Here is a 134234-nt window from a genome sequence, read left to right as displayed (position 1 = left end):
TAAACAGTTACAAATGACATGGTTTCACTGCACTGGCTAAGATGTCAATGCGCCTCCGCTTTCGCTGAGACAGTTTCTCATTTGCAGTGATCATTTTACAGAGCAGGATTATGTTGGGAAAAGAAAGACTCAGTATGAAGATGAGTCACTCAGTGCTCTTCCATCTGTCCAGATGAGCCTCCAGTAAAGCCAACAACCCTTTTTAAAGCCTTTATAACCTTTTTTATGGTGTTGTTTTACAGTTAAATTAGTGAGCATGACAAGTAGCTCCTACTCTACCCCTACTTTCAAGCTCTGACAGCTTGGATTTGGAGCGTCGGTTCACGGCCATTTTCACATTTCTCTGGTGATTTTCAATCAGGTTCAGGTGTCGGCTCTTGTCAGGCCACTAAAGAAGGCTTATCCTGAAGTCACTCTGTTATTGTTCTGTGTGCAGAGAGTCATTGCACTGTTAGGAGATGAACCTTGGCAAATTGTGAAGTCCAAAGTGTGCTGAAGCAGGTTCTAATCAAGGATTAGTCATCTATACTTTGAACCAGACTAGTTTCTGAAGTCAAGGTTCCAAAATTCATCCCTACAGCATAAAGTTCCCACAACTGGGCTCTGGTTGGGGCCTTTCTGCATGAAGAGGCTCCCTAGTCCATCATCTAAGGACCCATCAACCTAACAGTTATGTTTTTGGACTGTGAGAGGAAGCTGGAGTACCTGGAGGGAACCCATGCATGCAAACTCAATGCAGAAACATTTAAAATTGAACCCAGAAACGTCTTGCAGTAAAGCTAACTGCACCACAAAATTCATAAAAGTGTAATGCGTTATTTCTATATATGAAGATGAACAACTTCGAGAAAGTTGTGACAATCTTTCCATCTAAATCAATAAAAATGGAAACAAAATCAATATTACTCAGAGTGCAAGTGAAAAGAACTTAATGGCATCTCATCCTTATCTTCATGCTGTCTGCGAGTGACATTTGAAAAAGCCCCTTTTCACTCTGTGTCTATATTTATTGTATCCCATAGCACACGGCACCGTTGCCAATTATTGGTCCGTATAGGCACAATCAACACGACTGAGAATCGGAATAAAAAGTGCCAGACAGGAATGATGTGCTGCACAAATATGCGTGGGACGTACAAGATGTCTTGTGCATCTGTTCAGAGTGCATGTCCGCCAACCATCCGTTTTTGCAGATGCATCAAGAAGAACTTTTTTTTTTTTTTTAAAAAAGAAAGAAACAAAAGAAAGACCTCCAGGCCAACAGGCCTTTTGGCAGCCATATCTGCAGACTGATTTGTTACTTTTCTCACATCCACCTGTTGTTTGTCATGGGGCCTAATTAGAGGGCTGCCGTTTATGTCGTGATGCGACGTCACTCGCTCAAAGAAGACAGGAAAGATTTGCTACTGTTGGCACCAGAGGCTGTCATACAAAACTTTGGTGCATTTAGCATAGTCTTATCTCACTTTATAATTTAACAAGCGAGCTATTTGTGCTCTTTCCCCTCACCCCCACTCCCACTGACTCCTCTTTATCGCTTCCACACATCCACTTTCCCTCTCCAAATCTCCCCCTCTTTTCTGTTTCTAGGCCCGCGCAGATTGTCACTGTTATTTACCAAATATAGCCTGACAAAGAAGAAGTAGGATTTTTCACTGATTGAAGATCAAAGTGGTAAAGTCTCCTCCTCAAAACCCGCCCCTTCTATTAGCCGCCCTTAAGAACAGAGGAAAACATCAATTTCTCACACATCAATGGCGGCTTCCTAATCAATTGAAAAAGACACTTGTATGGGGATGCAAATCTTATCTTTGTCTTATTAGAGCTTTCAGAAGATGCATGTCGGGATTTAATGTTACAAAATAAAAGGGGGTCGCTTTTTTTAATCTAAAGATGCAGAGGCGTTAGTAATGGTCCAAATCAAAGCCCAGAGACTGTGGTAATTACTGGAGGAGTTTGCCTATCCTTATTAATATTGATCAAATATTACTGTGATCTGATCCCCGGGCTTATGATGAATTTGGAAGGTGGTTAACGAGCACAAAGAGGAGTACTGCATTCGTTTTCCACCCATCCACCAACGGCGAGTAAATGCCCACTTTCCTCTGCTCACGACAGTAAATTTTACGGGGGGAAAAAAGCAGTTATCTTGCGTCTGCCACGGCCTTAAGTTCTCCATTTCGCCTCCTGCCTCAAGTCCTAACAAGGTGATGCGTCCTCGACTGGAAAAAGACGTCTGTGTCAAAGGGAATTGAATGTTGCGTCTTTTTTATTGACACGATGATGATGTGTCGAGCTCTCAAATAGCCCTAAAAAAGCATGGCATCCTCAGGGCAAGAGGGATGCACAGAACAGGCTGATTCATCCACCTACAATGCCGCAGATGATCACAGACTGCTAAAAGATCCTCATTTTGAAGTGTAAATAAGGCAAAGCTCAAAAGTGTTGCTGGTAGAGGCCGCGTCCCCAGTTCTAGAGAGCTCAAGTAATACCTAAGCGGTAGTTAAATACAAGATTTCATGCCCTGAAATATGTATCTGATAGCACATGGGACGGTGAAAAGGTGGAAAACTCATTAATGTTTATTTCATTTGCAATTCATATATCGGAAAACCTCCAGCTATGAGCACATAAACAAAAGAGAGCGGGAGCTGTGCAGTCACCCATGTGGAAAGCATTGATTCTTCCTCACTTGAAGCCTTCAGGAGCATATCGGACAGAAAACTTTAGGCCAATTGATTTTCCTGCATTAATTTCTCAATTAGGAGCTTCGAAGGAGACCATGAGGGCTCCAGCCAAAACACTGAAGCTTTGGGGTGTTCATTACACGACCGCAACACATCTGATCTGCCTATAACACAGATCTGTCTGTGTGATTAGGATGATGTTTTTGGAATCAATTTTAGGGAAAAAAGCAAATACCTAAGAGGTGATCAATATTTGAAGCAAGTATGCCCTTAAACTTTTTACACTCCCACCCCTCCACCGGTTGAGTGTTAGAACAAAAGGCTGATGGACCTTTGAGAGCAGCTGTGAGCAAAGAATGTGTGTTGTATTGACAACAAAGAGCATTACGGGCAAAAAGAAAAATTACACGGAAAATTTGTACTTTGTAGCATCTTTCTACTTTTTATTATTTGATTTCTTTGTCGTTTTTGTACAAAAATAAAATAAAACAGTTGTCTCTAAGTTGTCTTAGAGCATCAAGTTGACAAGAAATTGGATACTTTCCTTTGGAAATTAATTCAGTTCCAAAAACAAGTCACAGAACATTTGGTTTAGAAAAAGAAATACAGTTTTTAGAAAACGTTAAGAAGATTTTAAACTTTAAATCACTGTTTTGCATATTTGTAGTGCTTTTTCAACTCATGCAGTAGAGGTTGATTCTTATTTCATATGATATTAGTACCAAAATTAAAACTTTTGCGCATCCAGCGGTGACTAGTTTCTTGTTGCAGGAGGCTGAGTAACCAATGCTGATAAAACAGGCTGGTCAGCCTCTGAACTGCCTACTTAGATGTAGCTTTTGTGTAGTGTTAAGATGGTTTCCACTGTATTTATTAATGGATATCAAGTATTTACAGATGTATTTGCAGGCGACTGTGGTCACTAACTCTGGCACACACTCTGGATCTACTGGAATGAGCTAAACATAGATTTAAAGGATGGCTTTAGCGAAGGGGCGAGGGTGACTGTGAAATGGTTGGCGGTTCAGTCTCCAATTTTTCAAGTTAATGTGCCAAAGTGATCTTAACCAAGTCAGTGAACTGCATTTTTCTCTGATTGCATTTAGTGAGGTGTTTGTAGGACGGAGAAGCATTGTGATTGCTCTACAAGAATGTAACCCGACAGGCTGGGAGGGGACAGAAAACCAAGAGGAATGTGGTAACTAGTAAGCAACTAGATTGGCAACAGACTTCATTTGTTGATTGGCCCAATTTATGAACAACAAAATCACAACCGCCATTTTCAGTCTGCATCAAGATCATAATAATTGGTGAGATGGCAAGATGGAAATTGATAACTCCATGGTCCTTAATGTCCAAACCTTTTTATTTATTGTGACAGAAGAGCAGATACAGCGTCTGCGATGAACAGAGATTTTGGAGAAACTGGCTTCTCAAGGGTAGACACACAAATTGACACCATTGGAGCATCAACCACTGCTCCCACATTCCCACATTCCCATCTACATTGCTGCCCAATCTCACTCCTATATAGTGGCCAATGGGAGTTGGCCCCCCAGTTGGTTAGAACCGAAATAGACATTAACTGTCTAGAGTGAGACTTGACAATGGAGAAGCGGCTTATCACTGCTGATCGCCTTAAACATCCAATCCCCACTCTGAAACATGGTAGAGGCAGCATTACACTGTGGGGATGCTCTTCTTCAACTGGGGTAGGGAAGCTGGTTAGAGTTGATAGGAAGGTGCATGGAGTTTAATGCAGGGCAGTCCTGGAAAGGAAACCCTGATAGAAGCTGCAATAGACTTGAAAGGTTTCAGATCAAAGCATTTTCATGTGTAAAGACCCAAACAAGAGCAGAGACATTTGTTCTCTTACCCAGGGCTGCATGAACAAAAGGACATCATTCTCTTCTTGCAGCTCATTCCTGACACATAATCTGGGCAGAACTTTTTTCTCGTGTGGTATCTGACAACCATTATATGCATATGTTGCAGTGTGTGGGACCTATCAGGACTTAAAAGGAGTTTTTTCATTTGATTGCTTGTGATGTATGAAATGTCATGCATTCTTGATCTTGATATCAACATACATTTCTCTGTTCTTCTTGCAGAGTGGTGTATTGGGCTTTGGAGATCATCTTAAGTCCGGTCCTAAATCGAGCTGAGAATCTGCGGAAGGTACGAAGAGTGTTTTTCATGGAAGAGTGATCTCTGGTCACATGAGGAGAACATTGAGCTTTTTGGCTCTCCAGATGAAGATAGCCTTAAACAAAGAGAAGAGTAAGGTGTTTTGGGGCATGGCTTTAAAGACAGTTTTGGACAAACCAGAGAATTTTTAATAAAAAGCCAAAAAAAAAAATTATCTAAGATATTTGGCTAAATTAACCCAGAAACAGTTCACATAACATAACACCAGCATTCAAGTCCCAATCTAAATCCCACAGAAAACCTGTGCCGTAAACTTAAGAGAAGAGAGATTTTGAAAAGAGGAATAGTCAAAGATTTCTTTCCCCATATGCTCTGACCTTGTGAAACATCATAGGGGAGCCAATAAGTGTGGAACTGTGATGTAAAAACATGTTTTAAAGGTTTTCCATACACAATCTGCAAACGAACGGATCCATACACACGTTAATGTATTCTCTGGCTTTTTCAATATTTTACATATAGATGCATGCATAGCAAAATATTACAGTTATTTGACTGTGTTGTGCAAAGTGAAAACATATTGTTGTCTCTCACACTGAGGTCATTTTCTACATTTCTTCTATATTTTCTTACAACAAATAACAAAATAAAAGCCTCGGTTTTAGCGCATTGGTTCAACAAAATGGAGAAAGCCTCAATATTTTTGATATAATAGGAGAGTTTGTGTACAAGTGGATATATTTCACACACTGATCAAGTGACTGGATATCGTTTTCCTGCTTATGTTGTGAAAACATCATGATTGTAATGTGAGACGGCGCGGAAATGATCCTTTGCATCCACTCTAACCTGCTCTCAGCTTAACCTTGGATGATGTTTTGCTTCCTTTTGTCTCGATTTGCACAAAAAGTCTCATTAATGGGCTCATCTCCCATTATGTTACTAAAACCATGACCAAATGAACACGACGTTGCTTCGATTTACGCAGAGATGCGACTCGTTTGACTCAAGGTCACGGCTCGGTCGCGTCGCTCGGTAACAAGTGCAGATGTTAAAGATCCGATTGGTCCTTTCCAACAACTCATACCGTTAAATAGAGACAAACTGTACGTAAAATGTAAGTAAATGAGCAGTAATGTCAAGTTCAAATGAGCTTAGTGTATGAGTAATTGCATTTTATTTGTTTCCTTAGAACGATGGGGAGAAAATGTGAGTTTTCTAAATCATGTTGTTTACCTTGGAAAACAAGGTAAGCAAATAGTCTCAAAACTTCTCAAAGCGCAACTTAAACAGAAACTTTCAAGAAGAAACAATGGACATAATGACTCTTCATTCAGAACAGCCCAAAAGGTCAACTTGCGCTCGCTGTGATTTTAATTAAATCCCCATTGTCAGAAAAATGAAGCAGACACATTTTCCCTCTTTCTCTTCTCTCACAATAGCAACTCCTGCTTCCTGTTTGAGGAAGTGCCTTCTATAAGATGCTCTCAGCCTCTATACCAAAAATCAGAAAGGAGTTCCTCCCCATTAACAGAACATAGACGTGTAGGGTCCACCTCACACGATTGCAAGAAAAGGAAGGCTAACCATTTTAGGGACACAAAGCAAGGGTCAGCAGGAAGCTTTCTCCTCCATGTTTGTTCGCTAGTCTGCTTTTCAGTTTGGTTTGGCTCTGCGGAAAAGGTCAGCGATTGAGTTTGTTGTGTGACTTTCCTTTTAGCAGGGCATGATTTGACACCTACAGCATCTCAAATTCATGAGGAACTTCAAATTGTGACTAATAGACTGAGATCAGAGCTTATGTCCATCAGTTAGGTGGGAGGTCAAGCTCACAAAAAGAACAGCAGAGGGATTAATCTACCTATAACGCATCATTTGGTTTAATTATATACTGTGAATATAGACGAAGCTCTTGAAAAAACTATTAGCACTTTTTCAGGTTTAGGCATGTTGCTCGTAATTCTGAAATGGAAAGAAAAAAATACAAATCTGAAAAGTGTAGCATGTAATATGTCTCTTCCTGCTTTTTGGAACAGATTTTTATCATTTCTGTTCATTTCAGGATCAACTTTCATATTATGCCAGATATTCTCAGTTGGATTTAACTGTGGACTAAAATATGAATATACTTTGATCTAAACCATCTCATTGCAGCTTTCATAAAACAGTTGGATTAGGACAGAGATTAAATCACACATAGCAGGACTCTGTTTACTGAAAAAGGCGGGGGGGCAGACATGACATGTATTGCACTTTGGATTTTTGCTTGAATCATAAGCTATTTTTCTTTCAGTTTACAAGTATCAGCAACTTTGTGTTGGTAAATCATAAAATCACAGTAAAATAATGAAATACCTAAGTTTTATTGACAAGCCAGCGCCACAGTTTCCTTCCTGCTTTAAGACGTGAATCAGAGAATAAAAATCCCCTTTGGCAACCTGACGCCTGATGCCTTCATTGCAAAGCCGGTGTGAAAACATTTCTCAAACCAACAACCCATTGGCTTCCACAGCACTGACCTTTCAGTAACATTTAGCAGCTAGCCGACAGCGGCTTGGCTCGCCTCTCCCTACGAGATGCTGCCATGACGGACAGGTGAACAGGAGTGTGTGTGTTGGCCTGCAGACCTGCAGCAACAGAGCGTACATAAGTCGCCTCGTCTCTCAGGTGGATTCCATGTTTAGAGAGTCCGGGGCCGTGCCTGTGACCTTGATTAATGACTATCGCGTCCGTTTCTGAAAAACGCTTGCCTGTTTGTTTTGGAGGCAGTGGGAGACAGCACACGTAGCCGTCCGATACGGTTCCCACGATGCAGAGGAGGGAGGACCTGGAGACACTCAGCTTCGCCATGTTGGGTTATCAAAAAACATGTATGGCCTGCATTGATCAGAAGGTTTAAATATTGATTAATAAACTTTTAACCCAAAGAAAACCTATGATTTTTGATGGGTGCAGACACGCTGCCTTCTTTATTGTGGCGTTGTGCTTCATCCTGATTGATAATCTGTTAATCTGTTTATTTCTGTGCAATATGTCAGTAATAACTGACCACCGGCAGGAGAACACCGGCTACAACAATATGTGCATTATTTTTGTTTGTCCAAGCAGTTTAAAGAAGAATCTATAAGCGCAGATCCGGAGTGCAACCTTTTATTTTTAAAGCACTATATTCTGTTGTGGGAATTGATTTTCTATTACAGTAATGAGAAGAAACATATATGATTATACAGCGCCTTAGCTTCAACGTGCAAAATGAGCAGGAACAACGATAAGTGGACAATTTGAGGAATACTGACATTTACATATATTCATCTTCTGATTTGTTTTTACTCTACCAATTATCTACAGCATGAAACATGCTGTCCATAATCAGATAATTCTGCTTTCCAATCCCTGTTTTAAAAGTAATGACAAGCACCATTAGTTTTGCAGTAATTGCAGCTAACTGCTGTATTATCCCACTGGTTAAACTTACATTAGCTGTTCTGTCAGCAAATGGCAAATATGTTATACAGCATGAGTCCCAACAATGGGGAACATTTACACTCGACTAAAAGCAGCTGAGGTTAAACAGAGAGTTCCACTTAGGGAGGGGGAAAAAATTGCAGTAATAAACATGTTACATAAAACAAGCTAAGTTTGTGTGTGTGTGTGTCTGTGTGGAAAAAAAAGACAGAAAATGTCCGGCAGTAAAATGTTAATCAACTAATGAGGGACCTTTTTACTGGCCATGGCTGGCACCATGGATGCTTGATGGATAATTAACAGTTTGGGAGAGAAATGTGCTGCTGATGCTCGAGGTAAAAGTTAGTTAGACACAAATGTTGTTTCTTTTTTGTTTGTTTCGTGCTGCAAATTTGAAAGAACTCAGTTTCCGTTGCCTGCGTGGTAGTTGTGAATGAATTAGCGTTGTTGGAAAGTGAAAATATTTACAATTATGTAAGCAAAAATTATATTTTATACTGGGAGAACTATTTGGATACTATGGATTTAAACAACTTTGTGCAGCTTCAAAATCTGTAGTTATAAAATAATCAGAGAATGAATTAAAGTGCAAACCCATCCTCTAAAAATCAGGAGACTGCCTCAGAAGTTCTTTGATTATGATTTCAGTATTTCACCGCAACGTAGGTTTGGTAAGCATGTATAAAAACCTTTGAAATGAATCCATGTTTTGTTGCAGTAGCCTAATCTCCCAAAGAAGAAAATGCTACAGTTCTTTAATAGTGAGCATTGGATATTGTATTTTACCTCTTTTACCATACTGCTCAATGTGACGAGATACTTTGCGGTTGTTTAAAATGTTTTAATTAATGCTCTGACAAGTTTAGGCAAGAAGTTATTCTCTTGTAGTCATTTCTGGAATAATGAGCATCATTACACCCCTGCTTTACTTATACAACATGTGCTCTTATCTTTTCAATTTTAAAAAATGGGCAAAACAAAGAATATTGTGATCTACGTCTTATTGCAGAGAAACAGGAAGTCCAGGATTACTACTTACTAAGTTGATATTTTTAAATGTCTGTACAATTAGAAATCAACAGAAATTTAACTTCCATTGAAAATGATTGCTATTATTTTACTTTGTTGAGATTTATTGTTTTATTCCACTCTTTATTCAGCTGTTTAGACTATTTTATGTTGAGCAGCACTTTGCTTGATTATTGCTGCTTTATATGAGCAATCTGATTTAGAAAAAAAAACTTTTACTTGACTTGACTTGACTTGAAATGTGCAAGAAGAAAACATATGATCTGTAAGAAAAAAAAACTAATTCCAATCTGAAGTTTGCCTGGAAGAACATAGACAAAGACGAGGACAAACAAGTCCAAAATTAAATTATTTATGCATCAGAACAGAGGACTTGTTTGACATAAACCAAATGCAACATTCAAGAAAAGAAACTCATTCCAACTGTGAAGCTTGGAGACCTAAGTATCGTGCTTTGGGCCCTTTTTCTGCAGCAACACCTGACCGGCTAGACTGCACAGACTATCTGAGCGTTGCTGAGAAAAATATGAGAACATCTGCAGACATAAATAAACAAGACACAGCTGAAGCACTGGACCCTGCAACATGCTTATGGCTCAAAACGTGTCAGTAAATCCGTCAATGACTGGCTGAGAATTAAGAACAGGAAACTAGTGGTTGTTTCCCAGCCCAATAAATATGATTAACTTAAAGCTTAGAGGTTGGGTTTTCAATGCGAGATTATATAACTGCAAAAAAAGATGAATTTATTTCAAGAATTTTCACAAATTTGTGCCACAGCTGCAAAACAAGGCTGATTTAAATTAAACGGAGCTGATTAAATGTGGAGAGTGCTGATGGAATGAAAGTCATCAAATTTTAGGAATGAGGAAAAATAAAAAACAGCAAAAAACACTTTTATCATGTACTAAACAACACATAAAATAGAAAGAACAAAGTTATATTTACATAATGATTGAAATTTGACATGCAGGCCTTGGAGCATTTTGTAATATTTTTATTTCTCTCAACAATGTTGAAAAGTTATTTACCTAAAGAAAAACACATGCATTGAGGAAAAACCAATTACGGCTCAAATATATTCTCTTTGACATTTCAGAAGGACAAAGAGAACAAAAATCCCTTCAAAGTTTTCAGTGAGGTCACACAGTTAGATGAGGTGCATGTGTTTTACATTTTATAACCTAAAAATTAGATTATTTTTTTTTCTTTTGACAGAAGAAGTGATAGCTTCACTGGGAATCAGTAAATTCATGATCAGGGCTGTCAGGGGACCAGACGCCGGCGTTGCCTCATGAGCTGAGAGTGGCGGATCCTTGGTTTTTACCAAGCAGCCGCCACCAGGGGCAGAGGTGAACATGCAAAAGCCACAGCAAACATAAATAACACGAACGGACGCCGAGCATGCGTCTGCTCCCTCATCCCAAGCCGTGGGGGCAGCAGCAGCAAAGCCTGTCATCTTGTTATTAAAGGGTTCTGTAGATTAGAATCACTGGGGCGGCATCAGAGGCAGGTGTCTCCACGGCACGCGTGATAACATGCTGCCAGCCCCCCAGTAAACTCTCCGGTACCTGCTGAGGCAATCCGGGTGGAGGCCAGCTTGGAGCCCCCTGTGCTTTGGTCTGGGATGCGCGGGGTCCAGATTTCGAGGGCCCCTGAACAGCAGGGTGCCTCTTCTTCCTCCATCAGCTGCCTGAACACAAACAAGACTGGATGAGAACCGGTGCCTGCAACCCCTCTCTCTTTTCCCCTCATGCCCTCCCCATACGTTGCTGTCTGGGCTGCAGCCAGCCAACACAAGCGCTGCTTTCACCTCATCCAGATAAAGCACATCAGCGATCACTGAGCGCAGTCGTCTGCTTTTATAGAGCTGCCTGGCCTGGGCGCGTCTGGGAGCAGACACCCAGCATTTTGCTGCTGCATGCGTGCACAATGATTCCCCATCGGTGCTCCCTGACAACCCCGCTGACAGCAGATACAGAGGAATTAGTGTCATAATATTTAGTTTTCACGCGTCTTACAGCATGAAGGCATCAGACAATATTTCTTCATCAACAATTCTGTGTTCTTGTTTTGATCTTGCTCTGCTTGATTTTGCAAGACTGCAAGTGTCACCTGCTTGGATGTTTTAGCTCAATTTCTTGTAGCTAGAACTGAATTAATTGATTTTTTTGTTGTTGTTGTTGCTGTTGTGTGTGATTGCAGCATCAAATTTCTGGCAGATACCAGAAGCTGCATTTTCCCCACTGATCAGATAAGGTAACTGAGTCACAGCTGCTGAGCTCATCACTGATATATACCTCCAGCTAACAGGGTTAGCAGGCATGGACTCTGCTATTAATTTTAACATATAGTTCAGATAGAGATAAGGTGTTTTTAAAATGGCTACTTTGTCATTTTTCTGCTTTTTATATAATTGTGCCATACCTGTTTATTATTTGATACATAAAATATTAATTGCCCTGGCTTCAATTAATGAGATGTCAATTTTTTTTAAAATAACCAATAGAAAACATCATTCTATTAGTTGTAAACCTTCAGTTAAAAATCCCTCCTTTTTACCTTTTTAAAGGTTCATCTAGACTAAAATAAGACGTGGAAATGGAGCATCCAATTCAGAATCTGTTATTTGTGTCCAGTCTGGCTGCTGCTGAGAGAGGAAAAAATAGGAAAAATAAAATAAATAAATAAATAACTAAAAAAAACAGCTCAGTCTTCTGCTGCCAGTGAGGAATTCAGGTGCGTCCCAGAGGACATCACACCTGTCAAGAAAGTAGGATGCAATAACACCCTCCATCCCAAAAAATAGATCTAAGGAAACATTAGCCAATATAATGAAAAATAGATCTAAGGAGCTGACAAAGCAGATAAAATGATATTGCTAAAAACAGCTCAGAGTAATTCTGCTTCTGATACAAGCCTTGAGTATTTAGTGGGCGTAAGAAAAAGGAAAGGATTTGGGGGAGGAAAATAATAAAAATTCAGATGTAATATTTAGTTCATTTGGCGCGTGTATGACAGACTAGATGGGAATAAATTGCAAAAGACCTGACAAAGGTATTGAGTGCCAAAGGTGTCACAATGTCATCACTAAAAGCATTAACAAATAATTATTAAGATGTAATGAAATATGTAATAACTAAAGCAAAATTACAAATAATAAAATACTAATAGCTGAAAGCTATTAATCAAACATTTTGAGTTGTATGTTAAAGCCACATATAATTATTTCAGGTCTTGACGCAGTGGACTACGCAATAATTTAAATTCATTTTAAGATCAGTTGTAATATTTGGAGCATTGATAGCCTTGACTGCTAAATCTGATAGGTTAGACTCTACCAGGGCCGGATTGAGGAGAATTTGGGGGCCTGGGCTAGAGTCAGTTTTGGTGCCTTACCCATGCAAAAAAAAAAAAAGCAAAATAAAACAAAAAAGACATATTGATAATTAAAAACACATCAACAACCATTGATTACACGAAAAACAGTTCTTATTCCCTGATATAATCTTTGTATTTTTCTTTTCTAGGAAGTTCCTTACAAACATTTCTAGAAATTACTTCACCTAAAAAAGTATTACAAAATGCTGCAGTATCTATGTCATACCGGTTTGTTGTGGTGTGACAGTTACTGAAATACATTAGAAATTAAGAGATAATTAGAAGAATATATTTTAAGCTTGATCTTATATCTGGCATGGAAATGTAATAAAAAAAGGACCTGAGGTTTCTGTAGGTACTTAACATAAAAAACACAAAACATCATATAGAAGATGATAAAATAACAAAAATAACTTACATGATATATATGGGGTTCTAGTTATGTTTTTAATATATAAATTGAACACTTATTGAACATCTATTAATAAAAAACAAACAAAAAAAACATTCTGCCCCTGTAAGCGTTATTACACAGAACTGTGAATGAATTAAAAGAATAATGACCCGTAATTAAAGTGGATATATTTATCATGTTAAATATATGTCTTTGTTATTTGCACATTTTTCTTTGACAAAATAATTAATTATATTCATATAATCAGTGAATTATTTATTTTGATTGAACTGTTCCACTTTTGGAGCTCCATCTTTTATTTGATAACCATCAAATCAATAAACATGCAATAACCACACATTATTCTCAAAATAAAATACGTTTTATAATCAAAATATGTACTGTATTATGTACTTTTAATAAATTATCTATTTTGTTAAATGAGTAATGGCATAATAAGGTAGTCATTGATTTGTTTATTTCTTTAAATTTGTGGTACTTTTGGACGTCTATATTGTTATTGTCCAGTTTCTTCTGGATTTAAATTACATACCAATTATAGTGTCGTAAGTAGAAAAATCTTTTCTTACAGTGTAAACAAAGGGGGATCCACAACTTTCTTGTGATCGAGAAATTGGGGAATTTCCTTCATATCGATTTTATGTAGAGCTATGAAAATTTACACGTAGATCTTGGCAGGTTGAACTAAAAAACAATCTCTTGAATTCTTACCCTAAACCCAACAGGAAGTCAGCCATTTGTGATCAGAGCTACAAATTAAAAAAAAAAAAAGTCTTGCTTATTTTAACAACCTCTTCCTGTGTATCTTGATGAATTGAATTAATGCTTCTTTCATAACATTCCTTCAATGTCATTAAAAGCCTGAGTTATTGTCAACAGGGTTTACTGTTGTTGCTTTAAGTTTTGGGGGGAGGGAAGGCAGGCTTGTGCCGCCCCTCCTGGCATACCGCCCTGCGTGGTGAGCCATTTCAAAAACTGACATTTCAGGAATAAATCTTTCATTTATTCTTTCTCTTTATATAATTATGGCACTTTTGGAGCTCCATAAAAGTACCTTCTTTTCATTGCTTCCTTTTTTTTCGCGCTGAGAGACCGCCCATATGTGCGTTTAATCCACATTTGCAAGCAACTCCTATATCTTCCTGCTATTTTACCATCGCTGTCCTACTCCCAAACTGGCATTTTCACTCCTCACATGCTTTTTCGCTGCAGCCGGCTTCCTCCAACCAGCACTCCCTCTACTCTCCCTCACTCTCTCTCTCTCTCTCTCTTTTTTTTCCTCCTATTTATGAAAACGTCACTTCAAGTCCCTCCCTGTTTGAATCTCATTAGTTTCTTGTGTGTTTCTCCCTGTCAATAATCCCGAATCCAGACTCTCTCTATTTCCATCCCTCTCTATCTGTCAATCAGCGCCGCCTTTGAACTGAAAACCACTCCGACCAACTTCAACTCACTCAATCCGAGCGGCTCGGCTCCTTCTCCGGCTTCCCCATTTTTCTGCCAACATTTTTCCCCCTTCTTTTTCCCCCCCTTGTGTTTTTGAGTTTTATATACCAGAGCTTTTGGAAAACGCCAATACGAAGACCATCTCTTTTAAAAAGAAAACCCCCCCGAAAACTTAAAACTCGCGGACTTTCGAGCTCGCAGAGATCAAGGGTTTGAAACTTTTTGGTGGTTTTTTTTTTCGACCCGAGAACGATTCTTCTGCTCGGGGGAAAAATGCCGCAGCTCAACGGCGGTGGAGGGGACGATCTGGGCGCAAACGATGAGATGATTTCGTTCAAAGACGAAGGGGAGCAGGAGGAGAAAATCTCGGAGAATTCCTCGGCAGAAAGGGATTTAGCAGACGTCAAATCTTCGCTCGTAAACGAGTCGGAAACGAATCAGAACAGCTCTTCGGACTCGGAGGTAAGTTCGGATCGATCGGCTCCGCTAAGTTCGCATTACATGTTTGAGGGGGTGGCCTACATTTCTTAGCACACTTTGATAGAGTTCACCATGAAAGCCCCCTATAACTTTAACGCAATCCTTGTGTTTCGTTGCATTTCAAGGCGGAAAGACGGCCTCCGCCTAGATCTGAAACTTTCAGAGACAAAACAAGGGAAAGTTTAGAAGAGGGTGAGTTTCTTGCTTTAATATCCTATCTTTGTTTTTTTTTTCTCAACCATGACATTATGTGATTTTAACAGAGGAAGGAGTCTGCTGCAGCCTTCTTCCTCAAATACAATTTCCAACGATTAAAAAAAAACACATTCCAAGGCCAGTTTATTAAAAGTTTTCCTCTTCTCCCCCCACCCCCCGCCATGTTAGCTGCGAAAAGGCAAGATGGAGGGCTGTTCAAGAGCCCACCGTACCCGGGCTATCCGTTTATAATGATCCCCGATCTCACCAGCCCCTACCTCCCCAACGGATCACTTTCTCCAACAGCACGCACAGTAAGTTCACTTATTTTACCAGCTGGATATCTGTACACACACTCCTCACACACTCTTCCTCTCACTCTCTCTCTCCCTCTCTCTCTCACACACACACACACACACACCGAGGCTCCAAAACAGCGTTGTCACCCAAATAAAGCTGAAAAAAATGGGGGGGATAAATTGTGGAAGCCAAGTTTTCCAACTCCTCCTGAAGTGTACAGCACCGCGCTCCTGAACATGGATGCTAACATGCTAACTGTGCTAAAGAATTAAAGAAATAAATTGAAGTCATAAATGTTAGGGGAAATTGAGTGAAATGTTTTGTTCAATTAAATGTATTGTATTTTTCTATTTATTTTTAATAACAATATTTGGCCGTGTTGTATTAAAATTAGGTTAAAAGTGCGTGATCCCCCTCACCCCCTTCCTCCTAAATAATGCAACTGATTTGTGTTTGCATGGCCTCATCAAAAATGCCCTTTTTTTATTTCCCCACTAACACTACAGGGAGCTGCACTTTTACACAGGCTCTCTAACACACGGAACAGTGTTTTTAAAAAGCAACAAATATGCAAATAAGCCTTTGAGAGGGATTTGCATGGATAAATTTTTTAAGTTGCATGCTGACTTTTTGCAACAAAAAAAAAACAAAAAAAAATCAATGTGTAAGGTATTGGTATTAAATGCAAGCTTACTGTTTAGGTTGTGATTTATTTAACACTAGTGATTGCTTCATTTTGCATGCTACCGCTTTTGCTTCCCGAAAGGAATCTGCTGCCTTTTTTCTTTTTTAAACCCAGAATCATTTAAAGCTCTGTTACCAAACAAATTCATGTTATTTATTTTGACACAATCAGTCCTGTTGTAATTATGCACCCTCACTCATTTAGCTCAGCTGGTCCCATGGGGCCAAAGACAAACCATGAGCAGCATAATTTCTTTTTTTTTTTTTTTTTTTTTTTTTTTTTTGAAGCGTTGCTGTGCTTTAGGAACCTGTCATCTCTTTCTACAAGGTTAAGGCAAAGACCAGGCTCTAGGAAATTACTCAACTACTTAACTGATATTCGTTACCTCCATGGTTTTGGTTTTTGTTGTGCACGCCTTGAAAAATGAACTCGCACCTTGGCACATAATGCTTTCTTTTGTGCTTGACACAATTTCTGCCCGTGGTCTCACGTGAGGCTGCCCACCATGTCTTCATATCTCTTTATGTGATGGTGTGTGCGTGTGTGTGTGTGTGTGAGGGTGTGTGTGTGAGTGTCTTCCGCACAGGAGAGCACATTTTGTCAGCCTCGATAATGCTGCCGGCTGGTATGTGGAATTAGTCACTCGTTACTCTCATCATCAGGCTCTGACACAAACTCGCATTCACAGCGTCGAGGCTGATTTTGAAGTGAAGGACTTCCTTGTTTCAATAGAGCAGCTTTTTTATTCTTTATGAATATTACAGCAATGTGTCCTGCAGCTTGGCGAGCGCTTGCTGCCATCATGCAACAGTTAGATAAAACAGCACATTTTGCAATGCATCTAAAGAGATGCTCCTTTGAGACGCGATCCACCTTTGCTCTGCTCATCCTGCCCATGAATCTCCCATTTTCACACAGAACTGACAAAAGGAAGGGTGTGTTTGTTTTTGTTTTTGTTTTAAATTGTGCGCTGTGATTTATTACCTATGTCATCATAGCAAAACTAAGACGAGGTGCTTATTTGCACGCAGTGACACGACATTAAAACCGATAATCACAACGAACGCACCTGAATAGGTTTTTTTTTTCTTTTTTTCGGGCTCTTACTGTACCTCCTCGCCTCGGCTCCCCCTCCGACTGCGGCGCCCTGTGTGTCCGAGCTGCTGGAGCTTTTGAAGTCGGCGGTGGCTGTAATATAAATCTATTAAATTTAAAGCCGGGATAAATAATTCACCTGAACATTGATTAGCTGTCTTCCTCCCTAACATGTCACGTTAGGCTCCGAATATGACTGCTGCCGGTGTTATTAGAATGAGACTGTCTTGTCATAAGAAGCCTTTGATTCTCGGATTTTTCCTCCATATCTGTTCCCTTTCGCTTTCCTCGGCGATGTGTGTTTGCTGAATATAATTGAAATGATTTAAACAGATGTTTAAATTGGAATTTGAAAATATTTCCTCCTCCACATCCACCAGACTGCATTTCCCCTAATCTGTTCGGACATCTTAAATTGTTTGTGTTATTTCTGTGTTTGCGTGACCCAAGAGGCGGGAAAAAAGAATTCCTGCATGAGGCCGCCTGACCTCTGGGAGCCATAACCGGCGAGAATTTGTTTTTCCTACCACCTAAATCCGAGGAGGCTCACAATTTAGGATCATTTAAGCAATTTGACATGAAGCTGTGCCCGGGCTTTAAAAGCTCTCCTCCTCTCGTCTCCTCCTCCCAGCGGTCTGCCCCCTCCTCCCTAAAGCCCCCCACACAAAGGCCTGCTGAATCACTGGGTGCAGGTTGAATTGGGGAAGTGGCCTGCCAAGTTCAACCCCCGGTTTTCCATCTCCTTTCGCGTTCACCTTTTGTTTCCTGCCGTTGCTAACGCAGGGGCTTCTAGGGGAGAACATAAAAAAAAAACGAAAGAAGAAGAAGAAGCAGCTGGCGGGTTAACTCCGGTGATGTGGGCTAACATCACACCTCAACAGGTCTGGAGACGCTGAGGCCGAGGGAGGGAAGAATTGGGGGGGATCTGGGCGGCCAGCTCTCCTGCTTCGAGCCGTAAATCCGCCCTGCTTTCTTTTCTTTTTTTTTTTTTTTAAGTGCCTCTTGGACTTATGAATGTTAAGATATTTAACGCCACTCCTGGCCCTCCGTATTTCTCCGTGCCCGCTGAGACATTTGGCGGGGGTTTTGAGTTTCGACATGTAATTACGATTAGTTTATAAAAGAACAAGTAGAGGTTGGGCAGACTTGTGGAAGTGGGGGGGATGAAAACGCTACCTGAAATGAAAAAATAAAGACTCTTGCTGAAAGTGGTAAAAAGGCTTCCTTTGCTTTGTTTTTTTTTTCCTTTTTTTTTTTTTTTTTACTAAATCCACTCCAACTCACCCTCACTAATTTTCATCCAATAGGAAATAACATAATTCTAAGTGAATGTAACACCTCCTTTTGTGCCGTACCGTATTGGTGTGGCCTTATCTGTAATAAAGTGACAGCAGACCGTATCTTTCCAACAACACGTGAGCAACATAAGCATAACAATGGCATATCATATGGATTATGTGTGTTTGGCTGGTATGAATGGAATTTTTGGCTGCAACGAGAAGGAAAAGATGGGTTTTAATGCGGATTTGAGAGGATAGGGCCCACACCTTATCAAATTGGCTTTACATGTTAATCGGGCCTAATTGGTGTCCGCGGGGCTTTTTTTTTTTATGGCACAACGTTGCTGCTGGGTTTTTTTTTTCCCTCCCCTCCGAGCTGCAGAATTTACTCGGAAGGTTGCGCTCCTTTTGTCTTGCAAATCACTTTTGTTTACAAAGTATGGCGGAAGCAGCTCCCGCTCTCCGATCCACCCCCACCTCCTCTCCCTCTCTCCTCCTGTCTCTGTCTCTTTCTCTCTTCATTCTGTGCGGGCATAAGAGGGGGAAAAAAAAAAAGGTCCTTATTTTTTATTTATTTTCTTCGACTTAATAAACACCCATAAAAAAGTACAATCTGCTTTGGATTTAAGGAGTTAAGTTGGAGAGCTGGAAGTGGGAGGGAGCTGGGAAGCAAAGTTTGGCACCATTAAATTGAAATTGGGGTCTGCTTGACATTAGCGGTGCGCAGCAACATTCTCGGAGCTTAATTAGTCCAAACTGTAATTGTTCATGGTCTGCCAATAGGAGTAAGGCTCTGGAATAATAAAAAAAAGAAGTGGTGTTGCTCTAAATCGGCCAGGGTTTTTATTTTATTTTTTTATTTTTTTGAAAAACAATAAATCATTCGCATATTTGCGCCGTGATTCAGTTCGAGGCTCGACCTCTCCCATCTCGACATGTGGTAAATTGTAAAGTCAATGAATCGCAGATGTAGGGACGGCGAGGAGGGGTGGAGCGGGGCGGGAGGGGGGTCAGTACAGTGAGGTTTTGTTAGCGAATGAATGGGAATAAAAATATTTATGCTGTAAATATTTACAGAGGACGTGTGTGTGCATGTGTGTGTGGAAAATATAAAATATAAGTGGGGCTTTAATTGTCTAATGCCGATGATGTCAGCACGTCGTTGATCTGTCTGGCTGCTCAAAACAACACGGAGGCAGGAAAAAAAAAAACCTAGCGGGGTGTGTTTCTCATCAGATTTTAAACTAGTGCGAAGGGAGCAGTGGCTCCCTGGTGGCACTGCGAGCCGCGTTTGGGTGTAGCAGCTGCACTCAAGTCTGGTTTGGACCTCCTGTTTTTTTTTTTTTGTTTTGTTTCGTTTTCTTTCTTTTAAATTAAATCACTGACTTCAGGGTTTTTAATGCAATAGCTGCTAATCTGAGGCCTAATTTTGACTGCGGTGTGACAGATTACGCCTGTTACTCATTAACACAGAGCGCAGGCCGGTCAAACGAATTATTCTTTAAATGAACAAATCCATTTTCACCTTTTTGTATCTCTCCTTGTTTCTGTCAGTGAGCCTGCTCTGCTTTTCTGTATCTGAGTGAGAGAGGAAGGGGGGGGGGAGTGGAAAGCATTAGTTAGTTAAGCAGCTGTGCATTGGGGTCTCTTTCCCTTTCTCCCCCCCGTTAAGAGTGAGCGTAACCCTCTTCCTCTTCTGCTTTCTCCTTTGCCTCTTCGGTGAATTTCTATAGAGCGAAACACAAAGATAGCACTGTACATCTGGAATGCAACTTGTGTCATCTGTTAAATATAGGGTAGCATTGCCGTGGCCCTCGGGGCTCGGGGTGGGGGTCGAGTGGGGGGTGGGTGCTCCATCGAACATGGAAATAAAACGATTCTGTGTGCACATGTGAGCATGTCGCGACCAGCTAGATCTGTGTATAGGTGTTGTGTTTATTTACCGCTTCTCGTTAGTCAGCAGTTCCAACTCATTTTATTTGTGTTACACCAAATTACAACAGATGTTGAATCAAATTAGTTTCACATCATGTCCAATTTATATCCAGCTGTATAGGGTCTAAAACAATCCCAACACGTTTACATCCAAGAGCAGAAGCTTTGACAGCACATCTATCTTTAATTACATTTTTTGCCTCAAGAAAATGTGTGTTTTGAATAAATGGTGAACGTGCTAAAAATCGTACATACTTGGAGGACTGTGGATTGTTATTAGGAGGCCCTGATACCTGTGCAGGTGTTGCCAGTCCTTTCAAACCATCTTCTTAAGCAATGCCTTAAAAAAACACATCAAACATGTTCTCTTTGCCTCACTCAGAGTAGGTCATTTTACGTCTTTTTATAGATTATCACTAAATAAAAAATAACCAGAAACTGGTGCTATATAGGAATAAATAGAGTGAAGAGAATATAGAAATGTTTAGGATCAAAGAGCAGAGAGAAGGAGGAAGTTCAAACGGGCAAGCGTCATATCCCCTACTCCAACATCTCACTGATCGGCTTTCTAACCAAACGGCCAGACAGAGATTGAAAGAGGAGTGGCTAAAGCAGATGAGGTGGACTAGCAGAGCTAGCCAACAGCTGATGGTTTCATCCAGGACATGTTACTGTGGAATATGAACTGTGCTGCCCAGATATTGAGCTGTTAGCATGTCAGGACAGTCATGGGACTGTCATATAGCAGCTGTCTTCAATCAGAAGCCTCTTTAAGTTTGTTGTAAGACTGACTGCTACATTTTATAAGGCATTACTGAACTGAACTGAATCCAAAGTAAGTTTTCACTGGAACAAGATTGTTCTCTAATGGTCACCTGTGTCATTTATGTTGAAAGGTGAATTAAGTTGTTTAAAAACCTGTTTTTACTAGAATAACATGTAAAAAACTACCAATATTCTTCAAATGTTGTTGTGTTAGCTACATTTTTTTAAAAGATTTTTTAAGAAATTAAGCTAAAAGCAATAATGCCAATGCCGCTGTTGGTCCCAGTGGTTTTGAGACTTTTCACATTAAGCTCACGTCACTTCAGAAAAAAAAATTCCAGCGGCTCATCCCACCTCAAGATTCAGAAAAACTGTAGGTCATTTTAAATTTTAGTTACGAATTTCCAATATTTTAGAAAAAAGTTTTGTACCAAAACTATCACCTCTATATCCTTCCGATTTTATTTTTCAGCATAAAAAAAACGTTTAGTCGGAACTGCACTTTGCTAAAACGTAAAAAATGAAATAGACTGATCCATCAGTGTTTGCTTTTTCCCGAAAAGAAAACTCCAAAACAAATTGTGTTGCAAGTTTTACTGGTGCAAGACATTTAAATTGATTATGTTCTTCAGCTTAATCTGGTTTGTTTTTATTACTCCCTGAGCGCTGTAGCACCTGCAACCAGGTATCCACCCACACGTCTCTGCTTATGTTTTCATGTCTCCCTCTCCTCATCAAACATAGCGTTACATGGAGTCGTTCATACATCTTTATTACTCAGTCCTGCTCCTCCTCCTGTCAGAAAACAACAGTTTTTAAACACCAATATTTAATTCCATAGCACTTCTATGTAATTTAAAAAAAAACTTTGGCATCTGTGTAACAAGATTTTTTGCTGACTTATAAGAATAATTGTCGATGGCTGATATAACATTTTAAACATATTTGGCTTTATTATGCACCAATCAGCCTAACCTTTTGCAAACTTGCAGAAAACAGCGATAAGATGAACTGAAGTGATTGTTGAAGATTTTATATTATTTATTGGCACTGCAGCAGCACTACATCTACAGAAAAGATAAAGGTAATGACTATTGATTTACTTCTTTTAGATGGAAAGGTTATGGGTGGGGTTTTGGTTAGACCTGGTTTTGGGAGATTATCACCCTGACTTTTCTCTGTTTTTTTTTTCTTTTTCTTTTTTTTCCCCACAGAAAAGAAAAATGTTGTTTTTCAGAAAGTGTGCATCTGACTTTGTGTTTACAGCTTTCAAATGAAGCATTCTTTCAGCTCAGACACGAGTCCAGAAATACTTTCTCTATGTGCGTTCTTTTGCCTGCCTGAATAGTTCTGTAAGTTCATTCATGATGGGTCCAGTAGCCAAATGAGTTCACCAGCAGAGGAGTGGGAGGGAGCGGAGAAAAGCGGGAAATGTGTGTTAGGCCTCTGCGTGTGTGAGTGAAGGGCCCACGGTTGGGTATGGGGGGGGGGGGTCGGGTTCGGGGGTCGGACGCACAAAAGCCGCCTGAATAGACCGCATAATTGCTGTTAATGCCAGGGCAATGAGAGCAGCGACAGTTCCTGGTTAGATGTCCAAACAATAGTGCCCCTGGGCTTCACATTTATCTTCCTGTGTGCGAAGGAGAAGAAAACGGGAAAGAGGAGGGATTGGAACAGGAGAGTTCAGTTTTCAATCATCGCTTGACGACCGAGCATGTGTTCATGTGTGTGGCTTCTGCCTTTGAATGCGCCCCCCCCCACCCCTCCTCCTTACCGACCCTCCTTCACTTCCCGCTTTGCTTCCACGTTTCTCTTTCCCACCGCCGTCATCGTCAGAATGAACGCTACCCTAAAAGCTCCGGGTGCGGGGGGCCGCCGTGATGCTGGAGGAATTCCGGTAGCGTAGGCCTTCTGTTTGGACTGCAGAGTGTGTTTGGAAGGGGTCAAAGAGCACCAGCACTGACATGAATTTCACTGAAAAAGGAAGCCCCCCACCTTCTCCCTTCCTCCTCCTCGCAACTATTTTTATTACAACAACTGATAAAGAATCCTCGAGTCTCCTTTGGAGATTTTTTTTTTTCCCCTCAGATTATGCATGTGTCTGCGCACACGGGGAGGAGGTGCCACGCTGCCATCTCAGCTCTTAATGATCACATTGGGCCAGATAATGACTAGCTGTGCCAGTGTGCAGGGAACACCTGTGGTACACCAGCCTGTTACGGTTGCGGTAAAAATGCCCTGGAACATAATATCGAGGAGGAAGAATCTCATTCATGCTTATTTCATCTTTTAATACCCTTTTCACTTGTTTTTATCTGCCGTTTTTTTTTTTTTTTTTGGCTCTGTGAAGCATAATTACCCTCTTACCTTACAAACTAATTAGAATTTGTACATAAAATTGGAAGCATTTTTAACTCATAACTTTGAAATTGTTTGTTGCAAACAAAATCTTACATTAATTGTATGTGGTGGACCAACACAAAGCAGTAAATCAAGCAGATAGAAAATTGTTCAAAATCTGGAAAGTGTGGCATGTATTTATATTCATTCTCCCTTCATCCTGCTACCGATAAAGGTGCAACACATTTTCTTCAGATGTTACCTTGCAGTTTGCCAAAAGCCATGTAGAGGACATTGAGAAATAGTGATCAAGTCAAATTGGACAAAATATATATATTTTTTGTCATTTAGTGAAAGATGGTTGTGGAAGCATCATTCTGTGGGGGGAATAGGAAAACTGACCTGCGGCCTAAGGCTGTAGTTGATGATGGTTGTAGTTTAATAATGGGCAATACTGGAAGACAACTCGTTAGGCAACAAAATATTGAAGACAACTATTATACAATTATAATGTTATGGTTTTAAAGCGTTAGCGTCAAAATGTGAGATCCTACTAAGTAGTGGGACTGCACAGCACTTTCCTACAGTGACTGAATGCAAATCATGCCACACTTTTCAGGTTTGTATGGTAAAAACGTGAAAGCCATGCTTTCTTTTTTTTCCTTTTTTTCACAATTGTGCACCACATTGTTCTGATCTATCACATAAAGTCTAGTAAAATGCCTGGAGGTTTGTGGTCGTAACATGACAAATGTGAAAAAAATTCAAGGGTTGTGAATAGTTTAGCAAGCCATTGTGTTTATTCACCGTCTCTTCGGTCGCACAGGGTCTGCAACATATTATGAAAACTGTTTTCTTTTGTATCCAGTTTATATCTCCGCTCTTAAAGCAGCCAGGGGATTTTCAGCATGCAGATAATCTGCTCACAAATGGCTCAGATGGGGAAAGAGGCAAAAGCGTGAGCTAAACACATAATGGCCAGAGTTTAAGGTGATAAAATTCCAGTCGATGTATTTTTAATCTCACTAATTAAACTTTTAATTGTGGCCAGATAAGCTCCGAGGAGCGAGAGCGCGGTTGCATATGTGGGGTTTTTGGAAGGAAAAGGGGAGTCCGCTAATGAGATGAACGTCCGCTTGTTTAGCTGTGGCATTATTTTTATTTTAAAAAAAAGAATTGTGGATCTGGTGCTGGCTGCAAAAGGTGAGGGTAAAGCTCTAAGGGTGCAAGCAGAAATAATTTCATCTACTAATCTGAGGATTATGTCAGGATTTGGAACAGAAAAAATGTTGGCAAGATTACTTGAAAATGCACAAGGCTAATAAAATGAACCCCCCTTTACCCTTGCAATGTGGAACTGTGCTGGATTTTTCTTCTCACCCCCCCTCTGGTTGATGAACCAATTCCAATGGAAAACAGATTAAGAGTAAATTCCCATGTGAGCTCTTTAACCAGCTGTTAGAAACCTATTTACACACAATAATAAAGCGCCTCTTATAAAAAGACAGCTGTCAACTTGTGTACAGCACTAAATAACATGTCATGTGAAGAGGCTGTCACGTCCGCACATGCTTAGTTTGGTTTGTTGTGTTTTAGAACCCAGCATTGAGCAAAACGACTGCTAATAAAAATTTTAAACCATTTCATTCAATTTATTTCCTCTCCTTTCATTCCACTTTTGAAGTCTTACTTTGGAATATAATTATATAATTTAGATTTTCCCCTGGCTTTTGTCACCCGCACCCACTCATTGTGTATTCAGTGCTCCGCGGTTAGAGGCCAGCGTGACAGCAGCGCTCAGGGTCAACTCTGAAAGTGAACAAATTGACTCGTGGAAGTGAATTGTCAATTGTCATTCTCCCCCGAGGGGTCAGGAGTGAAAGGAGCATCTTGTTTGGACAACTGTCCCGAGGTGAGATGAGTGGCCCTTGCTGTCCGGCCTGAAGGGATGCACAGAGATGGACTTGCAGGTGGAAAACCAACCAAGTGGAGTGGGAGACAAACACATAGACAACAGGAAATGTGGCATTGCTGAGGCGGAAAACAATGGAATCTGGCTACCCTGAAATTGCTGTTTGATTGGAATAATGACCCGCAGTTGGCAGCTGAGACTGTGTCCAGAATGAGGAAAACTGTGATTGGAGCCATCGCGTAATAAAAACCAAGCCTGAATGAATGACAGCTGATTCACTAGATCTCTGTGTTAAACATTAAACACAGATTGGTGCAGCACATGTTTCCAGAACTTAAATTTACATGCTTTGGCTCAGGCGAACATCAGAGTGAATATTTTACATTCTGGTTTCTGAAAGATGAGTCCTGAGCCTGAGTGGAATAAAAGTCTTATTCCAGCAGATTCCCCACTAACTGTCCCTTTATTAAGACCTCAGATTTGACATGAAAACCACCAAAGTAACTAATGGGGATCTCTGAATATTGGGATCTACAAGAAATCTGACACCCTCCAGATTTATTAGAGTCCCTGACAATAATGTTTATAAAAATTTTAAAATACATTTTAACAGTGGTGGTAGGCACACTAACGCTAATAGTGGAGCTAATTTTTTGTTCAGCTCTTTACCATTTTTGCTAACTTTGAAAACTGAGTTTTGGTGTAATGCTTTAGCATTACCGGAACTGATAGTTGTGCTTAGTGTTTTGGGCAACACGCTTTTCATATTTTACTTATTTATTTATTATCAAGTTGTCCGGCCTTGTTTATCACAGTTCTGGTTATTATAAGCTTTTGCTGTAGATATAGCCACATCTAAGATCAGCACCTTCCTGATTTACGTGAATGACACGTTCTGTCATCTTTCACATTTCGAAGAATAGCTAAGCAAAACTTGCCTCTGGCTTCAAATATACACACCAGTGACACTGAGATCCATACATCACTTATTAAAGTCAAGACTTTATTATAAATTACAAAGCCATATTTATTTAATTGGAAATGGTATGGGTGCAAATAATTGTGGAGCCTTTGATTTACTGAAAAAATAATATCCTTAGTTCAGGTGAAATTTTCAGTGAAACTATCCTGATGCAGTTTTTACACATTTTTGCTTGGGCTGCCAAGAAGTGTGCAGGTGGTGTAAATGAGAAACAAAAATAAAACATATTGATTGTTTGATCAGTTTAGGTTTTTAGATTTTAGGGTTTTTTTAAGATTGTTTTTCAGTTTGGTTAAAAATACTAAAGTAGTCCGTTGTATTGTTTTTGTTTTAGACCCTTTTTGAATCTGCTTTCTCACATAAAGGTGTTTACTGTCCCTTGGTAAGTAAGCCAAAGGTCAAGTTCCGTGGAGCAGTTATAATGAAAGTTAAGGGTGGAGACGAGCATCGCTAAACAGACATGGCCTTTGTGTCATGTGATGCACGTCACCATGCACTTTAGAACCAGGAGGCTTTTTTATCTCCTCTTTACTGCTTCCTCTATCTTTATTGTCTGCCTTGCTTTGCATATTTCAAATAATAAAGATAAATTTCCAGCTTTGTCATTATACATGGAATCAAGCAGTTTCAGGAAGGATCCTTCAGGGTTGGGATGATTTTCACTAATCTCTCTTCCTTGGGAGGTCCACCGGACCGTATCGGTCAGCAATTACCAGCAGTTAGCATCCCAGGCCCTCGGGAGCGTTTTCCAGGAGATGAATCTAGGCTTGGATGTGTATAAAAGGTCTTTGTTTGTTGTGGATGACCCTTGCCGGTGTAAGGCCTGTGTCTGTCTCTGCTCAGGCGGGCAGGCCAGCCTGCAGTTAGGATGCAGCAGCTGGCCGGGGCCCAGGCACAGGAATGCTGTGTGTGCTATTTGAACAGTGACTTGTCTCAGTGCAAGGCCTCAAGGACTGGAGGGAAGGAAGTTGCTGCATGTTTACATAGCTGAATTGTCCATTGCCCGCTTACCCCCTCCTCCAGTGTTTAATGCACTTCTGTTCAAACACTCACAAGTGTGGAGATGACCCCCACTGATGCTCATAGCTCTGCTTCTTTTGGTCTGAATCAGTCTGTGAATAACTGGACCTTGTAGCTGCTACTTTCTTCCCTGCTGTGGGTGTTTGCTGTTTTAACCTGGAGGCTTGAATTGTAGATAAAAGAAGTATTATAGGGCTCTGTTCGTCACTCCGAGACAGATGAGGAGGGTAACACATAGACAGATGAAGAGGTGGAAAGCATCTTATTGCTCTTAGCGAGGGCCTGTCCAGCAAGGGTCCAGACATTGACGTACGATGGCGGTGTCAGGCTAATTGTTGTTTGAATTACCTGTTATGATCCAATGACAAATCTCTCACACTCTTGCCACCAGAGCGGAAAATGTATCCGGGGGATTGGCATGATCTTTGTGCGGGTGTGTAAACCTGGCTTCAACAAGATGGATAAATGCAATTATTGGACAGACCTGGAAAGGAGAAAATCAATTTAAAGCCCGTAAAGCTAAGCAGGGGCCGTGGTTAATTCATTTGGCCAATTTACGGGTGATGTACGAGTGTCAGGGCACATTAGTCAGGCAGGGGAATGGATGAGTGTGTGTTGGACCAGTAAGATAGAGGGGAGGAGGGGGCTTCAAGTGAAGATGCTCTCAGGATGCGGAGCAGTCTCCTTGAGACCCGGTTGCACTCTCTTCCCAACTCCATGATGCTTGGCATCTCAGTGGACAAGGCCAATGGAGCCTGCTTGTAGAAATGACAAAAAGATTCACTGAGCGCACCGAGTGGGAGGGAAACAGAATTGCTTTGCAAATGAGGTGCGGAAACGTGGCTGTGGTCTGCTGGGCAGCAGAGTGAGTGCCAGAGTGTTTTGCCATACCAAGAGCTCAATCAGGTCCTGTCAGCAACCTCCCAGCTCACCACCATCACAACCACCCCAAGTTAAATGACTGTTTTTTTTATGCAGCAGGTGTACCCATGCTAGACCCAAGCAATTTCAGCTTCCAGCTTTGATTCACTAAGTAGTAAATAACACTGACATTGAATGCCCTAAATTTTATTCTTAATGCTTTGAGTGGTTTTTACTAGGGTTCCTTGTATCTGTTAAAGATCACGGCACACTGACATTAGATCACTTTAGCCTGCCTGGTCTGTTAAACAGCCATTGTTTTGGTGGTTCAAAACCCACTGAATGGTTACACAAGCTGAGTGGTATGCAAAAACAGTGGTTAGAGTGTAGCCGGGCGGGTGCGAGGCGTTGAGGGAAGCTTTGGTTTACAGCTTCAAGCCACAGCCTGAATCATGGGCAGGGTTTCTCTATCAGACAGAAAGTGGGAGAGAGAGAGAGAAGTGAGAGAATATGACCTCCCTCGCTGCAAAGCCAAAGCTGTTTAAGTGGCTGCCATCGTGCTCGAGTGCCTCTCTGTTTAGTTGGTCGGATTGTGATCCGTGTCAGGGAAAGTGCACGTTAGCATGTGTCACCTGACTACGAGGCAGTCGTCCTCAAGAAACCGGAGTCGGAGTGAATGCCAAGGCTTTTTAAAGACAGGTGCCACCCATGCCTGCCGCACAGCAGCTGGGGGAGAAGACTGTACGGTCCACGGTTATGTGTGGGCCACTGGCAGACGGCATCAACAAGAATCCTTGGACAGAAGGAATTCAATAAAACACATTCATTCATCTGTCTCTGCAATGACAAACTGCAGTAGATGACCCTACTTTTTGTCATTGCAATAATATAAATCTCTCAGTATTTATGTGTAAACATCTAAAATCTGTTTCATTGCATTAGATTGTTTTTTTCCATACTGATCAAAAGCACAACTGATCAATGAAGCAGGAAACCAGTGTCCTTCTCTCTGTTTAAAGGTTATATAGTTTGGAAGTTCTTCTCAGACAAGATTCACAACTTTTCCCCCCACCGTTTGAGATAAACATGAATTCTTCAATATCCAAGATCTTGAGCTGCAAATTTGCAGATCTTGGCATCGCATTCTCCAGATTTGCCTAGGAGTTTCTTCCCAAGTGCTTACTGCCGCCCCTCTCTCACCCCATGGGAGAACAACTGCTGTCTACCATCTATTAGCCAGTGGAATTCCTCACCCTGACTCAGACAGGGGGAAAAAATCTTGGAAGTGCTCTCAGTGATCCTGGATATCATTTTACAATTGGGAAAACGGGCCTCTAAACTGTTCCCAGTCAGAAGAGGACTTTCAGATTTGTTATAATCAGTAGTTGTACAAGATAAACGCAACAGGTTTTTACACTTTTGTTTCAGTGAGCTTTGAAAAATTTCCCACCTGTATCTAAGTAGCAGAGATATTGTGATGCAATTTCAGGTATTCAGTAGGGACTTTCCGACTGGGATCAAGGTATATACATGATCTGCATCTGTGTTCCTGATAGGAATGAACTCCCAACCCTTTCTCCCATGCAGTTTTTCAAAGCTAATTTTAAGCAACCATGGACTATTTTTATATGCACGTCTTTGAAAACTGTGTTTTGGAACATTCATTTGTTGAGCTAGTATTTCTCTGACAATTGACGATTGGCAGAGAAATACTAGCTAGTCCTCCCCCATTCAGAGATCTTTCACGTTTGACATTTACGAGTCGAGTCAGCACACTCATTTTGCCATCATTTAGGTCTGTGGCTGTGGTAAATCATAAACAGGCCGGCAGACGCCCCGCTGAACGTCAGACCTGAACTTGAGGGGGAATCTTGTCTCTCGCTGTGAGCCAGCTGAGCTTCCTGGCCAGAGATAGCGATGCTGCGGTCATAAACGCTGGGAAACTCAACCTCTAATTGTTCACAGAAGCCGTTGGCAGGATGAGCGAAGAAACGATGAGCGAAGAGGAAGGCATCTACAGGGAACTGGGGTGAATGTAGAGATGAGACTGCTCGCACTTGCCGTTCATGGCTTTTCAGGAAAAGAGGCGAGCCTGCAGGGTTTCTTTCCCAATGTTGAACCAGTCGCCCTTAAGAGGAAAAGAAAACTCTGGAAAACCAGAGCCCTGCCTTTTTGTCTCTTTCTCGCCCTCTCTTCTTTTCCTGACCCTCTTTTAAGAAACAGACACTTTCCTAACATTTTAAATTGCCCTTGTCATGCGGTTTCCTCAGCGGAGCTGCCGGGAGCCGTCTGTTTCCACATGGGCCGATGTTCTGTACCAGTTCTGGTTTTCAGAAAAGAAAAGATCTGTTTTTTCTGGCACTCAGCACCGCTGCATTAAACTTCCAATTTTTCCCAAAAGCTAACAGAGTCATGCTTGTAGTCTTCACGCTTTTTGATCCGAGTCACAGTTGCTTGGGAAGTACATCTGCCTCTCTGTCCCAACCCTCCCACCTCCTGCCTGACGCATCTCAAATCCTGTTTTTGCGGTGTTTTTCACTGTGCCGCATTTTGGTAAATAACATAAGTAATGATTCAATTGGGCATAAAGTAATTGAGCTCCGGCCTGCTTGCCATCTGTCTGGTGAGATTACCACTTTCTGTGTAATTAATCGTGTGACCTTGTGGCCAGTGGGCAGCCGCTGCCAAAGAGCCAGGCTGTCTTGCTTGAAGTGAGGGGAACTCTGGCTCGGTAGGAGGTGGGGTGAGAGTTGTTGTGCCGTTTTAAAAGTTTAACCCAGCTGCTAAAGATAGCACAGGCTGATGTGAGCTGAGCTTAAGTGGCAGCATGGTTGTCTCCTGCATGCATACACACACCAACGAGCCCACGTCAAAGCCCAAGTCGCCAAGCCTCGCTCAATTTGGTAACTCCAGAGTCTCCCCGCTTAGGTCGGCATGATCCCTGTGTGCAGGCACTGTAACCGGGAGAGTATAGACTTGGGTCAAAGAGTGTGTGTTTTTGTGTTTTTGTGTGTGCTGCTGGGGTCATGGTAGGCTGGATAGAGACTGCTGATTTTATGTGTGGTTTGCTGAGCTCCTGAGGTTTGGTTTCCCTTGGACAGAGTCCAGAGACTCCAGGGCCTGTTTCTCCTCAGCTCTCACGTGAGCCTGACATGATTGGATTTCGGTCCCGATCTGGTTGTTTTGCGCTGTGCACAGGACATTAAAGACAAGGGGAAGATAGAGGAGCTAATGAGTCTTTGAGTAAGCGTGTGTTGAACTTGTTGGATGTTGATGTGCGGTTTTTGTGCTTTATCCTCTATGCAACCTAATGCGGTTTCACACACACCATGCTGAGAAGAGGAAGTAAAACCTCTGTAGTACCGCGATGACACACACACGCACGCACACGCCCACACACACACACCAACACACACCCCGACTATGCAACTGAACTGTAGTGATTCTTGCATGAATGGCACTCTCAGTGAGCCCTTTAAATGCGCCACATCTTTTCCTAACGCAAGTCTGTTAATGATCCAGTGGAGTTGTGGTTGTTTTTTCTCCTGCAGAACATAAACCATTTCAACACTTGAAATATTACTTCAATTGATGGATTTACTCCCTCTTTTCAGACATCAGTGATTTATTCTCTATTACAGCTAAAAGTAACAGAAAAATTTAACCAGTTCACATTATTTAACACTTTCCTTTCATGCAACTTCATTCAAAAGTTCCTGATATGTGCTGCCTTCGTTACATGATATCTACTGGAGGATACAGATTTAGCTTGGCAATTTATTTTCATTCCTGTAAATGCAGTAGAAATAAGTAAGAGCTCCAGAAAACTGCCCAGGTTCCTGGAAATGTTTCTTGTTGCTCAAACACACATAGAGTCTGTAATCAATAATTTGGCTCAGGTTTGACCACTCTATATAGTGCAGTTACCACAAGCTAAGTCTAATTCAAAGTGCCCCCCCCCCGCCCCCCCTTTTTCTTTTTTTTGATATTTTATCAAATAAAAACAGTTTTAAGCAATCTCTGTTCTTTGTATTTTAGAGTTTTGCTAGAGATTAAATGTTGTCCAAATTTCTTAAAGAAATTTAAATAGTGGTTTAATTCAGAGATGACTTTAAAGTTGTGAATTAGATACCACCATACTGTCATTGGCCACCAAAAGTGTTCAGCTACTGACACTCGTTCTTCCCTTTTGTGCATAGCTAAACATGTGAAAAGCAATAGAAATTTTGTTTGATGGCAGTTGACAGACATATGTTTTTTTATTTTGCTTTCTTTGGGTCAACTGCCCCTAAGCTGTGCCGCTCTGGGCAATGAACCATATCGACCATACAAAAAAATCCCAATGCACCTGAAAGAGAGACATCAACATGATTTACTCTGTGAAGCCTGGATGGTTTTTTGCAATACTCTCTAGCTTACAGCTCAGAAGGGGGAAAAAAAATCCTCCTTTTTTTTCTTTCCCCACCAGACAAAAATAAGCAATTTAATTACTATGGTTTACATTGGTGCCGCCACAGTACGACTGGTAGGACCCAGCTAGGGTGGCACTGGCCACTGGGGATGGGGACGAGGTCTGGGCTGGCCTCCAGGGAAATTATAGGGTGATGTTGAGGGCGGGATGGGGGACTGAATCCGTCTTCCACTCCCAGCTAGGAAAGCTTCTGTTTGCAAGTTTCTGTTTCACTTTCAAACCAGGTCGATGAACTGAGTTCAACTGGGTAAACACTTTGTTTGCAGTTATTTAAAAGCTCTGCTTATCTGCTCAGTATCCAGAAAAATAGATCATTTTCTGCCATATATCAATGCTCATCTGTTTTTTGAGCCTCTTCAGCCAGCTCTTGTCTTCCTTTCTTTTTCCACTTCCCTCTGGCCAGCCATCCCTCCCCTTTCCCTTTTTCTCCCGCTCAGTATGTGCTCTGATTACCTCTCCAAACTGGCAATAAGTTGATTGCTTTACAGAGATGATGTAAGCCTCTGCCCTAGGGTACATCAGGTTGGATTTCTCTCGCTTTATCTTGTAAAGCCTAAATTAACAGCTGGTTTGGTTGGAGTTCTCCTGGATCTGACTAAAGGATTAGGCTTGGTTCTCATGCGAGTCAATCTGGTTTGATTTATTGCGGGTCTATCAAAAAAGATCAATGGGAGTCCTTTTGAAAGTAAATCCTTAATCGCTCTTTGCACTTACGTGTCATCATTGTGAATTTTCTTCCCCCCGTCTTCTGTCTCTTGCGCTCCGCTTTCTACATTTCTCACTCCCTAATTCTTATTCTGTCCTTATGCTGCTGCCCTGTCTGTTTTTATTTCTTTTTCTTACCTCCTATACCATTCCTAACCCTATCTGTGGTAGCAATACGCCCTTGTCAGTGGAATTTCTTGCGGTTTTTCTATACTTACTAGCCAAATATCCAATTTCTGGATCTTCTGGGTGTAATCAGTCTAAGTAAAATCCTGCTGGTTCCCAACTTACCTTTTATTTTAAACGAATAAAGCCTGCAGTTTACTCTGGCTCTTAAAGTGTTATGGAAGGTGAGGAGTTTTTCATTTGTAAATCTATTAATCTTGGATTTCCCTGTCAGTATAAGTGGACACAACCGTTGGGGCTGAGATGCCTCGACTGGTGAGAGTGAATATGAGATGTTCTGATATTTTTAGTTTGGAAATTCTATACACTAAATACGAGGGTCCCTGCGAGTCACTAAATCAACTGAGCAGCTTTGGCTTTCACCTGCCAGCAGCATTTGGTTTTTCAGATTTTCAGTCTCCCACCTCCCGCTGCAAACGTTGGCTTATAAAGCGAGTTTATGGAAATAAGTCACTCATGTAGTAAAGTTGTTTGGTGTTCGCTTCCCTATTGGTCTTCTGTTTGCGCCCTGTGTTAACTGATGCAAACACTGGTTTTGTCTTGCAAAAGTATACATATGCCTCGAGCTTTTATGCTATAACCTCAAACTTGAATGTTTTTTATTATAGTTATATGGATTGGTTTAAGATGATGCAGGACGTAATTGGAAAGTGGCAGATATTTCACAGATTTTGTAGAGGATATCTAAGATATTTGACAGAAAATGCAACTTGCAAGTAACTTGCATACTTGATACAATCTTTGTGTATCAGGTAGCCATTCAATTTCCTTGGTGATTGGCTATCCCCTCAAGAGCAGAAATAAGGAAGACTGTGGATGTTAGTCCGTGTGATAGTGTAAAGATGGCTCTCATTGTGCGTAATAATGCATAATAAGGCATATTTGCTGTTTAAACTATTAAAATAGGCAGTTATAAATGCTTCTAAATGGAGTCAAGTATTTGCGGATTTAGCTATTTGCGGCAGCTGTGGTTCCAAACCCCTGCAAATTCTGGATGTCCTTCATATTGCTTTTAATGATTCTCTTCTATGTAAACATCTGAAGCGCAGATGTATCCAGCCCCCTTTACTGTGATATCCTTTATTGAATTTTAGTGCAACCGATAGCTTTTAGTAAATCCTTAGTATTCTGTATAAGCTAAGCTCAGTGCAAGTGTGTGAAGAGCTCAGGGATTCATTAGAGAATCATGAAGACAAAGGGTTAAAGGTTGAAGCAGAGTTACCAAAGAGTTGGAGCAAAAAATTGTTTACTAGCTGGATGTCAGCACTTTCTATATGGTAAGGGTTACAGTAGAATGTGTTGATCTTGGCATTTTCATTTGTTAGAAGTAAGGGTGCACCGATAAATCGACCCCATTTCTTTAATTTTGTGAGATCAGTAATCACTTGATACTTATATGTGAAGCCAGTCTTATCCACCTATCTTTTCTATCTTTGCAAGAGTCAAAAAATTTGCAACTGTCTCCCTTTGCTTTGCCATGAGAGAGGGCTGACTGACAGACCGACTACCACGTCACGTCTATACATGTGTGGCTAACAATAGTTACTCCACTGTTGCCAACTCAGTGACTTTGTCACTATATTTAGCTACTTTTCAGAAAAAAAAGGTATTTGCCAAAATCAGAATTGGCAGGTCAGGGTTTTAAAAAGATTAGTGGGGGACCAGAAACCTTTACCTCTAGTTAGAAGGGCCTAATCAAGGTCTAGAGCTAAGTCCAATTGAGAAATAGTTGCCAGAAATTAAAACGATGCTTTTCATTCAATTTGTTTGCACTGTAGGTCTTTGATTACAATGGTTGAACATGTACTGAAACACCAACTGATAGACATTTTCACCTATGTGCTCGAGGAAAACTTCGGTTAAAAAGTGGCATGTTCTGGTGTGTCCTGCTGCCATGTTGTTAGGTGTGCAGGTTGACCGGGGTTACGGGGTATGGGAGGGAGGCTAAGGGTGTGTGTGTAAGAGAGAGAGAGGAGGGGTAGCGAGATCGACGTGATACGTGGGAAGGAAGGGCTTGCTGTCAGCCAGCTGGACCTCTTAATCCCACAGCCTTGGGGAAAGGGTGTGTTTGCGTGTGTGTGTGTTTGTCTCGTGGAGGTTTGTCAGTTTCAGCACACCTCTGCTCTGCTCTTTGGCCCAGCTGAGCCCACAGTGTGTGTCTCCGCTCCAGTGAGACACAACGGGGTTTCATGTGGTCTCTGTCTTTACTGTAGTCGTCGCTTTAACGGCGCACCTTACAGTACATTCATGTCAAGACGACATAGTCTCTCAACCTCTTGATGTTGGAGAGTAGCCGGGGGTTTGGTGAAAAGTGGAACATTGGGGTGGTGGAGGGATGTGGGGGCATTTGTGTGTGTTGTAAGGTGCAACAAACACTCTCGACACCCACTGCTCCACCCAGTTTCTCTAAAACGTGTGTGTGTGCACTTTATTCCTGTCTACGTCATGACTGTAACGAGCTGCCGGATTGCGTCACCGTCATGTCATTCATTAGACACAAAACGCAGCATTAGCCACATTCCATGCAAGCTTCCTGCACCTCGTGTTCTCCGTCTCTTCCTCTTTGCCAGACTCCCTCTCTTTTGGCGTAGACTTTTGCATATATAACAGGCTGGCAGGCTAAGAGCTTGGGACTTCCCCACGCCACACTCCAAGCCTTTGATCCTTTGCTTTGGAGGTAACATCAAAAGGAGAGGCATAGAAAGGCAGCTACTACTGTGAAGTTCAATGTTCAACTTGATGGCTTGGCTGAGGGCTTTTTTTTCCCTCCTCTCTTCTCCTCCCCCCATACCTCACCTCCCTCCTCCCGTTGCTCCCTCGATCCCTTCGCTGCATCCCTCAGCTGACAAAAACACACAGTTTGTAGCCGAGGGTTTTTTTTTTTTGTTCCTCTGACCTCGCTTCCATAGCTGTCCGACATAAAACAAGATCCCAACCCCATAAAAATTCAGGTGGACCAATGGTTTACACAAAATACTCAGATGTGTCTTCTTTTAGGGAAAATGCGCTCCTTCTGTGTGGCTATCATACAGTATTAGCAGCTTGTTGCATTCATGCAAAGCCAGTTATCTTGCTGGAGCAAAGGTGTAAAGGTCAGCAAAGGGTAAGGGCTTTAGGGCACAGATTTCTATTTGGCTTCGTTGTTGGATGTTGTTTTTACCCTGGATTTTTGGGCTGTTTGATTTTCATATCTGACAGTTGGATATCTTAGAAAATCCCTAACCTTTATTCTGTTGGAAGTCTATTAGCATCCTGTAACTTATGTCCACTCTGTATTGAACAAAGACACGACTCAGAAAGCAAACCTGCTTCACAAGGTAGTTTAGAGTATGAGAGGTCTTAAGAGACCTGCACAACGTCACACATTAGGAGTCAATCCTCGGACAAATCGCTGTCAAATGTGGACTTGTCCAGAGCCCAGTTATCCTGAGAATAATGAGAGTCAGTCGTTCTTTTTCAGCTTTTCTCTCAGGTTAATTCGGTTGAATAAAGGGTCCTATTCAGCTATTCTTACTCAAGATTTCCTAAACGGTGAGCTTAGGCTTTTTAGAGAGGCCAGTATGTGTGTGTACGTCTATCACACGTACTGGCATCCCGATAAAGGTGCATACATTTTAGAAATGCACCAAGCAAAGATTTATGGTCGACCTCTGACCTTCCGATACTGAATTTTGCAGATTCCAACATTTCCTTAAGAACAATCATTAAAATTGGTCATTATTTGTTTGTTTTAGGAGCAGAGGGAACATCATGCATCGCCATAAAACAGGGTTTTACTAATTATTCACTGAGTCTCGGTGTGTGTTGTCGCTGTCAGCATGTCTCTCCAGAAAAAAATACCATGTGTACCTTGTGTACACTTTGTGAACACAAGTTGTATCTCAAAGAATGGTGTTGTTAGCGCAACCTGTTAGTACTTAAGCCTGTTGCTTTTTGTGAGTTTCTGAGCTTCTGATCAACGAAACTGGGCCATTCAAACTGGAAATCATCTGATTTTGATTGTGTGCAAAAGCCCTAAAATATTTTGTCCTAATGGAGATTTGCTGACCCCAAAATGCTGCCCTTTGCTGCAGTTCACACACGCATCCCTTACCGTCCTCCTTACTCAGCGCTGTGACAGGAGAGGCTTCTGGTTCGGCCTACTGTGGTTAAATGTGAGAGAGTTTAAGGAAACAACCCTTTTTTCTGCAGCCATATCCTGACTTATAAAGGTCAACATGCCTTGAACTGTCCTGAATGGCATGTTCTCTTGTGTTCTCCATTTTGAAAAGTGACAAATAGAAATTGAACTACGTGTTTCCGTATTGATTCTCCCAGGAACAACAAGAAATGGATTGCTAATAGAAAGTTTCTAGTTTTTGATCATCCTAAAACAGGAGAGTATAAAAAAAATAGTTGTGCTACATTTGTCATAAGAATTGTTAAGAGGAGCAAAAATGGTTGCATCTTGAATTTATTTATTTTTTTAACAGTTATGTGTTAATATGGGTCTTTTTCCTGCTGCTAAATGAATGTACTTAAATTAAAGGTGGCATTTTTTAGATATCAATGTTGTGTAGTTGGAATAAATAATATGTGCTAAAAGTACATGCACTAAACAGAAACTGACATTTGAAAGTGAATATCCCTTGTCAAAAATCAATGGATTTTTGACAAGGGATTTTTGACAATCCATTGAAATTGTCAAAAATCTCAATGGATTTTTGACAAAGAGCATAGATAATTGGACCTTTAAACTCTGTTTTATATATAAATCTTCCAAGGTGGAACATTCGTAGAAGAGCTGGGGTTAGTTCTGTGGCTTTATCCAGCTGCTGTGATGCTGTTTTGACATATAACGCTTGCAATGAGGAAAAACAAACGATTTTCATAATGAACAACTCAGCCGAGTTCCTCTTAGCGACTCTCTAAATGAAGAAAGTGAGACGAAGCTGAGGAATTCAGGTCAAAGCCATGTTTTTCTGAGAATGTTATCAACTGTATTTAAATGACACTGACTTGATGAGGTGATCTAGAAAGCCGAGGTACGCCTCTAAATGCTTTTTTTTTCTTGTATCCTTCATGATCGTCGCCGTCTGACTGTGCCAATTAGCAAAGGCGTGTGGCCTGTCTTTCTTCTCGTCTTTTCTCCTCTCTTTCCCCCCCCCTTCTCTCTCTCTCTAGATAGGCAGACACCGCTGCACGCACCCCGAGCACACATTCGGCGTATCATTAGCTTAGTGTGTGGGGAGGCGTGCGAGCCCAGGCTCTCTCCTGCCTTATCTCCATGTCAATCACAGCGTGTGTGTGAACATCAGTTGTAATGATCTCCATCCAGCCTGTCGGTGCGTGTTAGCGCCCGGCTTCCCTCGCCCCCGGAGCAAGCCGTTCCCCAGCTAATAGATGCAAAATTAAGCTGATCAATAGATGGCCTCGGCTCATTATTGACACGTTATCGCGGCGTGGGATTTTTGTCTGGGTTTTTTTTTTTTTATATAGACCTAGCCGGGCGATGCAAGAGAGCAAGGAGCGCTTTTTTGAAATAAAAAAAGGGGGGGAAATGAAGTTATCTGTCTTCTACAAATGATGCAGGCCACTTTATTCCAGACTCGCAATGATGCTGTGGATAATCTGTTCTCACTCAATATTTTTAGCGTAATGCGCGAGACGCCAAAGCCTCTCCTCGATGTGTAATCGTCTGGTTAGTGGAAGGAAATGAGATGTAGACTTTGCAAAACGGCATATTAAAGATTCATCAATAATTGGCATGTGTGCTGCTGTTTGTGTTGAGGCAGGAGGGAGGAGGGGGGCTCTTATGGCCGGATCACCACGTGATTGAGCTAAGTGGTAATTAGCTATGAGAGGTGCGCGTGTGTTTCTGAGCCTGTGGTTGCAGCTGTGTGTGTGCAGATTCATGAAGATGTGCAAAACAGCCACTGAGTTGATTTGGAGGTGAGAGCGGGGAGCTTCGTGGTCAGGTCATCTATGGGTTGGGTGGGTTTTGGTGGTGGCGGGGGTGACCTAGCCGTAGTTGCACCACCACCCTCACCTGACCCTCTTCAGGTCTTTTTTTCGTCTTGGAAGCATCAGCCATTTTAATGAGCTCCAATAACCAAGTCCTTATTACTTATTTATTCATTAAGCTGCCGTGGCAAAGCAGCGCTACCCCACTGTGTGAGTGAGCATGTAATTGCTTCTGTGGGATCTTTTTGCAGCATCACTGTAAATACCCTAACAAGCTAATCCAACAGAAAACAGATAGCTTGAAGACAAATTAACCCAGTTGTTTGGTTTAGGTTGGTTTTGTAGGGTTGAAACCATTAAAATCTTGGGTTGTACGTATGCTGAGGGAGTGGGCCTCATGAATATGGAGGCTGAACTGCTTCAAGGCGTACATGCACACATGAACGAGGCTAAAAAAACCCAGCTGTTTCATATGATTCTCCTCTTGATATTAATTGTCTGCTGGTATATGCGTGTGATTTCTTCGACGTGCTGCTTTCTGATTGATGAATTCGCGTAGGTGGAATTGTGTGATAGAGCGCAGTGCTCTCAGAATATCGGAAGTCTTTGTTAAGCCTACCACTGTGTGTGTACACATTCTCTCCCTCTGAGGCATGTTTCGTAGCTTCCTTATATCCAGTCTGCCGTTTAACTAATTCATTGTGAACTCTCACGGAACAAAACCAGACACCCAACATCAAGGGCAGCGTTCAGCTCTCCTCTAGCACAATAGCAAACGCAGCGCTCTCCGGCAGAATGTGGGCGCTGCAGTCGGCTTTACTCCTTCTCCTTCAGCACAGCTCAGCTGCTGTTCACAATTTTTTAGTTCTCCTCTGTACACCCCTGAGCCTTTTTCTTGCAAACAAAGGTAAGTGTGTAGTAAGTGTATGAGTTTCCCAACCTTTTTTCTTCCCAATCACAATTCCTCGGGGTGTCTCTGACACACCTTGGGCTGGAAACACTCCTGTTCACCTCAATATTAGTCTTCACTATGTAGAGGGCTCGATCTCAGAAGGGTTTCACTGGTATTATTGGCATGCAAGTATTAGTTGATTATGTTTGGGATGTAGTAGTCATAGTAGTACTGTAGAGTAGTTTTGGGCAATAATAGCAGAAATGCATTGAGAAGTTGACTGGTGACCCAAATCAGACCATTTTCAGCTTGATCACACCGGACCGATTTGAAATGCCAAAATTAAAAAAAAAATTCTTTGTAGTAATCCAAACAAAACAGTATTTTGAGGTTTAGGTGGAATCACTCTTTGGTGGGGATGCTTTTACTGATTGAAGAATTCTCAATGTTAGCTAAGAACAAGATTTAAGAATAGAATAGAATTCAACTTTATTGTCATTGCACCGTCACAAGTACAAGCAACGAGATGTAGTAGAACCTATTTAAATGGATGCCATATTTAGTTTATGATGCATTTTGTGAGAGAGTGAACATTTCTGTGTTCTATTTCTTTCTGACCTATCTGGAGTTAAACGTAAAAAGTGATAATTGCCCAGTAACTGTAATTGGTTAGGTTTCCTCTTGACTGGCTCCGACTTGTGCTCATCAGATCAATAGTGGCTGATGATCATAGAAAGACTGGTTGGAAATTTATTACGTCAATTATGATCCCTGAAACAAATTTTTTCTATGCTCAAATAAGATTCTATCAGATTTGGCAAATCCAGAACAATACAGGAAATTGTCTTCAACAGTAAAAACCATCTCTATTCCATAATTTTTGTCAAGTGAAGTTAATCCCTTCCACAGAGGATGTGGCTCTTGTACTCATTAAATCATACCGTTTGTCTTTATGTTATTATTAAACAAAAATGTGGGCACTGTTTTAACTCCTTTTGTTTTTATTATCTATGTTTTAATCAGAGAATATTAAAGGTGGCCTTTAATAGTAAGGCCCTTAAATATATGAAAATAAGCTCTTCAGATAGATGGATGTTAATGTGGAGAAGTACTCTGAAACTTGATTGCTGGCTTAGCAAGGCAACTTCCAAAATAGAATAAAAACGTCACAGAAATATTTGATATGGACCCGTCAACTCTGTTACTTCACTTCGATTACCACCTTAAGCATTTAAAGACAACTCAGTTAAGGAGTATGTTTGGCCATTTGTTGTCCCAACCATCGTGGAAGCTATTGAAAGCACCACAGAACTCAGCCATTATTAGTATCTGTAGCACTCAGAACAGATCTGTGACTGTAACTCTGGGTAACAAGAGAAACACCTGAAGGAAATGTCATTCTGCTGCAGCTCATGATGCTTCAGACTGACTGTTCATTAGCAAGACTGGTGGAAGACCAACCAACTCCTGCTGGCCTTTACCAACCCCCCACAGACCCCCAACCCCCACCGCCCATGCCATTATTTATAGAGCAACCAAGAGGAACTCTTAATGACTCTGGACAGTGGTAAAGACAGAGCAGTGCAAAAGTCAGACATAGAATCTGTTTTCTTTCTGAACCTGTTGGGATGTTGGTGCATTCTGGGGTTTGGGCCTTTTATGTTCTTTATGCTTAAATCCATCTAATGTCAAAAAAGAGCAAGAGCCCATTTTTGGTAAACATTTGTCGTAAAGAAATGTGTCGCCTTGTCTTGTGCAATCCTTTGAAACGTCTCGGTCAATCAGCTGGTGTTTGAACAGCACATTTGCCCACACCTGCTAAGTAAACAGTGTCAGAGTGGAGCCTTGCTTATCACATGGACCGGTGTTCAAGAGAGCAAAACTAACTACCAGAACAGGCTTGATAAAAGTCAAGTGTCCATGGAAACATGTCTAAAGGACAACACAGAAACACATCAGCTAAAAACTAAGTACTTCTTCTGTTTTTCCTCAAAGGCTGCGCAACGCTCTGATTTATTTTTAACATAGCAGTTGCACAAACCTGTGTCTACAGCTTCATTTTAGAGGGCATGCAAACTCTGGGCCTGGTGGAAGGGAAAAGAAAAGTCACATGTGCCCCCACCACCCATCCACCCACCCACCCTCGCAGAAAGACAGGCTTCTATGAAAGCATCAGGTTCGTTTTTTTCTGTTTGGAAAAAAAAAAGAAAAGAAAGGGAGTTTGGGGTTGAGATGGAGATTGCCGGCAAAGGAGGTTGGAGGTGAGGTTTCGGTTCAGGTCGACGGCCCCAGCACTGCCAGAGCCGGTGGAACCCCCAAGCGGTTCTGGCTTTGGAGTAAATACGGACCCAGCGGACCCCCTTCCCGCCCCAGGGCAAGCAAACCCCAGGCCTTCCCACATTTCACTTTTATTTTCCTGGTTGCAAAATGCCTCTGGCTATCAGAGCAGGTGGGGCGTTTTTTCCCCCCCTTTAATATTTACTCATAAAATGTGCATTAGTAGAACCAAAGGATCCGTGATGGGCCCTCTAGTGTTGGCTAACTTTCTCTCAGTTTTATCAAGGAATTCTTTCACTGCTTTTATTTGCTTCACTCCGGTAAAGACAAAGCCTCTACGAGACCCAACTGTGTATTCATACCCCTTGAACTTTTGTGGTCATGTTACAACCACAAACTTTGATATATTTTATAGGTTCTTTTGTAACAGAGCAACATGATGTAGTTCAGAATTATGAAGTAGAAGGGAAATGTTCTGATGTTTTTCACATTGTTTACAAACAAAAATCTGAAAAGTGTGGGATGTATGCATATTTAGCCCATGTAAGTTAATACTTTGCAGAACCACATTTGCCTCCAATTATAGCTGCAAGTGTTTATTGTTCGTTTAACTTTTTAACAATTCCTCTTTGCCAAACAGCTTTAGGCCAGGTAGATTAGATGGAGAGTTTGTAAACATAGGTTTTCATGGCTTGGCACAGATTTTTTATTGAATTTATGTCTGGTCTTGGGCTGGGCCATTGTCATTTATTAATTTGGTACAATCTGAGATACTCCATTGTACCACTGGTTGCATATTTAGGATCACTGTTTTGCTGCTGTGTTTCTATTTAGGGGTATCAGAAGAAACGGCGCTGAGTACAAATGCATGTCTTACTTTTTAGGTTTTTTTATTTGTACAACATTGTGAAAGTAACGCATCATTTTCCTTCCACTTCACAATTATTCGTTAATTTGTGTTTGTCTGTTACATAAATTTCCATATCGAGTTTGTGATTGGCGTGTGACAAACTGCGTAAAAGTTGATGGGATGGTCATACTTTTGCAACACATTAAAACTTTTAACAAAAAGGATTCTCTACCTCATTTGAAAATAATTACTTTCACCTTCTTCTGTTTACTTTACTTGCTTAAGAATGTTTCTGCTTATTCAGTTGCACCTGTGCGTGACAACAAAGACCGTGAGCATTATCTGCTACAGATCGAGACAATATGCTCAGCTCTCATTTTTCAAGGGATAAAATTGTAGTCAAACTGGATAGACTAATCTTTTAAGCTTTTAGCTGTTTACTTACTGAGCTTTTGAATGGGCTCATCTTACAAGGCTTGATCATTTTCAGACTTAAATAAAGCTCTTTATAGTAGCAGTTTGATTGGTGTAATCTGCAAGCTGTCAATCCAATCTCTATGGGGCTCTCCAGCTGGGCCATTTGGCCAGGAGTTTGTCAAATATGGGTGTGTTCTGTTGTTCAGGTGTGAGTAAGTAAATGTGCATGTCGAGTGTGTTAGGGTGGAGATGAAGGGGGGTTATTCTGAATGTATAAAGCTATGTTGTGTAAATGACATGGAGGGGTTGCCACAGATGGCCAGAAGATCCTCTGGCCTCTCTGGAGGAACACCCAGCATCCATATGCTGACTCTAAACCAAAGCTGCTATCTGCTTTTTCTATAACTCTCTCCGCTCCATTCTCACATGACTGGGAGTCCCCACCGGTGCTCATCATTTGTCCACTGGTCGCCCGCTGGAGAGGAGACCAGTGTTTGCGAGCCACATTGGCACATAAGGACCTCAGTTTGTTTGATTGGTCTGAAGCCCTCTTTGCTCCTAATCCAAAACAAAAGCGAGCAAGCCATGCAGCGGCTGCCGCTCCTGCCAGTCAGGCAGCATGTGATAAGCACATCAGATGGGGGCTTGATTGGAAAGAAGCTGGTTGGGGACAACAAACAGGCTGAGATGATCTTGTGGCCGCTGCATTAGCCAGAAATCAGAAAACAGGGTGTGAACGTTTTTACTCCCTCAGCTTTAATCTGTGATCGGCAGGTTCAATACTGGAAAAGTAGATGTGATTGTATTAGATTGCCTACTATTAAAACGCCTAGCAATTTAAGTCTGTCAATGCTTTCACCAACAGGAAGTACTTAAAATTGAATAGTTGACATCTGCAAATACCTGAGACCACCTTTAAAAAGGCTTAGAGGTTCCTGTTTAAATAGTTAGATCACTACAGTTCCTTTACAAATTCATTCACTACAACCATACTTTCTGAAACATGTGACATGAGCACTACAATATTTAAAATACAGTTCTTATGTTAATGGATGAGCATGATTACATGCTCATTCACGTTATGAATGATTGAGTACTGAATTTTGCGCAAAGGAGAGCACAAAGAGATCGGTTGTAATGAACTTTATTTTTCATACAAAAAATAATTATAACGTATTTTTCATACGTTATAAAAATATAACGCTTATATTGTATTTTTTTCCAGAAATTGTAGCAGTGAGTTATTCAGACACAGACAGGCAAATACTTTAGGAGGTAATTGAATTGTTCAGTACCAGCTTAAGCTACAAAGTTTAGTGATACAAACTGATATGTGCATAGGTGAAGTGATGGCCTTGCTTTGCTCCCTATCCAGCCACCCCCTCTGCTAGTGACCAGGACAAGAGGCCTGGCTTGTTTTCACTGTGATGCCAGTCAGTGTGAGTCTGAGTTAACACACTGTGGCTCATAACACGCCAGTGGCAGTGAGCTGTAGATGGGTGACTGGTCCGGCATGAAAAAGGAAATCTGGTGAAACATAAATTCCAAGTTCAACAAAGCTGCACTGACTGTAGAGAGAATTGATTCTCCAGAAAAGTCTTTCAGCTTGACCTTTTGTTTGAGACCGTTTTAGGAAGCGCATTCATTTGGGTTTGGGTCAAAGATGAGACGAGTTTGAGTTTTATTAAATATGCCTTTAACTGAACATGATGGGAGAACTGGGACGGTGGGGGTGAGTTCATCCCTGTGTAAGGATTTAAAGGACTTCGTTGTCTTTCACTTCATAAGAGACAATTGAGTCATTCAGCTCCCATTGTGAGGCTGGCCAGGCAAGGAGGGGCTCCAGGGCACGGGTGAAAGAGAACAACCTCGGGAGGCAAGTCTGAAAAGGAGAGGGGAGAAGGAAGAAGCGGCGCTGTGAAAGCATAGCTACTGGTTGGCTCTTGTTGGGTGGGGAGGTCTGTTAGGGGGGCAAATTGGGATTTGGGCTGGTTAGCGTCTGTGTATGGGTGGAGTTGGGGGCGGGGAGAGAGAGAGTTATCCTGGAACTCCGGAGCAATTTGTCACTTTGGAATGGCTCTTGAGTTACATGGGGGGCCCCCCTCTCATAGCAGGAGAATTTTCAGGTCGCTGAGTGGGGAAGCAGAGAGAGGAGGTCAGAGGTCGCGGCCTTACTCAAGCCCAGCCAGTACGTCCGTTAGCAGGCCAGACGGGTGGGTGGAAGACAGGAGGGGGTTGATCTGGACGCACACCATGCTTGCCAAGGCTCCGTCTTCCTCGACATGCCTATAAAACCATAGCGTGTGAGAACATTTGCGTTATTAAGGCTAAGGTGGAGCCACTGATCTGGGCTCCGACATCCTTCATCTCACTTATCAATTGGTCCAACACTGAGGAGGAGTGGGGGTCACCTTCACACTCCTTCCTCACCTCTTCTCCCGGGTGGAGCAGTGTTTCAGGGTCTGCGTTTGTCAGCACATGTTAACATGACATTGCAAAACGTTTGCTTCATGTGAATTATGGAGTTGCACTGATCAGAGATGTGGTTTGTTTCCTGTCAGGGATTTCTTGACGCTCTGACTTCCTAAAATGATTTTAGTCAAAATATTCATGTAAAATAAGGAGGCACCAGACACGAGAGAGAGCAGTTTGTGTTACGTACTGTATTGTATTCTTAGGCCTGTCACGATAGCAAATTTTGCTAAACAATTAATTGACTTAAAAATTATTGCAATAAACGATAATATTGTTTGAAGACTTTTGTACACTGATTTAATGGAAATGACGTAATAATCCATGCAATTTCTTGCCAAAGATAGATACACTTTATTTTCAAAAGAACACTTAACACTGGATCTGATAAACAAAATAAACAAAACAACCAAAAACAAAAATAAAATGGATTCTCAGTCTCCATTAACAAAAAATGTACTGGGAAAAAAAACTAAACAGCATAAAATAAAAGTGGAAATAAATACTGCATTCAACCAAAAGAGGGCAGATTATGAAGTCTGTATATCATGTTGCCCTTCAGTAATCATTAGATTTAAATAGAGAAGATGGGCACATCCGACTACCTGATGCAATAGTTCACACTACAGGTTTTTTGCTCCTATTTTTCCCCTTACAACAATCTTAGAACGTTGGTCTTTCTAAAATTGTGTGGTGTGTTACGGTAGATCTTCGTTGCCACTCCGATCTAAATCAGGGGTTTTCCCCTTTAACGCAGCCTGTTGAATGTGTCAGGTAGCCAATCAGAAAGCGCGGATTCTCCTCTATGCTTTCTGAGGCGAAATTACGGAGGGGAATCCCAAACAGCTGACACGGCGCAACTCCAGCGGACATTGGAGATGATATGTGGAAACAACATTAATGTTAATTCAACATGCAAAGAAAATAGAAATGACAAGGGGAGGAACTGGAGCGAAATTGCTACCGCAGATGATAAACCCCGTAACTTTTCAGCTGTTCTTCGTTAACGTGACATAAATAGGTTCTAATGATTTTCATTCAGTCAGGACTTTACGCTGACACTAGTAACATGCATTGCAGGTAGATTGTAGTAAAGCACTGATTAATGCCTGGTTTTAAAATTAGTTCACTGGACTTGTAGCCATTATTTTGTGCCCATTGTTGGACACCACAGGGCAGGATCGAACCCGATCGAACCGTTATACCTAGGATTTCTGTCGGCTAATGTGTGGTTTCTCAGGTTTTGAAAATGGGCCGACAGTCGGCCCACAGCTCTAAGATCGTGTTGTGTGCACTGGGCTTTACACTAAGGAAATGAGGAAGGGAAGGGAGAGCACCGGAGTTGAGCCTTTTTTTCATTCAGTGTCATTAACAGAAAGAGAAAAAGGCCGGAAGAGACGATAATGCAGATAATTAAAATGACGTTGATAGTTATAATTTATCATACGATTAATTGATTTATCGCGACAGGCCTATGTATTCTTCAGTTGAGCTGGACTTTAAAACAAGGACACAATTTTTATAGAGTAGAGGCTTTTGTCTGTTTTTAGCATCTTGTATTGGTGTCTGGCATGGTTAGCGTGGCTAGCTGGGTTAGCTTAATAAATCTATTCTTTTAAGACGTCCAAAAGATTTCCAGCATTTCTTATTGAGGATGTTCCACAGCATATAGTTAGACTCAAGTCTTCCTGAAAATAAACCAGAGAAACTTTGCTTTAGTGCTTCCCGGATGAGCCCCCAATTTGTTGAAACTGGCTTAGGGTCATAACAAAAACAGGGGACCATGCCATGGTTAAAGGTGCAGAAAGTGAATATTTAATAAGGATAATAATATTAAGAAAAACTACAATGGAAGATGGGTGACAGTATCAGTGGTGTAATGCAAATGCTTGGATGTTTTGTATGCATGCAAACGGGAGTTGTGAGTTGCAAGAAGAAAGGTAAATGTGCATGATGAGAGGAGATGAGGTCTGGGAGCACACCCGTTGGGAGTCCTTAAATACTGTGCTCTGGATCAGCAGATCAGTAACACCTGCACAGAGGAAGAGCATAAGGACAGACACACATGGACACCAATAGCCCAGCTTGTAAGGCCTAGGACCATAACAACTCTAGAAAATAACTTTCCTGTCTTGAAATGTATGTGTGCTACATATGTAATTACCTCAGTGAACGTAAAATAGCTAACTCTCGGTCTCCTTCTCAGTAACACTAGCTTGATTACTGAATATAAAAATTTTTAAAAATTAAGACTTTGAAATTCCTAATCAACCAATCACTGATCAGTTCTGGATAAGTTCAAAAATCGTCTGATTCCAGTGAGTGGGTGTCAGTGCATCTCTGCCGTCCTGAATTTCCTCATATATAACAACCTTGTCGTTCTTCTCCTCCTGTTCTTTTTTTGCTGTAAAAAGTCACCCTCCTCTTTTACTCTTAGCAACTATTACCTAGTGTGGGTAAAGGGGGGAGTGGTTCATGAAAAACCCACAGGAGCTTTTACAAGTTTTCCTTTTTCCACTCATACAGACATACAAACAAGCATAAACAGTTCTGGTGCAGTAAAAGTCGTCTTTGGGTCATAAACGATGCCGGAGAGCGACTCGGCAGCAGGCAGTTTTCTCTGCGCCAGAGCTGAAACTGAGGACACGCAGTCAATAACTCCCTCCAGCGTCTTCCACTGGCAGGCACCCCACAGTGAACTCTTGGCTAATTACCACTGATTTAAACACAGTCTCAGAAAGGGTCGTGACACACTCGCTCTCCAGCCAGCTCTGACACACACACCCCCACACGCAAAGTGGAACACACTCGTATAAACTAGTGACCACCTTTGCAAAGATGGCAACACAAAAAAACCAAATGTCCCCGGATAATTAAGCCCTGCTTCCCCCTTGCACCTCATTGATCGCATGAGGAATGGATGACAATTTATTAAACTTTTTCTTCGCTGAATGCCAACATGTGATCCCGGGTTACAATAATTATGGCGAAATGTAACAGAAGCCACTCAAGTCATTACCGCAACACCTTGGCAAATCACAAAATGGCTTTTGAAATGATAGGAAGAGAAGAAAGAACCCTTCAGATTTTTTTGATCATATCCAAAAGTTTGTGTCTGACCAGCGTTACAGACGCAGCTCAGAGTTCAGGCCTGTCAAAGCTCTTTAGTTGCATTGTCTTGAAATTTTTTAATGAGTATCTGTGGCACAGAGGTTACAACACAGGCCTGCTGCCCTACTGCATTAATTACCTGACACCAGTGATTGGTCCTGTTTCTTCATTTGGTTGCTAAAGACCTTAATCTTATTTTTTCATACCAGCATACTCTGGATTTTAAAACTGAGTCAGCTTTTTACTTTAATTTAAAAAGCTACAGTTCTGGCTTGAATATTCATTTTGGGCTATCATTGATTTATTTAATTTTTGTGTTTTTGCAAGATGGGAATGATTAGACTACATGAATAATAACATTAGAGAATTGTGGATTTTCTCCAATCAAAATCATAATAATAAATATGTTTACTCAAATAAACATGCATTCAGTTAAATGTTTTAGTAAGAAGTGCTGGAGGTATTTCTTATAACCTGCAAAGGTTGATTAACTTCTTAGTAATCATGATTTACTGCAACTGGTAGTTTCTCTGTCCCAGCATAAAATTAATTTGTTTGCCAACACTCATTGGTTTAACTAGTACAGCGGGCCAACTCCTATTTGCTATTCAGTATTCACAGATTTATCTGTGGAACATAACTCAAAATTATTCTTGGATAATTTTGTAGGGCCTATGTAATGTTTTCGAAATAAAATGCAGCTTGGGAAGCTGAAATACCTTGGCACAATGATACTTCACACGCAATTAACTGGCGTTTGCAAGATAGCCAGTCCACGTTTCCATTCATTTTTCTTAGTGCTGATTGGCTGTACCCCCAAGAGTGAAGATAAGGAAAACTGTTAATGTTAGCTTCTGTAGTAGTGTGATAGTTTAATGCATATTAATATGGGTTAGATGAGACAATTTTGATCAGTTTAGCCTCGGTGACAAGAACGATGTCAAAGGTGATTGGTTCAAACTTGTTCTGGTTGATACTTCCTGATTTGGGGCAGTTTTGCAGCTGGTGCATTGCTGTTGATAGAAAACGGATGGCAATTTTTTCCCATTCAGAATAACAGCAAAAACTTTCTTTTTGTCTAAAAATGCATGTTGTTGAGGTGCATCTTCCCCACTAATTTCAAACTTCATGCGTGGAACTGAGAACGTCAACAGGGAAATCAACATTTTGTACCTTTTTTAAGTTCATTAAATTTTTTTCACATGTTCTTTGTGCTGGGTCAAATAAATAATTAAAAGATCTAAATAGTTGTTATTTTTGCCCATGTAACTTGTTTCTCTGTAGCTTTTTTACACGGTCACTTTGACCTTTTTACCTCAGGCTAGGTGGCTGTAACATTGAAAAGCAAAGTTTGACTTGTCATGTTGTAGCAAAGTCAACACCAGGCCTTCAGTGGCTAAAAATCAATTCAGATTACTTCAGTGTGAGAAATAACATTTCATTTCAATAAACATTTATATTCAATTAAAAGGTACAATCAGCTGTAGATTGTTCTACCATTTATTACTACAGACAGATGTTTCTCATGACCCTTGTTCCTGCTTATCTGTGTTTCGTTTCATTTTATTTCCTCCCTTGGTGTAGGTGTCTTTAGAGAAACAGGGTGGGGAGGGGCGATGGCAGACATTCTGACTTCAGATAGAAGCCAGGTCAATCATTTATGGAGGCAGTCAGGTGGTTCAGCCTCACAGGAGCGTGGTGAAGGACCACGCTTTGCCTCGTCTTATGATTTTCAGTAAAACCCGTCACACTGATGACATGAGGTCACCATATAGGCGTGGAAAAGAAACCATAAGACGTTGCTTTAATTTAGCTCAGAGTGACTCAGACATGCTTAAAATCATCAGTCTGCTACTTAGGAGTAAATGTATTTTTTGTTATTTTTCTACACTTTTTCTCTGTAAAAGTATGTGCTTTGTATTTCTGAAAGAAAATGATATACATTATTTAGTTTACACAGCTTCTGTGTGCACTCCTGCTCGACTCTTAGATGCATGCTTCAGGCCATTCTCATCGCCTCCATCTGCCTTAAAGTTTTTATTTGCGTCTCCATATTTTTGAGTTTTCACACCCCTATGCACTTGTCGAGAAATGTCTCCCCCTTTTGTTTTGTCCTACTACTTTTTGGTTTTGCCTCCCACTTTCCCTTTCCCCCTTCCGCTCCCCTTCTTTTGCATTGTTAACATGTTTTGTTTTCTTTCTTTCCATTCTGTTTCCTTTCTGCCATTCAGTACCTACAGATGAAATGGCCCCTTCTAGATGTTCAACCAGGAGGTCTTCAGAGTAGACAAGCACTTAAAGATGCCAGGTCCCCGTCACCTGCACACATTGTCGTAAGTAAATCCTCTGCTCGGTCCTTTTTCACCATCTAAGAAAAAGCTTCCCCCCCTCCTTCTTCGTCTGTTTTTGACTGGACACTTGTGTTTGTTTCGCCTAAATCACAGCCACTAACACACCCAAGCCACACTAATTCTCCTAAAAATGCACATGTGGACACTGAAAGGCTTTGTGGTTGTGGACTGGTTGATCACGAGGTGAGTGGCAGCGGTGGAGACTCCGTGGCAGACGCACCTGTTGTTCTTTGAACCAACCATGTCGTCTGTAATCTCTTGGATTGATAACTCTCGGGTCAGGATTGCAATTAGCTGGATTTTTATGGACAATTGATTGCAGTTTAATAGGAATAAACAAATGCTGGGCTGCAAAACATGTTCGTGAGGAAACCGGGGGCGTTGCTTTTCTCCGTCATTGATCACACTGTCCATGGCATTGGAGGGTTGCCCTGACGATACATACAAATAACAGCATGTACCTCAGGCATGTCGATATCTACCAGCTCTAAAATCAGCAGCTTAGTTCAAGGCTGAAAGTTTACAAGAGGTCGGTAGAAAAGTTTTAATGTAAGGAGGGCATACGTTTGTGGTCAAGTGATTGGCGAGAGCTAGGAAAATCAATACGTGTGGGGATAGAGAAGGTGATCTGATGTGACCATTAATGCCTCAGAGCAATTCCAGCTGCTGTTTTTTTGTGTTATTTTGTTTTTGTTTAAGAAAATGAACATTTCCACGGCACAGAACTTGTAGTAACCCATGACCCATTATTCGTCCAGCGTGCCATTAATTTGTCGTTACGGATCTGGATCCGCACACTGGAGGATGTTTTTATCGCACAGATTACACTATTGAGACACGCTGTCCCCTGTGAGTCACATTTGAAATTCGATCATTACAGCCTCTTTTATGGTCTGTTATAAATTCCTTCTTGAAAAACCGGCAAAGCGAGGCCTCTGTTGGTATTTCGCCTGCTATTTAAGGAAGCACATCTTAAAATAGGGAAACGATGCTTACTTGAAACAGAAATGTTGTCAAAAGTTGTGTTTAAAGATGAGAAGGAGATAGCGATGACAGTGTTATTCAAGGAGAAGGAAAAGGAACTCAGAAAAAGTGTCTTATTATTCTTCTCTGTGTTGTTGCTGGTGGTTTTATACCTTTTACCCTTGTTATTTCTGGAGATGTTAGGGGGGAAAGAAACAAAAGTCCCAGCTCACATGATGATGTCATTATATCTGCCATATATTATTGCTCTGACGTTTAGGATATATGATGTGTTCATTTCATCCTCATTGTGCTTTCAAAAAATTAGTGCAGACCTGAGCCATATTTATAATGAGCTCATATGTGCAGAAAGTTTCAGGAAGGTAATTTCTGGTTATCTTTCTGCGGATTCAGATCTTTCCCTTTAATGCTAAGAAAACTTCCTCGGTGGTAATTTTGAAACCAACAGATAACACACAAATCACAAGGTCACTGCTAAAGAAGCTAGCTTTTCTGGATGTTACGAGTGTATTAATGAAAAGTTGAGTGGAAGGAAAAACTGCTCAATGTTAAATTGGCATCTTTTCTTCTTCTCTTCAGTAGAAACTCTCCTGTTTGGCCTTACTACAAAACAGACATAAACAAATCAAAAGCAGTGAAACAGATAACCCTGAATAAATAATGACACTGATCAATACCAGAAAAAAAACTATTGTAATGTCTGCGCTCCTATTACCCACTTCTGTTCGATGCGTTTGATACACAGGCTGGTTAAGATCAGAAGCGTTGCCGCGGCGCTGTACAGGCGATGCGCAACTGCCTGTTAGTAGAAGTGATGAAACTGAATGTGAAATGCTGCCCGTATTGTTGGCTGCTCCCCCCGATCTGCTCCAGCATCCACCTCTGGCTGAGACGGGAAGTGGGGTTCAATGTTTCCCTCGTTTGCATCATGCATGCTGTCATACATATAGAAAAGGAAAGATTAGCTGCAGGACAGCTGCCGTGAATCGTAATGACAACCTCATGTTGAATCCTGCAGGTGTCACTCAAATAAAAAGGCCTCACTGTTCGGGTGCATGATGCTCTTATCTGTGAATTTGGCCGCCAACAGTAGCTCCGTTTTGTTTGCTAATGCAACGAATCATTCAGGTACCTTGACCTCCGTCTGCCTGAAGCATGAGCAGGCTGCACGGGTGGCAATAAGACAGTTGGAACAATAATAAACAGAACCAAAGATGGACATGGATGTAGACGAGGAATAAATATGAAGTCAAATGTTTTCATTTCTGTGTAGAAAGCTCAGATTTGGGAACGATGGAGGATCAGCTGAGAGAGGAGGAAGTGACCTCATCATGGTTGTTCTCCCTGAGGGCACGCTGAATGCCCGGCTTGCCGTGCCCCTCGGAGGAGGCCAAGCTGGATCCTTTTTGAAGTGCGCGACCGCCCTGCAGGCAGCCTTAAGACCTGCCGCTGTTGAACTTTTGTGCCATTGGCTGAAAATTATTCAATATTTCATCCACCTACTGATGTGCAGGTTTGGAGGGTGAGCCTGCAAAACAATTTTTGTGCGTCATAAAGCTCCTACGGGGAAAGATCAACAATGCTAAGTATTTATTCATGTGTTGACACGACGCTGTACACCAATAAACCCTTTTTAGATGCGTTTGAAACATAAATTAGGCTGATAAATGTTGATAACTGCATCAGCTTTAAATATTTAGTCCAAAGGAAAGCTTAATGATTCACAAAAGTATTCATACCACTTAATAGTTTTTACATTTTTTCTCATTACCAAACACTTGATTTAATGTGATAGACCAACACAGAGTGGAGCATAGCTGTGAAAACAAGTGGAAACAATATTTTCACTTTACTCCGATACCCCTAAAGAGAGGGGGACTGATTGCACCAAGTACTAAACAAACCTCCCCTGTATCTAATTTAATTAGTATAAATGCAGCTGTTCTTTTATGGCCTCTGAGGTTTAATTCTTTTTAGAAAATATTACACTGGACTCAATCCACATTGTGAAATCTGAAAAACGTGGCATACATTTGTAGTACGTACTTTGCAGAACCACCTTCTGGTGCAGTTATAGTCTTTTGGGGTGTGTCTGTTTTGGGTTGCAAAGTAGCTGGTTGCTTAAGGTTTTTCTATCTCTGCAAAAGATAATGCTGCCACCACCATCTGCTACTGTTTCCAACAACGGTTCGTCTTGCCAGATTTGTGAAGTGCAAAAATGACAAATGTCCTTGTGGTGTTTTTTGGCGAAAATACTGATAATGATCCAGTGCGGGATTGTGGGTATGTTTAGCTGAAGTAAAGAATAATACCAGAGTTGTGGTCAGTTGAAAGAGTAGGGAAATATACTTTGTATGATACATATAATATCTGCAATATTTCTACAGGCGTTGGCCTAAATTTTAATATTGGAGCATCCATAGCTCAATGAGAGGATCCAAGATTAGGATATTCTTCTAGAATCTAATTCTGCTTCTCAACAACTTCATCCCTGAACCTGCCTGATGTGTTCATGGTCTTCATGATGCCATTTCTATACAGGGTGTCTGTGCATCCTTAAAAAGTCTTAATTTTGTCTGTCTAAAATTAAGAACTTAAAATGTCTTAAATTCATTTAAAAAATGTATGCTGACCTTAAATATGTTAATCACAGATATTACATTTTGTCAGACATTTTCTGTGACTTGATGTGGTTGAAGCTACTGATAAATAGCTGCTACCCTTACTAGCTAGCTAGCTACCTCTTTTTTGCGCCTTTCATGGGTAAATGCAAATTTATTTCCATTTGGCTGGACGATGTTCACTTTCACCACTGTTGTCGTCCCATACGGGACTTGGTGCAAAAAAAAAATGTTTTGGTAAGTTTAGCACTGTCAGGGTTAAGGCTGTAGAAAAGAGCCGCTGCCAAGAGTCACAAACACATCTCAGAAATTTTTGTTTTTGCTTTGCTTGATTGTGTTACAGCAGGATCTCCCAAACATCCCCTACATTTATAGTTTTTTTTATCTTAAATTTCATTTAAGGGGGCATTTTAAAAAGGTCTTTAAAAAGTCTTAAATTTGGTTTGCTGAAACATGCAGACACCCTGCTGTAATAAACATGTGAGGCCAGAAACAAAACAACTAGATTTATGCAGACATGAAATTCCTTATCGGCATTTGAGTAAAAAAGGCCTAAAGACAAAGGCATGTAATGCTGTTCTATCACATGAAATCATAATAAAGGACATTATTCTGCAGTTCAGAATGCGGAAAAGTCCAAGAGGGTGTGAATACTTTTGCAGGGAGGTGGGTTTGTGTAGCATGAAGTCAACGAGACAATGAGCCAAATCAGAGTGTTTAGTAAATCTACGAACTTGGGCTGCGTGTGTTGATATCATCAACAATAACACAGCGGCAGCCTCAGCAGGAGTCCAGGCTTGTGTTGGTGATGTCATGATGTCACGTGACTGGGTGGGGGGGTAAAGGGGGGTGAAGGAGGATCTCATCTCAGTCATGTGATCAAAGTTGGTTTGAATTTTTAGATCCTGCTGTAGCTTAAAGAAAAGGTATGAAAGCAAGTTAATTCTTATCTTAAGCTTAAGCTTTGAGAGGGAAAAACATCCTCTGCTTTAAGAGGATACACACTGATTTCTCTCTCACACACATACATGCACGCGCGCACGCACACGCCCATGCACAGCCTTGGAGTCTAGAGTCTAGCCCTGGCCAAACAATGTCTCCATTGTTTTGTGGGCTTTCACTGGCAGCAGGGGACGGCTGGAGTGTTAACCATTTCCCAACTGCACCTTACTGTGTGTGTCAGCATGTGCGGGCGTGTGTGTGTGTGTGTCAGAGGTAGTGAAGCATTGGCTTTTGGAGGGGTGAAGAGAGAGAGAGAGAGGGCATTTGTTCGAAGTGTATCGTAATTAGTATGGAGGAAGTGATGGAATCCGTTCATTTTTACGGTGTGCCGGACCTCCCACCTGAGCCTCTACAACCTCCACTTTATTTCCATTCAGACAAACCTGTTTTCCTGAGGAATGTGTTCACACTGCAAAAGCACAAAATCTTAAAGTGTTTTTGGTCTAGTGTGTATCTCAATCCAAGTATACTAACTTACAGTTACTTTTCAGGAAGATATAGGAGCTTCTTTTATGTAAATAATTCCTTAATATTAAAAATGTTCTCTAGTACTAGTTCCTCTAGTAGATTATTTCACTTATAAGATGGGAAAAATGTCTTGTTAAATATAAAATAATGTGACAGTGGAAATACTACTTTTCTAAATTAATATTAAGGAGTTATTTACTTAAAAGCTCCTGTATTTTGCCAAAATGTTACTTATAAGCTAGTTCTGTCTTAAGTGAAATAAGATACTTGCATAGGAAACAAGACAAGAAATCCTTGGTGAGATTTTGTGTTCTTGCAGTGCAGGAGAGAAAGCTGAAAAACAGAGCAGCGTCCTGGTTAAACATTCAGAATAGACTCATCACAATGACTGTGGATTCCTGTAGCGGGTCAAAGAACTCCGACTCTAGGAGGGAAAAAAAATAAAAAAGAGGCAGGATCACATTCACCTTCTGGGACCACTTCTCTATCTTCCTTGAGTAGCAAGGGATGAAAAGGGGGGGCTTCCTGTGGTCTGAATACCCCATACACCTGGGCTGGCCAGACAATTGTCAGGGACTCTGGGAGGCCCAGCCTTCACTGTTGTTAATGAGCGACCCCCATGGTCAACAGGCGCCACCCACGCACCGTCCCGACTCCGCCGTCTTTACCTTAGCGACTCTTTCTGTCCCTAACTTCTGCTGACCTTTAACTGTTCTTTCCTGCTGCATTTTAAGCCTTCATCCAAATAACCACCTCCCTCCTTTTTTGTCTTCTGTTTGTGCATGCATCCCTCCATCCATCCCCTGCTGCACAAGAAGGCTCACATCCCACGCATCTATTTACGGTTGTCTCCAATTTTGAAACCAGAAATACTCTTAGCATGCAGGGTTATGTGATGATAGGTTTTTTTTGTGTGTGCGTATTTTATATAACACTTTTATTCTTATCGACCAGTTTTTTTTCGCCGTTGTTGCCTCCTCCGGCTTCAGGCGCTTGTTGGAGAGGGCCACGCTTGCGTCATTGGCCCGGACGAGACGTGGCGTCAGCCCCGGGAACTGTGACAATGAGAATGAGAGCACCTCGGTCTTTGTATCTGTCCAGTAGTCTGGATGGCGGCTCGTTCCCACAGACAATCCGCTCAGTGTTGGCTCACTTTGCAGCAATCCCACAACAACCGACTGCAGATTCTTTTTTTTCTACTCCTTTGCTTTTAAAGAGAATCTTAGAATATTCTAAAATGCTCGACAGATAGCATCTGTACTGTTTATATTTTTTACATTTTGTCGCCAACCCATTTATGTGATAGAACAGTCCAAAGTATTGCATTATGGTAAATGGAAGGAAAATAATGTGTTTTGACTTTGTTTACAAATAAGAATTGGAAAAATGTGGCATGCATGTGTTTTAAGCTAGGTCTCGGTTCAGTTGGAGTAAACTCTGGTGCTGTTCAAATGTATATATGACTGTCAAGCAGACTGGTAACTACTCAAAAAGCAGAAGGTTAACAATAACGCAGGGCATACTGGGTAAATACAACCAAAACAAATGGCAAGTCTAGCATTAGCGGGAATAATGGCTCATCTGCCAAAGAGAAAAGAGAAATTGCTAAAATCTGATGGTGCTCCTTAGTTGTCTACCAGATTATCAGGTGTGAAAACACCCCTATTTAGGCTTCAGAGGTAAAGATTTACTCCGACTGCCCAACCAAGAAAGACTTGGGGTCTGCTTTGGTCGAAAGTGCATGGCAAGTTGACCGCAGGTCATGAGTGACTCAGGAAGTGAGACAAACTAAAACCTATTGCTAGCCTAAAGAGCAGTGAACTTGCCCCTGATAGGAGCTCAGAAATACAAAAAAAAAAGGAAAAAGTGATCTTGTTTGAGAAGCTTTTAATTCTGGTGGGATTTCCGGAACATATGAATGCTCAATCTCACGAGTCCGGTGGTCCTTTGATGGACACTCGAGTCTGAGTCTGTATGTCTGGGAAAAATCGGATCGTAGCACGAAGAGCCGGACGCAAGCGGTGTGTTTTAGCCTGTAGTTTCTTCATGCCATGTCCCAAAGTTAATTTGTGTGAGGAATTGTAGTTCTTTTTGTTGTTGTTTCTTCTTGTTGACTGCTAAATAACCCCCTATGAACTTAAGCTAACCCTTGCTGAGGGGTGGGCATGTGAGAGTCTGTGTTGGACACATTTTAACGGCATAATGGATATTTGCTCGCGTGTGCGCGCTGCGCCAGTAAACCGCAGTGTTTACTGACTAGCTTTTATGAGGAGCTATCTTGCTGGCCTGAGGGTCAACACGAGTAGAAGGAAAACCCAGTGATCTGAATGCACAGTAGCTCTTGGGTACCAGAGCCCTTCAGTAAACTAAAAAGCCCTGTTGCTTCCCTTTGCATGTTGTTTGACTTTCACTAGTTTATCCCTTCTTTTGTTTTCAATCTCAACCTTCTTTTCCTCCTCTTCTGTCCTCTGCCATTTGTTTGTAATTTCATCTTTAGCTTTTAGCTACAGGAGAGTTAAAGCTTGGATTTCCCTCTGCTAAATTTAAATATCTATTTTTTTATGCATGTTCTCAATTGGTATGTGAAAAGTCATCATGTAATTGGGATTAAAGAAGCTTTGACATTATAACTTGTGTCATTGAGGCAGAATCTGACCAGCTAGTCCAGCTGAGGCATGCTTGTTCACACCGAGGAGGTGAAATGTTTTAGCAAAGCGCAACGTTGTTTTAACAACCAAGCAACTGTAAAACCAGTTGAGAGCCAGCACACTCCCGTTTTCTCTGTGTAAAACCAGTTCTAACGGAGCCCATTGAGAGCTGAGCCAGCATGGGCGAGGTGGTAGCTTAAATTAGTAAAACAGCCAGGGGATGCAGCTTTTTTTTTCAAATGCGAACATGTTTCTTTTTGCATAAAACCTTCTGCTGAGATTGTATGCAGAGCCGTGTGTGCGCCTGTGTGTATGTGTGTGTGAGAGAGAAAGAGATTGAGAGAGAGAAAAAAAAGGAGAGATGGGGAGCTGATATAATTGTGTGACTTGGGAACGTCCATCTTTGCCTTTCAGGGGCCCTTCTGCTGGGAATTCCCCGGACAGTCAGATCTGAGCCTTCACCAATTTCATTTGGTGAGAGACCTTTGAATTCCAAAAATAATATGCTTTTTTTTCATTTGACTGATTATGCACTCAAATTACAAATTGATTATTTATTGATTATTTAAAATTTCAAAAGTAGTGAATGAAAAACCTTAAATCGTGATAATGACAATCATAATCATTAATTGCTGCTGATTTGCTGTTTATATGCTACTGAATGTCTGCAATGCCTTATTATGTGAAATCAAAACTCAAATGTTTATGTATGATGAATGGTGCTGATAATGCATTTATTAATGTATATAATTGTATTGATGTTTTATTGGATGTTTAGGCATTTTCTTGCTTGATTTGGCTTTGACTTCTGTATAGAGCCTTTCAAAGGTATTTTTACCATTTGAACTTTTCCACTTTTTGTCACATAACTTCACTGAATTCAATTGGGATTTTTTTAGACCAACACACAAAAAAGTGCATCGTGGTTGTATTTTCACTTTTATACCATAAAATAAGAACCGATGGAAACAATTGGACCAAATAAGACACTAAACGTGTTCAGCTGTGTGTAATTGAATCTGTTCTGAGAAGGTCTCAGTTGTTTTTCAGAGAACATTAGTGAACAAACATCATTACGAAGGAACACAGACTGCAGAAGTCTGGAGACTTGTGCAGACGATCAGTCAAAGCTGCTATGAGATGGTTTAGATCAAAGCATATTCTTATGTTAGTATGGCCCAGTCAAAGCCCGGATCTAAATCAGGTTGAAAATCTATTTCCAGATGCTCTTTGTCCAATCTGATTGAACTTGACCTCATTGGACCCAAAGGCTGTTCTCACAGTGAACGGTGAATCTATAAAGCCCATTGACTTTACTTCACAACTAGGCCTGTCATGATCACAAATTTCGCTGGGCAATAAATTGCCCCAGAAGTTATTGCAATAAACGATATTGTTGTGTTGAGAACATAATTGGTATGATGATGGGACAATAAACCCTGTCAGATATTATTAAAAGTTCATTTCTAATGAATGCTTAACACTATAAGTGGAAGACATTTTAAATATACAAAATAAATAAACAAAACAACTGAAGCAATAAATAAAATAGATATTGAAGTCTGTAAATAAAATTGTCCTTCAAAAAAGGGGCTAGCTAGACCTTTGTCATCCGGTCTGTGGTAGAAAGAGAGACATGAGAAAAACAATCATGGAAATAGTAATTATAAAGCTTATTTCTAATTATCAAGCTTATTTAATTTATCATGTGATTAATTGATTCATACACCAGCTTTTGTTAGTCTGTCTTGTAAAATCCCAGTGGAATGCGTTGAAGTATGTAGCTGTAATGTGACAGCAGGTGGAAAACAAACTGTTTTTGTCTTTGTTTGGTTTCTATCATGTCTTAACCGTTTCTTGTTGACATCCTTTTATAGGACAAAGCTTTTTACAAAAATGTGTGATTTTTATGCAGCTGTTTTCAAAAACGACCCTGTATTCTCACACAAACTGGCTAACAGAGTTTTCCTCACACAAAGATGCAATACACTGGAGTGTTTACATCCACTGGTTGAAGATTTAGAGTCCAGATAACCATGTTGGACTCTGAATGTCCCTCTCTGATTCCTGTTTTTCCTGCATCTATTTAAAACCCCTCAAAGTAATCAAAAAGCGGAGCCCGAAGGTAAGGTTAGCTGTTGTTTTTAGTGCCGCCACGCTGACATGCTGAGGGACTTCAGTAAGCCTTGTTTGGATTTGCCTCAGTCAGGCACTGTGAAGCCAGAAATAGGCCGGGCATTACCAAAACCCAGAAGAGAGGAGGCTTAATCTCCTCTGAGGCCACTGCGGCCTTCTGGAGGGCTCACTCCAATTGTTTGACTAATCAATTGCTTGTTGATTATGCACACTCTGCCTTTGTTGCCTGTAAATAACACTAAATAAATGAAAGAAAAACCAGTCAAGAAAGATGGTAAATCGCATTTGATAGACAGAAAAAAACAATCTTTTCCTCATGTCGACTTGATGCCTTGGTTCCCTCCCTCCGTCTCTGCTAAAACTTGTTTGACAAGGTCTGGCAGGATCAACTTTGGGTGTGCCGGTCTGTCTTTCGGCATGTGTGTGTGTGTGTCTTACAAACACACCTTTGTCTGCGCCGATGTGGACGCAGCGTCCTTGAGCCTAAGGTGTGACTCGAGTCTTGGATGACGGCTTGTCAGGGTGAAGCGAGACGATGATGTTTCCCTTTTAACAAAGAGATCTGGCCTGTGGAGGCTTTGAAAACAAACAAACAAACAAAAAAAAACCATCAGTCTTAGTAAGATTTTTCTAATTGCTGTCTTGCACAAAGAACGAGGATCAAGAGTCAGATACACTGCTGATGATTAATCTTTATTCTTAACGAACCACTCCCACTGTCGACTGTCAGAGCATGCTCATCTCTGACAAATTCCCCTGGACGGCTTGATCTGCATTCTGCAGGGCGACAGCAGACTGTGCAGCTCGGCACGCCGCTGCATTAACACTGGACGCCGTTTGCGCTGGGGAACTTGTTTTGACAGTGCTCCAGGTGCCTCATTGTTGGAGATGGCATGGTTCAACAGATTTACCAATTAGCACCGGGCCGAGGGCACGGGAAAGGGTGGGGCGGGGGCTAAAACGGGGGAGCTGCAGTGGTGGAATGAAGTTTTGAGTGAGGGAGAGAGGGCGGGAGGGGAAGAGAGGAGGGATGTTAGAGTATAAGGAGTAAGATGATCCTTGACCTCATTTTATCCCCCCCCCTTCTTCCCAGCTGTAGCATGTAAAGGGATGAGGGGGTGGGGGGTTGAGGTTGAGCCACAAAGAGGAGGGGAATTACGTAGCAGGAGGAGGAGATTCCAGCTGGAAGTTGCGGAGCGAATTTAAAATCCTGATGTTTGTCGAAGGAATTTTTTCTGTCCCGTTCGAGTGACTAACCCTCCCTGTTACTCATCAGAAAAAATCGGCCTTTTTTTTCCAGGAAGTTCGGGAGGGAACAGGTTGAACTGATTCTCCAGCTGTGCTCCAAGGGTTTTAGGGAGTTTCTGGCTGCAGATTCGTACATCGGTGTCTCGTGTGTTTCGGGCCGTAGCTGCATTGAATCCAGTCTGCTTTATTGAGTCAAACAAAGGATTTTAAATTAGTTCACAGGTCCGTGTTTGTTGTTGAACAGCTTTCACCACAAACAAGAAAAGTTTGCAGCCACTGTTTTAAATAGACAATAGGAAATATCACAAGAAATATGAGATTCTTTCTGTATGATAACCTTCAGTAACATCTGAGCAAAATTCAAAACAAAAATGTAGAACATGATAGAACTTCATTTTTATTCATAACAGAAATACTGCTATTTATACTGTTACAAACACTATAGTTTACAAAATGTAATCCATTTATTTTGATTTTAATATAAACTTAATCAAAAATGTGTTGCATGCACCTGATATTTGCTGATTAATTAGTAGGGCTATCTGCTCTGGCTGCCATTCAGTAATCAGCTGCTTAAAGACAACATCCGTAGCTCTCCATCTGCAGACTTAAGATGGCATTAATTAAATACTGACTGGAAATCAGTATTTTTTGTTCAGGTGAGTGAAAAGTTTAACAGCCTTCTTCAGCCAGCTGACCTGGTGGGTGCAGCACAATGTGGCAGACAGAATCGGACATCTCAGTAAAAGGATCGGTCAGAGGGAAAATCTTTGCGGTTTCAAACTGCAAAGATTTGAAAACGTCTTTACACCTTAAGTCTGTTCCTTCCTACTTTCCTTCTTCCCTCCCTGTCTTCCTTCCTTGCTTACTAAACGTTTTTATATGAATGCTTTTAACAAGCACATGGGACCCTGGAGATTTGACTTTGGAAAAGTATGGAATTTGGCAACTATAAATTTTCCAGACCCCTAAAATTATTCCCGACTAACCTTTCCCATGCACTACGTTATTAGTAAGTCAAACGACCCACATGAAGCCCAGGCCAAACAAGTAGCAGATATCTTCCTTTCAAGTTTCAGATCTGTCCGCTTCTCCGTGGCTACCTCGGACTGAAGCCTTCGGAAAAGCGTCTGTTTTTTGCATACGGACAAGCTGCTTGTGATTGAGAGTGACGGAGACAGCTTTTTGGAACTGGAAGAGCACGCTGGGACTACAGCGGGGTAAAAAGATGGGAGGGAAAACACGGAGCCCCGCCAAAATTCCCCAAAGGGCAATTTACTGTTATGGATGGATACGCCGTCGCAGTCAAATTTCTGCTCTGTGGACCGGACCGGGAAGGGAGGGGAATGCTGAGTGATTCCAGAGAGCACTTAAGCCGCCTCGAATTCAGGTTTTCTGTCCCCACTCGCCTGATGACAGGACAGGGTCTCTTCTTTGGAGTTTGTGGGGGTAAACACGGGGCATCTGCTTTCTGAGTCGTTAAGCACCGTCTTTGTGTATTCCAAAGAGTTTGTCGGTTTGGAGAAGTTGGAACGGCTGCAGCCTCCCGGTTTATTTGATTTCCCTCTTCAGTATCTTCAGCAAAGACTTTCCTGAACTTAACCTGGATTTGGTTGTCTGTTTTTTGACGTTTGTGTTGTCGTCTTACTAGTCTGTGCAGTCCAGAGTGCTTGGACCTGTTTCTTATTTCAAGTGTTGGTCCAGGAAAGGAATTGGATATGATCCTTATTTTCTAACCCAGACAGTTTCTTGGAGCGACTTCCCCTCCTCCTGTTTTGTTTTTTGGGACACTTCCTTGACTTTTCTTGCGTACCACTGCAGGTGCACACATGCCTTAGTGTTATTGTTAAGCCGTCTTTTTTTTTATAAATACAAAGCATTGCAAAAGAATCTGTTAGCATCAATTTTCAAGTCTTGCTACAGGTTCTCAATTGGATTTAGGTCAAGACTTTGACTGGACCACCCGTGTGGTCAGCAACCGTGTTGAAGTTTTTCCTGTTTTCCTGACATCATACAGTTGTAATTTGTTTGAAAGTTCTAGCTGACCGCCATGTTCTTTGGTCTTAGTGATGATCTCTAGGAAAACCTTCACAGACCTACTGTTTTTAAATAATATACTTTTCAAGATGGATGGCTGGACTGGATTTTACTAAAGGGTGTAAGTGTAAAGGGGCTGAATAGATTCAGTTTTAGATTTGAGATGGGAGTATGTACATGTATTGAAAAGGAACAGAAAAGTGGAATCAGTCATGAAACAAAACAAGGAAAAGCACGACTGTTGAGATGAAGGTTCATGCTGGAGAATGGCTCAGCAGTGACAGCATATGAGCCTAGAAAAGTCTAAATTTGTCAGAGCACTGTGGGTTTTTTTTACTTCCCTCATCAGCAAAATGTGCTGTAGACGCCCGCATCTGCGGCCACGCATCGCCTTGGAAATCTGCCGCCAAGAAAGGGAATAAACAAGCCTGTCATCAAACTTCGGGGGATAAGGAATCCTGAATGTAGCACGACTGTCACAAAGCAGTTTCCATTTCATGCATTATTAACATTACCTAAACACATTATTTGTGTATTTTATTCATTCATTTGTCTTGTTAACATCCTCCTGGAGTGAGATAAACAGCACGGCCAAACCGGCTGCGTGACAGCTGCATGTGAGATTTGAAGAAAAGAAGAGAGACAGCGGCGGGATTCTGTGGACGCCGCACTTCCTCCTTCTCTCCGGCTCATTAAACGACGGCCCGGCAATGATTCGGCGCGCACTTTATCGACCCAACCGATAAAGTTTTTTTTGAAGGGGAATGGCGTCGCCCTTCCATCTGCAACATGCCCCGTTTCTCTATAACAAGGCGCTCCGTCTTACATCCACACACACTCCTCTTACTTATTTAGTTAGTGCAGACAGAAGCAGCTCCTAAGTATGAGGCTTGTCCGCAGGATTTTGGCAGCTTTTGTTGTGTTTTCTCCTACGCCATTCCTTTTTTTTTTCCTGCGCTGACTTCACAAACGGATATTTTAATTGGAACTTTTTGGCGCTGTCTCCATCTTGCGATAGAGTGGCAGACGAGTGAGTGAGTGAGTGAGCGAGTGAGTGGCTGGCTGGCGAGGCCGGGGCTGGGGCTGATTGGTGTGTAGCGAGGCATGCCTAAATCAACTGGCAGCATGAATAGCTCGCTTGAGTCTCACTGGCATTCACTGGAATCCATGGCATTTTTTTTATCCTTTCTCTGGAAAAAGTGTAGAATAACCAGCAAGATAGAAGAGAGAGAGAGGGAGAGACCACCACCCACTCTGTTGAAGCATGACTTCCCTCTTTTTTTTTCCTTTTTTTTTTTTTGTTGGTGCAATTTACTTGCTTTGGTGCCATCTCGCGCCTCTGTGTCTTTGTGCTTTTGTCAGAAGAAAGAGGCTCACCCTTGTTGCCGTGCTCCAGCCTTACATTCACTCATTCAAAAACATCAATGCCCTTATGAAGTAGTCTTGGTTTTGTTCTCCTGCAGCTAACTGACTTAAAAGAAGTTGTAAATGAAGTTATAATGAGAGCCGATAAAATCAGCTCTGTAGATAATGTGAGATCTGTGCTTTTTAAAGTGATAGTCAGCCTTCAGTCTGGGCTGCAGAGTTGGTCACGATTCTTTTATGTACTTTTGTGTTTGGACGTCTTAAGCGCTTTACAAGATTACTGAAAGAGAAGCGAAGATCATTGCGTGCCTTCACGTTTACCTTGGACAAATTAAAGGAATTATGTTCAACGTTGGGGATACAAGTGCTTAAATGCTGCTGAGTCAGCGCGTGTTTAAACCTGCAATTGTCAATAAAAGAAAAAAACACTTGACTCACCGTTTCCTTTCACTGCAGATTATAGAAGCAGCAACAGCAGCCTGATACTGCTCTGATGGTTCTTTCTGTCTGTCCGTTCGTCCGTCCATCCATCCATCCATCCATCCATCCATCCATCCATCCACCCTGCCAATGATTGGTTTATCTATCATTTCATCCATCCATCCATCCATCTGTCTGTCTATCCATTTATCCATCCAAAGATTAGTTTATCCATCCAACGATTGTTTTTCTATCATTCCCTCCCTCCCTCCATCCATCCATCCATCCATCCATCCATCCATCCATCCATCCATCCATCCATCCATCCATCCATCCAATGATTTGTTTATTTATCATTTCATCCATCCACCCCTCCAGTGATTGGTTTATCAGTGGATTGGGGATGGGTTTGTCACCCATCCATCACTAGGTTGATGCATCCATCCTACGACTTGTTTATCCATCCATGCATCCATCCATCCAGACAGTTTATCTTAGAGAGATAAATATCTCTAAGCTAATCAGTATCTCATCAGAAATATCTGCATTAACTTTGTCCTGTAAAAGTGGGTCGGCATTAATTGCCAATTCTGCTGAAGTGAATCTGGAAGATCGTGAAATTCGGTCATGAAACACGTGAAAGTATTCTGATTCGAGGAAATGTCCTCTTCCCAACTGGAGGGGATTCAGCAGCGAGTCGATTGCTAATCCGGAATGACACTTTGGACTCGACTCCCGATCCGGAGGGAAAGCTTTGCTTTGGGCTGCAGCAGCGACAGCAACTAATGCAGACCACATGTTGGAGCTGCGCATCTGCATAAGTTACACACCTGTTCAATCTGGGGCTGGTGCTACTCTACTCAAACAATGACCTCTGGTGCCAGAGGGAGAGCCGCCATGCGAGCCCAGGTCGACTTGGAATCACTGTAATCCTGCCTGGCATAATGTAATCTTTGTTTAAAGTTAAGTGTGTGTGCAGGTGGAGCTGTATACTCAGTGAATGCACATAATTGATGGTGGGGGGTTTTGTGCAAATGTGAACGATAGCAGACCTTCCTCCTTGGATTCTTAAGACAGTGCTGTGTAATTACCTGGCCTGTTGCCATCAAGCCCCACCGGAGAAGAGCCAGAAAGAGGAGCTTTGTCTTTGCACAACAACACACAGCAGCCCAGGGCCCTGAGTTTGTTCAGCTTAGAGTCAGGAGACGACATGTTGGCTCCCGACATGCAGGCCAATTCGGGGGAAATTTCAGAACATTATCTGAGCACAAAATGTAACTTTCATCTGTCCTTTCCTGTTCATCCCAACAGAAAACTCGCACTAATACGTCTCCATCTCTGCATTCTAAATCACTCAAACCCCTAGCGGATAATGAGAATTGTTAACTAGTCAAGTCTGACTTATTTATACGAACCGCTGAAGTTAAATCCAGGGCCAGAGGCCAGGCGGAGTTGTGAAATACTGCACTGCTGCTCCAGATTTAAAAGCTCGTAACTGACAGACGCAGACAGAAACGTGTCCAGCCAATCAGAAGCCAGGCGTGTATGCCGAGACAGATTTACGGCTTTGGCATAAAAATACATCTAAACGTGCGTGACACTGGCCCTGTCACCCCTTACCTCCAAGGGGCCAGAGTCGAGGCAGGCGCATGCATAAAGCGCGGAGTCAGCCCGCCTCTCCAGATACTTTAATTGTTCTATCGTCTCAGCCTCGATATGAGGGGGAAAAAAAGCGAGGCTTCTGCAAAAACTTGGCACTTCAAAGGCTTACCTCCCCCAGTCTTACAAGTTGCCTGTCTCTTCCGAGGAGCCCGGGCTTTTGGAGGGTGAGAAAAAGGGGATCGGAGAGGTGGTGTGGAATGAGTTTGATGGACTAATTGTAGCCCCCAGTGGACACAGGCACGCATCACAGTGGGGGTGAGTGGGTGGCTGGTAGAGCAAAGGCTGCACAGGCTGGAAAATATTCCCTGAAACTCCCTGGAATATCGAGTCCTGTCAAGAATAAACGGATGCCTTTAAATACTCCTATCGTATATCACTCCACAGTGTACAGTTTTTTTATGCTGAGAGGCTTTATGCATGAAACAGATCTGAAAAAGGTAGACACAATGGCCTGCTGAAGCATCCCTGCAAGTATTTGAACCTCTTTATGTTTCGTCACACATTTAAATTGGGATTTTATTATTACTGAAATGATTAATCAGATTAATCATGATTAATTGATTATTGAAATAAACAAAGTTAGCAATAGATTAATCAGTAACTGGAGTATGCAGACTCATAAAATGGCAATTTGCTGAAAAAACAACACACTCAGAACAGTAATTATGTCAAAAATAAACAAGAACTACATACTTTCATCATTTAAGATAAAAAAAGATGTTTTCTTTGAATATGTCCTACGCTTCACTATAAATTTAATTTAATTTATTACTTATTAGTATCTGTATACAAAATTGAAATAGATAAATTTTTATCTATTTATTACAAAGTTAATCCAAAAAATAATAAGCCGATTTGTCCTACACTATAATAATAAGTCAAACAGAAAGGGCTGTGATTTCCACATCTGGATGTTTGAAGATTTTTTTTTTTTTAATATGCAGAGGCGTTCTTTGCTACAAATGATCAATCATTCATTAAAGGAAAGCAGGTTTTGCATTGCAGGCAATTTTGATGTTTAGTTTCTTTTTAAATTTTTTTTATTGAAATTATGTGCATCTTGTAAAGTTTTTCTGATATTGTATAGAAAAGGATGAAAATTCTGCACATTGTCCTAGTTTTTTATTTGATTTTTAATCAGTTAATTGTCAGAATAATTGATTACTAAAATAATTGTTAGTTGCAGCCCTAGATTTTATGTTACAGACATTAAAGTTGATGCGTGGTTCTCAAAGGTCTCTACTAAATAAAATGCTGAAAAGTGTGGCAGTCCCTTTTAATCTGATACACATAATTTAAGCTCAGTTTAAACTCTACAACGGCCTTTAGCTATTTGTTAGAGAATATTATTATGTTATAATCAGGAAAGCAGCCATGTTAACTCTGGAGGAGCTGCAGAGATCCGCAGCTCAGGTGGGAGAAACTTTTCAGCCTAAATGCAAACCGCTAAGTGTGACACCAATCACTAAAGTGGTTTTTCATCAACATTACGACCTGATTCAACAGGCTTCCAGCAGTTTTAGGTTTTATCCTCATTATCTGTATCAAAAAAGCCAAATCAGTATCAAAAACTTTTGAGTGTTTGTATCAGTTCTTCTGACTTCACTCACCACTGCCAGTCTGGCAGGTGTACAGCGAGCCACAGGAGTAAAACGCAGTTAAAAGCAGAGAGGCACAAGGAGATGACACCGCAGAGGAAGCAGCTCGTGTAGGGTAGGGCCTCGGCTGGGAGAAAATCAATGGGAGGGAGCACTTCCATACACGGAAACAGCACAATGGGAGGGAGAAGAGGGAGTAAAGATTTTTCTTTTTTTTTTTTTTTTTTGAAACTGGAAAATGATGCATTTGTTTTACCCAGGGAGAGCAAAAAGCAAAGACGAGGGGAGAGAAAAAACACTCTTCAGAACATCTATTGAAAAAAAAAAAAATCTGGTTCTTTGGTGAGGTTGAGTTGTGTGGTTAAGGTTTGTTTTATCCAACTGTGCGGAAGCGTGTGTAGCTGTCTTTCAGGTCTCTTTTTAGTCGAGGCGCAGAAAGACTACTCATGGCATGTTCAAGGGCACTCGGTGGACACGGATGCCCTGCAGGAGGCGGAATTATGAATACAACATGAGTAAACAGACACCTACATATACAGCTAAAATAGTACGCAGAGTACTTGGCAAGACAACCATCTTTTAGAAGCAATTTGAGCCGGTCCGCAGCAGCTCGGCCTTCCCCCCTTCTTCTCCTTGCGAGGGTCATTGATAAAGTCTTGCGGGAGAAAAAAAAAAATCGGCTCTAATTTGCCTGATAGTGGAATAATTTGCACATTGGTGGTAATGTATTCCTCTGTGCATTCCTCCAGTACAACCGTTTTAGTATTCATTTTAGTGATAAAGGATTTTTTTTCCCTTTCCTTCCCCTACACAGCAGCTGTGAACAAAGGATACAATAGCGCACAAACTTGAAACACAATTCCGAGCCGCAGCTTTGAATGGCATTCAGGCTTCACTGCGACTGAGCGAGCCCCATTCAGCGAGAGCGCGCGGCAGTTTGAAGAGATGGTATCGAGTTGCCTGCAGATGGAGGTCAGTGTGACTGGCACAGTTGGCACCTTGGCACGGCGGCGGCGGCGGCGGTGCTCACATTCGGGAAAGATGCGACGGCTGGCGGCGGCTGGTGTTGAGGGTGGTTGGGGGGGGGGGACAGAGAGCAAAGCATTCTCCTCACTTCTTCTCCTTTTTATTTTTTATATTGTCTGCGCTTCCTGTTTTGAAAGCCATTAAGGAGCAAATTTCCTCACAGCGAGCGGGGAGATGAAAAGGGCCCGGGCTTTTGAAACGTGTCCAAGCGCAAATGTGAAAACGAGGGGGCGAATGATAGCTATCTGTAAACATCCCTGTCGAGGGGTCGACGGAAAAGGAATTGTGAGGAGAGTGGGGTGTGGGGGGGGGGAAATGATACATTCATTTGCGTGTTTTTTCTTTTTCTTTTTCTGATTCGCTGATGAAAGCGATGCTGCCGTTTTTTTGTTCCCAGCCAGCTGTATTGCTCTTTTCACTAACACACTGATGTGTCAGGGCAGAATCGCATAACTACCACTGAATCCCCCCCCCCCCCCCCCTCCCCCCTTCACGCCTTCCCCCAACCGGTCCCCTTCCGAAAATGCTTTGTGACATCTGCATCCACACATGTCTGCATTCACTGTAGCAGCAGAGTATTTATAGATGAGCTGCTGTTGTCATCCATTGATCCCCACACGATCTCTGATCACTAAAAATGCTTTTCTCATCGTGCCATCATCAGGGTTACCTGCTCATCCTGACTCCATTCAGGTTTAACATCTGATTGGTTGGCTTAAAGTTTATTTACTTGCCTAGTTCCTATACAGCAGCAGCAGCAGCAGCATTACATCGGTGCTGCAGACTCTCCTTCCCGCCCCTCCTCTCTTCCCTCGTCCTCCTTCGCTCCCTCCTCTACCCCACACTGCCCCCAAGCCTGGCCAGTCTGTGCCTCTTAATAAAACCGACAGCCTCTAATTGGGCTTAATTGCACCCTTCGGGCGTCGTCAAAAGGAGTGTTGCTAAACAAACTGCAGGGTCTGCAAGCGGGCCTGGCAGTTTTCTGCGGCACGTTGGCCGCCGAGCTCATGCCTGCAAGTTTCTGCAGAAAAACTGTAAAGACCTGCAGCGCGCGTAGCCTGCCCAACATATATGCAAACTTGGCAGCAGTTGTAGAAATGTAAAGAAAAGCCTTTGTAATTTGAAAGTTATCCTAACAGAGTAATGTTTCAATTACTTTTACAGCTTTTTTTTTTTTTACAGTATTTCATGCACACTGTGATTTTTTTTTTACTCATGATTTCCTGTGAGCAACGCCTTAAACTTCACCACTTCTCACTCACTTCTGATATTCTTAGGGTCAAATCAAAGATGGAATCTCAGGTTTGTGACCTAGACTCAAGTTATATTTAGGTCATTAGATTTTGCTTAGAGTTGGACAGAATGACCTATGAACCCGTCTGGACCAAATACAAATAGATATCCACCGGCGACTTACATTTGACTGATTCTGAATGTTTTTTTTCTAAGGACTGTAACAGATAAATCAGGAAAAATATGTTGTGGGTTGTTTGATAGGGGTAGTAGCTTTGAATCTATAGGAAAACAAAAAAGTATTATTACCCATATTTATACACCTACCAATACGCCCCTATTCTCTATCTGATTGTTGTTAAACTAAAAAGTATATCTCAGTAGATCTGAATATCATTGATTTATTTTAGCATTCAGTTTAAACAAAGGCTTATTTCTGTTAACTTTGATGATTAACTGATGAAAACCCACAATTCATTAATTCAGAAAATTGGAATATTTCATAAGGCGAAAAAAGTATGTAAAGTGGAATATATGCACTCAACACTTTTTTTCCTAACACATGCAACATGGTGAATATCTCCCAACCTTGAGAGTGTGTGTCACAATCCTTTCAAGGTAGTTGCTGCCTTTTTTTACATTTATTTTTCGTTCTACTAAACTTTCCATTGCTATATTTTCTTCTTTAGCGATGATGTTTTATTCAGAGTGATGAGTCTTTGTCATGATTGTGAACGACAGAACAACACTTTAGTGTTTAAAAAATCTTTTTTTTCTGTCTTTCAGTGTATTTTATGTCTAAAATGAACAGAAATGAATGACTGTGGGTCTAGATCAGTTTCACTTTGATAAATTAAATTAGTAAAATCTTTCATGACATTCTTTTTTTACATCTTGCCTATACATGCGGAAGAGTATTTTTGACCTACAGATGCAACAACCAGAGTTCTTAAAGTTAGGATAGGAAAAAGTTTGACATTATCTGAATCTTGGCAATTAGAGCTGATGAGAAGAAAATTGGACGATTCCCATCCGTGGCCTATTGATTGATTGATTGATTGATTCTGTAAATAGAATGTCAAGCCATCTTTGGCAGCATGTGTCAGAGCATAACCACTCATTGAGATGATGCTGCTTTACCAGAGGCAGCATCTTCTAAATGAAATCTGCTAAATCTACTCAGACTGGAAAACGGAGCGTCTTTTCTAGGGAGCATCTACAACACTTGGTGTCAGAGGAGCCTTTTAAATCCCAGGTATTATTTCATCTCCACCAAACACATTTCTTTTCTGCTTTTCAGCTGCCTAAGCAAAAAAAACAAAAAAGAAAAAAGAAAGATGGTGCTACTTCATCCCAGTAGCACCACCTCCTGGTTGACGGGTGGGGGGCAACAGTGACAGCGGCTCTCTTTGAAAGCGTGGTGGAGCAGGCTGCCGCCACATGGGCCTTTGCCGGGTCGCCGACCACAATTGATTCAAACAAGATTAGGCCGAACCTGTGAAACGGCGCCACTCTGAAATCCCCCCTTTGTTTTTTTTTTTCTTCTTCTACTCCCATGTCTGTTCCCTATTTCCTCGTTTTACAGACCCGGTTTGTTCCGGAGACAATTTCGATGCAGAAAATGTCCCAAACTGTATAATTTTCAGGCAGGGAAATGCTCATAAGAATAAGTCATATTGTGTGTTTTCGTCTGGAGTTTAAAAGTCATGTAATGATCCAGCAGGGCCTCCAAAAGGCTGGAAGGGCCCGTTCTTTTAGGAGCACATAATTAAGACACAGAGGCTGAATATATAGACTGAAAATATAGAGGAGCAAGCCAGTCAGCCTCAGTCCCAGCCTGTGGTTTTGTGTTTTGCTGCCCTAGACTTTGTGTTTGTGTCTGTCGGCGTGTGTGTGTGTGTGTGTATGTGTGTCAGCAGAGCGAGCAGCATGCTATAAAAGGCTGCTGAGTTGAGCCATAGCCTCTCTGTGTGTCGGGGTCGCGGCGAGCCAAACTGCTTGTGCGCATTCAGATAGTCAGTGTGTCTTTGTGTGAAGGATGCCGACCCGCTGCCTGACCCAAACTTTCTCCCCCCTCCTCATCCTCGTTTCAACCTCTCCATGCTCACTCCTGCCTCCGTGTAAACCACCGCTACTCTTCGTCCACCGAACGCACACGCCTCGCTCGTTTCAGCGCTTTGTCACTCTCTAATGATAACTATCCATCAATGGTGAGGGGGGCGTTGCTGTTGGAAATGAAGATGGATTGAATTAGCGTCGAGCGTGCCGACCACTGCGTTGTGGCGGCAACCCGTAATTACACTGTCAGGACCATTGAACTCCCCGCCGTACGAGACGGTGAACTTAACACATTTACACCATTGTTGATTACAAGGTCTTTTAGTCGGAGCAGCTCCACATCATGTAGCTCCTAATGGCAACTGGAAGGCCCAGTCGTTTGCAGATGATTTGTGTATGGGGGAAGTGGAGCGGTCGCCTGCAGGGAGCTGATTGAGAGGCTACAGCAAAATTCATACCAGAGAATGGTTTGGCACATTGGTGTAAAATAAAATCAACAAGAAGAATCAGGTTTGTATTTGGGACTCAGTTTAAAGTAAAAGACAATATTCATCTGTGTTTTGACTAAAAAAAAAAAGTGTAAGCACTTTATGAAACATTTTTTGTTGCAGAAAAGAAAAAAATATACTGTTGCGTCAAAAGTAATGTTGCATATTGATTTATTGTAGTTGGATAATATTATCTTTAATGTTTATTTATAGATATTGTGATTTTGATATGTAGACTTAAATGAAAAAATAGAATAAAAACCTGGAAGTTCCCCGTTTTGACAGAAAAACACATGTGAATCAGGCTAATGTTAGCTGGTTAATTATCAGGGCTGTCTGATCAGATGGCCATCTAGCGAAAAAGAATAATCTCTCCTAGATTACTAGTTTTACTTTTGAAACCTTGACTATTTTTTGCAACAGAAATCATTTTAAAGTCATATTTAAAGTCATAAAGTCTTTCTTATAACATACAGAAACATGTACTAAGAGGATGAGAAAGGATCCCAATGAGATGATTTGAACTTCCTGCTTCTCTCTCTGCAGTTTGGTCCTTCACTGCATCCATGAAACCTCCTTTTCAGCTCCTTTGATATTTGGGGTCAGAAGTTCAGATACTGTTTCAACTTTTGAGATGCTAACCGTATTGGCTAATTTCTCGTTGATCGCCTCTGATCGATCATAAGGTGGTCAAATAATTAAAAAAATGTATCTTTCTTTTTGCGATACACTAAATGCATCAAAACTGAAACCTCCCATCTTTTATCAGTGTGTAAATGCATCAACACAAAGAGTTCTGTGAAAACACTTTTTCTTTATACTTTTTCTTTTTACATTGCATCAGAATTAAAATCAGGAAAGTGATCATGATCAGAATCAGCAAAGTCAGAAATTTGTCCGGTAACCTGGTTGGTTTGTCTCGACTAACTTTTTCTTTTTTCCTTTTCCTTCCTCTGTAATTAAATTTAAAAGACTAATTTTAAAATTAGCATCAGAAATGCAGAATGACAGCAAAGAGCAAAACGTACAGTTCATGCAAAACCATCCTTTGCTGCTTCTCCCCTTTCGTCTCTGAACGGAAATTGGGCTGAAGTGTTTGTTAATAAACACGTCCAGCCAAACTCTGGGAAACAGACCTAATTTTCCTATAGAAGCACACAACTCACTGGATCTTAAGTGAACCAATTAACCTCACCTCAGCTCATTAAAAGCTCTCCTTTCATGGCCAGAAGCAGTAACTCATCTGCCTACACGGGACATGAAAGCGCAAATTTGTCCATCCGAAACTCTTAAAAGTAATTGGAAAAGGTAGATATGAAGGGCCAGTAATCCGGGAACACAGCCCCAACTTGTGTGAAGTTAAAAGCCGATGTGATTATAGGGAACAGCGGCACGAGCGGAAAGATCACGCAGACATTGTCATGTAATTTGGAATATATAATCAGCTCTGGTTTGTATGCAGCGGCTCCTAAAGTCAAACTACAAAATTGGGACAGTTGAACGCAAGGTCACAACGTGAATGAGAGGAATCTGAAGTTTTCTACAGATTTTCTGGTCAAAGGAAACTTTTTTTGTTGTTGTTCGGAAACTTTGAGGAATATTTGTTGTGGCTACAGTGTCTTCTCAGCAGCTTTGGAATTGGAACAGGAGGGAGGATGAAAATGGTTTCTTTTCTGCCACCAAACGTGCAGCGCTGGTATATTTGGCACGTGAGAGCCCAGCTCAACACATCCAGTTGTTGCCTGGGGTTTTCACTTTCAGTCTCATTGAAAGTCCATTTCTGTCACCCCCATATATGAGCATTAATATTAGTCATAACATAAGGATTACAGCAGAGTAATTTCATGTGCACAAACGTCTTTTTGTTTTGTTTTTTTCCCTGCACATTACTTCCAGGCCTTTGTTGAAGCTATCTAATGGATTAATGGCGTTGAGGGGGCAATTCATTCAGTTCTTTCCGTTGCAGACGTGTGCGGCTCACACTGTGCGCGCACTCGTCCAGCCAACCAATCTCTGTCATCTGCATCAAAATAATTACAGAGAGATAAATGCACCATTTGACCGTTTTCACAGCGATCTAATCTGAAGCGGGGCTGCGAAAGCGCACGGGAGGGGAGATGATCAAATCCTCGTTTAATGGAACTGATCGCTGCTGTGTGTTCCACGTTCAGCCGACAGCAGCGTTACAGATGCAACGCCTCATCTTTTCGTGCATTTAGCGTTGCCCCGATTTGTCCCTTCTGGATTTTCTGCTTGGAAGAGAAATTAGACCAAAACCTCTATATACTTTTTGCTTGTTAGACCTGTTTTGTTCTCTCTTTTTCTCTTTTTTTTTGCACAAAGCAGCTCAGATATTGGACTACAAGTGTAGGGCCTTTTGTGTTGAGGTCAGGGTGGGGATGAACCAGAAGTGTATTGGTTACAGCCATACCGCTCTGCACGTTTCCATCTCCTTTTAGCTTGAAGGCAAAAGCCGAAATCTGATTAGCCCCCATTATAAAGAGTGATATTTTCATCCCGCCGATTCTCGGCACTGCGTCAGAGCATTCGGCCGCTTTTAATGCCGGGAAAAGCCTGCTCCTTTGACAGATAGTAGATATCCCCGACATCGCTTGTTTGGACATTTCTGTCTTTTGTGACATGGACTACAAGACGCGCAAGAAAATAAAAAGCAACTAAATAATGTCAAAAGATCAGAAATCAATGGGTCAGAGGAATGTGATCCTCGCTGTTCTGTGTTCGACTGTCCCCCCCTACCTCCCTCTCTCTCCACTTGCCCCCAGTTGCATTACGAGTGTCTTTCCACCAGCCGCTAAAGTTTCCTTTTGTTCGCCGCCTTTCGGAGCTGTAACTCAAGCATGAGGAAGCCGCCTGACAATGTTTGGATATCGGCAGAAAATAGCCCTTTTACTTAAAGGTTACCGGTCGAGGTTTATTGAGTTACATGTTCATCAAAAAGAGGTGAACCATGAGAGGGCTTCATTAATGCGTAGGTTTGTGTTTCACGTTTTGATTCAACAGTGATGGAGAGCAGCAGGAAATGATCAATGACACTGTGGATATAGATATATTTTTTTAACAGGAAAGTAAATTCTCATGTGTGATTAAAATATACATATATAACGGAATCAAAAAATATATATAACCTATTTAAATTGTTTTATTTCATTTTAAATTAATATAATAACGTTCATAATGAGCAAATTACCAAATCACTGAACTGATCATAATTAATCAGTGTAATCCACCAGTTGTTCAGAAAATAAACAAAATCTAATAATGCGTTTAAAATATTCCATAATTCTTCTATATCTTCAAACATACATGGGGGGGGGAAAGCCTATAAAGCATTTTATTGCTTTAATCTGATAATATCTCCCCTCATGGGGTAAAAATAGACACTACATTTATCAGTGTCTGGTATTGCTGTTAAAACCAGAGGTCACAGGAGGGCTACTTTATCGCACCCTTTTCTTCTTTGCTAAAGAAAATGTTGGGACTCCCTTTTAAAATAATTTTTCTGGGTTACACCAGAGGTTACCGTATAGGGTTTCAACTTCTGTGGGAGTTGTGATCTGTTCTAATGAGAAAAGGAAAATGCAGCACCATAATGCTTTGTGTCGCCCACTGTGGCTGAGAGATAGACACGGGATTAAAAAAAAAAAAAAAACATAAAGAAAGAAATGGGAAAAAACAATTTCTGGACATTTCTGGGAGATAAATTAAATTTCTTTGCTATTTGGAGGTCTTCTTTGAAAAAACGCAATTGTAATGAACACATTCAAAACTGGAGAATAGATTTACCCTCGGCTTCAAATGAGCCGGCGTTATCGGATTCCGTCATTCGCTCTTTCCCATTTTCGAGCTGCTAATTGATGTTTTTGATGTCGCCGAGAAAATTGAAGAAAATGTCATGTGTGAACTGGCGCGGAAGTTAATAAGATTGACTTCGTCGACTGAATTCACAATGAGCGAAAGGAGAGGCGTATAAACGGGGGGGAACCGCTGCGAATTCGCCCGTTCCATCTGCCGAGGGATGAAATCGACACCGGGGTGCGAACGGGGCCCCGTAGAGGGTGATACCCAGGGACGGCGTGTTCACAAATGCTAAAAAAACACCAATGTTTTCTCGTCCTTCGAAGCAGTCGAGTTTTGTTTTTCTTTTCCTAGTGATTGGAGTGCATGAGCAGCTGTTTTTCCAAAGGGCTCCCGCCTCGGCTTGGGTCCGGCTTTTCTGTGGAGGCTTCTCCCGGGGCAGCCTCTTCCCCCCCGGATCCAAACAATACTTGTTTTTTATGCTGTTTTGAGTCTGAAAAGCTGCCCGAGCTTTATAGAGGTTAGATTAAGATGAAGCTAAAAGATGCACCGATATCAGTTAGGGTCATTGCATATGCTTGGCCAATGTGTAGCCGAGCCTGAACTTAAATCCCCTTAAATAAAAGGATAGAAGCGCCACCGGGGTCGCGCCATCTTGAGCCATTTATCGAATGTTGGCTGAGAGCCAGATATACATGTTTTTTGGGGGGGTTTTGAAGTGAATTTCCTTTAATAATCACCTTATTAGCCAAAATATATTAAGGTTTGATAAAACTATCCCTCATTTTCTAATATTTATATATCGGTTTATATTAATCTTTGGCGTCATTACTTTCGGCGATATTTAATTGGGAAATGGATTAGTTGACTTTGGTTCAGTGCTTCTGATTATTTCTCCCTGACATAAAGGGGACTGAGCTAAACCCTCCACCCTCCAACCCCCCCCCACCCCCCCAATACGTCCAGCACCCCTAAGCGCTCTTCTTTTTGAAGACGCCAAACAAAAAAAAACAACAGAAAAAAAGTGCCCTTTGCTAGCGTACGGCCCTCCGAGGATCACGGCTAAGGGACATTATTCTCGGAATAGGCAATTAATTCCACTGGCAACGATCGGTTCGAGCGTCTTTCCCCGCCGCCCCTCCAGATGCCCTCCTCTCCACCCTCCGCTCGCCATTTGAAATGCTAACACGATGAAAAAAACGTTCTATTGGTCCGTGTCCCTCGGCTAAGCCAGCCGCCGCGGGCGAAGAATTTCATCGACTGATGAGACCACAGGCGTGCCCGATAAAAAGGTTAACCGTACGTGACACGCTCTCCAAGTAGCCCGCAGTACCTTGAACTCTCAAGTTCTGTAACTTTTATTTGACTTTTTTTATTGTTGCCGAGTCTGAGCTTGTTTAGCCGCTAGAGCAGATCGGTGCTCGTGTGCTGAGGACGATCATGGATAACGTGACTTCTTTTATTTGTCTGTTTTCTTTTTTTTTCCTTAATAAAGACTTTATTATCGTTGTTTTTCAGGCCTTGCTATTTAGCAATGAATTTTCATTTCAGTTTATTTTCCAGCTTTTAATTATTTAATAGATTACATTTTAATCATAAGCACTGCTTTTTGAAGAGTCAGGTGGCATGAGACTAAGATGTAAAGCCTAAGCTGACAATGAATGATGTCTACAATAATACTACTACTACTAATAATAATAATAATAATGATAATAATTATTTGTACTGCTACTATTAGGCAATAATATTAATAATAATACAATTATTATACTGCTAACAATAATGGTAATGATGATGATGACATTAATGACACAAGTACCACTACCACTACTACTACCAATATAAAAACTCTACTACTAATGGTAAATGATATTACTACTACTACTTCCATTTCTACTGCTACTACTAATAACAATAATAGTAGTGATACTATAAAAATCAGTATGATACTGTTATTGCTATTTCTAGTACTACTCATTCTACTAGTAGTAATAGTACTGATGATTATACTTCTACCTTTACTGACATCATCCCCATAATAACAATGATTACATGAGTAACACTAATTAAGACTGTTAAACTGCTGCAGACGTTCCAGTTAGCATACATGATGTTATCACTGTGTTGGATTTTACTGCAGCGCAGCTCTGCTGAGTGAGAATAAAGAACAATCCAAGATGGCACATTTCTCTTCCGCCTTCAGGAGAATCCGAGGTAGACTGCCAGAGAGTGGGAGGAGGATTCCAGGCTCTTCTCAAATTGTTAGTAAAAGATATATGGGCACAGAATAGGTATGGCTGCTGCAATAGCTCCAACCCCATCTTTCCATGCATGTAAACACACATGCGCTTACGAGCACACACACACCTATGCACATGCACCAAGTGCTGCGCGAGGAGGACTGAGGCAGGTGGCTCCCCATGGCTGCAGCTTCATGACAACATGCCATTAGAAATAGCAGGCCTGTTGATCAATCCTGCCGACATGACAGCTTCGCCGCGAGGCCTGGCTCTTTGAGTGCCGACGCCGCGGCAGCTCCCTCTCCCGTTTCTCCCCACTAATTGGTGAAGGTTTCTCTTATATATGCTTTTGGCACAGGGCTTTTCTCTCTCTCTCACTCTCTCACACACTTTCTCTCTCCCTCGCTCTCCACCAGCTCTTCCTCCTCCTTTTCTTCTTTTTCTTCCCTCTGTCGGTTTTTGCTTTTTTAGTTTTAGCTTCACCTCCTCCCCACCCCCCAACCTCACCCTTTTCTAATCTGACCATATTTAGCTCTTTTTCTCCCCTCTCATTGTAAATATACCACAAACACATGCTGTTTTTACATAACTAAATGAAATGAAATGATCTTGTTTGCGTTTCAATCCAACACCGTCACGTTGGAAGCCATAACTTTGGGGGAGCTATTGCAAGCGGGTTGAGTAAAGGGAATGTGTGCGCCGCGGGCACTGTTCATTCGCAATTTTTTTTTTTTTTTTTTTTGGGACTTTTGGAGCCGAGATTTGACATTGACTCTAGGCAATGTGCATCAGCGCGATATACACAACGGGGATCAAGCAGAAAAAATATTAAGCGTTCGTCATGTGAAATGAAGAAGAAACAAGGCCCTTGATAGATTTTTTTTTTTTTTTTATTCACACACAAAAACAAAACACAATCTGCTTAAAATTAGGTAAAACAGAAATATACAATGTCTTTTAAGCTATTTTTAATCTAATTCCTTTTTTTTATGCTGTTAAACTGAAAAACGTCAAATCATTTGTCAGGATGCGGCTGCTCCCTGACTTCTGCGGCGTCTTAATTCCACCCTTCAGCGCCACCCACTCTGAATAGCTCCCAACTAAATAAATGAAGAAGTTAAAGGGGGGGGGAGATAAGCACACATTAAATGTTTAACTGTCTCGCATTTATCATCTGTTTTACCCCCTCTTAATTAAACAGACGCAGCTTATCCTTGCCACTCTTACTGCGCAGACACACGCACTCTTCCCTGCCTTTGAGCGCTGGAGCCTGAGCGCAAACACCGTCCTGCCGATGATTAATTTAGCCGTCCCTATTTGTTTTTTGTTTTTTTTCCCCTGCGTCCTGCAAAGTTAGCAGCTCAGTGGAGGGTAAAACCTGACTTTCTGCCTCTCTCTTCTGTCTGTGCTGGATGTTTTGTTGCAAAAAAAAAAAAAAAATTAAGGTAATTAATTGTCAAACCCATAATAATTTAAGTTGGAGGTGCTTTCTGTTGAAAAGATTAGCTACTACCTCCACCCAGTGGCACTAAAACATTATATATATAAATAAATAAATATATAGCACAAAATATTAAATGCAGAATGAAGGTTTGCCTTAAGCAAAGGGGGGTGCATTTATCACACAGCAGTGCTGCTATCTCCCACTCTGCATTGTCTGTCTCATCGCCTTATTACAACCCGTATTTGGTATGAAGAAGCCTCATCTTATCGCCGGCTCATTGTTTATTTTAATGTTTTGTTGGGGGTTTTTTTACGCCGGCAGGCGAAGCTTGTCGCCTCATGCTAGTATTTCCACATAGCGTTGCATTTTTTCCATGCAGGTGTGCTGGTTTCTTTTGTGTCCCTGTGAATCTGAAGCTGCACCCGAATTGCCGACGCTTTGCCCGGTTTCTCGGGGGGCATTGGGCAGGCGTGGTGGTGCTGCTGGTAGGGGGATAGAAGAAGAAGGTGGTGGTGGTGGGGGAGCAGGGAGTCGGAGCCCGAGCTCGGAGGAAGGAAAAAGAAACAGGAGTGGAATTGGGGGGTTCCTCTGATGCTCCCTCTCCAGATCCGAGGAGCGGAGTGGGGATCAAAGTGGCTTGTTTTATGTGGCGGGCGCAAGACTTTGAAGTCCTCCGAGTCACCTACAGCACTCACTTCATCAAGTTCACTAGTGTCTTAATAGCAGATCAATAAATTTCAAAGTCGGAGAGTTAATTTGATACCGGCGCTGATGTGATCACGCTGGGCCGCCGAGCTGCTCTGCTCGCTCTCGTCTCCTCCTTAACCCACGCTGCAACCGGCTCAGGCTCTCTACTCACAATAAAACACTCTGGGGTTTTTCCCTCCCTATTTCTAAATACACAAAAACAGTGAACACACTTTTTATTTAAAAAATGTGTTTAAATGGAAAATGTTTTTGTAGGATTCCTATAGTGGAATTTTATTAGAAAGCTCTGCACTTAAATTTTTTTTTATTTATTTAAGGCAGTGTTCATCAATTTATTATAACTTTTTTTAACAGTTGAAGCAAACTTTTTAATTAGAAGTTATTTAATTGGTAGAATTGTTTTGAGTTTTAAGTGTAACTGTAAATTTTCAAGTTTTCTTTAACAACTTAATTGGTTTAATTTGGCATCTTTCAAGATTTTTTTAAATATTAAGGGTAAAACTAAAAGATTGTGATTAACAACGAACTGATTTTATTTATTTATTTTTTTAAGTTTTAGCAAACAAACGATGGGGGAAAAAAATAGAGCCGGCGGCTTTTGACAATCGGAAGAGTTTGTGAGAACGGAACACTTTCTTTAAGAGCTTTTCATTTCACTGAAGAAAAAAAAATACGTAAAGCAGCACCATCTGCATTCGATGCCGTGAAACCAGTGGCTGGCTGTGGCCGGATCCACATCGTCAGAACAAAAGGCCAATTTAATATGTTCATCTAAGGGTTGCTAATGGTATTAGGGAGCCGGCAGGGTGGTCAGCAGGAGCCCGGCGCTCCGAGGTGAAGCCTGCAGCTTGACCTCCTCGCATTCGGGCCGGTTTATCGAACTGCTGGCGTCGCTGTGCCCCACATCTGCTATTTCTTTGTATGTATGTGGGCGATTCTGTTGGTGCTTTTTTCTTTTTTATTTGTTTTAAATTTAAGTTTGAGTTCTTTTCGAGAGTTGGAAACTGCAAACGAGTTTCTAAATTAACTGGAAATCAAGAAACAGTGAAAAATAATCAGGGATTTTTTTTTTTCGGAGGGGAAAAAAACAAAAAGATTGAGTCTCAGAAATTGAAGAGAATAAAAAATCAGGTGTTAGGTTGCTTAAAAGCCTTTATGTTTAAGGATTTGTGCACAGAGTGGGATTGTTGGATTTTTCTGTCTTAAAAGAAAAAATAGAAAATTGTCCTGGAAAATTGACAAATCTGATTTAGAAGCACTTTTAAATCCTGCATTGTGGCGTGTTGGATGAGGCTTTGTGGAGTAGTAAAACCGGCGCGTTTGATAGAGAGGATTCTCCGGGATGCAGCTGAAGCGCTGCTGTGCTGCTGCGGCGGATGCTGCTGATGCAGGCGCTGCCTCTGTGTGGGTGTGTGTGTGTGTGTGTGTGTGTGGTCCTCAGCGGTCGGCTCTCCGCTGGGCTCTGCCGAGACAGAGCGCCGGAGGTCCCGGGATTTTAATGAATGTTTCATGTTAAATTTAGCGCCGACGATGTTCGCGGCGCAGCTCACACTCGTACGTCTTATTCTTTTATTCATCTTCGTGCTCCGACAAAGGTGGAAAAAAAAAAGCGATCCCAGATAAGGGATCTGCTCATTTTCCCCTAAAAGAGGAAGGGGGAAAAAAGGGAATCTTCTTTTTATGTTTGAAATTTAATCCAAAATTTGCTGTTATTTCAAAACATGCCCTTCTTTTAAAATGAATAGAATAGAGACAAAAAAATTGAATAATCTCCTTTTTTTATTTTCTGGATCCTCCTGCTGTTCGTGCACCATGAAATCTCGCTTCATTAAAAGTGTATTAATCTTGTCTCGTCTCATGGGAGGTACCTTAAGATGATGTTGTGTCTTTTTCTTTAAATTGTTGGAGGAGAAAAAGAAAAGAAGAAGGGAGAAAAAAAACTTGCAGATTTGGTCCCTGTCAGTCAGAAATAATTGTGTGCTTAATCTTGTCCCTGATGGATGACTTGGAGTTCAGCAATGGGCCAGCTCCAATGACAAATACAATATTAATATTCATTAACTGCTTTGACAATGCTAATTTTGATGCAGTAGTAAAGGGCCTTTCCGAAGTTGGCGGCCAAAGCATCAGAGCTGAGCAAGGTGGCAAGATAATTTGCGCTGCTTTGCTGAGCCGAAGGCTTTTAAAGTCTTAAGCAGGGGGGAAAAAAGGCTAGGTACCACAAACAAAATAAAAGAGAAAGGGAAAAAGTTCAGACGCATTGGAAACCAGGACTGTGGAAGTAATACGATCAAGAGGCTGCTGCAAAAAATCTGACACCGCCAATGCTGCATCTTTGAGCAAATATTTTTCTCTCTTTTTTTTTCTTTTTTTCCCCTACATTTAAACGAAAAACTCGGCAACTAAAAAAAGGGGAGCACAACATGGTAAGTCAGCGCAATCTCAATTTTTTTTCTTTTCTTTTTGTTTAATCTTTTTGATCTTTTCAATTATCGCCATTTGAAGATCAATAGTAATTTTTTTCTTGCTGTGGTTAAAAGGCTCACAGCGGTGGTATAGTGGATGGTCGGATCACGGCTTTAAGAGTGGGCTTCCTCTCTTCAAGCCATCATTTGGACCGGGTTGAATTTTCTTATGCCGGCTCTTCTTAAAATCCGTGCCTCGGCTTTATCTCCTTATTTGTGCCTTTTGCTGTTATTTTAGCTGCTGTTGGTTCCCTTTTCGTCTGACTTTAGAGTCCGGAGGTGCAGGATCTTCTCTTCCATCATCATCTTGTACGGACAAATGCTTTTTTTTGTGTTCTATTTTTTTTTACTTTTGCTTGCTTCTTGAATAAAAAAATCTGTCGCATTTATCACATTCGACATTGCTTCAACTTCGCCCCGGATCGGGATGCTTTCTCTTCTCGGGGATACCATTTTTTTGCTGTTTGTGTTTTGTTTTGTTTTTCTTTTTTTCTTATTTAGCATTTAATCCGGTGTGACTGGCGGTGAATGGAGCTTGGCTAGTTTTTTGGGAGGATTAATGACATGACGAGAGACACCCCGCTGCTCGAGTTTAGCCAAGTTAGGGCAACTCCTATAGACCGGCACTCCAGCACCTTTATGTCTGCCGAGCCGCTGAGAGAAAAGCCCTTTTCTCTCGCTGCTTCTTTTTTTTTGTTGTTGTTGTTCTTTCAACTTATCAAAGAAAGAGAGATGGACACAAAAGAGCTTATTAGGGGGGATATGAAGATGGGCGAGGGGGTGAGAGGGAAGTCCTGGTCAGACGCGGAGGAGAGCGGGTGTTTGAATGCATGGGAGGCTGAGAGTGAGCAGCCAGCTCGGGGCCCCGGTCCCTTCTTCCACCGTTCTGGGATGGTCAGGAGCCGCTCCTGCATGCCTCGGCTCTCGCGCCGGTTCCTCCGACCGCCGTCTTATCGGCGTAATCCATCGGGGCTTTAGCGAAGGGGGCTGCCGTAGATGAGGTGCTGCCCCCCAGTGGATTAGTGGCTGACATGGTGGTGGGAGTCTGCTTGAAGTCTGTGCACTACCATGAGTGCCAGCATGCTTGTTTTAACCAGGAACCGAGCAGCATCCCAAATACAGCTCTTTTAAATGGTAAGGCTTTTTAACATTTTAATCGCTGTGGTTTTTCACTTTCCACCGCCTGTTTGACTTTAAATATTTTGTTCTGATTGGATTTTGCTTGCAAACTATTTTTTTTCTGCCGTTTGTTTGGCAATTTATAACACTTATGCTGCTAAGTGACAGATTGACAATTTGGATAATGAAAGGCACTGTTTGATTGCTTTGTGCTGACAGCCTGACAGCGTATTATTGCAAGACATCAAACTAAATCTCATTTATTTATTGTACTAATTTTTTTTTTAATTAAATAGACACTAATTATTAATTTTATTGCTTACACTGAGGGAAATTTCAGTTTGTATTATTTTAACATTTTAATGTACCATTTACTGCTCCATTCCTTTGCTTCTTTCGATATTAACCAATCAGACTGGATGTATTTTTGAATGCTTTTCTTAAGGTATGTGTCTTTAAACGCATTAAGAGTTAATATTTTTAAAACTTGTAATTTGTTACAATTTTTATAGTAATTTACAAAATACAAAACTTTGGACTTTGATGTTGAATTTGTGTTTTTTCTTTTTTGTTAAAACATGGATTTATTTCAGAGTTTAATCCATTTCCCAGCTTTTGCAAAACTTTCTTTTTAATGTTGCTTAACTCGTTTAAATTCCTAAAACCGCTTTTAGGAATGGAATGCGTTTTTCTTTTTCTTCCTACCCACTTTCTTTTTCTCTCTCTCTCTTTTTTAAAAAAAAAAATGTCCACGTTTCTCTCGCGCCGCGGCGTCAACGCCATTGTGGCCGAGTGATTGTGAGCTGTCCATCACTCGCCGGCAAGGTGGCAGTTTACTTTAGAGAGCGCACGTGGGACAAAAGGAGATGGCAGGAGCATGGCGGGGCGGCTGAATGGAGGGAGGGCAGGCAATTAGCCGCCGCCTTGTCGGATCTCTTTTACTTGTCAAGCCGAAGCCCCAGCGCTATTGTCCGAGTTGTGTAAAGAACATTCTCGGGGGCTTTTGTTTTGGCTCCTGAGGGCCTCACGACTGCTTGCTGCAGGCCAAGAGAAGCGCAGGGTCCTAACAGGGATGGAGAGGCTGCAGAAAAAGAGGGAAAAAAGGAAGAAAGTGGGATTCAATTAGAGGAGAAAAGTTTTTAGTTGTTTTAAGGTGCCAACTTTTAGCTAAAAATACTATACAAATGTAAACGTAGCCACATTTAAACAGTGTATTATATAATTTTTTTTAGCATAATCTTTAATCTTTAATCAACGTCCTTTCAATTATTTTAAAAAACATATTAAAAGTTAGTAGTGCTCAGGGGGGAGAAATTACTTATTCAATAAATATTTAATCCGTTACGGTCATTATTTAGATTTAAGCTCTTAGAGGTTATTAAAGAGTGACAAGTGGAGTTAACTGAATAATGTAAAAATTGCTATGAATTTTGCATTTATTAATATTATTTTGTAATTTTTAGTTAGAATAATTCACTGTAATCAGGAAACTATTTTTTATTTTTGGATATTATGCATAAATGTTCTTTACTTAAAATAAATATTTAGAGGGACAGGAATTTAATTTTTCGTTTTGTTGGCCATCTTTTTAAACTAAAAATAAATAAGCAATTTTTATTTATTTATTTATTTGAAAACATTTTTATGTAAAAAAAAAAAAAAAATCACCCTCACTTCCCCAAAACTTTTCTTATTATTTCTTTTTACTGTTTAAGTTACTGAATGTTTTGTAGCGGAGGAAGGAGAATGGGAAGAGGTGGACGGCGAGGAGGGGCTGGAGGCCTTGTTCACAGGAACCTTGAATGGAGTTTAGCGAGGGGGGCGTCTGTATGTTAACAGAACAATTGCTCTCCACTCTAAGGTATTGTTTGTAAAACGGGGAGAGCGCAAAAGGAGAAAAACCTAAAACGAGTGCAATGAAAAGTGCCAGGTTGGTGTCAGAGTGAAGACTTGCTTCCCTCCTGAAAAGTGGGCATGAAGTCTGGACTGTCAGCATCACACAGACGAAGTGACTGTTGGCCACACTTTGCTGAGCCTGCCCTCCCTTTGTGGATGTTGTTGTGTCTTGTTCCTTTTTTTTCCCTCTCTCTTTCCTCTCTCCTGCTCTTTCCTCTTTGTTTCGATCGCTTGCTTTTGCCTGCTTTTCCTCGTAGCCAAAGCTGTTTCAAGCTGCCAGTTCGTCTCTGGGCATCCTGGAGGCGCCGCAGAGCCCACACACTAACTCACGCAGACACACACCCGTCACACAGCGGGGATTAGTGTTAATTTTTTGCCGTTTCGTGAGTGAGTTTTTCCTGCTCGTGGAAAGCTGACATTATAGAGTGATTCCTTTTCCTCTCTGTTGTCGTTTTTATTTATTTTTTTGTCGCCGGCATCAAAACTTACCCTGACGAAGAAGAAGAGACTGTCGGTTTCCGTGGTGGCTTTGAAACTTTGCGGAACCGAGGCCTGCAAGGTTGAGATGCACACAAGTTGGTGTGCAAATCCGGGGCGTTCGCTGGTCAGCTGGCTGCGTCGCCAAACACAGCCGGGACTCTAAACACACGTGTGCAAACAGACAAAAGAAGAAGAAGAATAAAGCATCCAAAAGAGGAAAAAAGGAGGAGGAAGGGGGAGTCAAAGGAGGGGTGGGACAGAGGGGGTCATGTACCCGTGGGATGGAGTCGGGCCGGAGGAGGCGGGAGCCAAGGCAGGAGCGTTGGGCCCCGGGCTCTCGCTCCTGCAGCAGGTGGGCTGCTGGCACCTTAATCTGAGCAGCTGGGTGAGTAACGCGCCTCTGCTCCCCGGCTTCCTCACCGTCTCTGCTGTTTCTCAAGGCTCTGAGCGGCGTTTGGACAACTTTGTGCTGTTTGTGTGAGGGTCTGGGTCAAACAATCGTCTGTGCATAAATGACTGTTCGCCCCGTCCGGCCCCTTCCTGTTTTTACTGGAAGCAGAAACATCCTTTACTGCAGCAGTGTAACCTTATAGTGAAATATTTAGAGAAAAAACAAAACCAAACCTTTAACTAAAGTGTGTTTATAGTGGGTGGGGAGAGAAAGCATCTGTAAATATGACAGGAGCCAGAAGCCCGGTTCAATTAGCCGCTCTTCAAAATGGGAAAGGCAAGGAAATATACCATTCAAGTCAAACGGGAAACCAAACAACTCATTGCCTTTTCTTTTTCTATAATCAAATACATAATTTAAATGTTTAAAACACCTGGAACTGTGACGAGTAATTCAAAACAAAGACCAAGAAAGATTCAGTCCAGTTCAATTGAATCTAATTTATTGCTATCTTTTGTTAAAATTCCTGGTACTACATTTATTGATGCCATGATGGTTCATATAAATTAAATTGAACTAAAATGTTTTTTTCAAGTATTAATAACTTTTATTTAAAGTTGATCAGACTTTTGAGGACTTCCTGATTCCCTGGGCTGTAAACATGACGTAGGATAGGCCCATTTCCCCTCCACCATTCTTCAGAATAGGAAACACAAGAAAACACAACATTGAAGTAAATCAGGAAATGACATGAAATGAACTCCTCATCTGATCCTGCGAACATCTATAATCAGATGGGCCAGCAATCATTTTAAAACTCTTTTAACTGTGATCAACAAGTCACCAAGGTTCATCTTACCAACATGTACAGTGATGAGGATGTAACGGAGGTAAAAATAAAATAAAATCTTCAAATTTCTCTGTGAGATTATTCAGCCGTTATACAAAATAGATTTATTTTAAGGCTTCTTGCTTATCCTCACAATTGCTGCCATTAAATGGTATTATTACCGTAAAAACAAAAGTAGGAAAACAATAATTTCTTCTTAGGTCTGTTAATGTATCAAAATATACAAAGGTTTTGAAAAGTTGCAGTTTCAAGACTACTAAGTTGTTCCTATGGCTTAAGGTCTTTTTATTTGGACTATAATCTTCTCCAGCTGCATGGAGCAGTGCCCTTCCCCCTCTTGTTGCTGTGCACTGCTGGTCAACTGGCTAAAAGAAGGCTACCGCACTTTTGCCTCACTTATAAGAATGTCAAATTTGGTATTTGGAAATATATCCATAACGTCTACTAAATGTACACATTTTTGCTGAAGCCAAAATCAAGATAACAAATAATTGTTATAATTGTAATATTACATGCATTTTATTTTGCTAATAAATAAATTTAGTGTTTCTGTTTCAGATAAAAGCAAATAGATGATTTTATTATGAATTTTGTAAAGCTCTGTTTTCCTACAGCGAGAATCTCAGACTGGCTCTTGCTCATTTCTTATTTAATTTTATAGGAACACAAATTCTAAAACGGTTTTGTCAAGATCAAATAAATATCATAAAGAAGACATTTGGAGTAAACAAAAAGGTGCATTGCTGAGACGTGATCATCTCAAAGGGAAACCATATTTACTCAAAAAACATATATATATATATATATATTTATTTGATCCAGCTCATGCCTTAACCATAAAATGTAAAGTAAGATTTCAATTTCCTCGCAGATTAACATATCTCTTTGTTAATGTCGCCTCCCAATTCAGATTCCTAATTGCTTGGCTTTCAGATGAAATTCTGAGAGGCTGATTGCATTTCAAAAGGCAGAATTCAGTCTGGCTCTTAACACCGTGATGCAACATCACCTCCTAGAGAAGCCCCCTTCAACTCAGGTATGGGGAGTTCAAGAGCCTGTTTACCCTGAAAGGGATGAGTGGGGGGGAGGAAGCTGCTTTAACACACATGCTTGTCTAAGAGGCGATTTGTCTTCACAGAATACAACAGTTCTGCCAAATAGCACTCCATATTTAAGCTATTTGATTTTATTTATCCCTGACATATCTGAGCATGTCCTTTCTGCGATTCCATTTGATGTGCCGACTATCAAAGATGGGAAGCGCAAATAAATGGTGACGAACGACTTGAAGTGCTGGCGGAGAGAGAGAGAGCAAGCAGGAGGAAGGGGAGCAAAGGCTCTGGCCCACATAATATTTTTGTTCGGCGCTCTGATCAAGCAGTCGGCGTGTCACTGCAGCAAAGTGAATAGATTAACTTTTAAATATAACTCTGGTCTCTAGAGCTCCTTGTCCTCTGAGATGCATCTTCCCTGCGAAAGAACTGATCAACTTCTTCACATTTTCGGTCTTTTTAAACGTCCCGACATAATAACAGTTACAGGTTCTGAATGTTGTGAAATAAAGACAGTCGGATTTTAGTTTGGACACGTGAGAAGTTGGCTAAAGGCTTTCATGTTCAGTTTTAATTTAAACCAGATTTCTGGGAGTTTGGAAAGGTTGGAAAAGGGTGGAATTTCTTATGTGTTTTCCAGGTCTCTACAAATAATAAATAGTAGTAGTAAGAAATAAAACTATAGAAATTATCCTATTATTCTAAACCTTCCTTCCTTGACCCTTTCCTGATGGATGGAGATTTCTGGTTTTCTTTGAGGGTCAAAAGATGGACAAACATACTTCAAGTTGTTTGATAAAGGTAGTAGATTTGATTCCAACAGCAAATTGATGCATTACATTATATCCAATTTTGTACAAAGCACATGTTTCTAATCTTCATTGGATTTTAACTAATTAAACAAAGTACACATTGGTCAATATAAGCCAAAAATGATGCTAGTTGTTACTTTTGATTCATTCAATAAATAGCGATTTGACCTGCAGTTAAGATACTGACCATGGATTTATTGGTGCATCTCAATTTTATAATAAAAAATGGCACTAAAAGTGAAGAGAACTCTGGTAATGTGCATTTGGAGAGTGTTCAGTTTTGACATAAGTAATTTGTAGGAACACTGTTTACTATGTTGGCTTGTATCTGAGCCAAATTCTGAAGTACTTGTCTGTTTGTGTTTGTTGTTGTTTGTTGATATTGGGGGTGGGGGGCGTATTTGGAGATGAAGATCTGTTTCCGTGGAGGGGGCTTTCTAAACCTCCCAGAGGATAACAGTGATAACAGAAACTGATGATGAGTGAAAGCAAATGATTGCTGAGACTTCCTTTTACTTTTGCTTGAATCAACTTCAAGCTTGAAGAGATGCACTAAATTAAGCACTTTCCTCAGTATTGCTTTTGTTTGTGTGTGTTTTTTTTTTTTACCATGTTGTGTCACTTGGATCTGGGGAAGAGCACTACAGACGTTTTTTTTTTGCTTGCTTTAGGAATTCATAGGCTCTCTAATCCATCACATCGCTGTCATCCCCACATCTCTGTCCGCTCTTCCCTTCCCCTGCCCTGGCCTCACTACAGCTCATTAGCGCCCCGCAAGCTGTTGTGACAACTCATCATATCATGACATAAAGCAGAAGGACAGGGGGCTCCAGACCCCCACAGGGGCTCACAAGGTCGCCACCTTCACATTTAGGGCTCAAATTGGCCCTGCGAGGTGCCACCAGGCGGAAATGCAAGGCCAACAGTTTTTCCTGTCCGGCCTCCACCTCTTGTGCTCCCCCTCTTTGTCTTTCTCCGTCCTGCTGTCACTTTTTCTCCTCTATCTGGCTTGTTCTGCTCCCCCACTTTCACCCCCACAGAGGGAGAACTTGAAGCAGCTCATTTTTTCGTCCACTTTCAAAAGGCTTTTCTCTGTTTCCTCTTTACTCGTACAGGAATGGGGGAATTGTTTGTTGATTCAGGCTGCTTTTCATGTGTGCAGATGCGTTTTGTGGTCATAAATTCAGTTAGTTCAAAACAGGATAAGCATCATACCTTTAAAATTTAGTTTTTGGACTTTTGAATCTAGTATCCTTTTTTGGAGACTTGAAAATCTGTGTTTGTTTGTCACAAGACGAGAGATGCTGGGAAGATGCAAGTCAGCAGGGGTGGCAGGAGCAGGAAGTGTTTTTATTTATATTTTTCTTTTCCTCCTGGCTGTTGTGGAGAAAAAAGAAGAGTCCAGTCTCCCATGTCGCCTGCTTTTGTGTCCCTCTGTGCGAGATGAGCTCGTATATTGTCCTGCTGTGGTCGTGGAGGACAGGTGCTGGAGTTGCTGCTTCCCACAGCGACCACCGGTTGCTAGAGCAAAGTTTGTAGCAATAAATGCAGCTCACAATGTTAACAATATTTTTGAGGAAAACAAAGAATCCCAATTAAAAAAAACAAAAAACAAATAAAAGTTAAAATTTAGGTTATTTTTTGATCAGTACATATATTGTGATTTTTATGATTATAAAAGTCTGAGGTTGTGTCAATAGTGGAACTATTGAAAATGCTCCCTGTTCATGTTTTCACAAATGGATAAAAGTCTCCAACCGTGTTTGAAAAAGAACTGCACTTTCATATGAGCAAAGTCGTTTGGATGTAAAGTGTGGTAGGCTATAATTTTTTAAGTGCCATACTTTCAAAAACTGAATGCAAACAATGCACAGCCCCTTATGTAGGCATGCAGATTATCACAAAGATAAAAGTAATAAAATATATACGTAGAAACAAAAACAAGAATAGTACACTGTACAGTATGTACAAGATCGTAACATAAATACTATGTTAGGGAAGAAAAGAGAGCAGAAAATGTGCCTTAGTCAAAGTGATATTATTAAATCAACATTGAACAATATTATTGCTGTTAGGATTAGGCCCATTGGAAGAAATAAGTCAGAATTCAGCAATTTAAGTCAGAATTATTACTCTTCTGAATTCTGAAAGAAAGTCAGAAATCTGATGAAAAGGTCTTTTAAGAAAGCCTAACATTAAAGTAATTATTTTTGTAATCCTCTTCCGTATAAGCCAGTTCAATTTTAATAATTCTAAAAACATTCATTTGTTAATGAAATAAACAATGCAGTCTACATTAACCAAAAAAACATCAAATTGACCCTTTAGTTTAGCATTAGTAAAAAGCTATGAAACACACGCTAATTCCAATGACGTTAGTGGCTAATGGTTAAACACTAATTCTCACTAAATGTTCACACTTTTTCGTGGATGAAAATATTTCAGATTTTCATCTGAAGACAGTCTAAACTGTTAAAAACTGCAAAATGCTAACTTTCTTACAATAGTTAATCAATTTATGATTTTAAGATTTTAAAGAAAAGACGTAATGCAGTCCAAGGTTTCTAAAAACTGAAATAGCTGAGTTTACAATCAATAGAAAGCTAGGGAGCAGATGCTAGTTATAGCGTAGTTAGTGATTAATGACTAGCTAGTTGCAGTATTCCTGCAATATTTAATCAGCCTATATATTTTAGACTTTAATCCAGATGTAATGCAGTCCAGAGGTGCTAAAAACAGAAATAGCTTTTTTGTAAAGGCAAAATAGGTGTTAGGGGGCAGATGCTAATTTTAGCATCATTAGGGGTTAACCACTTCCCATTTATTGTTCTTGCATTGTTTGATCAGTCCAACTGTTTTAGATTTTGAACTAAAGATGATAAAATGCAAAACTGAAGTAATTAACATTTTGCTTCTACTGGAAACAATGAAATGGGAGCTAACGTTGGCGTCATCAGGAACTGATGGTTAGCCAGTTATGTTCTCACAGTGCTTGCAAACCATTTGTACTTTGTCTTCTTCTACCTACCTAATACTCAAAATAATTCAGATATATTATTTAAAAGTAGTGGAGGATTTTTCACCACTTTTCTAGGAGTTTTGAAAGCCAGTCCGATAAGAAGCCTTCATCTGACTTCATCAGAGAGAACCTCAAGAATTACTTTCAGTCTTACTTCAAAATAAGTCTCAGTAATGACACAACAAGGTGTCCAGGTCTAAGCACTGTTGTTATACACATTGCAAGATAAAAGTTGTGCTTGTAGCAACTGGACAGCTCTTTGTGAAACAGATTTCACTTTGACAAGGAATACCTTAGCAGTTTTAATATTGCAAGACTCAGTCAAGTCAACACAGATGCAACAATTGATTTTTTTGACTGTTTTGTTGGAAACTTTTCTAAAAGCATTACACCCGCCTTACCAAATTATCTCTGTATTGAAACTCTGCTTCGATTTCCAGCTGCTGACTGGAATATATTGGTTTTTGCATCATTCCCGGGGGGGGCTTACCTCAACTCTGTAAGCAACTGTGATGTAAATAGTGCGGCCTCCAGCTTCCCTTTCAGCCCCATCGCACACCCTCTAGACTTGCTCTCACTGGATGGCCATTTTGAACCCTCGCCTCAATGGCTGTGGTCCCTGGACAAAAGAACTTGTATAAATGGCTACTAAAGCTTTTTAACGCAGAGCGTTAAGGAACTCACAACATTCTTTCACATCATTACTCGAGGTGGGGATTGGGGGGAGGTGGAGGTTAGGAGGTGAGGGGTTGTGGGGAGGAGCGTCTTCTTCCGTTGACCTGCTAACTCTTGAGCTGCGTCCTGATCACTTCTTCACTTTTATTCCTTTTTTTGTTGTTGTTGTGAATGTACAGATCAGATTTGGGTTCCAAATGAGAGTCTTGGTTTCTTTTTAAGGAATCTCATTCCACCTATTCCTGCACCCCCCCCCCACCCCCCACACCCTTCCTCGACACACAAACACATCCCTCCCGTCCTTCTTCCCCCCTCCTCTCTCTTTCCCCCCTAGCCTTTTCAGCTCTGGGCTGTGAATGAGTCCCAGGAGTCTCTGTGCCTCCCTGGAGTTCTGCTGAGGTTCATTAATCTTTCATTGGGACCACGGCAATAGGGAACAGCAACCACTGCCCCCCCCCTCTCTCTTTCCTGCTCTCTCACTCTCCCCCCCATCATTGCCACTGCGGAAAGAAAGCTGTATATGGGGATACTTGTTCAAGTCTGACTGAACTACTAGGACAGAATTAGGAGTTTGGGTTTTGGGTGGACTGTTGCTGTATTAGCGATGGCTCCCTCCTCAAACTGTCTGGGCGCATGATTAGTTTTGTGGCATTAAGCTCCGCACACATTTTTTGTCCCGTCCTTGGCCCGCAAGCTCTTGCATTTGTATTGTCGACGAGCGCCGGGGCAACCGCGCATCTTAAGCGTGTAGCCCCCCCGCCGGCATCTAGACCCATTAATGTTTTTCAAAGTCTGGTGGAAATGTGCCACAGTGGAGCCTTTTTTCGCTCTTGCACGGTTTAAAGTCACTAATGAGGGTGTGTGGCCTGCGAGAGAAGAGACCGAACACACACACTCACGCACTCAGACAACTACAGCTGCTTGGTGTCTTACTCCTCTCGCCCCTCCTGAACATATCATCCATGTTACGAGAAGCCTGATTAGTGCTGCTTCTTTGGCTGCTGAGGGCAGGGTAAGGATGTGTGGGTAAAGAGGCAAGAGCTGCCTAATCTTGCGGCGCGGTTCTAATCTGGTTATCTCATGTTCAGGGGGACTGTGCATGTCAGTCCCCGTCCCGTCCCGGCCCGACAGAGAGGGCCCGAGCTGCTGTTAACACCAGACCCCTAAAGCTCCACTGTAATCTATGGGTAATTGAAAATAAAACGGGGGTCTGCTCCACTTAGGAGCACAAAGAGAAGATTACATAGCTAAAACTAATTTGGGAAAAAAAAAAAATCAGAAATGGATTTTCATCCCCACCTCTCTTCTATTTACCCCCTTACCCTTATTACACTACTGACCGCACTCTCCCTGACTGAGGCCCTCAGGGAGTAAATAAAGTAGGGGGGAGGCATATTGGAGCTGGACTCTAGCTACTAATGGCTGCAGATTTACTCCCGCTGCCTTGATTTTGTGGTTTACAGATGATCGATTACTTCGCTGCAGCGGTGGTTTAAAAGTGTTTCATCCAATATGACGCCCAAATAGGAACTGGCAAGCCCACAAACCTCTTAGATCGTGTTACCGAATTCCAGGGTTGATGCCGCAGAAGTGTTTTTAATTACAAACCATGCTATTTTTGCTGTGGTTTGGCGGCTTTGGCACCTTGAGAGTAACCAGAATTTGATCCGTTTTTTTTTTCCCTCCTTCTTTCAGACCGAGCTACGACTCCTTAGCTGTTTTAAACCTAAATATTGACACCCCTGTCTCTTCTCTTTTCTCTCTCTCTTCTTTCTTTTTGTGTTCCTGCACATCCTTCTTTCTGTCAGTCTAATAAGGTTCCAGTGGTACAGCACCCGCACCATGTGCACCCCCTCACGCCTCTGATCACCTACAGCAATGAGCACTTCACACCGGGGAACCCCCCACCTCACCTACAGACAGACGTGGATCCCAAAACAGGTAAGCCCCCAGCTGGTATTTCTTTCACTCTATAAATATTTATGGGGGGGGGAGCAGAATCTGAACTACATTTTTTTGTGAAAATACTTGCAGCTCTTGATGTTTTTCTCACATTTGACCACAAATTATGTATTTAAATGTCAAGTTGTGCATAATTTTGAAGTTGGGGGCGGGGGACGTAATTTTCAAATTGTTCTACAAGTACGAATCTGAAAAGTGCAGCATGTGTTTTTTTCAGCTCCAAACCTGACTAAAATTTCATATAAATGCAGTTGTTCTGATAAGAGTTAACATACTTCAGAGAAACAGCTTTTGGTAGCTTCGGAGGAGCTGCAGGGATCCGCAGCTCTGGTGGGAGAATCTGTCAATGGGACACTAAACATAATTCTTTTGGCCCGCCTGCCGAACGGTGTGTGTGGGAGAATGCTAATGTCACCCTGAACACACCATAAAATATGTTAGCAGGTGTTTTTCATCTGCTCATCATGTAGGAACGCTCTGCTTGTTCTGGGGGAACCTGTTGGAGCCTCCATTGACCGTAAACATGCAATCAGCACATTTTTTTAGTGTTCTTATGGCCTAGTCAAAGTACAGATCTAAATCCAAAGCACAGGTTGACTATTTTATGAATTTGTTGTCTTCTGATTTGATTTTATTCATGGTTATAAGAACAAACTGGATGGAATATACATTTCTGCCACTTTTCAGATATTTACCTCAGAAAACTATTGGAAACATATTTTCACTTCAACATCACTGTTATGCACCACATGTGTGTTCCTCTGAAGTAACAAATATGAAAAACGTTCAAGGTAGATTCATACTTTTGTAAAACTGCATGTGCTATAATTTCTGCTCAAAGCTCTACTAAAATTCAGCGCAACGTGTTTGAAAAGTGTCTCCAGTAGAGAGTGAAATCCGAAGCATTTCGAGAACGCTGCAGAAATCTGCATTTAAACATTTAGAATACAGTTCAGGTTCTTCTTTGTTCAGCTTCGTCTGTTTCTGACTGAGCTTCAGCGCTCGGTGGCTCGGTTTCTTCTCTTACTCGAGGACAACGACCTGAGCTGTGGCTCATAAAACGCCTCGTAAATCAGGGAATTTGGCAAACAGCCTCGAACTCGCATGACCGCAAATCCGACTGCTGAACGCGAGGCAGCCTCGGTAGTTTGAGCTCAGATAAAAACGGAGACCTGCGATCTTCGAAGATTCCAGGAAGTCAAGCGCTCTTTATGCCTTTTCCTCAAACTTTTAGCCTGTCGGACTTTCCTTTTTTTTAAATGCTTGGCAGCCTGTTGATTCTGCAGATCAGGTGCTGAATTCAACGTTTTTCTTTGCACCACTGTAGCGTCTCCCACAAACATCCAGAGCACATTTTTTAGTTAATTTCATTCATTTCCGAGAGCATCTTGACCCAGCACTTAATTCTGTTAACTATCATTCAGCCCATTCTTCTTGGCTAATGTGCTTTTCAGTGCAGTGAATAATTTTGTGCTTTTTCTGTGGTCTCTGGCAGATTGGGCCCATGTTTTAGGTAATAATGTTCCCTTATTATGATTGCCCCCTTACAAAGGAGAAATAATGTGCCAGCTGCTGTTTAATGTAGTGGTTAATGGGGCAGCTTAATTGGCCGCAGAGTTTAATTAATTAATGAGTTATATTGCTCGACGATGGGATAATGCTCTCTGGTTTTTCCACTCAATGGGACTCGCTTTTGCTAAAATGGTATTCCTGGACAGGTTTAGTCTCCCAGCCACATGCAAACTCATCACATTGTGCATCAGTAACAAAAGTACAAAGTTTAAACAGAAACCTGCGCCTAATCTGCAGCCACCATGAATACCTGAAGCAGCACCAGCTGTGTAGAAATATCACACCATCACCCGCATAAATTTCCCAGTTTCTGATTTGCGCTTTTGCAGAACTCCAGTATTCTTTGATTGAAATTTCTGCAAAGAGAGAGGAAGTTATTTTTACGCTCGGCTGTGCTCGGGACCTTTTCTCTTTTTTTTATTATTATTTTGTTCGTTCAGGGCAGCTTGTCGATGCCGTTTCTTCCCCTGTCAGCTGCCACAGAAAAGTAAAAGGATGCTGAGATTGTTTTGGCGAACCATCCCAGCAAAAATAAAAAAATTGGACATCTTTGTCGATGTTTGTCAGCGGGGAGGATAGCAAACGAAAATCAGCTGTTTTTTGGGGGCATATCTGGGAGATCTTCAGGAAGGTAGCTATACTAACATAGGTAGCATCTAGTCTAATGTTTGTTGTTGATGTCTGTTGTTGCGTTTCTGATGTATGCATCAGGTAGCAATCCATAAAGTCAGCTGGTTTTACTGTTATTAGCAGCTCTCTGATCACAGAGACAGCTTTTTAATTCCCTCTCTTTGTTTTGTTAACTTCTAAACCTCCGTCATTTTATATCATTAATCTCCTGCTTTGCCAGACAAAATGTGACAAGAACCTCATCGGTGTTTTCTTCTCACTCCTCTACACCCTTGCCTCTTCCAACACATTGTGCCGCCTCCCTCAAAGCCCTTTGATCAGCAAGTGTGATTTTTAGCGCTGTGTACACACGAGCAACAAGCCCCCCCTTCCTCCCTCTCTCGGCCTCCCTCCTCCTCGTCTTCCTCCCATCTTGTTCTGCTGTGATGTGAAACTCAACAAAGACTGAATTTGAGCACTGACAAAGATTTGGTTCTGTCTTCTTGTCCTCGTCTTGTCTGTCCACCTCCTCTCCCCTTCCTGTCATCTTCTCTTCCTTCCACAGGAATCCCGAGGCCTCCTCATCCTCCAGACATATCTCCTTATTACCCGTTGTCACCTGGCACCGTTGGCCAGATCCCCCATCCGCTAGGATGGTTAGTACCACAGTAAGCAACTCCTTTTATTATTATTCTTTCTTCTATCTTTCGTTTTGAGTTTTGTGAAAGTCTAGAAGCATTCACATCTTTATGATGGTTGACAAATTTGATGGTGCCCCCAAATAAAATGTATTAATCTAGCATGATGTCACTCTACCTGTAATTTGAGTACTTTTAATCCCATGTTTGGAAATAATTGTTTTAGTTAAGGTAGGACACTTTTGTGTCCTATGTGCTTTCTTCTACTGTCTTATCTCCAGTTTCCTCTAGGTTTTAGTTCTTTAGGGTTGATTTTGTGCTTGCAAACCATTTTTGTCCTAATTAGCCATTGCATATTTGATAATTATTCAGGTGAAAGGCTTGGTGGTGATCCATTTACAGTGTTCTTGCAGAGCACAACAGATTTTTAGTTGAAATGGAAGGTTTCCAGAAAACTTGCTAAATCCAGTGGTTGGGCGCTACGGCAGTCATTCATCCAGCGGCCGTTGTGTTTTTGAGTTTAAACATTTTTAAAGTTGACAGGAAATTTGAAAATATCACTTTATTGAACGATTAATACCTGAACACCAACTATAAAGTCTTAAAAATGCAAACATTTTTAAAAGACTTTGAAAAATAAGCAATGCTTAGGCTGGTGGGGGTGGAAAAAAAGCCTGGTTACCCGCCAGGCTTATAATGCACTGGGGAAAACCCTGAAATGAATAAGTGCAAATTTATTGCAAATTTAAACTATCTTGTACATTTTTGGCACAATGCAGGTTTTAATTACATTCATAATGGTCTTTAGAAGTCTTACATTTGGAAAAACCTGGACCTTTACTGTAAAGTAGGGAAGTAATAGCACATTTGTAATCATAGCAAAAATGTTCGGCTCCTTCCCAGAGTTAATGTGCAGAACTAAATTACAGAACTCTATGTTCCACCGCATGGCTTTAAAAAGCTGCACCAAAATGAAACCGTAGTTGGAGGACTTCCTCTACTGCAGTCTGCTTGAGAACGTTGTGGTTTGTCATTCAGTTATGGTGGCAATGAAGGACCAAAGCAAAGTTTGTTTTATTTGTAAGTTCAGACATCGTGTTTTCGTTACACATCTGCTTCACTTTCGTAGTATGTTTTCTTGCCTTTTATATTTTGAGAAGTAATATATTTTAACCCCAGGGAAAGAGAAAGTCTAGAATATGTGATCAATTTTTTAAAAATCTCAGCAACATTGGGTGACTCATTGGGGGTCCTAACAAAGTGGGTATTGTATTAAAAATTATTTTAAATATTGGATATTTAACCCACTCAAAACATTTACTGGAATTAAAGGTTAAACTTCTTCATAAGAAGTTTAAGAAAAAATCCAGTTATTTTAAGGCTTTTTACATATCATTATTTGGGGGGCAGCTTGTTTTTCCCATCTGGCTTATGAGTTAACAGTACAGTACGCTGAAGACAATTAAATCCCTTATGATCATTACTGAAAGTGGTTTTCCTCTTTGAAACCCAGAGTTGATTTTCTAACGCAATCTCTCCTGGACCTGCTTCCTTAAACTCTCACCGAGCTCAACTTTCCATTTTTCCGTCAAGTCCTATTTTGCATGTCTGCGTTTTCTCCAATTAGAGCAATGAGCTGTGATTGCCTGTGTTTTACCCACAATTCCTCACAGAGGCTCTCCCTTGGTAACTCTTGTCAACACTTGTTAATATGACAAAAGGCTACAAATTAAGCTCTGTTAATTTAATGTTTTCTCACCGCGATCTAAATACCGAGAGAAGCCCTGAGCGCAGTTGTGGCGCCCTTTGATTCGCTGCACTTTATTTTGGTATAAATTTACATTCATTATTGTTTGTCTTTGGATGTGTAGACCTCAATTAGCGTGATGGCTCCATTAAAGGGACCCGCGCTTCGTCTTTAATTATCACAACAAAACACCTAGTTCCAGCTCGGGGAGGAACGGGGCCCCACTCTGTCGACTCCGAGCAAAGGGTTATGAAATTTAATTAGCCACTGCTATCAAGATTTGTGGCATTCAAATTGTTCGGAGTTTTCCCTCACTTTGATCTGCGCTCTGCAATCCCCTCGATTTTTGTCCTGATCAAATGAGAATAAAGAGGCCCGCGGTGGGGCTTTGGCGTCCCCTCTTCCATCAACCTTATTCCTTTACCTTATCCGCTTTCTTCTTCTCTTTCCCTCTTCCCAGGCAAGGTCAACCTGTTTATCCAATCACGACAGGGGGGTTCAGACACCCCTACCCAACTGCGCTCACTGTCAACGCATCCATGTCAAGGTGAGTTAAACCTAAAGTGCACGAACACCTTCACACTCACTTCCTCTTCACTCATCTGTCTGCATCTTATCTGCGCACATCTTCCAGAAACGTCTCCCTTAAGGAGACGCTCACGCTCAACATCAGCGTGTTCAAAAGGCCAATTCTCCAGTGCAGGAAAGGGGCTCCAGCTTGCATGCTCAAATATTAATTATATTTATAATTTTCTAATGAGGCCCCTGAAGAACGTTTACCCCCGCCGCATGTCAGGCAGAGCAGAAATGAAACGGAGGGGGCATGTCCTTGCTGCGAGTTGAAGCAGCCAAACAGATAAACAAACAGCGGCATCTTGTAGGTGACACCACGATGTGAAGCTCCGGTCGCCTCCGTCCGCCCCATTAGGGTCTAGTTCAAGTGCCGCTGTGGACATCAGGGCTCCCGCGAGAGGAGGCGAGTTGGTGTGTGTGTGTGGGTGTGTGTGTGTGTGTGTATTTGTCATCTTGAACACATGTGCTGGTGTTTTTACTGGTGAGGAATGTGTTTCCTCTACATTGAGTTGGATTCTTCAGGCTCCTCTGGTCGTTGCTCGTCTGAAGCCGAGCTTGAGTTTAATTACAGCCTGATTGGAAAAGCAGCTCCTGAGGGCGGCTTGTTTAGTCCTCTGTGACAGTGATGGATCATGTATGCAAAGAGCCAGCAGCTGAGAAAGCACGGCCTCTTTTAGGCAAGGGCCAGAATTAACATATACAGAGTTTTTATGAGTAAAACCATTCCTACTTTTTACTGAGATGCTAGTGAAAGTGCCGCAGTAACAGCGTCGCCCCTCCCCTCCTCCGCCTGTTGCTGCACACTGCAGCTGGCGTTTTGCTCACTTGCAAGGTACACAAATAATGTCTTCATCTTTTTGGTATAATTCAAAGTAAAAACAGCTGCCCCTCCCCAACTTGTTGTCGAACACAGAGGAAACTTCTGTACTTTTGTCTCACTCACAGAACAGACAAATCAATGTAGAGCTGCCCCTCTCCCATCTTTTGCTGTGCACTGCGTGTCAGCTGACTGTAAGAATTCAACCAATTATTCAAATTTATTCAATTCGGTTCAATTAAAAATTATTGTATTTATTTCAAAGGTAAATTAAACGTGGTCGTAAATTAATCCATCAAAGAGTCGTTGTGGGTGGTGATGCTGTGAGCAGGAAAAATCTCCAGTAGCAGTCAGTCTTGCAACATATCTGAAGAGGCCTCTGACTGACAGTCTCCTGACTATTATGAGATGCTAACAGCTCGATTGTCTGGGCAGCAGAGATATTTCAAAGTAGTATTGTTTGCATGCACTGCTAATCCACCTCATTTGCTTTTGCCACTCGTCTTTAAATCTGTCTGGACATATGCTTAGGAAGCCAACCACTCCACTGATTTCCCTCTCAGTCATTTTTGCCCAACAAGTTTCAGTCAGTCCGTCGGATGGCAAGCCTGGTCGGACGTTGGCATCTGCCATCCCGGCCAACCGGAGCTTTAAGCGACTGCTAATTTGCTCCCTTAATGACAGCCCCTACAATGCGATCATCTTATTTCCAGTGCAGCTAATTGAATATACTGACTGGGGGTGTAGGAGAGGGGGAGGGGGCCTGGCCATGGGGAAAGAGCTAATGCCCCTGTGATGAGGCCCCTAATTGAATTAGTATAACTGAATAGATGGAGAGCTCTGGGAGTTCTCTGGAGAAGGAGGGGAGGGGTTTAAAGCCCATTGCCCCACCCTTCCAAAAACGAAAAAAACTCCTCACCAGAGGAGAGCAAAACATCCAAAACAATCGGCTTAATTGTATCAAACCTCCTTTCATATGTAGCCTTCAGCTAGTTGGTTTTGTTCAAAGCAAAGCAAAACGGTCAGCGTGTTCAGGCAGCTCAGTCAGTCTGCAGCGAGCTCCGCTGACTGGAAGCAGAGTAAAGATGAGCCAAAGCCCAGCTCTTTGCAGGGTTCACGCTGGTGCTGGAAGAACTTCAAAATGATTGAAGTTTTTAAGGTTTGGAATGTGTGTGATTTCTGTATAAATCCTTGAAAGTGCTTGATATTCAAACTACACAATTTGGTAATAAAACGCACTACAGCATTTGATTAAAAGCCTAAATTTGGTTATTTACAGATGAAACCAGATATTGAAAGATAATAAAAAGCCTACAGTTTTCTTTCTTGTTGTCTGACATTAAATCAGACCAAACTTCTTTTATTTTAGGCAAGTTAGAATCACCAAAATTATTTCTGTTTGCTAAGTGAAAGAAAACTTGTCGAGAATATTTTTTACTGATTTTTTAAATAACTTTCTCAGACTAGTCAGATGTATAAGGTGTGTGTAAGCAAGACATTTCAAAACAAAATTTTGTTATACTTTAGTGGACCTTCTCCCTGCAGTATAATGTAGAATACTAACACAAGACATTATTAATAACAGTAATAAGTAATATTGTTGGAATTAAAACTCTCTGCTTTAGTTCATTAATACTGCTTTTTTCTCCAAAGTGCGGCGCTGGAAAAGTTTGAAAACTTACATTTAGGCCCGTCACAGTAAGCAATAAATCAATTAGATGCGTGATCAATTAAAAGGAGCAAGATGATTTGCACTTGCACAATTGTTTTTTCTTGTGTCTTGACTGGATGACAAAAGTCTTCAGTCTGGTGTTTTTGTCTCAACTCGCCTCTTTTTTGAAGGACGGTTTTGTTTACAGATACTTCAGTATCCATTTTATTTGTTGTTTCAGTTGTCTTGCAGTTTAAGTGTTATATATGTGGCAGCTTATTGAACTTTGAGAGGTTGTACTTGCTTTATTTTATTAGTTGAAAAGGGTCTCAAAATGACAATTTTATGGTTTATCGCAATACCTTCTGGGCCAATTTATCGCCTATCAAAAGTTGTTATTGTAACAGGCCTACTTATCTTAAAAATACTTTAAGAGTGCTTGAATTTTACTGTGGGAAAAGTATACGAACCCTGTTAGTTCAGTCAGGAGTTGGGTGGAATTAGGACTGAGGGAACGGCGCTGATAAGTCGTCCTGCAAAACGATCCATTCTGGTATGAAAGGAATCAGAGAAGTAGAGAGGAGCAAATCCAATGCATTATTTTGATAATGGGGTTGCAGCCAAAGCATGTTCCCCCTCATTGTGTGTGTGTGTGTGTGTGTGTTGGATGTATGTGGGACAGGTGGGTGGATGTGAAGACCATTTCGTCCCTTGTGATCAAGCCTGGCCCTTTGATATGTCCTCCTGTCATGCCGCTTCCTTCCTCTCTTTCCCGCGGAATGGCCACATCATTATACATTAAACAAGCGCAGGGGGCTACCGGCAATTAAGCTAACGCTCGGCCTCACTGCGCCGGTGACCCAATCCCCCATTTACCCTGCCTCCCCTCCCTTCTCCCGACAGCCATTCTTACCTTTTCAGATTGAGACGTAGAAGCCCCAGGGTTGCTGGGTAGGTGGGGGTCTCCACTGCCTCTATATGTTGCTTAAATTGGTCCAGGCTGCTTCTCGCTGCTGATGAGCCTCGATGATGATGATGACGACGATGATAATGCCCCGGACGCTTCAAAGGGATGGCCGTCATGTTTAAACCATAACCTGGGCCACGCGGTGGCTGCAGGGTGGAGGGGAGGAGGGAGGAGGCAGCAAGGGGACAAGGAGGAGTAGAGAAGAAGAACAGAGGAAATTTTAACAAGTGCACAGAGAGCGAAGGAGGGAGAGAAAGGAAAACGGAGGGAGCGGAGCAAACGCGGGCCCTAATGATGGGCTCTATGCAGCCACTACCGCCGCCGCCGCCGCTCTCCCCATCAGCCGATGACACGGCACAAACACCGGCGTGTCAGGGATGAAGGGAGGAGAGGGGGAAAGGAGAAATGGAGGAAAAGAGTTTGATGGGAGGAGGAGGTGGGGTAGTAGCTGTGGTACTCCCCTGAGATGGCCTCCAACAGAAACTAGTTGTTCCTGGCGAGTTTATCCTCATCATTATATTCTGGCTCGGAGCCATGCAGCCAGACACAGTCGGATAATGAGCTGCTTTAACAAAAAAATAAGAGTTACTCCTTCGTTTCTCCTTCATCCTTCTCTTAAATTTGTTTGGTCACGTGGAGGCCTTTAAACGTACACATGCGGATATAAATATATATATATATATATATATATATATATACATACATACACACATTCTCAGATAATTAGCTCCACACACTCTCTGTGTGGCTGGTTCTGGGCTGTTAAATCGTTTCTTAAATAAGAGTTTCTGTGTGGCGGACCAGTTGGAGATTACGAAACCATGATGGGAGAGTGAGGTAGATAAAGATGGCAGCGGTGCTGACGGTGCTGAATTTGCAGATGGAGACCCAAAATCTGGAGCGATAACTAGAGCGTTTCTCCTACTCTGCAGGATTGGCTTGACAGGAGATAATGGCTAGAGATTTGCCATCCAAAATTTAGGCATTTATTTTTCATTACAGAGATTTTTGTGCTTCTCTGACATTTCTACATTTTGTCGCAAACTTCATGTCATCTCAGCAATCACAAACTTCAGTGTGGTTATTGGGATTTTATTGGATGGACCAACACAAAGCAGTGCGTAATCTGAAAAGTGTGGCATGCATTTGTAAACTCCCCAAGTTGATGTTTTGGAGAATCAGCTCTCTTTGAAATTACAGCTCCAAGTTTTTGGTGGGGGGGGGGATGTCTTGCACGTCCACAGACTTTTTGGCTGTTCTTTGTCAGATTGGATTAGGAGCAATCAATTTCCATATCTTAGCATGGATTGTCAATTAGATTTAGGTCTGGACTTTGACTAGGCTATTCTAAAACCTGAAAAATGCTTGTTTTATTGTCCTGCTCAAGTCTTTCTGAGCACACACAAGGTGCTTTTGCAGGATTGCACTGGAAAAAAAAAAAAGCACTCCCACAGCATGATGTGGCCATCGCTGTGCTTTATGGTGGCAATGGAGTCTTTTTTACTTCTTTAACATTTAAATGAGTCTTCATTTGACCTCTGGTTATTTGTAATAAAGTTTGGGTTTAGGACAAACTACTATTTGTCCTGTTGATGGATTGTCCCCCCTGAGCTCTGGGGCTCCATCACTTTCATTTGCAAAAACATGTGTCATTTTACTTCCCCTTCATAAATATGCACTATTTTGTGTTGGTCAGTCATATAAAAACCTAACAATATATATACATAAATGTTTTTTATCATTGAATTTTATTTAACTAACTTTTAAAATGTCATTGTGTCTTTGATGTCCTCTGTTCCATTTTAATGACAATAACTAAACGCTTTAATCTTAAGATAAAAACAAGTTCAGTTTTAGCTGCATCTGCATTGTGTTGTTTGTACTCCATCTCCTCATTTCATCCGTGTCCATTCTGACGATTTACACAGTCTTCTGTCCTCCAGATTCCCCCCACACATGGTGCCCCCCCACCACAGTTTGCACACCACGGGCATCCCCCACCCGGCCATCGTCACGCCCAACGTCAAGCAGGAATCCTCCCACAGCGACATTAGCTCACTCAACAGCTCGTGAGTAGCCCGCCCTGCGTCCCCGACTTTCCCTGCGTGGCGACACGCTCGGCCTCGTCTCGTCTCACTCCGCCCGTCCTCTTCTGTCCTCGCTTTTTAGGAAACAGTCAGATGCGAAGAAGGAGGAGGAGAAGAAGAAGCAGGTCCACATAAAGAAGCCTCTGAACGCCTTCATGCTCTACATGAAGGAGATGAGGGCCAAGGTGGTGGCGGAGTGCACACTGAAAGAAAGCGCTGCTATCAACCAGATCCTGGGGCGAAGGGTAAGTCTCGAAAACGTTCCAATATGGTACTGGGGAATATGGTAAAAAAATATGACTCAGTCGTACTTGAATCTTGAAGTGGGGACAATTATAAAAGTCCTGACGTGTTTGTCAATGCGCAGTGGCACGCCCTATCGCGGGAGGAGCAGGCCAAGTACTACGAGCTGGCCAGGAAAGAGCGACAGCTCCACATGCAGCTGTACCCCGGCTGGTCAGCACGAGACAACTATGTAAGTTTTTAGGTTTACAAGTCGTAACGGCCTCTTCTTTCTCCCCTTTGATTTGTTTTGGTTTCACAGGAAGAGTGTTTCTTTGCTTTTCCTCTTACACACGTAGGACCTCAGATTCTTCTTCTGTGTTTCTAAAATGTGACAGACTTATTAAAGTGCAGCCGCTTATTGCATGGTGGAGTTTAATTGTCAGTTTTGTGATAAATGTGTAAAATATTTAGTGGGTTTTTCATGTTGCTGAATTTTTGGGCCTGTTCTTAAGAGCACCAGAGTTCTGACACAACCTGGAAAAAATTAGATTGAAGGATTTCCAAAATATGGATAAGTAAGGACTAGCACAAATAATCTATTTCCATCCATTTATATGGTATCTGTTTATCCATCTGTCCATTTGTCCATCCATCCTTGCATTAGTTTGTTCATTCATTCATGGATTCTATATTAGAGTCCTAGACTTTGTCCACATGTATCCGTGTTTTTATACAAATATCTTTGCCATATCGTTTAAAAAAATAATATTGTACACACAGAATCAGTTTCAGAAAAGTGTTCATACACATGAACCCGACAAATTTGCTCCACAGCATTGTTTTAAGCCAGGGGTCCCCAAACTTTCTCCTGTGAGGGCCACATAACTTGTCCCTTCTCTGATGGGGGGCCGGGGTCAGTTTGTAACAGAAAAAGTGTGACGATTGTAAGAGTGCTAAACATAAAAATCAAATAAAAATGCACATATATGAAAATACTCTGGTATTGTTCAGGGGGCCGGACCAAATGTGGAGGCGGGCCGCATCTGGCCCGCGTGCCGTAGTTTGGGGACCACTGTTTTAAGCATACCAAACCCATAGGGGGCAGCGTAGCACTAAGCTAAGTCTTGTCAGCCAGTCAGATTGCTTCAAAACAGCCACAACTTCCTGTTCATTTGTGTGCAGATATGTAGATTGAACTACTTTTAAATGGATTATTAGACTACAGAGTTAACATAACAATGTTGACTTTGAATATCTGTTGGGAATCATGTCAAATCAAGTATGTAAATAAATTGGCGCATTATGTGCCGCAGATCTTAATGCGCTGGACCATACATCTCCGTTTTCACATGCAAACACAAATATGAAGTTTTCTCAAATCCCCACTTTGGTCAGAATTTTTATAAGTAGCCATTTGTAGTGAAATAAACACAGGTTTTCATGTGGATGAAAAGCCAAAATGCATAAAAATATATTTGTTTTCCCAGATATCCAGGCACGTGTGACCTAGGCCTTAGATTTATGACATTATCTGCAGCAACTCATCTAAAAGCTCCTGTTTTAAAATTTGAAAAGTGGGAATAAATGGTGGAAGTTACTATAAGCTGCGATACATTTTATTTTTTTAGCTTCTACACCTTTTATTGTGTTGTTTTTTCCCCATAGTGTCTGTAAAGTTCTTATAAAAACAACTAATGCATGTTTTGAGATTCAGTAACGTAAATGTCTTGTTTGTTGCTTTCTGTGCTAAAATCACAACACTGGAGCTTTGTGTAACTCCTTCAACTTGTCCGAACACCTCGGTTCATGAGAAACAAGACATTATGGTTTCCAGTAGGCTCTCACACCATCTCTAGGATGTACTTCCTGGCTATTTTTATGTTGTTAAGGTGGATCTTATCGCCACCTACTGGTGTGGCATGTCCACTGATCAGAGTTGACATGTACCGTACTATAACTGAAGCATCTGAGGAAAGTTGGACTCAAATGTATCACAAGCATCATTTTGAGTTTAGAATCATGACCTGTTGTTATTTGCAGTTGGATTATTTTATTTATCAACAAAACAAAGATATGTTTTCTGGTCACAGTATGCAATTAATAAAACAGTTTGTGTTTGGATGAGCTTGACTATTTGACTATGGTGGATGTTTTGCAGCTTGGACATTTTGTTCTGACACGTAAGTGCCAGATTATTCAGTTTCTGCATGCTGCTGACCAGAGCAATCTCCTTTCAGCAGCTGTAGAGAAATCTGTCTGGCTAAGCAGAAGCGTGTCAAAATGTCTAGCTTTTAACAGAATGGGGGGTGGGGGGCACAAGATTACAAGAAGAAAAGAGGAGAAACAGACTGCAAACAGAGAGAGGGGGAGATTTTTGTCTGGCCTGCAGTGGCTGTTACAAACCGGAGGGCAAAAACACAGCAGAGAGAGAGCAAGAAAGGGGAATAAACAGCAGAGAAAGAGTGAATGAATAAATAAGTAAACACAAAGATGAGTCCTATTCTCTGTTTCATGTTTTGGGCATTCTGCTATATAATAACTAAGGTTCCTGTCGGTGTCTATCTCTTTTTTTCTTTCTATTTTTTTGGCGGCTAACCAACAGGGGAAAAGGAAGAAGAGAAAAAGGGAAAAGCAGCAAGCAGAGAGCAATGGTAAGTGAGCTGCAATTATCTCTTATATTAGAAGAACCCCATCATGTGTCAGGCAGATGTGACATCTTGCAAGATAAAAGTCAAGCTTGTTTTTTTTTCCTGTTATGTTTTTTTTTTTATATTGTGCTTGCCTTTTTTTCTTTTTTCTCGGTATAGTTATGCTACCCAGTGCAATGTTTAAATGGTAGAGTTGCTTGTAAACCCCTCCCTCCTCTTTTTTCCCCCATTTTCCCCAGCTCTCCCTAGCTAATAACAACTGAATATGCATGACCCCCTGTAGTCCCCCACTACACCCCCCTCACTCACCCTGCTTGGGCTCTTAGCCCCCTGGTATTTTGATATGTGTTTTTTAAGAACTTGAAGCATTTTGAAAGCCATTAACTTTGGCAGAGTTGTGTGCTTGGCCCTGTTTTTATAATTTTATATTGCCTTTGCCCTGCAGATCGACTGCACTACTGTGCCTTGTTGTCGGGGTGTGTGCATGTGTGTGTGTGTGTCCCAGAACCGTGCATGTGTGTGTGCTTTATGCTTGCTTCCATGCATGCTCTTCTTTTAAATAAAAACAAATCACTTACATCTTAAAATTAAGGAGGTTTGCTAATTCTGTGATTTATTTATTTAATTTTTTTTAAATCCATCTCTACTCTTCTGATTCATATTGTGAGGACGCTGTGTCGACTTGTTATCAATGTATTTTGCGCTCGTTTTGGTGACGGATTTCTTCTTGAAGGCCTCTCTATCTGTTCTTTTTTTTTCAGAACACAGAGAATATTTTCCAAACCCTTGCCTTTCACTCCCTCCGATTACAGGTGCTAATGTCATTTTAAGTATCAAATTACTAACTGTTTCTTTGATTATTTTTCTTTTTAAATCAATGTATGTGTATGGGACGGGTTTTACCTTAAATTCTTTATTCTGAAATATGCTTCTTTTTTTTTTGCTTTGTTTGCTGCTTTCTTTTCCTAAAATGTTGATGTTCTTTAAGCTAGGCTGTATTCATATGTTTCTATGTTTTGGCTAAATCACAATGCAGTGTGCTTGAGGAAGTGATAGATTATTATTGTGAAGTAAGGGCTTGGGACATCAGGGTAAACCTCCTTAATCTATATGCTTTTGGTAGCTGCTTTTTTGCCTTTCCAACAGGCCAGCATGAGTTTGGCCTTCTCCCTGTTTTTATAAGACGTATTGTCTCAGACATGGCCTGGAATCAAACAGTGTTGTACTGCTACAACTCAGAAAGTTGTAAATGGGCACAGACTTGTTATAGGCATCAAGTTATATACCAAGTTTTTAAAAAGTGCAGTTTTAAATGTGTGTTAGTTATCTCAAATACTACTTCATGTGTCAAACTCAAGGCCCGTGGGCCAAATCCAGTGCGCCAAAGCGTTTTTTGTGGCCCTCTAGTTTCCAGAGTAAACACTAAGTGTGCTTAAATATTATGTTATCAGTCAAATCAATGCAGTTTTTATCTGGTTATATCAATCAGTCCCTCCAGTTTCTTGAGAATTATCGTGGAAATTCACGCAAATTCAACAAATCCCCGCACTTTTTTGCGCTAATAATTGGGAGGTTATTGCAAATTTTTCTCAAAAATTTTCAAAAACTTTCTTATTTGTACTAAACAGCTGCTTCAGTCTTAATTGATGTTTAATCATAGTCCATAATCTATACAACAAGTAATAAAAAGTCAATTCTACCGTCATAAATAAGCGTAAGTATCGCAAATATTTCCAAATTATTACCACAAACACAAAATTCTGGTCGGACTGAAAAGATGTCCATCCAGGAAAACAGAATCATCCAAAAACTCAAGCAGATTTTCTCATTTGCACAAGAAACTACCTCTTTAAAAATAAATACTTAAAATTAAACCTCTGTCCCCTAAGAAAATCCATAAAATACAGTTTCTATAATTTAAAATTCCTTTAAGGCTTGTCAAAGATTCTACCAGATTAGGGGCTTAACACACAATTTGTGTAACTCTGTCAACTTGTCCGAACACCTCAGTTCATGAGAAACAAGACATTATGGTTTTCAGTAGGCTCTCACACCATCTCTAGGATGTACTTCCTGTCTATTTTTATGTTGTTAAGGTGGATCTTATCGCCACCTACCGGTGTGGCATGTCCACTCTGATCAGTGGACATGCCACACCAGTAGGTGGCACAAAAATTCTCACCAAGGTGATGTTTGCCTTGTGAAGCGTGCTCTAACAAGTCCAAGGTATTCCTGCAAACTTTATATGGTTTAAAAGTCTTAGTTTGAAATAAGGATGAAATAGTTATTGAGTTACGGAGACATAAACAAGCTAACCTCAAACTGTTAGTAACTACTGTGAGATTACACCGGATAGCTGCTAAAGGTTAGCTTAAATTTTCATCTACTGTGGAGCTTACCTGTTTATTTTTGTTTGTTTTTTAAGGAATCTAATCAGGACATCGAGATTTAAGGAGCTTTTATTTGTGAAAGCATAAGAAGTGTATTTTTATTTTTTGTTATTGTATTAAAACCGTCATAGAAGGACAAAAAGGATACACACCTGGTTTAGTTAATGCGGTGCTTCCCTCTCTCACTTTTAGCCGGTTGAAAATAAGACATTTATGTTATTCCAGCTATTATAAGAAACACAAATTCAGCTGTTTGGAAATATTTCTGGTTGCAGATAACACACCAGTTTTTAAAACTATTTCTGCTCAGGCTGGCTACCTGTGTAAACAGCTAAGCAGATTAATCAGCTAATGTCAACTTGATGTACTCATATTAATATAAAAGTAAAGAGCAGAATGACAAAAAGATTTAATATTCCAAAGGTATCTTATTCAATATTTCTGCTTCAATCTATTCAAGATTATTATAATTGCAGTAACGAATGTATTATTTGGCAGTAGTAAGAATGACTTGGGTTTTAGATAATTCCATGCCTGCTTTATGAATGGACAGAGGCTTTGTGACTTTGTGCTGCTCTGCTTCAGACTGTCTTTGCTTATTTGAAACCGGTCAAACTGTTTGATTCCAGGTCTAAAGACCCTCTTCCCTCTTGAAGATCCAGCCTTTTGTTAATCCTTTCCTTAGCTGGAACCAAGTCTCACTGCTCCCACTGTCTAGTTTTGCCACCTGCAGATTAAAACTGGTAGCATCTAACAGCAACTTAATCCAACCTGCATTTATTTTTGTTTTTATCCTTTTAATCTCTTAAGACCTATCCTAAAATCTGCTTTAACTTCCCTCAGAGTTTACATTTTATGACTTTTGAAAGGATTGTTTTTGTAATATGACTTGATAGCTTGCATGCTTTTGGACTCTACTAATTTCTGGTACAATATAATTGACTTTATGCATATTTGATAATGGCCTTGTGGGGTTTTGGAGCCACTGCTTAGCTTCACAGATTCACTGGTTTTCTGTCTTTTTTTTCTCCTTTCTCCTGACTCTTATTTTACTGGTTTCGGTTCTCTTCTTCCTCCTCCTCCTCCTCTGCTGGCTTCCCCTTCCCTGTTGTGGCACCAGACCTGAGCGCTCCTAAGAAGTGTCGAGCGCGCTTTGGGCTCGACCAACAGAATAACTGGTGTGGCCCGTGCAGGTGTGTATGGTGTGTGCTTGCACTGGCCAGGGCCAAGGTGAAGGCTGGGGACGTGTGAACGCTGGGAATGCCTCCTCTCGCTCTCTCGCTGCTCGTTTTATTTCCCTCTGCGCCTTCCTCCCTGTCTGTCCCGCCGGGCTATTGTGACCCACCCAGCTTCCTCCAGCCACGCTCTGCCGGTCTCTCTCTGGGTTCTTGCTTCCTGTTTGGGGGAATAAGTGAGTGTTTGTTTGGACGAATGACGTGTTTGCATGAACGTATGAATAAATACGCAAGGGGGCGGGGAGGTTATTGCAGGATACATTGTAAGCTAAAAACTGGCAGGTCGAGGCTTGGAGGATCTGAAGTCCAATAGTTTGGTCCAAATGGAGGTTATCCTAGTGTTGCCAGCCTAAATCTAAGCCCTGGCTATGTTTTTTTTGTCTGTGTAATGACATGTACATTTTCTTTTTTTTTTTTTCTTTATTTTCTTTTTTGTCTGTTTGTGTCTACCTCTTTGGCTAACAGATGCAAATACCCCAAAGAAGTGTCGTGCCTTGTTCGGGCTTGACCAGCTGAGTTTATGGTGCAAACCATGCAGGTATAACTGCTGTAGTCCAACCGAGAGGAAGACATCCACACTGAGCATCTTCCTCCTTCGTTAATTGGCTCCAATGTCTTCCTAAAACACGTGCTGACAGATGGAAATCTCTTTTTTTTTTCCTGCTCCTATAAAATTCCTGCTCAGCTACTTTTTTTGTTTTTTTCTTGTTGAACTCAGTTCAAGCCCAGCGGCAGAAAATGGATTTCACAACCCACTTTATCTGAACGCAGCATCAAGGATTTTTTTGTGTAATTTGCGGTAATTCCATAAATTATGGTTGAAATTCATTTTCTGCCCAAGCATTTGATGACACCCTCCCTTCTTAACTGTCGTGTTTGTTCTAATTGGCAATGTAATGCTTACAAATTTAGCCCTGCTTTCCTCTGAGGGCCTGTTCAGTGACACTCTTTTCTGTGCCCTCTTCCTCCTCCTCCTCCTCCTCCTTCTCCACCTCTTCTTCCTCCAAACTCCTCTTCAATAACCCTTACTTAGTCCCTACCTGTTGTCTTTCTGTTCTGACACAAGCAGTCTTTGAATTGGGGATATTTTCATGGTAGGTATTTGTTTCTGCTAAGTAACGACCCTTCTCTGTGTCTCCCTGCTTGCACCACGGTCATCGCAGTGTTTCATCCTCCTTGTTTTCCACATTCGAACGGATGGGCTCGGGATTACAATTGAGTCCGTGAAACTTATTTTTTGCTCAAATCTATCCGTGAGCTTGTCACCTTCATGCCAGGTTTTTAAAAAAGAAAATCAATAGTTTCTGTATGATTGACAAAGGCCAGAGTTTAGAGCCCCTCCCTCACCTATTGCTGCACTCTGCTGGTCAGCCGGCGAAAATAATGTGGGAAAATCCCTGGATCCTTTAGGCACAGGGACGATTAATGGCATCAAGATTTTATTTGAAAAGTTACTTTTAAAATCACTAAAATTAGCAGTAATGTTGGAACATAACCCAGAGCTATCCATTTCTCACCTGCTGCTGCACACTACTCATCAGCTGGCTGAACAAAAGACCTCTCTAACTTACAAGAAAGGAAAGAAATGCCGGGTTACAGAGTATGAATGAAAAAAAAACTGTGATTTTGTTTATGAATATTTGATAATTGCAAAAATGTCAAATATATGTTTTATATTTCTACGGTTCATACATTTTGAAGTCCTTCAAATGAGATGATATGAAAAGACACTTACAGATTTCTTCTACTGTAAGCCAGATAGATTAGCACGGTACCCCCACCCCCACCTGTTGCTGACAACTGCAGGTTAGCTAGCAGAAAAAAACACTCCTCCTTTTTTTTAATTTTATTTCATTTGCTTGAAAAAAGGACAAATTTAGCTTTAGGGATATATTTTCACAGAGAAACATCTAGACTAGCTAATGAACCAGCTAATATAAGCTTATATATTCTTATATTACCTTACGAAATGAACAAAAATTAGCTGTTCTTCACTATGAGTAATAAAATATATTACTAAATTTAGCATGTTTTTTTTATATATATTTTTATATGTTAAAATATATATTATTTTTACATATATTTATAAAAAACATAATTATATACATTTTTATAATTATAAATCACAACAAATATTTTTGTGATTTGTTTTTGGCAAAGCCATAAAAATAAATATTCTTAAAAAAACACACACACATAACTGTAAAATTAAAATGTAATTGTTGCTTTTCTGTTTTAAAATAAATGAGTCAAATCACCCATACCCAAGTTAATCTTAGAAATGTATTTATTTACCTGTCTTTTCATGCATCCCACCTCCATCATCTCCCCTGGGCCGTTATAATTCCCTTCAATCCGACTTGCAGGTTATCATCTGCTATTATTGTTGAAAGAGCAGCAGCAATCGTGAGGTCGAGAGATTGAAGAAGTGCTAGGATCCAGTCAGAGAGGTTAAAAGTTCTCTCTGGGCTCCATTTCCTAAAAGATCCATCTCATGTAATTTCCCGAGAGACAAGAGAATCAATAGCATACACAGGCACATACTATAAATCAATATGTCTGTTAAAAAATGGATATTAGCTCATTTGTTGCAGTTTGACAGACAGTTACAGAGAGCGTTGTGTGGACGTAGGAGCAAAACGATACGTTTTTTTGATTCGCGGTCGATGTTCTGCCCCATCTAGAGCTGCGGTTTCAGTGCGGACTTCTCCTAAAAGCCCATCCTCACCGTTTACTTGCATGCCTGTCTTTCACTCAGCATGTGGTCAAGGTTTCTGTGTATAATCTTTTCTTTTTTTTTTCATTCCCAGGGTTTGCTCTCTGCATTCATAAAAAAAATATTTCCTCCTCAGAATTACAAGATGTGATTTAAACAAACAAACGGCTGGATTTTAAAACACCTCGGCCTGTTTTTACCTTCTGTGTTGTTGCCGGTAAGATTTAAAACGCCCCGTAGCTTCTGGGATAGACATAAGAGCTGAGGGAGAGGGGTCACTGTCAGGGTCAGCGTAAAGATGAGGTGGGCTGAGATTTCCCCCCCCCCCCGAACCAAATCTGAGCACAGCCTTCACAAGAGAGCCACCACAGATAAATACAGCAATCCAAACTCTCTCGACTCCCCCTCACTTCGGTGTTTTAGACATTGCTTTCCACGTAGCGGTACTGGCGTGGCCTCGGGACTCGGCAAGCGAGGGGGGAAGGTTCCCGACCTCAGGCAGGAATGTAAATACGATGCCTTGACCCTTAAACTCGTATTTGTGTCTGAAGGCCAGACTTAGGGCAGCGAGGATAATGTCGACTTCTTTCGGTTGTTTCTGTTTCCTCCACTTTGGTGAGTGAATCCTTTAAGACTAGATAAGAGACTAATCCAGTTTAAAGCTAAATCCAGGTTCCTGGTCTTACCCTCAACTGGTAATAAGGAGTTTTTTGCTCACCAGAATGACCATAGTTATCAAAATATTATAAAAAATTTTTTTAAAGGAACAATAGATTTAAAAGATAACTCATATGCTTTTTATATCCCTACACAACCGCTAATGTACTAACAGCAGAGCTAATTTTCTGTTTAGCGTTGCAGCGCTTTTGCTAACTTTGAAAACTGTTAGCGCTTAGCTTTCCTTGAGTTAATTTTTTTAGATAAATTCTGACGCGCTAATTTACGTGGCTGTTTTGTAATCTTTCAGTTTAATAAAATTCAACATCTGTGTTGAAACTTTGGACTGTTAAGAATTCAAATTGCTAGACTTTTATATTCATGCTCTGATTTTGAAGTGGTTGGAGACCGTTTACTCAGCAGTTCTGTTTCCTCTCAAACAAGAAACAAACAGGAACAAAATAACACACGGACCAGAGAGAACAAGTTGTAAACACAAATACAATGTCTATTATAGAATATGCAAATTATAATGTCAAAATTAGATTGGTGCTAAATGGTTGTAATCTTTCAAGGGCAGAGATATTTTGAATTGAAGTTATAGCCTTAGCATTAGCTTCCGCTAAATACTGTGTTGGTGTAGTGCCTTAGCATTTGTGGAACTGAAAATGTCCTGAAAATGTTTCTCTCCCACCTTGTCCCTCTGGGGAGAACACAAGGTAAAGGCAGCCGTTCCTCTATGGACAGAAGCTTTAGCGTAACTAACTTTTTCGTTAGCGGTGCCACCACTGGATTACAGCAAACAATCACTATATTTAATTGCCAACCAGCTTCATCCATTGTTTTTTTGACGGCTTATTTTTAGTCTTAAATCATAAAACATTTTCCCCAAATTAAAAGATCACGTTCAGCCTTGTTCTTGATTGTAAGGACACTGCTATGTAGTTAGGGGATTAGGTGAAATAGGGTTTATGCTAAATTCAGGGAGCAAACCTGGTCACCTTTAATCTTTGTTCATCCTTCCTGTTTGTGTTTTTCACTTCCCTCCTGCTTCCTGCTATGTAATCTTTCCTAAATGTTTGTTTTTGATGGTGTAGTATTTCTACCACCTTTCCTTAGCTTAAAGTGTATGAAGCCACTCAAGTACACCAGAGCGTTAGTCTCATTTCACCAAACATGGTTTGGTTAATTCAGTGATGCTGAGGTGTATTTAAGTGAGCTTCAGTCCTGGAGGAACACAGAGTTCCACGATTCTGAAAGTGTCTTTCTCTTACCTTGTCCCTCAGGAGAAAAAAAAAGTGCATTCGCTACATCCAAGGTGAAGGCAGCTGTGCCAGTCCTCCCTCTACGGACGGAAGCTTACTAGACTCCCCCCCATCCTCTCCCTCCTCCGTGGTTCCCTCCCCCTCTCCGAAAGAGTCCAAACCTCACACTGAACAAATGCAACCTCTCTCACTGACTATGAAACCGGCCCACCAGCCACTCCACCACCCGCACCTCCTGGCTGGGCCCCCACCGCCATCTTTGGTTCAGCTGGAAAATTCGGCGGCCGCCGCCAGCAAGACGCCCGGCGGCGCCTCCTCCCACAACGGCGCTCTGGACCACAGTGACGTCTCGTCCTCGCGGCAGCCGGGCTCCTCCGTGGCGTCCGCCATGATCCGGCCGTCAGCTTCGCTGTGTCATTCCCACTCGCTCCTCCCCTCCACGGCCCCCCAGCCTCTGTCGCTAGTGACCAAGTCTATAGAATAATCTACCTTCCTTCTTCTCACACACACTTTCTAGGTTTTCTCTTTGCTCTATTTCACTTTCAGTCAATTTTCTCTTTGTTTCTTTGCCACGAAGGCTTTGAAATTTTTTGTTTTTTTGTTTTATTGAAGTTCATTGGTCAATATTTGACCCCTCATTATCAAAAAAATCTAATTATTATAAAGTACAATGAGCTGTAGTATAGCTTTGTGAATCTGCCAAAATTTTTATGAATTTTGTTTCTTTTGTCTGGGTTTTTTTTTTTGTAGCGATAAAACAGTGCAAACAGGAAGAAAACTAATCTACTTCACTTTCGAAACGTTTTAAAGACAAATATAAAATAGGTAGGCTAGGTTATTCGACAAGCCCTTTTTCCTGAAAGAGTTGGTTCTTCTTCTTTATTTGTATTAAATACGAGCCTGCGAACCAATCATTCAACATCTGTTCGAACTCTCAGAGGGGTGCGGGGGCTAGCGGCTACACCTCTCTGGGGAACAATTTTAATTGTGATGTTACTTGTTGTTTAAATGTACAGAATATTGGGGAGGGGAGGGGTGATTTCTGTGTTAAATATGCATTCTTCCACTGCGTTGTCTTTTTTTTTTTTTTTTTTTCTTGTTTACCTTTTGGGGCGGAGTCAGGCAAGTTTGGGCGGGTTCGACGGGGGGAGGGTGGGGATCGGGTGGGGAGGGTCAAGGGTTATAAAATTCAAAAATGTCACAACGCTAGGACCAGTAGTATTTATTGCTTTAGAGATTGCTTGTTGTATCTTGTTGTGTCTCTTTTTGACCCTATTTTTTCGTTTCTTGATACATTGTACAAATGATTTTTTCTTAAGCTAAACAACTATATGAATGATCCATTTTTACAAGGAGGATTTAAAATAAGAAAAAAAAATACAAAGCTTTTGTTATGTTTTTTGTTTGTTTTTTTCCCCTCGCTGAAAGCACCCAGATTTCACTTGTTCTGTGTAGATCTCATAAACAAGAAGTATGCACAACTTCATTTCCAGAACCGCGTCTATATAAGCCATTTTACACGCAAAAGGAAGAAAAGAAAACTTGAAATCAGGCAGTGGGTACCGTGTCTTCAGTGGAAAAAGTGTTTTAAAGCCCTTCTTTTTTATTGCACAGTCACATCTCTCAGACTGTAGATTCGTGTACAGATTTTTCCGTGCCAAATTTTTTGTGATAATTTGCCCTCAGCCCCCACCTCCCCCAGTTTTAAAAGAAAAAGGAAAAAAAAAAACACGCTGTAGGAATTTTTTTGTTTTGTTTCGTTTCGTTGTTTGTTTTTATTTTAATTTTGATACCATTCTTTGCTGTGACGTTACATAGATCGCTATGTATGTAGTATAAATGTTGCTATAACAAATGTGTTTGGTAGCAAATTGTCAAATATTAAAATTTAAACTTAATAAAAAGACGGACATCATACTGTATAAACCCACGAGGGCCAAAATTATGTATATTAGGAGGTTCATAAAAAACTATTAAATGCAAAAAAATACACAAACTGCCACTTTTAAGTACACTACTACATATAGGTAGATAGAAAAAATAGGCATGTTGATGTTGCAAGAGGCTGTAAAAAAGCTACAAGAGAATCATCCACTCGGTGCCATTGTAGTTGACATGACGCGACTGTAATCTGTCGATTTCTTCTCTGGTTTATTAAGATGCTAATGATAAATAGTTTGAATGTTTCCTTAACGGCTGTGATGTTCCTGTTCTATTTTATGCTCTTATCTTTTTGTTTGTTTGTTTTTTTCCTGTTATTTTAAATGGTTCTAAAACCATGTTTTTTGTAATGAATAAATGTTTATGCTGTACAGTCTCTGTAGCATGCAGTTCTGTATTAATAAAAGCAACTTAGTATGTGCACGCCTGCGTTTTCTTCTTATTCCATCCCTCCGTCGTCTTTGACCAGCTGGTCGTTGGGTGTCTGGTCCCAATCTCTAGCAGTTAGTGGGGGAGTGGCCATATTGGAGGATTTTCAATCAGTTTAAAGTAATGCAGCTGCATCTCACATGTAGGGTTTAAGTCTTTGCAATTCAGAAATGGAGTTGCTGGTGTGCTTAGGATCATCGTCCTGCTGCATATCCCAAGATAACTTCAGTTTGAGGTCACAAACTGATGGCTGGACATTCAGGATTTTCTGCTAGAGATCAGAGGTCATAGTTCCAGCAATTACATCAGGACATCTAGGTGCTGAAGCAGCAATGCAGCCCGTCAGACGATCTCCGATGACTTTGTTTTGTGGAATACCTTTAGTTTTAAACTTAGTGTAACTAGAAGAACACATTCCAAAATGTTGAGGGGATCATCAAGGTCTCTTTGGCAAATTTGAGAAGGAGCTCTGTGTTGTTTATACCATATCTCGTTGTAATCTGTTGATGACAATGACAAATAAATCTTATTTTATCTTGTTTATACCACAAAACTCTCCCATAAATGTTGTTTTTACCAGTCACACTCTTATTGCTGTTGCTTGAATATGGACCACTGCAGTGCTTGAGATGTTCTGGGTTCGTTTGTGACTTCTTGGATAAGTGATCAGTTTGCTCTTGGGAGTAATTTTGGTAGATCAGGGACTCCTGAGGTTCACCACTGCTCCATGTTTCTATGTTTCCTCTATTAGTGGCTAATGTCTCCCACTTTGGTTTCCCTTTATGACCATTTCCAGATTGATAGATGTCAGTGTCTTCTTGAATTTCTTGAGATAAGGGGATGATGTTTAGCCTTTTGAGATTGTTTAGCCTACTTAATTGTTTTCACACAGGTTCTGTTTAAATGATTCCTTGTTTCTACATGTCTGGCAGTAACTAGGGCATGGCTTCATTGTTTTGAATAGCTATTTTCCCTTAATGTATTTATTCAGGTAATTTTTGTCTAATCATACATTTTGTTTGATGATTGGTAACATTTAAGCATGAGAAAAAACAAAAATCGAAAACAGAAGAAATCTTAAGCAGATAAAAAATCTGAATTTTGAGTTTCTGAACAGTTGGTCACTCATTAACAACAATCTGTCTCTGAAGTCTCTGTTTTATTAAGCTACTAACTCCGAGAATTTTACAAATTTAACCCACCGGCACAGGTGGTTGATGCAGATCGAGACTTACCCACAAATTAAAATCTCCATCAATCCGTTGTCTCATCTGAGACTGGGTCAACGGGTCTTGGATAAAACCCCATCAACGTCTTGCAGATTATTCTTAGGAATCCCAAAGTCAGACAGGTTTATAGTCCATCCATAGCCTATTCTATTAAGTTGCACATCTGTGTACAAACTCTTCTGGACAGCGAGAAGTCCTAGTTTTGGGTGAATCATCAGTTTTTCCTGCTATTAAAGTTTTCAAGAAATTAAACTTTTTTTAAGCCATCCAAGTAAACAGGACAGAGACAGCTGGGAGTTTATCCAGCAAGACTTTAGTTGAGTGGTAAAACTTTGGAGGCGGATGCTGCAGAAGGAACATGAAGGCAGCATGTGTAATGAAAAACTGAACAAGCCCAAGAACGGACTGTTGCAGAACCAAGCAGCTCAGGGGGCCGGGGAGAAACCTTTACTCATAAAGTATGACTTCAACAAAAAGAATGTGTGGGATAAGTGCACACTGTGCCAGGTGACAGTTCAGCACTGTGGTACAATAAGTTTCTCAACATTGTCACTGCAGAAGTTCTGGATTCAAATATTCTTGAAGCTTGATTAAAAAAAGATTACCGGTCTGTGCACAGTTGTATATATATTTTTTTAATTAAAATGTGTGTTCCGATGATGCTTCTGTGACCCAAAATCCCTTTTGGAGACAAACTTTAAACAGGTAATAAGAAATATGTCAAATTGAACAGAAAATGTAATAAAATGATTTAATATTCTGATTTTTAAAGCCCTCTGTGTAATTATTCTAGTTGTAGTGTTTCACTGAACTGAAGAAAGTTTTCAAATATATTTTAATGTACTGAATATCAGTGTGTATTTTAAACATGATCCTAAAATAACAATAAATCCCAATAAAATAAACTGCAACAGAAGTAATAAAGTTGAAAGTACGCAGTGGAGCCTTGGTATTTACGGTTAGGGACTACAAATACCAAACACTTTGAAATGTTGCTGAAAGGTGCTATGCAAATAAAATCTGATTTGATTTTGATTTGAACTATCTGTGAATTGCTAAAATATACAAATATTTGAGACCCCCTCCAAGAAGTGGATTCTTTAATACGTTACACACCAAATATATCTTGATGTACATTAATACACACAGTGGAAACCATCTTAGCGCTCCCACAGAAGCTAACATCTATGCTCTTCTTTATTTCGCTCCATACGGAAACAGCCAATCAGTGCCAAGAAAAATTAATGGCTCTCCTGGATTGGCTGTTTTGAAAACACCTGCCAATAGCATGTCACATAGCGTTATGCCTAGATATTTCAACTTCTAGGTGACATTTGTTTCTGAATGTGTTAGAAAAAGAATCCACGATTAGGCAAATTTTCTGTGAATATTTTGCAATATGCTCCGCAGAAAAATGTGTGAATACTTAAACGCAAATACACAGAGGTTCACTGTAACATAATGTTGCTAAACAACAATATGCATATTATGTTTGACCATAGTCATGAGTTACAGAGAGAAGATCAAAAGTGTAAAAGAAATCAAACGAGAAGTTCATTTGAAAGAATAAACACGATCATTTTTATGAAGTTTTAATGTATACAGCACACACATTTAAAGTGCTGCATTTATCTCTAAACAATAAGTCACCTTATGAGGTTGTAGGGTGCAAGGCGGCTGTATTACGTGGGGAGACTTTGCATACCTCAGAGAAGAAACGACATGTTTTGATGTCAGCATGGCATGGAGGAACAACGTTGAAGGCCATGGCTTCAGGTAAAAATACAAATCAGAAAAACATTGCAAAACATTAAACACATCTCTCGGTTTACACAAAACAAGAAGCAAAATATCTTGTTTTGGATGTTATTTAAAAACTGAGATGTGAGCCCCTGACCCAGATCACAGCGGAAGAAGAAAAGCTGAAGAACAGGCTAAAGAACATGGCAAAAACTCCCGCCGTCTCAGCTAGTAAGGAACAAAATGAAACATTGGCTCCATTGATACAGATGTACCTTTTCCATAATGATGCCTCTCTTTTCTTCTCAATTGGGGTTTCACATAAAGTTAGAAGGGGAAAAAAGTGATGGTGCTGTTCGCTGTCTGCTCAGGCGTGTCTTAAAGGTGCTTTTTAGTGTCGACTATCTTTATCGGGGGAAAAAAAGAGTTCTTATAAAGCTCCTGGCGGATAAAATTTTAAAAAAGGCCCGAATTGGATGGTTAGTTCAAAAGAATATGCTGAAACCAATTCCAGTGCACTGCAGCCCTGCTGTGACCCTCATCAGGGAAGAGCAAATCTTCTTTCATTCCCCATGCACTTTAATACGTCGCTCTCTCAGGAAGCCTGAAATGAACACAGCAATCGAAATTAATGGCTCTAAAAGCACTTGAGTAATTGTTTGGGAATGACTACAGAGTCAGTGGCCTCTGTGCTGAGGATGTAAGTGTAATGTAAAGATTTTTTTCTACATTGCATGGATCCCATAAATAAGTCCGTATGCCTCGGTTCATGTCTGTACTCTACTTGGTCAAAGTTTGCTCCTCGGATTCACACTGAATCAACCTAGAAATGATATCTTTTTACTTGTTCTAAAAAAAAAAAAGTGAAGGCACATCCTCTATTTGCTGAATATGGCAGTACACCTTCTTGTACTTACACAAGTAAGTAAGTACTTACAAATACAGTGAACGCCCCAGTATTTGCAGGGGTTAGGGATCACTGCCAGCCGCAAGTAGCAGCAAGTAGCTATTTGCAGTACCGTAAGCCCGCCAGACGTTGCGCTATCTGAAAAATTCCAACGGTTTCCGAAAGGAGAGACGTTGTGCTTTCCAGCCAATGTCGAGTTATTACGGTAATTTCATCCTCGGCGTAGCAGGGAGTGAAAAAGTTCTAATTGTTATGGATAACTGGGCCAGTATATTTACTCACAGGACATTTGATGAACTTGCGTACCATTAAAATACGCAAAAATATCCAGGCGGACATTTTAAATTTAGGACATAAAGGGTTAAAAACGATTATAACTGACCATTTTAAAAGTTCAAACACCAAACATGTCGTCAAATTCAATAATATGAACAGTGGAAACTGCCATGGCACATCTACGCATGCTGATTTATCCGGCCTGTCCTATTTTCACTCTTGGGAGAACATCCAATCAGCGTCTTGGAAAATAAATGGTGCTTTGCAAACACCAAGCCAATAAATAGCAAATGAAGTAGCATTGCCTATATGTATTCCAGGTTTCCAAGCTGCATTTTCATGGAATAATTTAGATGCACTCTGCTAAAAATATCCAGTAATAGATGGAGTTTCTGCAAATAAGTTGGAATTAAATTCCACAGAAAAACTGGTAAATATTGAACCGTGTAAAAGCCGACCTGCCTTGAGCCCTCAAGGCACTTAACTTTATATTTTGCAACTATAATGGTAACGCTCACAAAACTGCCTGAAAATGTTACATTTCAATATTTTTTTTATACTTGAATCTGTTCAGCTACTTAAACCCACATAATTCACCACAACAAGCAAGAATGACCAGCAAGTAAACAGACTTAAATACAAACATGGCACCTAATATAGTATTGGAAAACTCGCTAAAATAAATCCACTCCATTTAGGCATTTTGTAGTTTAATGTACTCAACAGTGGATTTTATTTTTCAACTTCACTTTCAGAAAATTCAGACTATATGTAATCATTAAAAAGGAAATGTAAGCTGTAAGACTTTGTATAAAAATAAAATACTTTGCCAAAACAGGAAAAACTTGATGGCTTCCAGAAAGCAAGAAAGAATAGTTTTGGAAATGTGTATTTTTGCACTTTGTGTTACTGTTTGAAACATCTGTTACTTTAAAAAAAACATTAAAGAAAATGTCCTTCTTCTCTGACAGAAGTATCTGTCCTATAAAGTTAAGAAGAAAACAATATGAATAAAAGGGTATTTTGAGAGATTTTCTCTTCTCTCCAAAAAAGTATATTTTTGTCCAAATATAAACCAGAGCGTCTATACAAAATATTCAGTATTCTTTCATTCTTAAGGACTAATCCACAGTGTTTGGGCCAACAAGGTCACCTTTCATAGTAAAAATTTAACTCCATTAAAACAAAAGAGCCAAACTATGACTGCTGCACTACAAAAAATCTGGTAAAAAAAACTTGAAATGACCTCTAAGAAGAATAATTATATAAAAAAATATTATTGTGCATAGACATTCATCCACAATAGGATTTATACAGCCACAACTTTACATATTAAGACTTTTTACTTAGCCTTCAAAAACTGAATGGAAATCAAAACAAAATTAAAGGAGGTTGAAAAAGCTTTAAAAAAACATATTATTAAAACTATTTAAACCAACCTGGCCGTAAGAGGAGAGAATTTATTGCTCTGCTTGTTAAATCTTTATCTGTGATTTATAACATTGTTCATTTTCAATAGCTATACCCGGCTATTATTACTGCCTGTAAAATGGAGAAATCACTAAAATAGAACTTCCCTGACTAAAAGCTCAATATAAACACATTATGATTGACCCAGTTGAAATTGGTTACACAGTAACTTCTAACGTTTTGGGGCTCCAGTGAACCATAGTGTGAACTTTAATCCACTGACAGTAAAACATGGAGCGGTGGTGAACCACCATAGGAGTGGCCGATCGACCAAAATTACTCCAAGAGAGCATAAAAAACCCAGAAGTACATCTCAAGAAATGCAGACCTCACTTGCTTCAGAGAAAGTAGGGTCAAATTAATCTGAATCAATCTTTTCCCCTAATAAATCATCGTCTGAAAACTTCATTTTGTAATTACTCACGTTATGTTTGTTTGAGATAAAGTTAATTTCATGACCTGAAAGATGCAACAAACCAAAAGAAGAAGTGATCTGTAACAGGGTAAATGCTGCACTCAGTGCACATACATTTTGAAGTTGTTGTTTTGCACATTATTAACTTAATCTTTATTGTCATCTGCCGTGGTTGTTGTTTTTCTTTCCACTTGGGCGTATCAGGACGCGGAATAGTGAGGTTTGTCGAGTATCAGTGACGTTCAGATCGGATGAATTCTACCTGGACATTGGGTCACGTTTGAATCGGATGCATATCGGATATCCAACTGACCTGGGTCGCATTAAAAAAAAATCCGACCTGTGTTATTCAAACCGTCATAAAAAGATCAGATGCAAGTCGTATTTCACCAAAGAAATCAGAATTGGGTCACTTCAGGCTGCAGTGTGAACGCAGCCAAAAAAGAAATATGGAGACATTTGAACTGAACTCCTCAGGAAAAGTACAGGGAGGAGTAAAACAATAATCAAACAGGACTTGATTAAACATGACAATCTACTAACATGCAAAAGAAGTCAAAAGCAATACAGAACTGAGAATTAAATTCATAAATCAAACTGAAGTAGAGCTCTAACTGCGGCATGCAGCTCATAAAGTCCTTATTAAATACAGCGGAGTCTGTGGTGACATGACAAAACCTAAAAAAAGGTCAAAGAGTAAGAATTTTTTTCCAAGCCGCTGTGTAAGCAAATCATTGTTATCTCCCTTCCCTGTTAAGATCTGAATTTCAGCTTCATATGCAGGGACTAAAAAGCAGAAATACTTTGAGTCCAGGACAAACAGAAGTGCAGAGAGGAAGAGCCGCGTATTTACAGGTGTTGCGTTTGTGTGCTACTGCCTGAATGCAGGCTTGCGTTGCACCTTCCCAGCACAAGCTCCCTAGTCCCTAATGATGGCGGTGTGCAGTAAGCTAACTACCCTCACAGTGGAGCGAGCCCCCAGGCTAGTGCCACATCTCTCCATCAAGGCCTGCCTTCATCCCACTTTACACCGGGCCCTTTCCAAAAGACACACACATGCACACACAGGGCCAATGACAAATAATTCATATTATGGCCTGCCTGAAAGTTTGCCACACTACCTCATTAAGCAGCCTATTGTAACTGGCTGACATTCTCTCAACATAATAACATTCCTTGGTCGGGCTGTTTTTGAAGTGACATCTCACTAGAGGGAAACAGAAATAAATAAAGAAATGAAATAGAAGGAAAAAACACCCAGTTGTGCTACTATGCTGTTATTCACCTTCAGAAGTCTCAAGGTGATGCAACTTTAGCTGCCAGCTATTAATAATGGATCCCCGTTGTTGCTTGATGTGGTTTAAGGTCCAGCAATGGCAAATCAAATGAAGACAGAAATGTGGTTCTTTGTGTCATTTGCATGAAAAAAGTCAAGGATACTTCAGAAAAAAACACAACATATGGCAATTCTTTTAAACGTCTTTGGATTAGTTTAGGTCAGTAAATTTCAAAAGCATCCTCCCAACAAAGAAACAGATAATTACACTGGCTGATAATGTTTGTGATAATAAATTTGTAACACTAGAAAATGATAAACATACAATTCACATAGAGCAGAGATAGACTTATATTCATGTGGACGTCACAGAAAAACGAAAAAAAAAAGTAACACCAATATTTTTCTTGTATCTGATGGTCCAACAACCTAAATAAAACAAAAACACAAAGTAATCAAAACAAATTAGTTAATAAATTAAGCTATTTTTAATACAGTAGAATGGCAAAGGGAATAGTTTTTGTACAATTTAAAAGCACAAAAGCCTTTTTTGAGAATCTTCACTTCAAGAGATTGTCTGAATTGAATTGCTCAGGTTCAGTGTTGACCCATTTGCAATTTAAGCAGCTTTATTTTCCATTTTTCTTGAAACCAATGAAAGATTCCCCAGCTGAGTGTTTGGGGTCATTGTCTAACTAATCTTATTGTTTAGTTACAAATCAGTTACAAATGTGGTCTTATGTGCAATAGCTTCCATTGATTTGTCCAAATCTTCTGCATACAAGTTTAAACAAGCTTCAACATGCTATTTTTCTTCAGCAGTGGAGTCTTATGCAGTGAGCATGGGCAGAAATATTGCATTTTCTTTTATGTGCCTGTACCTGCTACTTTCAGGTGTTTCTTCAGTTCTTTACCAGCAATTTTGGGACTTGCATGAGGGACGTTGCTCACTGGAACATTCACAAGTTTGAAATGTATCTGTAACCAGTGACATCACTATGTTTTGCAACAACAAACGTACAAAGATCTGAAGAGAGCACTTTAGTTTAACCCATCATAAGGTCTTTGTAATGAGCTTCTTTTTTTTTTACAGTTCAATCTAAACCAGCTCATATTGATTTGCACCATAGGGAGAAGTATTGCATTTTATTTCTTTTGCTTCCAGTGACTTATTGCATCTTACTTTCTTTACTTGTTTGATATTAACTCCCTGTGACATCCAAGTGTATCGCAGATAATGTATGAACTTATTTGTTTCAATTTATTCATGTGTCGAGTACTTGAGTTGCTCCTGACATCTACTTTTATTTTCATGTCAATAAGTCCATGAGGATAAAAACGATCTACCGATAAAAATGTTGATGTGTTCAATACTTACTTTCCCCGCTGTATTTTCAGTAATGAAGAGATTATCTTTAATAGAAACCAACACATCGAGCCTGAGCTCCCACTTTGGACGGCATTGATTTTTCCTCTTAGCCACACAGTCCAGTGCACTGACTCTAATACACAATCAAAATTTATCTATTTGATGCCTTCTGCAAAATGTACAGCAGGAAAAGAGCGCAGTGCATGAAAGATGGAGTGCAGGGCTTGATGAAGGTGTGGAAAACCTTTGATTTTCTACTTCTTTGCACGTGTGGCAGCAAATGTCACAATGGCAACCGCAGTGTGGGAGGTTTTTCTATGTCTTTTTTTTTTTTTTCCAGAGTGGCAATCAGTCAGTTCAGAGGCGCTGAGCTCCTGGCGAGCCTACAAGGCATGTGGCTAGGTGCTCTCTGTCCTGAGGGCGAGACAGGGAGAGTTCTGACTTTTCCGGGGCAACAGCGAGGCATGGGAGAGGAAGAAGAAACTTTCTGAGCAAAGTGGGAAAAAAAGGGGAAACATGGGGGAATAATCCAAGCAAGGCAGACTTGAAGTAAAACAACTGACAAATGCTTCAGTCTTCGCTTCCGTCCTGACAAGCATACCAATACTCAGATTTTTGCATAAATACACAGCTCTTCAGTGGCAGATAAAAGGGATGAAGATGAAGTTGTTCAACTAACAAAAGAGGAAAGAAAGAGGAGGAAAGGCAAAAGCCCCCAAAACATGACGAAAGATGTAACACCTCCCCTGCAAAGCCGGATCCCGTTTCCCTCAGCAGATAGCAGGAATGATGGGGAAGCACTTTCCAGCCGCCTGTAATGAAGTCCAGATGTATCATCTGTTTCTCGCCATAAAAGTTGTGACCTTGGGAAAGCTACCTCAGTTTTGGCTCTTTTTTTTCATATTTGAGGGAATCCAGCAGAAAACACAGCAACTAAGCTGAGTACTGCGGGATTAAGGGCAGAAAATTCCAGACAAAATAAAGCCATGTGGTTGCATCGCTTCGTAACCTCCTCATCAAACACCCCTTCACCGTCTCTCCTTCTTCCAACGCACCCGAACTAACCCTGACCTTTTCTGTCGTATAGCAGTTGCTATCAATGCAGCGGGTCTGTTATAGGTAAAAAGGCTGAAGAGACATGAATCCAACAAAGTTAATCTAAGCATGTTACAAAACTGCTAAATAACTGATTAGCTACATTCATTTAGCCAGAGTGTGGTTGCAGGAGATGCAGTAACTTGGTTCTCCAATGTGCACTAAACAAACTTTAATTAAAATCAGATTATTTTGGTTGCAGAAAAAAATGTAATCACTAAGCAGTTTTCCTTCCAGCACATAAATAACGTGTAAGCAGACCCAGATTGCCTTCACAGGAGGGCGACTGCCACTGTGAGAAAAGACTGCAGCAACGATTGTTTCTGAAAGATGACCGAATCTTAAGAGTTTTGTATTTAGGAAAAAATACCACTTAAATAAATCGGTTGACTCAATTTCTTAGAAGTAGGTAAATAAATAAAAGAAGGGCTGCTATTTATACCACCAGCGAGAGAGAGAGAAATTGAAGGTAATTTGGATTGTTAAAAGGAAGAGCTTTTCTTGGTTTTGCCTAAAATAAAATGAATGCATAATATTTTTGTCTTGCTATGATGGTAGAATCGTGGCATTAGCAAGAGTTTTTTTTACGCTCTACCACCAATCTACAAAGATAACACCCTCACTGAAAGCAGGGGTTGCCTAGATCTGCAGCCCTCTCTTGTGGCGACTGCAGAACATAGCAACTTATATCAACAGAAGTATTACACAGGCCGAGGCAGAAACATTACACTGAGTCGTTAACAAGGTGGCTAACAACACTTTGTCTGTTGTTATAGAGTAGGACAGAAAGGAAAAATACCAGCTGAAACCAATTCTCTACTTGCTCCTCCTGTTTATGCACAACTTAGCATTAGCACTGCAGCACAGCTAGCTGTCACAGGAGGTTAGCAAAGGAGAATTTTAAAAGTTTAACGAGCCACAACTTCAAAGTTGGCAGTTTTTATAAACTGACGGTGAAATTTTTGTAGATAAATATTGTAATGAATTTGTACAGTGCTTTAATTACCAGTGTCAGTGAGGACGTTGCCTTACGTTTGACATTGGGTACTAAAGTTTGTATGGATAGGCTTTAACTGACCATTTTTCCACCAACGTGATTCCAGTTCTTGACCAGAGTTGGACCGAGAGCCAGCTTTTAACTGTTTTTTTTATAAAATAACCAGTTTAGAACTTAAGTTAGCCATTAGCAAAAAATGCTAACATTAATATGTAAGTATTATGCCAGCATGTTAGCTAACAAAATAGTAACTAATTTAGTAGCTAAATATAGTTACTATATGTCAGCTTTATGCTCACAACATGTAAATAATGGTAGCATAAACATTAGTGTTTTGGCTAATGTTAGCAGTGCACTGTTTTTTATTGGTTGCTATGGTAGCTTAACCTAATGCACATATAATATGAGTAAAAAAAGGAAAATTTAAAATGGTGCAGACATTTTTCTCTTTTTAGATACCCAAAGAAAGAACTGAACACTACCATAAAATAAAATCTTGAATTCTTCTTCAACTTTTTTCCTGCAGGATACCAAATATAAAACCAGGAAATGACTTAGTTGTCAATTAGTATTCAGAAACTCTGAGAAATTCAAATCTCAGCCACTTTTCTTAAGCACGTTTCCTAACTATGTGGTTTTATTCTTGGGCTGACAATGGGATCAGATTTTGTTGTTGTACTTCCTACTCCATCTTTTAGTAACGGGAGATTAGAAAGCGCACCGATACGGCTGAGATGAGCAGGTAAAAACATTTCACTGAATTTCAGCTCCTCAGTCAAGTGCAATGCAACGTAACTTCAGTGGAGCACGCTCAAACATTTGAAACAAACGTGGCGTGAAAGTGGGACAGCAAGTCTCATCGAGTAGACACAATTACAGAGCTGAGGCGATGCTGTGAGCATGGGATGTAAGACAAGAGAGCCATTTTAAAGGAGATTAGCGCTGACACCTCCCTGTGTCTCAGCATGCAGCGATCACACTGCGCCAGCTACTGTGTGTGGGAGGCCTTTTGTCACTTGTACCATTCAAAGTGGGAGAGAGAAAACAAGCGATGGGATGACACCCAACCGCCTCCGACAGATCAAAACCAAACTAATAAGCCAGGATGCTCAAATTAACAATGAGGCCTCTTGTTTAACTCGGCTGTTTGACTTCTTCAGCTGAGGCACGTCAACTACACAGGCACATTTAAATCCATGTGAGGATAAGACTTTGGAAATAATGACTGTGCTGAGTGCCACCGGTAAAAGTATTTGGGTGCAAAAAAGATTTTC

At 40.9% G+C, this 134234-nt stretch overlaps 1 protein-coding gene across 22 annotated transcripts; it reads left to right on the top strand.

Moving 5' to 3' along the window:
- Positions 1 to 14331: 14331 nt before the first annotated feature.
- tcf7l2 (transcription factor 7 like 2) lies at positions 14332 to 122180 on the top strand. Of its 22 annotated transcripts, none has more exons than XM_023340518.1 (16): positions 14332 to 15033; positions 15177 to 15243; positions 15436 to 15560; positions 51977 to 52078; positions 60234 to 60293; positions 97866 to 97998; positions 100766 to 100868; positions 103046 to 103132; positions 108522 to 108662; positions 108763 to 108925; positions 109048 to 109155; positions 111493 to 111556; positions 112315 to 112365; positions 115064 to 115136; positions 116245 to 116272; positions 119838 to 119928. In XM_023340518.1, exons 1-15 carry the CDS (start codon positions 14845 to 14847, stop codon positions 116252 to 116254), a joined length of 1476 nt encoding a protein of 491 aa, XP_023196286.1. In that variant the 5' UTR covers positions 14332 to 14844; the 3' UTR covers positions 116255 to 116272; positions 119838 to 119928. The 22 variants fall into 22 exon arrangements, with proteins under 22 accessions (XP_023196286.1, XP_023196283.1, XP_023196288.1 ...); XM_023340515.1 differs by having other exon boundaries at positions 116212 to 116272; XM_023340520.1 differs by lacking the exon at positions 119838 to 119928 and having other exon boundaries at positions 116248 to 116273.
- Positions 122181 to 134234: the final 12054 nt, after the last annotated feature.

This window comes from Xiphophorus maculatus, chromosome 10, assembly GCF_002775205.1.
Source record: "Xiphophorus maculatus strain JP 163 A chromosome 10, X_maculatus-5.0-male, whole genome shotgun sequence".
NCBI lineage: Eukaryota > Metazoa > Chordata > Actinopteri > Cyprinodontiformes > Poeciliidae > Xiphophorus > Xiphophorus maculatus.
The sequence above is the reverse complement of the archived record's forward strand: the minus strand, read 5'-3'. Positions and strand labels throughout refer to the sequence as shown.

What these genes read in the sequence shown, in the direction of transcription:
- tcf7l2 (XM_023340504.1), top strand. Translation starts at nt 14,845, where the DNA reads ATGCCGCAGCTCAACGGCGGTGGAGGGGACGATCTGGGCGCAAACGAT. An exon ending in AGACGTGGATCCCAAAACAG is followed by an intron (nt 97,999 to 100,765) that starts GTAAGCCCCCAG and finishes TTCCTTCCACAG; the next exon opens with GAATCCCGAGGCCTCCTCAT. An exon ending in CTAGGATGGTTAGTACCACA is followed by an intron (nt 100,869 to 103,045) that starts GTAAGCAACTCC and finishes CCCTCTTCCCAG; the next exon opens with GCAAGGTCAACCTGTTTATC.